This window comes from Nomascus leucogenys, chromosome 25 (genome assembly GCF_006542625.1).
Source record: "Nomascus leucogenys isolate Asia chromosome 25, Asia_NLE_v1, whole genome shotgun sequence".
NCBI lineage: Eukaryota > Metazoa > Chordata > Mammalia > Primates > Hylobatidae > Nomascus > Nomascus leucogenys.
Window position 1 is genome coordinate 17806598 of NC_044405.1, and position 144179 is coordinate 17950776.

At 46.5% G+C, this 144179-nt stretch overlaps 1 protein-coding gene and 1 pseudogene across 5 annotated transcripts; both read left to right on the plus strand.

Annotated features, from left to right (window-relative positions):
* The first annotated feature begins 2334 nt into the window (after nt 1-2334).
* Nucleotides 2335-117113, plus strand: EVA1C (eva-1 homolog C). 5 transcript variants are annotated; one of them, XM_030806110.1, is made up of 8 exons: nt 2335-5134; nt 53395-53591; nt 57678-57801; nt 68592-68744; nt 96566-96709; nt 102922-103002; nt 105552-105641; nt 116540-117113. In XM_030806110.1, exons 1-8 carry the CDS (start codon nt 4312-4314, stop codon nt 116914-116916), a joined length of 1989 nt encoding a protein of 662 aa, XP_030661970.1. In that variant the 5' UTR covers nt 2335-4311; the 3' UTR covers nt 116917-117113. The 5 variants fall into 5 exon arrangements, with proteins under 5 accessions (XP_030661970.1, XP_030661971.1, XP_030661972.1 ...); XM_030806111.1 differs by having other exon boundaries at nt 102922-102993; XM_030806114.1 differs by lacking the exon at nt 2335-5134 and adding an exon at nt 19886-20786.
* LOC105738702 lies at nt 97865-98843 on the plus strand (annotated as a pseudogene).
* Nucleotides 117114-144179: the final 27066 nt, after the last annotated feature.

Genomic DNA, 144179 nt, shown 5'->3' on the forward strand with positions numbered 1-144179 from the left:
GGGTGAGAGACAAGTAGCTAGGATCTCAAGGAAGAAGGAAAATAGAGATGTAACATGGAGCTGAAAAGGTGCAGGAATTGCTTTAAAAGAAAACAAAGAGACAGAAAGTAAGACCTGTAATTTACAACGTCCTGTAAAGGTTGCCTCTTGCACACATGGACTGAATGCTGTGACTACAGAGGCACTTTTCAAACTAGTACAAGTAGGAACAAGATTGTCCAGTGGTGCCATCTCTTAGAAAAGAACCCATTATTTTACCTCCACCTAATTGCTGTGCCTTTGCAGTGTAAGAGGGCTTCAAGTCTTGGTTTGGATGGTCAGTATGACTCTGTGCCCTCAGTCTCCCCATCTGAGAAATGAAGATTCCTGTTGTACCTGGGCCAGCTTCATATGACCTGAGCAATCACTCAGGGCCCTGTGTTCAAAGCATTAAACTATGCTTGGTTTAATGCTCTGCTATTGTCATCCTGGAATTCTTAATAATCTTTGAACAAGGGGCCCCACATTTTCATTTTGCACTGGGCCAGTAAATGATGTAGTTAGCCTAGTTAGTACCTATCTTAAAGGGTTGTTGTGAGTATTAATACTTTGGAAACACTTTATTATTTGGCATACCAGTCATCATTCACTTTAATTCCAGCTCCCATAACTGTGTTGAATTACCAAGTGGCTATGACTGTTTTTATTATTCAAATTCCATCATAGTAGAAAGCATTTAAGGAAAACTGCCTCGGTGGAAAAATTATTTCTCTCCAGACCCCAGATTGATTTTACAGGGTTCATCCCTCTTTGAAACATATATTCCTTTTCCCACTTTTCCGTCCTATGAGTTGTTATACTGTCTCAGGGTTTAGGTATTTGACCTACAAAGCTCTTAGAAAAGTATGGGGTCCAGAGAGAAAGATAACTGAGCAATTCAGTTTTCTTACAAGATTCCAAAATTCTTAAAGAGATCAGATTAGGACCAAAATCTTCTGATTTAACAGTGAGGGGCTAAGGGACAAAACAGAGGGAAGCCAGGGAGACGTCCTTCAGACTCCTCTCATAGCCCACGACCGCCCGGTCGCATTGTGCTGTCCATCTGCCTTCTAAACATCCTTCCATTGTGGCCACTTCTCCTCTTCTCTCCGGGTGTACAGCGAGCACAGCAGCCCAAGCACAGCCATAAACCCCTGACTGCACTCTCTCCCTCACCACAGCCATCTCCCCAGACCCACTTTTCTTTTTTGAGATGGAGTCTCGCTCTGTCTTGCCCAGGCTGGAATGCAGTGGTGCAACCTCGGCTCACTGCAGCCTCTGCATCCTGGGTTCAAGCAATACTCCTGCCTCAGCCTCCTGAGTAGGTGGGACTACAAGCGTGTGCTGCCACACCTGGCTAATTTTGTATTTTTAGTAGAGATAGGGTTTCACCATGTGGGTCAGGCTGGTCTTGAACTCCTGACCTCAAATTATCCACCCACCTCGGCCTCCCAAAGTGCTGGGATTACAGATGTGAGCCACTATGCCCAGTCAGCACAGACCCATTTTTGTTGTTGTTTGATTTTTTAAAACGGCTTTATTGAGATATAATTCACATCCCATCCTATTCACCCATTTAAAGTGTGCCACTCAAAGATTTCTGATATTTGATATTATTAATTTTTTAAAGTCGTGCTAAATATATATAAAATAAAATCTGCCATTTTAACCATTTTAAGGGTATAATTCAGTGGCATTAATTGCATTCAAAGTGTTGTACAGCCATCACCATTATTTCCAGAACTTTTTCACCACTCCAAACAAAAACTCAGTGCCCATTAAGCAATAACTCTCCATCCCTCTCCCCCTCAGCTCCTGGTAACCTCAATTCTACTTTCTTTCTCTATGAATTTGTCTATTCTAGATATTTCATGTAAGTGAAATCATAGGATATTTGTCCTTTTGCGTCCAGTTTATATCACTTAGCATAATGTCTTCAAGGTTCATCATGTTTTAGCATGTATCAGAACTTCATTCCCCTTTATGGTTGACTAACATTCCATTTTTTAAAATTTAAATTAAAATTTTTTTATTTTTTAAGAGAAGGTCTTGCTCTGTCACCCAGGCTGGAATGCAGTGGCGAAATCTTGGCTCACTGCAACCTCCGCCTCCTGGGTTCAAGCGATTCTCCTGCCTCAGCCTCACGGGTAGCTAAGACTGCAGGCGCATACGACCACGCCTGGCTAATTTTTGTATTATTAGTAGAGACGGGATTTTGCCATATTGGCCAGGCTGGTCTCGAACTCCTCACCTCAAGTGATCCACCCGCCTTGGTCTCCCAAAGTGCTGGGATTACAGGCATGAGCCACTGCATCCGGCCACATTCCATATTTTGTTTATCCATTCATGAGCTGAGGTTGTTCCATCTGTCAGCTCTTCTAAATAATGCTGCAAGGAATATTGGTGCATAAGTATCTGTTTGAGTCTCTGCTTTCAGTTATTTGGCATATGTACTTCCAGGGCCTGCTTTTGACTCCTCCAGTGCATTTGCACTCAGCAGCTGAGAAGGACTTTTTACCAACACACATCCAATCACATCACTTTCGTACTTACAGTTCTTTGCTGGCTTAAGATAAAAGACGGAAATGCTCACCAAAGTCTCCAGGGCCCTGAGCTCTGGCCTGCCGACCTCCAAGTCCCCTGGCTCTTCCCTTTGCTCTGCTCCAGCTGTCTAGACTTTTCTCCATCCTTCAAGACAGCCATGCTCCTTTTGGATTTCAACATGCTGGTCCCTTTTTCTAAAATGTTCATCCTCCCGCAACACCCGGGTTTTGCTAGTTTTTGCTTGGCCAGTTCATCCTCTATCTTTCTCATCCATCTTGCCTTAAAATGCTCCTGAATGTCTCCCTTCCTCCCTCCGGCTCAGCTCCTTCATTCCTCGCTTCTGCTCCCGTGGTTCCTGTCTTTCGTGACTGTCCGTTCACAGGGGATTATTTTCCAATGTCTGTCTTTCCTGCTGTAATAATAACTGTACGCATTCATCCACTGGAGTTGCTTCCATCTTTTGGCCGTCATAAATAATGCTGCAATGAATACTGGTGTGCAAGTATGTTTGAGTCTCTGCTTTACCAGATAAGAAAGCCTGGGGATGCTGTCACAGTAACAGTGCCCACTTAGACATTTGGAACCCAGTGCAGACCCACAGGGCAGTGCTGCCCACTCCCAGGACTCGGGAGCATGGCTGCCTCCCTGTGCCAACACTGTTAGTCACTAGCACAGAACCTGGCACACGTTGGTACCAATTCATATCTAAACTCGATGAATGAACAGACAGAATGGAAAGTACAGGAGGGACCCGAGTTTTGAACAAACATTACTTACCCTGTGGCTCCTAGTGCTGGGCATCCTTACCCACACTCCCAGCCTGTTTCCCTAACCTAGAGAGCGCACACTAATATTTATGTTCAAAAGTTATTGGGGAGGTTGAGTTTTTATTTAATATTTTAATGTAGATTTTAAAAATCATTATGCCAGACAGACTGGGCCTCACTTGATAAACACTGATGTTTAGCATTTAACACACCTTTCCCCAGACTGGAAGAAGGGGCCAAGATCCCAATTCGGTGACCCAGCCCCCGCTGGAGTACTGGGTGGTACCTAATGCCATCCACCCTTCCGGGATCTTTACGGCCCACCTCTGAGTGGGTCCCACGGGGACCCTCAGCCGCATTTTCTTCCTGCAGGCGTCCCTGCACACTCTGGGGCGTTCGCAGCTCTGTAGCCCGCCCAGCAGTGCGTCCGGCCCCGCCCTGGGCCTCATTATCCACGTTTCCGCGTCACGCCCGCCGCGAACTTGGCAGGCCCTCCCGCGGGGTTCGGGAACACTGTGTGCCTAGCGCCCGCCCTCCTCCCTCCCGCCGGCCCCGCGCGGCCCGTAGGGTTTGGGTCGCCGGACCCCAGGTACCCGCACCCGGCAAGCAGCCACGGAGCCCCTCGCGCACTTGTCCTCGATACCCTTGAGTTGGGGCTACGCAGGCCACTCCTAGGCCACTGGCTCGGCGTCCAAACGTGGGTCACCCCGCGCACAGTCTAGAGGTTCAGAAAGATGCTGTGGCCCACTTTAAAACAAAGCCCAATTATTAGCGCTCGGAGGCTGTTCGCGCCGGTGCAGTGTCAGATCCCCCAGCGCTGCGGACAACCAGTACCCAAAGGAAGCCGAGCTGGAGCTAAAGATCCCGGCTCCGGAGCCATCTGACCGGTTTTGAGACCTCCAGCTCGTCGCCGTCCTGGCCGAGAGAGCTTGGGCACGGCGCCGGGGCTCAGTCTCCTCTTCTGTGAAATGGCGATAACTGTATGTGCCAGGTGACTGCACGTGGCGCGCGGCGGGTGGCGGGGATGGCAGCGGTGCGATCCCACGCCTCCAGGACCCCACCTTCCCGCGGCCCCCGATGGGCCCCGCCCCGGGGGCGCCCCAGCCGCACGCGCGGCGCTGGCTACAAAGTGCGTCACGGGCACCGGCCGCGCTCCTTCTGCCGCCAGGGCGAGGCTGGCACCCGGCCAGCGCGGGCAGGGCCACGGGTGCCCGGCTGTTTCCCGGGAGTGGAAGGCGCTCAAGGTGCGCGGCCCAGGACGCGCTACTGGGGGCGCCCTCCGCGGCGGGCAGCGCGCCAGGGATCGGCCTGGGCAGCCGCGGGGCGCGCGAAGGCTGCGCTTTCCCTACTGCCCCCCTCGCTTCCTCCGGCACGGCGGCAGCGGAGATTTCCTCTCGGGGAAACTACGCGGATCCTTTTCGGGGATCCTCGCCCCGCCCCAGTTCTCCGCCCCCTCCCCTTTGCTGGGGCGCCTGGGCTGGCCCGCGCAGGGGAGGAGGCTCTGGCAGCCTGCGCAGGGAGGCGGTGGGGGGCCGCGGAGCCGCTGGCCATCGATTCTCCCCGCCATGTGACGCCGTCCTTAGCCCTGCGACCCCCAGCGCGTCCCGGGCCTGCGCCCCCGCCCCGCCCCGCCGCGCAGCGCACCATGCTTCTGCCGGGACCCGCACGCCAGCCGCCGACGCCCCAGCCCGCGCAGCATCCCGGCCTCCGCCGGCAGGTAGAACCGCCGGGGCAGCTCCTGCGCCTCTTCTACTGCACTGTCCTGGTCTGCTCCAAAGAGATCTCAGCGCTCACCGACTTCTCTGGTAAGAGCGCCCTCCCTGGCTGTGCGCCCCCGGCACCGCGGAGCGCCCAGGTGAGCCCTCGACTGGGGGCAGCCGCCCCAGCGGACACGGCCGGGTAGGATTAAAGTTGAGGCGTGCTCACAGACATTTGTCTTGTCTGGTGTGAGCCCTTGGCATATAGGTGGCTGCGAGTGAAGTGGCGACAGGGGAATGCCACTCCCAAGAAGGAAGGGTGTGTAATGTATTTAGAGTTTCTCGCCCTGCTGTTGACCTCGTCAATTTCCTAGCATTAGGGAGCTGGTCCTGACCCACGCTCGCTCGTTCTATGGAGGCTCCTTAAACTGAGCCCCGTGCCGCGCCCAGCGCTGTAAAATACACGTGTTGCGGTCGGAGGCGTTGCGCCGGGTTTGTCACCCGCGTAGCCCGTTTGCCCATGTAAGGAGACTAGCCCAGGAGACACTTGACCTCGAGTCCACATTGGCAGGTAGAAAGGGAAGCCCGTGGGGACTGGAGGTCTGGTGGAAAGGCAGTGAGGGATGAGGAGATACTTAGGTAAGAGAGAGGAGCCTGTCTGCCAAAGTGTACCAGGGTCCTCCCTCTCCAATTCCAGTTTCCTTCACAGAAAATAATGACTTCCTACTCTCGAATAAACTAGGAGGCTTTTCTTTTGGGAAATCGTGATCCAGGCTCTCGCAGCGGATCTCAGATAGTTTTGAGCTTACAGGTGTGACTCCCCAAAGTGAAAGGGATTTCTAGGTTGACGATAGCCATAGGAGCACATGCTTAAGTTAGCCCTGCAATTGCTTAAGGTAACACATGTCCTTGCCGCTGAAGCAGACCTGGATCTCCCTCTGGCAAGGCTGGAGGCCTTCAGCATTCCCCAGCCCAGCTTAGAGAGCAGCTCTGAGCCCCATACTCCTCCTTCTCCAGGGATCTTCTGCCAAGTTCAGGCTTTGCACAGTCAGTCCCTATCGGGTCCTGCAGTGCAGAGTCTTTTGCAACATAATGGTGGTAAAGGGAGTCCTCCTCAGTCCTGTTTGTGTAGTAGGCTAGTGCATAGCAAAGAACAAGGGCAAACCAGAAGTTGAACTGGGGTTCTAGTTTACTTACAGAGAATGTCATTGTTAGTGGAGAGCCCTTAGGTCAGAGGTTCTTTGCTTTGAATATGTAATATCAAGGCAGTATTCCTACCTAGCAAAGGAAGCCAAGATATGCCTGTTTGGCAAGTCACCCATGGCTCTTAAAATCAAGCATCCCAGGATCAGAAATCTGTGGTAAGAGTTCTGGAGAAATGCATCAGACTTTTCAAGTGCTATTAACTTTTTTTTTTTTTTTTTTGGTACTACTAGAACTTTCTTGGCTGCTAGAAAAGCTCTGTATTAGCTGATTTGAGCTACGGAAAGCAGTTCTGAGTTCAGCCACCATCTAGCTCTGAATTCTAAGGAAATAATTGAAAACTGACAAGCCTTTTTGTGTGTGTGACATCATTGCAACTGAAAAATATTGCTTTAGGCAAATTGCAGTGTAACCATTAGATTGTTTTCACAGATTATAGACACTTAAGAGTTTTGTTGCTATAGGGAAGCAGTTTCAATACTTGTAACAGTCTATAGATTACCACCCAAGTTTGGAATTGTCTGTATCTAGCAACTGTTACATACAGTGGAGTTGAGCTATCAACTCCTTAGTAAAATGAATGATTTGATACACGTTATTCTAAATAGTATAAACGATAAAAGGCATTTCCTTCTGCTTTCCATGTGAACCTGAATTCCAGGGTTTCAAACTCCCTGAGCCAGCAGTAGGTGGTGATATTGCCACCCACAACCAGCCCCCATTTTTCCTCTCATCAGTGATGCTCTCCAGATATCTGAAGATTAGGGAGAACATGTCAGAAGCCTTTTGGGGAGAAGAAAAGAAATATAATGTCCTCCCAAACCACTGATGCACTTAAGTTTAAACCTTAATTCTATATCGTGTGCGGTTGGGGAAATATTAGAAAAATCTCAGGGAGAAAGAAAGATCATCTTCCAAAGTTGGCTCATTTGACTTGGATTTTAGCTGCCCTCCCTCTGCAAATTCCTAAGCTCCAAAGATGACCATCTTATTGTTCGGTTCAGTGTTTCAGCTGACGCGAACCCCATGTGGCCTCAAAGCCTGCCGCCTGTGTTCCTGGGACAGTCGGTCCTGTTCCTTTTTATGAACTTGAAGGAGTGCATAGAAACCAAAACTGAGGCCTGGAAAGAGACAGTGGATCCTCCCCCGCAGAGCCTGATCACAATAACCAGGGCTAGAGAGCAGTGTTTGACAATGCAGATACTTGCCTGTTTTTCTAAATAAGGGGAACATCAAAAACTAGCAGAGGATAGAGGAAACTTGGGATCCCTCTGCCCTGTGAAGGAGGAGGGAGGATGGTGTATCCATGTGAAAGAAAGTGCCAGAATGTCAGGGGTCCCAGTCATTGTCTGTACAATATAGGCCCCTTTCTCCCCCGAGGAGATTAGCAGTGCAGAGTTTTGGAAAGTGCCTTAAGCCTTTCTCTTCTTTGCGGCTCTTCCTTGAGCCTTTTCCTGGGGCTGTCAGCTGGTGTCGTTTTCCTGGGTCATTGATTTTTTTTGCCCTCGGGGATTCCAGCATCGATCTCACTCTTAATAAGCCAGAGGCAGCATCGTGGCCCCCTCCTCCTCTCCGTCCATGCTCGTGACTTGTTCTAATCACCTCCAAGCCTGCTAGTAAACAGGCTCCCCAAACACCCCCTTCTCTCTCATCCCCAAAGATTTTGAGATGTCGCCAGCGGCCACTGGAAGGCTATCATCACTGCATTAAAAATGAATCCCAGCGAAGGCAAGAGAAGTTCATGCAAAATTAGTGCCTCTGATCCTTAATCTCATACTCAAATGTGCTTGGCTTTCATCCACTTTCCTCTTTGGGATAGAGTTCTGTTCATTTGACTGCATTCTCAAATTGAGGATTTGGCTTGAGACGTCTAAATTCATCATTGACTTAAAAAACAAAACAAACCCCAGAAGTATAATGTTATGCCCATCGTCTTTGTTCAGAGAACAAGACAGGGAGCTGGAGCTTGAGGATGAGTGCTGAGAGGAGGGAGGGGTGCCCTCTTGAGTAGCAGCCATAAAAAGCAAGGGATCCTCTACATTTTTGCCTTAAAGAGTGGTGTTTCAGTGTGTCTCTTGTATGTAGTTTGTGATGGTCCCTCAGTACTTACTGTTTTGTGTGTGTGTGTGTGCTTCTAATTTGTGTTGTTTCTCTGCTGAAGGCAAGCTGGGTCTTTCCTCCATACTTCTTTCCTTTCTCTCCTTTTCTTTTTCTTTTTTTTTTTTCTTTTTGAGACGCAGTTTCACTCTGTTGCCCAGGCTGGAGTGCAGTGGTGCAATCTCGGCTCACTGCAACCTCTGCCTCCCAGGTTCAAGCAATTCTCCTGCCTCAGCCTCCCGAGTAGTTGGGATTACGGGCACGCACCACCACACCCAGCTAATTTTTGTATTTTTAGTAGAGACTAGGTTTCACCATTCTGGCCAGGCTGGTCTCAAACTCTTGGCCTCAAGTGATCCACCCACCTTGGCCTCCCAATGTGCTGGGATTATAGGCATGAGCCACTGTACCCCGCGTCTCCTTTTCTTTTTCTTTCGTTCCCTTTTTTTCTCCAAGAAGTTCAAAGTGATTGATGGGCTTCTAGGTAGAGGTGGGGAGGAAGGAAGGGAAGGGAGGGAAGGAAAGGGTAGAAAGTTGTTCTAGTTCCCACGTGAATTCCTCAAGAACTCCTGCCCTTGGACAAAGTAGACATGACCATATGTTTCCACATTTGATTTTGCCCTAGGGCACATAGTGGTGAATGTGAGAAGTAGAAGCGACAGGGGATGGGAAACAAGGAGAGTGGGGCAGTCTTTAAGGCCTTCCTTGTACCCAAATGTCCTCAGACCTCAAATAAAGGTCACTCTATAATAGAAGTGTTGTTGTTGTTTTTTAATGGAGTCATGCTCTGCTGCCCGGGCCAGAGTGCAGTGGCTATTCACAGGTGCAGTCATAGTGCACTGCAGCCTCAAACTCCTGGCCTTAACGATCCTCCTCCCTCAGCCTCCTGAGTAGCTAGGATTACAGGTGTGCACCACCCCACCTGGCCTGGGCCAGTGTTCCAGTCCCTGCCATTGGTAGCCCAAGTGAGCATTAAGTGGTACTTGGTACCAGATTGTATGAGTTTGCTAGGGCTGCCATAACAATGTACTACAGACTGGGTGGCTTACACAAGGAACATTTATTTTATCACAGTTCTGGAGGCTAGAAGTTCAAGATGAAGGTCTTGGCAGAGTTGCTTTCTTCTGAGGTCTGTCTCCTTGGCTTGTAAATGGCATCTCCCTGCTATATCTTCACATGGTCTTCCCTCCATATGTGTCTGTGCCCTAACCTCCTCTTCTTATAAGGACATCAGTCATATTGGACTAGACTCCTTCAAATGATCTCATTTTAATGTAGTCACCTATTTAAAGGCCCTGTCTCCAAATACTATCATAGTCTGAAGTTCTAGAGATTAGACTCCAATGTTTGAATTTTAGTGGGATGCAGTTCAGCCAAAACTTAGATCATTTGCCGCCCAATAAATAAACCTGACTGGTAGCTCTTTATTTCATTGGCCAGGAATTCCAGGGTATAGAAATATGGTAATTCAATTGATCCCGGGGGCCTCGAGGTGGGAACTCAGTATTAATGGACACAGTTGTTCATTTTGGAGAGGTTGAACCTTGTTATTTGCTTTCAGATAAGCATTGGGTCTCAGCCCTGGCAGCACAATAAAATCTCCTGGGGAGATTAAAAAAAAAATCTATGGACATTCAGGCTGCACCCCAAGACTTCTGATGTAATTGGCCCTGGGAGAGCCAGTCACTGATCTCTTTTTGAAAGCTCCCCAGGCAATTCTAACATGCAGCTAGAGTTGAGGACCACATCTCTGGAGTTCAGAGGGGAGGGTGACCTCCTGCCCATGCATCAGGTCATCCAAGGGCACAGAGTGTGGCTGGGTGTCCCCTTCACCCCCTACCCTAGGGCTCATCACCAGGGAGACCAGGACTGTATTTCCCCAGCGTATCAGCACCTCGCAACACAGACACCTGTGCATGCACAGCCATGCAAACACACGCATGCACACACCCTTCCCTCTGCATTTAATTATGCCTCAGTCACATCATCCTTTTTATTCAAGATTTATCTTTACTTTAAAAAAATTTATGGAGTGAAAAGCTAGCTCGTAACTAAAGAAAAACAAACCAAATGTCCGAAGGAGTTGTCTAGAGGCCACAGGAGAAGAGAGATGAATAGCCAGTGTCTGAATCTGCTCATCTGTTTCCATGGAAAGTGACTACATCTGAAAAGTTTTCTGCCGGCTCTTTTTATGGCAGAGAAGAGTCTCGGCCCACAAGTGGTCCCTGTTATTGATGGCTTTGGTCTCCCAGGTGCTTTATTGGAAAGGGGAGCCTAGCAGCAGTTTCAGGGAAGAAACAGAAAGGAAGAGGGTAAAAGTTAATTGAACTCAGTTTTATCTGATTTCATCCTCATAGCAACTCTATGAGATCAGGACCGGTCTCATTTGCAGATGAGAACTCAGCCTCAGAGAGGGTAACAAACTTGCCCAAGACCACCCAGCTAGGGAGCAGAGCTGAGGCAGGCTCCAGCGCCAGGGCTGGCCGGAGTACAGGGATGGGGCCAGGCTGGGAACTTCGCCTGCAAGGGTGCTGGGGGTAGGGAGGAGCAAGGCCAGAAAAAAAAGTACCACAATTTGCCTAACCTTTCTTGATAGTTCATGGGGTGATTGCTGCCATTTCGGTTGCCTTCTGAATAGACTGGCTTTTCCTACCCTTCCATCAGCATCGTTTCATCACAGTCCTTCCAAAGTAGGTGCACTCACAAAGTGGTCCAGTGGGGTAGGAAAAAAATGTCAGAACTTCTGTTCTTGCCTGTTGATTTTTCCATCTTAACAAAAAAAAGGAGTTAAGTTTTACTTATAATTAACATATAAATTGACAGAACAACATGTAATTTATAAATAAGTGTGCATATATTGGAGGTGTGTTCTCAAAATATTTCTGTTCATAATGTTTTTTATAATTTTTTCTGCCAGTAATAATAATTATTTTTTAAAACTTTTATTTTAGGTTTGGGGGTACATGGGAAGGTTTGTTGCATAGATGAGTTCATGAGTTAAAAAAAATTTGGAGGTCACTGATCTTCACAGCCATCCTGTTGGCTTAATATCTTTAAAATTCTTAGTGAGGCACCACTTTGAGGGTAATGTACTGTGAGAGAACAATTGCTCCTTTGTTACCCACCCCTATTGCCTGACTTGCCTACTGCTCTCCCCAGCTGCACAGCTGCTAATAAAATTTAGAGGCAGGATTTGAACCCAGTACCTATCGGGTTTTAAATATCCATACTGATGGCCAGGCACTGTGGCTCACGCTTGTAATCCCAACACTTTGGGAGGCAGAGGCAGGTGAATCATTTGATGTCAGGAGTTCGAGACCAGCCTGGCCAAAATGGTGAAACCCCATCTGTACTAAAAATACAAAAATTAGCTGGGCATAGTGGCATGCTCCTGTAATCCCAGCTACTTGGAAGACTGAGGCAGGAGAATCACTTGAACCCAGGAGATGAAGGTTGCAGTGAGCCGAAATCGCGCCTCTGCACTTCAGCCTGGGTGACAGAGTGAGATCCTGTAAAAACAAAAACAAACAAAAAACAAAAACAAACAAACAAAAAAACATACTGTCACTGAAGCTGAGCCATGGACCAAGAAGGTGGGAGCAGGGATGGGGGCTGGGGGGAGGTCTGAAGTTATGATACTTTGTCACTATTTTAATGAGGCTGGTATATTTGTATCCTTCTGTAAGGAAATGGTTTCTCATAATAACATAAATCCTAAATCCTAGAGTCACGAAGATTTTAGTACTGGAAAGAGAATCTCGGATTGGAAAGGCAGCTGACCAAGTGATTCTGGTGTCTTCTGAGTTTCCCCTTGCCCCTTGGGGTATCTCGTTCTGCCACCCCTTTAGTTGGCTCCCGTGTGTGCACTACCGGCTTAACAAAGGCAGTAACTTCTTTACCTGGTTTCCGTCAGCATGAGTAAAAAAGTTGGTGAGTTAAAAATACTTTTAGGGTTTTAAAAAATTTTTACAGCCCGGCCCGTATGGTGAAACCCTGTCTCTACTTAAAATACAAAAATTAGCCAGGCATGGTGGTGGGAGCCTGTAATCCCAGCTACTCGGGAGGCTGAGGCAGGAGAATTGCTTGAGCCTGGGAAGCGGAGGTTGCAGTGAGCCAAGATCATGCCACCGCACTCCAGTCTGGGCAATAGAGCGAGACCCTGTCTCAAGAAAAAAGAAAAAAAAATTATTTTTTACTTTTGAGATAGGGTCTTGCTCTGTCACCCAGGCTGGAATACAGTGGTGTAATCACGGCTCACTGGCAGCCTCAACCTCTGGGGCTCAAGCCATCCTCCCACCTCAGCACCCCCTAGCAGCTGGGACTATAGTCACAGGCCACCAGGCCTAGCTAATTTTTTTGGCATTTTTTTGTAGAGACAGGGTCTCACTATGTTGCCCAGGCTGGTCTCAAACTCCTGGACTCAAGAGAGCCACCCGCCCTGGTCTCCCAAAGTGCTGGGATTACAGGAGTGAGCCACTGTGCTTGGCCCTAAAAATAATTTATTAAGCACATAAAGCACTCTATGCCAGACACTGTTCAAAGAACTTCATATTAACTCATTTAATCCTCCCAATTGTAGCTATAAAGGAGACGCTAGTATAAAAAGTTCAAGAACCTGAGGCAAAGAGCAGTTTAGTAACTTTTGGGGATTTGAATCCAGGTAGCCTTTCTAATATCAAGGGAAGAAAACAAAATAAATTACATGTAGTTTAAAGCAGTGGCATTTCTGTCATGTTTATCTCTTCATTTACTAGAGCCAAATCTTTCCCGGGACTTACGTAAGTAATGTCCATTCCTTGTCCTGTTTAAAGATAGTACGATCTAGCCTCAAAGAACTGATTATAGAATTGGGTCTGTAATTTGTTTCTGGAAATTGGTGTTCTGAAACTATTTCCCCAACAAAACACCTAGAAATGCTGAATAAAATATAAGAAACATCTTTTAGTGCATGAATGAGTGGTGAGTGGTTAAATATAAGAAATATCTGGGAAACAAAAATGAAGAGAGAATAGAGAACTAGAGATGATAGCTGGTGCTAACTCTATGGCTACATTGGAGTTGCTTGATGGTCTTGACAATGAAGATTTAACAGGTGCCTGAATGCAGGCGATAAGGCATTAGACCACTGTAAAGTGAGGAATTAGAATAAAGACCTCTATATAAAGCCAGGACCTTGGAAGCCTAAACCTCATTAAAAGGTGGATGCAAAACAAATCAGCCTTCTTGTAAAGAAAGATGACAAGGAAACTTGTCATAGCCTAGGTCCAGGATTGGAGAAAAAAATAATGTCTCTTGAGACGGTGTAATCAAAATTCTGCCTTTTGGGGAGTCTGTTTTTGAATTCATATTACCTTTACTGGGAAACCCAAGCTGAGAAACTAACAAAGTTGTCCCATGATACCTGGCAAAAACAAACACACAGATACTGCCTGCATGGGAATATCATCAATATAGGCCCATCTATAGATTCCTATAGCTGAAATGCTGCTGATTATGATCACACAATTCAAAATTACATTATATGAGCAGTAGTCAGCAGCAATGACATGGTTCTTAAGTAATAAAAGAGAGAATCTAGGGCTGGGCATGGTGGCTCATGCCTGTAATCCCAGCACTTTGGGAGGCCGAGCTAGGTGGATCACCTGAGGTCAGGAGTTCAAGACCAGGCTGGCCAACATGGCGAAGCCCTGTCTCTACTAAAAAATACAAAAATTGGCTGGGCGTGGTGGTAGGTGCCTGTAATCCCAGCTACTTGGAAGGCTGAGACATAAGAATCACTGGAACCTGGGAGGTAGAGGTTGCAGTGAGCTGAGACTGTGCCACTGCACTCCAGCCTGGGCAACAGAGCAAGACCCTGTTTCAAAAAAAAAAAAAAAAGAGGGAATCTAAAAAGAAATTTAAGAAGGAATCTAAAACATGAGAAAGGAACAAAAGGCTATCGAGAAAAAACAGGTGTATTTGTAAAAGAATCAAATATATCTACTAACACGAAAAATATATTCATTGACATGAAAAGCCTGACGGGTAGGTTGAAAAGCAGATTAGGTATAGCTGAAGAGAGAAACAGTGAGGTGGAAAAAAAAGCTGGAGAAATTATCCAGAATGAAGCAAAACAGGTAAACATATGGAAAACATGGAAGAAAAGTCATAAGACATGGAGGATGGAATGATGGTTGAATATACATCTGATCATTATTCCAGAAAAAGAAAGTAGGGAAAATGAGAGAGAGGCAACACTCAAAGTGATGGAGTCCTAGGATTAATTTTTAAGGATTGATGAAAGATTCAGAGTTAAGCATTCCAAGGAAGATAAATAAAATAAATTTATACCTGAATGTGTCATACTGAAACTATAAAATACTAAAGACAAAGTGACAGTCTTAAAAGCAATCAGATAGTAAAGGAAATGTTATCTATAAAGTCTTTGGAACAAAAACAGTGGGAGCCATAGACAGTGAAATATTTTCCAGGTTCTGAGAAACAAACAAACAAAAAACAACCATCGGTCCTGAATTATATACCCAGCTTAACTGCTTTTCAAGAGGGTGTGAAGTAAAGACAAATTTACCGCTAATCAATCTTTACTAAAAGAACTACTAAAGGGGTCAGGCGCAGTGGCTCACCTCTGTAATCCCAGCACTTTGGGAGGCCGAGGCAGATCACTTGAGGTCAGGAGTTCGAGACCAGCCTGGCCAACTTGGTGAAACCCGTGTCTGTACTAAAAATACAAAAATTAGCTGGGCATGGTGGTGCGCATCTGTAATCCCAGCTACTCACGAGGCTGAGGCAGGAGAATCGCTTGAACATGGGAGGTGGAGGTTGCAGTGAGCCAAAATTGTGCCACTGCACTCCAGCCTGGGCAACGGAGTGAGACTCTGTCTCAAAAAAAAAAAAAATGGTGGACAAAGAAATGGTACAACTTTGCATGTACTTTATCCACATTCCTTGCTCTGTCTTCCTGCTGAGGGAGTATAATCTTTTTATATTGAGAGGGATGTTCTGTAATATATTTCACTCTTTTGATGGCAAAAGTCATGAGACACTTTCTTGTCCCACTTGAGCTCTTCCAAGGACTATAACTTCCACCCTGAGATACTCAAGGCTCCTCCACAGGTGAGCCTCAGTTTCATGGTGACCACACACTAGAAATTCTGTAGGGAAGAATGGGAAACAGTCTGAAGCCTCTCAGGTACCAGATGCTGTGCTAGATATGGTACAACCTACTCCAAAAAACCATTCCTTTCCTGGGGGAGCTTGCTTTTTAGTGGGTTCATGGACACACACATTACAGAGGAGTTTAAGGGATGAGCAATCAATTTGGCAGGTCACAGTCTCCAAAAACTAGTAAGCAAACCACAGAGCTTGGAACTGAGTGTTTGGAAGTATGTCCACAGACCTACTAGATGACTCTGGCTATGCATAGATTTTACATTTCCTTACATGAATTTCTCACCCTTATGTTCTCTCCGACACCTGTATCATTTGCTCACTCAAGCCTCTGGAAATGAATTTCTCCTGCACTAACAAGTTAGAGAATGAAACGATGCTTGGATGAAGTGATGCTTAGGGTTCGTTTCAATCTGAGAGCCAAGTTTTCCACACGCAGAAAACCAGGCAACATTAAAATTCAAAACTCAGGCCCCGGAGTCTGAAATGTATGTTTGCGAACAGTCTGATTTCATGTCTGCCTCTGATGCCCTGTGAATACAAATCACCTCATTTGGGGCTGGAGGAGCAGAGAGGAAGAAACCTAAGAATGATCTCCAAAACAAATCTTTAATTCGGATGAGTATAATAGAGTGTAATCCCATTTCAAGTCTGTCAGCATTCCTTTGATGATTACAAATGAGTCCCTTTTCCCCTGCAATGTGGGGGAATAATCTGGATAAAATAACCCTTTTTGTCTGCAAAGGCCCATGCGATGCGTACTCGTGACAGCTTTCAGAGTAGTGTTTCAGAGTCTGAGAAGAGCACGCTGTGCTACCAAGTCATCTCCTTTCTTTCTCTTGACTTAGAAGATTTTTCACTCTTTTCATGTCCAGTGGCTTCTGAAATTCTCAGGCTTAGAAATCATAAATCATCGTACTGTACTGAGGAACAAGAGAGACCCAGGTCACCAGGTCCTTTTCCCTCCCTGCCTGCTCAACAGGAGACGACAGGTGGAAATGGGAATGTATGATCTTACCTAGAAGGCCAATTTGTACAGCTTTGGAGGGATATACTTGAAGAAATTCACACAATTTTACAGTCTCTTTTTCATTAAAAAAAATGTACACTGAACCCAAGTTCAGGCTTACATGTCTCCCTTTGTCAATTTCCTTGTAAAATTAAGGGATAGTCATTTTAAACACTTTGTTCTATTATCTGAGACCTGAATGCCTCAACACTCCTTCCAAAGCTAATGATGCAAAATGCTTTGTGGACAGGTCACCCTGGACACAAAGACTCAGAATGAAAAGAGGTCTTGAGAACCCCAGTGCTGTGGTCCCACGCTGTGGAACTGGTCACGGCAGGCTGTGGAGAACCACACAGAGCAGATCTTGTGGTCTTGCTTGTTCCGCTTTCAAGTGCAAAGGTGCCTCTCATCTGCTTTCCGTATTTTTTTTTATTTTAAGTTAGAATGTCCCAGGATGATGATGATGTGATGATGGTGATGATTGATGATGATTTCTGACAGAGTCTCATTCTGTTACCCACGCTGGAGTGTACTGGCATGATTGTGACTCACTGCAGCCTCAACCTCCTGGGCTCAACAGCTCCTCCTGCCTCAGCCTCCCAGGTAGCTGGGACTACACACCCCGCTAATTTTTAAAAGTATTTTGTAGGGTGGGTGCAGTGGCTCACACCTGTAATCCCAGCACTGTGGGAGGCTGAGGTGGGCAGATCACCTGAGGTCAGGAGTTCGAGACCAGCCTGGCAAACATGGTGAAATCCCATCTCTACTAAAAAAAAAAAAAAATTAGCTGGGTGTGGTGGCATGCCCCTGTAAATCCCAGCTACTCAGTAGGCTGAGGTAGGAGAATCGCTTGAACCCGGGAGGCAGAGGTTATAGTGAGCCGAGATCATGCAACTGCACTGCAGCCTGGGAGACAGAGCAAGACTCCATCTCAAAAAAAAAAAAAAAAAAAAAAAAAAAGTATTTTGTAGAGACAGGGTCTTGCTAGATTGCCCAGGCTGGTCTCAAACTCCTAGCCTCAAGCGATTCTCCTGTCTCAGCCTCCCAAAGTGCTGGGATTACAGATAGGAGCCACTGTGCCTGGCCCAGGATTATTTTTTATTAGTGTTAGAGCTCTCAAAAACCATAAACTAAGGCTTTGAGGCAAAAGGTCTTTTCTTGTCTCAGATTTCTGTGTCTCTCCCTGGCTATTCAAGTCAAGGCAGGTTATTTGGGTTTGTCAACATTTGCCAAAAATGCTATATGGTCTTTACAGGGGACGGCGATCTTTACCCAGTGAACATTTTGCTTTTCCGAATGTTTAGTTGAAACCAGTGATTCTCAATCCAAGAGTGATTTTGTCCCTTGGGAATATCTGGCAATCTCTGGAGGCAATTTTCTTTGTCACAGCCTCTTAGTGAGTGGAAGCCGGGGACACCGCTAAACATCTTACAACGTCCAGGACAGCGCCCCCACAGCAAAGAATCATGCAGTCCTCGTGCTAAGGTTGAGGAACCCTGGGCTAGACCAGCAGATTTGTCCTTGTTTTATTTCCCACACTTTTAGAACCTGAAAAAAGTGAAAACTTTTTTTGTGAATCAGAGTTGAGTCTGGAGTCCCTAGACAGCTCTGAAAGACTCTCTTCTCCAAATCTAGCTTGCCTTCTACAGCCCGAAGGAGGTCTTCAGTTCCATAAAGCCAAAGAAATGAAAATCCACTGGCTGCTATGCTTCTCCACCGTCTCTAGCCCAGTGGGGTTTTAGTCAGAATTTTTCCCCCTTCCTTTCCTCCAAGAAGCTTGTCTATGTGTTTGGCCCTTTTGCCTTCATCTCAAGCTAGACTCTTGGCCATCATTAACGTCAAAGTGAAATATTGCTCTGGAGAGGTGTTCAGACTTGAAGTCACTTGCTCACTTGACGTGCGAGGATGTGTTTGCAACACATCTCAATTATTTCAAAATCTCAGTGAAATGGTTGCATGATGGGGGGTGGATAATTTGATTTGAACATGAAAAAGGAAGAGAGAAAGTTGTGAAGATAATGCAGAGATTTTTTTTTGGCATCTCCCACCGCCTCCCCGACTTTCCTCCTTCCCTGTGTTCCTGCTGTCATTCCCCCTACCTCTCTCTCTCCAACCCCTGCCACCCCACCAGCCTCCATGCACTCACATACAGACAGCTTGGGTGTTACTTTGTGAACAGTGCATTCAGCGGTCTGTGCTACTGTTATACACTTATCAAGATACGCTGGAGTTTGTGTGGTCATGGGGCTGAGCATCGTTTTACAGCCCACATCGAGAAGGAGGAGTCAACGGACTCCTCTGAAATGGTAACTACCATCCCTGCCCAGAGGCCTCAAGACTGCAGAGCAGCTTCCACTTTCTGAGCATGCCTCCCTCCGTCACCACTTCAGACAAGTCACAACTCTACTTAAAATATTTTTTTCCTTCTGCCAAACACAGGGAAAATGTAGTATTGTTTCCAAGAGAGCGAGCAGGGGCACCAGCAGGAATGGGTGTGCAGTATTTGTACAGTTTTGTGACTCAGTGCATCTGAATTTCCAAGCATTTTAAGAGCTTTGTCCCAAAAAAAGGTCTATTGTGTGGCTCTTGGCACTGAAGAAAATAGCAGGCCTGTCAGAACTCTCTTTCAGATTTAACTTTCAAGTGGGTGATGTACGAATGCTGTCCAACGGGAGGGCATTTTCTCATTCCTGCTCACTTTGGTGCCATAGAACTTCAGTTTTCAGAATCAGCTCAGATTAAAAAACTGAAGCATCTTTTCCCTTCACACCCTTTTAATAAAAAGGCACCACGTTCTTAAGCAAAGATTACTGTGGCTCTTAAATGAATATGGCTTCCTGCAATAAAAGTAAAAACATTTGACGATGGATATAATAAATTTGTTTTCAGAGCATCTTCTTGCAAGACCTTACTATTCTTTGTTTCTATATAGTTTGGAAATGCAGGCCTAAAGACATTATTGATCTTCTCAAATGCCTCTTGAATTGAGTATTTACTGCTGGGTATAGACGGTGTAAAAAATAGGCAGAGGCTGGGCGTGGTGGCTCATGCTTGTAATCCCAGCACTTTGGTAGGCTGAGGCGGAAAGATCACGAGGTCAAGAGATTGAGACCATCCTGGCCAATGTGGTAAAACCCCATCTCTACTAAAAATACAAAAATTAGGTGGGCGTGGTGGCACATGCCTGTAGTCCCAGCTACTCAGGAGGCTGAGGCAGGAGAATCGCTTGAACCTGGGAGGTGGAGGTTGCAGTGAGCCGATATTGCACCACTGCACTCCAGCCTAGTGACAGCAAGTCTCCATCTCAGGGAAAAAAAAAAAAAAAAAAAAAGGCAGAGGCCAGGCACAGTGGCTCATACCTACAATCTCAGCACTGTGGGAGGCCAAGGTGGGAGGATGGCTTGAAGGCAGGAGTTTGAGACAAGCCTGGGCAACATAGCAGGACTCCATCTCTATTAAAAAAAAAAAAAAAAAAAAAAAAAGCAGGAAAAACTTGTTTTTGAAGTTTCTCTTTTCCTAATTGTTTTCTTCCCTGGACCTTAAAGAGTGGACAGTGACTTTTCTCATTACATGTACACTTTATGTAGAGTGCACAGTTTGTCCTCCATGTCCCTTGTCTTCTCTTGTTGATAAAGATTATGTACTCTATATTTTTAAAAAAGAACTGAAGCATTGTATCTGACCCCTGGATCCCTCTGAACTGTGAATAGATGATAAACTTCTGGGCTCAGAAATTTTCCCATAATGTTGCCAAGCATTAGTCCAGTGTGGAGGTGACTTTCTGCTCAAACCATTCATTTGGGTCCTGCGCCCAGCGTCACCCATCCTCAGCAAAACAACCTTTATTTCCTTCTTCCTGGTTTTCAGAAAGTTCCCCTAAAGCCCTGAGGAATCACTGAATGAAAGGGACTTTTTACAAACAGGAAACTTAAGTGGAGTGCCAATACACAACATGGATTGCACCAGGCTGGGTCTAAGATAAAACCAGACTGTGGACAACAGGACAGATAAGACCCACATGGCTCTGCACTGGCTGGGTCTGTTATTGTGTGGAGGAATGTCTTAGTCTATTGCTCCTGTGGGTGTAGCTAAAACACGAATCAGGAGCCTTCATCTTTAGAAAGGAGTGAGACAGACACCTGAGAACCAATCCCAAACTGCAGCCTTCCACTGAACCTTCTGGAACCTTCTGGAATGCAACTCATTACTGCCAGAGGGTCTTTGATGAGAGTCTACTCTCCACCATTTGTCTTCATTACCCACATATTCTCTTTCCTTGGAAAGGTAAGTTATTAGAGTTTATGCAGTCTGGTATATTAATTTAGAGCTTTACTTTAAAGAATGTCACGTTTACGATTCAGTCTCACAGACTGGGTTAAAAAGGCAGTGTTGACCCTTAAGTTGTAAATTACTATAATGATCATTATCATTATTCAAGCAAGCTGTGAGAAATGAGCATTATCTCACAGTATCTGCATTTTAGTGAACCTGAGGGAAGAGTGTATTTGCTGGGATTACAAAAGCCTGAGAACCACAGGGGAATTCTCACTGCAGGGTATTCAGGGTCAAAGGTTGATTCTATTTTGCATGCTCAATCCTTCCTCAATTTTCATTTATTTATTTATTTATTTTTTTGAGACAGGGTCTCGCTCTGTCGCCCAGGCTGGAGCACCTTGGTGCAATCTCAGCTCACTGCAACCTTACCTCCCGGGTTCAAGTGATTCTCCTTCCTCAGCCTCCTGAGTAGCTGGGATTTCAGGCACCCACCACAAAGCCCAGCTAATTTTTGTATTTTTAGTAGAGACGGGATTTCACCATGTTGGCCAGGCTGGTGTTGAACTCCTGACCTCAGGTAATCCTCTTGCCTCAGCCTCCCAAAGTGCTGGGATTACGGGTGTGAGCCACCGTGCCTGGCCCTCAATTTTATTTATTTATTTAGAGATGGATTTTCGCTCTTGTCCCCCAGGCTGGAGTGCAGTGGCGTGATCTTGGCTCACTGCTACTTCTGCCTCCAGGATTCAAGTGATTCTCCTGCCTCAGCCTCCCGAGTAGCTGGGATTATAGTCACACACCCCTACACCCGGCTAATTTTTGTATTTTTAGTAGAGACAGGGTTTCACCATGTTGGCCAGGCAGGTCTCGAACTCCTGACCTCAGGTGATCCACCTGCCTCGGCCTCCCAAAATGCTGAGATTATAGGTGTGAGTCACTGCACCTGGCCCCTCATTTTAATTTTAATAAAATTATCAGGGAAATAAGCCACAAAAGGACAATGTGCAGACTTGAGAACAGAGCTGTCCAATAGAAATATAATGTAATCCACATATGTAACATTAAATAATTTAGTCGCCACATTAGAAAAAGTAAAAGGGGTAAAATGAATTCTCCTAGTAAACTTTATTTAACCAATATATTCAAAATATTATTATTTCAACATTAATGAATACTTAAAAATTCTTAATGAGATATTTTATGTTCTTTTTTTTTTGCTTATGACGGCTTGGAAATCTAGTGTATATTTTACACTAACAGCATATCTCAATTGAGATGGCCACATCTCAAGTGCCCAGTAGCCACGTGTGGCCTGAGGCCACGACTCTGGGCAGGACACCTTTAGGTGAGTGTAGGGCAGGGCAGAGGGGGGCACCTGGGACCAGGTGTGGAGCCTGGGGCCTTGCTTAGCACCCTTTGGTGAGGGCACTTTCTTTCCATAAAACCCAGGTCAAGTGTGCCTCACAAAGGGGCCAGTGGAGGTGCCTCAGTTTACTTGGGAGCTTGGCCTCTCCAGCTTGCCTTCCTACTGCCTGGAAGAAGATTGGTGTCCTCTTGCCTTCTCTAGCCCCTTTCCCAAGAACCCTCCCAGAATTTAGTCCTATGAAGGGCCAGGGGTGCAAGGAGTCACCCACACAATGACAGGACCCACCAGCAATACCAGAAGTTGGCCTGCCCTACTCACCCAAATTCCTTTCTGCCAGCTGGACATCACAAGGGTTTCAGACTGCCATCCTGTGGCAACTCCATTTTGGGGTCTGGGGATGTAAGGGTTACTGTATTAGTCCATTCTCACTCTGCTAATAAAGACATACCTGAGACTAGGTAATTTATAAAGAAAAAGAGGTTTAATGGACTCACAGATCCACATGACTGGGGAGGCCTCATGATTATGGCAGAAGGTGGAGGAGGAGCAAAGTCACATCTTACATGGCAGCAGGCAAGAGAGCTTGTGCAGGGGAACTCCCCTTTATAAAACCATTAGATCAGGCAGGGCACAGTGGCTCTCACCTCTAATCACAGCACTTTGGGAAGCCAAGGCGGGTGGATCACCTGAGATCAGGAGTTTGAGACCAGCGTGGCCAACATGTTGAAACCCCATCTCTAATAAAAATACAAAAATTAGCCAGGCGTGATGGCTCATGCCTGTTGTCCCAGATTCTCGGGAGGCTGAGGCAAGAAAATTGCTTAAACCCAGGAGGCGGAGGTTGCAGTGAGCTGAGATCACGCCACTGTACACCAGCCTTAGCAACAGAGTGAGACCCAGTCTCAAAAAAAAAAAAAAAAAAAAATTAGATCTTGTGAGACTTATTCAATGTCATGAGAACAGCAAGGGAAAGACCCACCCCATGATTCAGTTACCTCCCACTAGGTCCCTCCCACAACATGTGGTGATTATGGGAACTACAATTAGAGATTTGGTGGGGGGACACAGCCACACCATATCAGTTACTGAGCTGGGCATCTTCTTCCTTGAATGCACATTGGCCTCTGAGGCACTTCCTGGTTAACCTCATTCCACAGCTGAGAAAACCCAGGCTTGGCACAGGCAAGGGATCTGACCCAATGTCTCCCATCTTATTAGTGGAAGGACCAAGACTGGACCCACAACTGTGCTCCTGTTTTGAGTCATCATGCTGCCCCCAAGATCAGATCTCAAAACAAGCAGACATGGGGGGCTCAGAAAGTCCCCAGCCTAGAACTGTCCTGTCACCCAACAACACTAAGGGCTAAGCTGGCTGCTCATTATTCTGGCTTCACACTAGAATGACCTTGGGGTGTGTTTCACACATGCCAATGTTTGCAGTTTCACCCCCAGCTAACTGACTATGAATCTCTGGGTTGGGGCCTGGGCACTGATATTTATGCAGAGCTTCTGAGATGATCCTGTTACATTGCCAAGGTTGACACCTGCAGAAACATTGCACGCTTTTTCATTTATTTAGTTATTAAATATGTAATATTTATTATTATTTTTCCAGACACAGAAGCGTTGCAAGAATAGTACAAAGACATCCTTTATACCCTTTGCTGAGATTCCCCAATGCTACCATTTTACCCCATTTGCTTTATTATTTTCTAAGTGGCAGATAAGTTATCCTTTACCCTTAAATATTCCTGTGTATTCCTTAATAACAAGGACTTTCTCTTATATAATCAGGCAATGATCAAAATCAGGAAACTAATCCTGCTACAATACGGTTTTCTAATGCACGGACCTCATTCAGATTTTGCCAGTTAACCCAATAATGTACATTGGAGCAAAATATAATCCCAGATCGTGCATGATTTTCAGTTGTTGTGTCTCTGTAGGTCCCTTTTAGCCTGGAACAGCTCCTCAGTTTTTCTTTATCTTTCATGGTATTGGCATTCTTGAAGAACGCAAGATGGTTATTTGATAGAATGTCCCTTACTTTGGATTTGGCTGATGTTTCTTGGCGGTGATATTCTTATGCATTTGGGGTGGGACTATCACAGCAATGGTGTCATGTTCTTCTCTGTGCATCACATCAGGAGGGACATGCTGATGGTTTACCCCATTACACCAAAGTGAATGTTGATCGTTCAGTGAAGGTGGGCGCAGGTTCATTGCATTATATTGCAGAAGCCATCATCAGCCATACTCACTCTGAGTAACCGATCATCTTCCGTAGCCATTTATCTAACAAGGCTGTAAGGGTCTTGAACTCAGGGTAAGCAAGCCTTAAAGCAGAAGAGAAGAAAGGAAGGCTGGGCGCGGTGGCTCACGCTTGTAATCCCAGCACTTTGGGAGGCCGAGGCGGGCGGATCACGAGGTCAGCAGATCGAGACCACGGTGAAACCCTGTCTCTACTAAAAATACAAAAAAAAAAAATTAGCCGGGCGTGGTGGCGGGCGCCTGTAGTCCCAGCTACTCGGAGAGGCTGAGGCAGGAGAATGGCGGGAACCCGGGAGGCGGAGCTTGCAGTGAGCCGAGATTGCGCCACTGCACTCCAGCCTGGGAGACAGAGCAAGACTCCGTCTCAAAAAAAAAAAAAAAAAAAAAAAAGAAAGGAAGGCTCTGGAACCTGGAGCTTTGGCAAAGGGGGCAGGTCCGGGGAATGCATCACCAAATTTGCTCCTGGCGTTAGGATGAAGAGGAAGGAGAGCATTCTGTCTAGAAGGGGTTTGGGGTTAGCGAGAGGGGCGTGGGAGAGTCAGAGTCTGCCACTCGTGGTTTTGCTGAGGGCTACACTGTGGTAGGCAGGCCTTTCATTGCTGCTCTTGAAAATTTTGTTTCGCAATCCTTCATCTAAAACAGAGCAATTCCCTTTTTCTAAGTTTTGGCCCACTTTGCAGGTGCTTCATCTGTCTTCTGTCCTCTTATTTTTAGAGACAGGGTCTTGCTCTGTTGCCCAGGCTGGAGTGCAGTGATGTGATCATAGGTCACTCCAGCCTTGACCTCCTGGGCTCAAGCGATCCTCCTGCCTTAGCCTCCTGAGTAGCTGGGACTATAGGTGTGCACCACTGCACCTGGCTAGTTTATTTTATTTATTTTAGTTTTCTGTAGAGACGAGGTCTCACTTTGTTGCCCAGGCTGATCTTGAACTCTTGGCTTCAAGGGATCCTCCCGCCTCAGCCTCCCAAAGTGTTGAGATGACAGGCATGAGCCACCACGCCCACCTCTGTCTTTTCTCTTGGGATTAATGACTTCCACATTAGCTCCAGGAATACTTTCTGTTAAGGTGATGCCTGGCTTGACACTTCTGGTAACTCCTGTTGTTTATCTATTGCTTATCTCCAGAGCCCATGTGATGCTTCCCACTTCAAAGTGCACCAGCGCCAGTCAGCTTGAAGGCCTCCTCTGAGCTGCCGGCAAACAAGGCCTTTTTACCCACAGATTAACCTCTTTTTGTTTTAATAAATGATCAAAACTTGGTTTGCCTCCTGTGCGTATGTTGGTTGGGGCCGAGAGAGGGTGGTGGTGATTTCTGTCCACCTGGGACCTCAGGCCTCCTGGTGGCCCCTGAACAAAAGTGAGGCAGGCAGAGCAATGAGCAGTGTTCCCTGTCTGCCTCACTGCCGTCAGTATTTCTGCCTGTGGTTGTCTTTGGCGAGTTATCAGGATGTGTCACTCCCTTGTCTTTGTTCCCTCTCCTTCTTATATTTACCTTCACCTGGGCTGCTAAGTGCTGCAGGAGAAACATCGTGTTGTTGTGGAGATTGTGGCCACAACAAATTTAAGTTCCCCCCCCTTAGGTTGTCCCTCACTGGTCTCTTCCTCATACCTTTGAAGAAAACAACTCGTGGAGGTCGTCACATTCATAAAGGTGAACGTTTCACAGAGCAGGGCACTGTTGTGGGTTGAATTGCATCCCCTCTCCCACAAAAAACTTCTTGGAGTCCTGACCCCCAGTACCTCAAAATGTGACATATTTGGAGATAGTCATTACAAAGTTAGTCAAGTTAAAATGAGGTTGATAGAGTGGGCTTTATCCAGTATAATGGGTGTCCTTATGGAAAGAGGAAATTGGCCAGGTGCAGTGGCTCATGCCTGTAATCCTAGCACTTTGGGAGGCTGAGGCAAGAGGATCACTTGAGGCCAAGGTTCAAGACCAACCTGGCCAACATAGGGAGACTCCCATCTCTATTAAAAAATAATAATAAAATAGGCCGGGCACAGTGGCTCACGCCTGTAATCCTAGCACTTTGGGAGGCTGAGGCGGGAGGTTCAAGACCAATCTGGCCAACATAGCAAGATGCCCATCTCTGTTAAAAAATAATAAAATAGGCCAGGGGCAGTGGTTCACGCCTGTAATCTTAGCACTTTGGGAGGCCAAGGCGGGGGGATCACTTGAGGTCAGGAATTCAAGACCAGCCTGGCCAACATGCGGAAACCTGTCTCTACTAAAAATACAAAAAAATTAGCTGGGCATAGTGGCAGGCACCTGTAATCCCAGCTACTTGGGAGGCTGAGGCAGGATAATTGCTTGAACCCGGGAGGCGGAAGTGGCAGTGAGCCAAGATCGCACCACTGCACTCCAGCCTGGGTAACAGAGCAGGATTCTGTCTCAAAATAAATAAATAGGCTGGGCGCGGTGGCTCACGCCTGTAATCCCAGCACTTTGGGAGGCCGAGACAGGCGGATCACAAGGTCAGGAGATCGAGACCATCCTGGCTAACACAGTGAAACCCCATCTCTACTAAAAATACAAAAAATTAGTGGGGCACGGTGGCGGGCGCCTGTAGTCCCAGCTACTCGGGAGGCTGAGGCAGGAGAATGGCGTGAACCCAGGAGGAGGAGCTTGCAGTGAGCCGAGATAGTACCACTGCACTCCGGCTTGGGCGAAAGAGCAGGACTCCATCTCAAATAAATAAATAAATAAATAAAATTATCTATATATAGATATAGATATGGAAAGGGGAAATTTTGGACACAGATGCACACAGGGAGAAGGCCACATGAAGATTGGACTTATGCTGCCACAAGCTAAGGAGCTGGCAGAAGCTGGGAGGGAGATCCTTCCCTAGCATCCTCAGAGGGCGTGTGGCCCTGACAACGCCTTCATCTCAGCCTTCTGGCCTGCAGGTGTGAGACGATGCATTTCTGTAGCTCTAAGCCATCCAGCTTGTGGTACCTTGTTACAGCAGCCCAAGGCATTTAATACAGCAGCATTCTGAGCCCTTCCCATATAAACTCTTCATTTAATCTTCACCACAACCGCCCTGCCCATAAGTGCTGTTGTTATTGTCTTCATTTTATCTTCATATTGTCCATGATGTCTGCAGCACAGAGAGGTTCAGTAATTTGCTCATGGTCACTCGAGATAATAAAACCCCACTCTAGGGAACCTCTCATGCCTGTTTCTGGCTGTCACCTTCGCTCTCCCCTTTCCTCCTGTCCCCTTCCTCTCCATCTCCTTTATGAGGCCTTCTTTGTTGTCCCATCTCTTTTTTTGTATTTTTACTTTTTATTAATTTTTTTGGAGGGGAAATGGGGTCTCACTATGTTATGCACGCTGATCTTGAACTCCTGGCCTCGAGCTATCCTCCTGTCTCAGCCTCCTGAGTAGCTGGGATCACAGGTGTGAGCCACCATACCCAGCTGTTGTCCCATCTCCTAAATGTCTGCCTTCCCCAGCATCCCTGCCCACAGTTCCTGCCTTGTGAGCCCCTCCTGAGCCTCAGCTACCACCTGTGCTGATGAATTGCTGCTCGCCTTCCTCCCAGGCAGGATGCCCCATGGCCACTGCAGGCTCAGCCCATCCACAACAGATTCACAAAGCCTGTCCTTCAATGCTGGATTTCCTAGATTTCCCAGCCAATGGTACCACCAGCTGAAAACCCTGCAGCCATGCCTAAATCCTCTATATCCCCATGACCAACCCCTGCTGATTTTATGGCTAAATCCCTGTCTTTACAGTCAGGACCAGCTGTAGATTTCGCAAGGCCCAGTGCAAGATGAAAACATGGGCCCCCTTATTCAAAAATCAGAGGAAAAGCACTGCTGAAGTACTAACATATAAAGCATTTTCTTTCTTCTGTGGTCTCTGTGTCTCAATTTATCATGATGCTTTCATTTGTTATTTAATGTCCTTCTAAGTAAAGAAAAATTAACATTTTAAATTACTAGCATGGATTATACTGTTCCTCTTTACATTGTGCAATGCCAGATTTAAATAGGAACACTGGACTCAAATGTGGAATCACAGAAATGACATAATCTGTACTTTGCATGTGGGGTTTTTTTGCCTCACAGAAACAGTGAGATGTTGCAGGAAACTAATTCAGCTGTTTTTTGTTTGTTTGTTTGTTTGTTTTTGTTTTTTCCCTGAGAGGGAGTCTTGCTCTCTTGCCCAGGCTGGAGTGCAGTGGTGAGATCTCGGCTCACTGCAACCTCTGCCTCCCAGGTTCAAGCCATTCTCCTGCTTTAGCCTCCCGAGTAGCTGGGATTACAGGAGCCCGCCACCACACCCGCCTAATTTTTGTATTTTTAATGGAGACGGGGTTTCGCCATGTTGGCCAGGCCGTTCTCGAACTCCTGACCTTGTGATCCACCCACCTCGGCCTCCCAAAATGCTGGGATTACAGACATGAGCCACCACACCCAGCCATTCAGTTGTTTTTATTTCACTTTTTCACACCTATACAATCTACTACCACTCTCTACCTTTGGCTTACTGATGTGTAAGGAAGAATTGAAAGGAAAAATAACTATGACTCTGCTATCTTTGCCTCTCCTATGTCATCATTTCCAGTGGAAGTGGTTGGCTACTACAGGGAATCAGATGAGTAGAAAAGGCTGGGAGAGGGTTTCTTGTTTGTTCCTGTTTCTTAGAATGCCATCGACTTGATTTTCAATTCTGATTCTATAATAAGAGAAAGCGCGACCTCTTGGTGCTGTCAGCATCTCCCGCAGACTCCGCTGTGGACATAGTAGGCTTCCCTTATGCTCACTTGGAGCCTTGCTGGGCTCCCTTGCACTGCGGACCCCCCAAGATTCTATGCTCAGGGCACGGCAGACACGCCATGGGCAGTGTGGTGGCAAGGGACGGGGGTAACTCATATTGTTGGTGTCTCGTCTGCTCACACACATGTTCTATTGCCCCGTTGGATTTCACTGATAAAACATAGATTCAGACTGGGTGCAGTGGCTCACGCCTGTAATCCCAGCACTTTGGGAGGCCAAGGTGGGCAGATCACTTGAGGTCAGGAGTTCAAGACCAGCCTGGCCAATATGGTGAAACCCATTCTCTACTAAAAATACAAAAATTAGCCGGGCCTGGTGGCGGGTGGCTGTAGTCCCAGCTACTTGGGAGGCTGAGGCAGGAGAATCACTTGAGCCTGGGAGGTGGAGGTCGCAGTGAGCCGAGATGGCGCCACTGCACTCCAGCCTGGATGACAGAGCGAGACTCTTTCTCAAAACAAAACATAGATTCAAACATAAAATGAGGCGGAATTTTAAGACAGTGACAGCAGAGCATTAAGCCAAGCTCGGGGTCCCTCTCAGCATGGGGCCCTGTGTGACTACATAGGCCAAACACCCATGAATTCATCCCAATTTCCATCCCTCTCACACCCTTCCCCACTGCTGTGGTCTCAGTTGGCACCTTCCTCATTTCTCCCCCAGAGAACTGCCTGTACCCTGATTTCTTCAAGGGTCTCTCCAGTCCATCAGACGCAGGCCAACCCAGGGTTTCTCTGCACTGCAATCCAACCAGCATCATGCCCCTGCTTACCAGCCTGCAGTAGCTCCCATGTCCCTTCAGGTTAAAATTCAGACTTCTTTAGCAAGGCACTGCTTATTTCTCCAGCCTCTGTGACAGCCTCACACCCTGCAATCAAGCCCTGCTGATCCTGGAGAAGCTCCCTCTGAGCCTTTGCACACCTGTCCCTGCTACTTGAGGGTCATTTCCACCTGGTTACCTCCTGGCATCACCTCCCACCTGGAAGCCTTCCTCATCTCTGGGGTGGGTCAGATGTAGCCGTTTTTGCCCTCTCCCTACACACCCTGCGTTTCCTCTCTCCCAGCGTTCATCTGGTGACGTACAATAAGCAATTGACTAACTTGTCCTTAAGGCCAGGGCCATACTGGGTCTTCTTGGTGACGAATGAGGGAGCAGCGAGCGCTTTTGCCCTCTAATGGCATCTGTGGATCACTAGCTGGAGGCCTTGGGACTCTAAGAGCCAAGCTATTCAAGTGCTACAAATAACACCGCACGGCCCCCGGTCTTTCCTGTTTCCGCTCTGCGTCTATCAAGGAGGAGCAGCTGTTTTTTGAAGCCCTGCTTTTCTTCCCACGGCTTTGCTCACCCCCACCCCGCTTGGCCTCCAAACTCAGCGCCTTAACTTTCCTATAAATACAGTTTCTCTCCAACTCAACTTGATTCATTCATGCAGGGTCCTAGTTCTCTCTCTCTGCCATTCCAATTCTCCTCTTTCCATTACATTTAAGAGAACCCTGGCTGGGCGTGGTGGCTCACACCTGTAATCCCAGCACTTTGGGAGGCCAAGGCGGGTGGATCACCTGAGTTCAGGAGTTTGAGACCAGCCTGGCCAATATGGCGAAACCCCATCTCTACTAAAAATACAAAAATTAGCTGGGTGTGGTGGCACATGCCTGTAGTCCCAGCTACTCGGGAGGCTGAGGCAGGAGAATCACTTGAACCCGAGAGGCAGAGGTTGCAGTCACACCACTGCACTCCAGCCTGGGTGACAGAGTGAGACTTTGTCTCAAAAAAAAACCCCAAAACGACCAAGAAAAGGGCATTCATTTATGGTATAAGAGTGGAAACCAAAAGGCAGAGGTTCCTTGATGGAGCTCTCTGGGACTGTGCGTATCAGCCATTCAACCTCTTCACCACCTGGCGCACATCCAGGAATGCTCCTCTGGGATTGATTTAGGGGTTATAAATAAACATCATCAAGTAGGTGAATTTGCAGCTACAGAATCTGCAGGTAATGAGGATTGATTGTAGATGCACCAATGAACTGAAGGTCAGATTTTCAACTTAACCGTCCAGGAGATGGCCAGCAACCAAGAGCCAGAAAAAAAGATTCCTGGAGGGTGGTGAAGAAAACAGAAGTCTTAGAGGCTCAGAGACAGACGAGTGTCATCCCTCAGCTGTCACCTGAGCTGTGGCTATAAAATGAGGCAACAGATTAAGAATAGTAAGCATAAGATTGAGGCCAGGCTCGGTGGCTCATGCCTGTAATCCCAGCACTTTGGGAGGCCAGGGCAGGCGGATCACTTGAGGTCGAGAGTTAGAGACCAGCCTGGCCAACATGGTGAAACTCCGTCTCTACTAAAAATACAAAAAAAAAAATTAGCCAGGCGTGGTGGCGCATGCCTGTAATCCCAGCTACTCGGGAGGCCAAGGCAGGAGAATTGCTCGAACCAGGGAGGCAGAGGTTGCAGTGAGCTGAGATCTCACCACAGCACTCCAGCCTGGGCGACTGAGCGAGACTACATCTCAAAAAAAAAAAAAAAGATTGGGGCAGTCAGAAGCAACCACTGTCAGCAAAGGAAGGATGGGGGGAGTGAATAAAGGGTCCACAGGAGAATTAAGAAAGTGTGGGCCCTTGAGGCCATTCGGTGAAGCGGAGCCAGGTCACTGGTGAGTGTGCCAGGGAATCAATTAAGGATGAATATGAAGCTTGAGGCCCGGCCAGCATAATTACCGTGTGGGCGCCCGTATTTCTTTACATTTGCTGACTGTCAGTCCAGCCTCCTGTGTTTCTGTGAAATACAAAGGAAGAAATGCTGTGACTTCCCCTCATTCTAAGGTGAAACCAAAGAAGGGGAAACTGAGAGACCTGTCCGAAATCCTCCACCGAGCCAACGGGGAGGCTGGAATAGATACAGCCGGTCACCCGACCTGTTCTCTGGGCACGGCTTTTTGGATTTGCCATTTACATCTGCTTCAAGTTTTAGAAACTTCCAGGCTCTGGCTTTTTTGCTGCTTTGGGGGAACAAGGCATGTTTGGTCAAGTGTACAGTAAACCTGTCCTGCTCCTAAATCCAATCATCTTCAAAATAGATTTTTGAGGTTTATAGTGCTACTCTCCAAATGTCATTATCATCCCTAAAGTGAAAAAAAAAAAGGTTTAATTATTATGAGCAGTGAAATTACCATATAATCTTCCAATTAACTGAATAAGGCACCAAATAAGTGCCCTCAAGCCTTAATTTCTACCTTGAAGTTAAGGTAGGTATCATGCCTACCTTGATCATCCTACACATCCTCAAAGTGGGCAGAGTTGAAAGGCTGTCTAAGCGGGTGGGAAGTGGTACCTTTCCATCCTCCTGTCTGTTTGTCGAGCTCTGTTGGTCCTTCCGATTGGTTAGTGACCCTGAGTGTTTCTGAGAGCCTTTTGTTGTATGTGGGGGCAGAACCACCAATCTGGCCAATTCCAAGCAGAAAAGATCAAGTATAGATTTCATATCTGAGTTTTAAGTGCTAGTAAAAAGTTGCATTAAGTTATCAAATGCACTGCGATCCTGGCTTCATCGCCAAGTGGCTCTGCAGTTTGAGGATTACACTGCATCCCAAAGAAAAGAAAAGAAAATTGTTCCGTTTAGATGCTTGGGGTAAAGGGGGATTGATCCAGTTACTTTTAAATTAATCTAATTCAGATGGTGTTCGCTGCTTAACTTTCTAAGGTTGGTACTTGGTCAAAGAACAAGGTGTTCATTTTTATAGGATTGAAGGCCTTTGGTTGAAAAGGCACGAAAAACTTTCTACCAGTCCTGTTTGAAATAAAATAGTAGTGTAATCTAAAGATTGTAATTCAAGACCAACACAGCACATTTAGAGTAACTTTTTAAAATTGGTTGACTGATGTGCTTCTCTCTGTCTCTCTTTCCGTAGACGTGTGTGTAGCATATCACACAGAGAAATCTATAAGCCCTGGGTTATGTTGGCTGCTGATGAGGATTAATTAGAACCTACTACTCACTATTCACTTCTGATCTGCTCTTGCTCTTGTAGTCTTCTTCACTGTGTCATTCATTCAAGAGCTGTTCATTGGGCCAGGTGCAGTGGCTCACACCTGTAATTCCAGCACTTTGGGAGGCCAAGGCGGGCAGATCACCTGAGGTCGGAAGTTTGAGACCAGCCTGACCAGCATGAAGAAACCCCGTCTCTATTAAAAATACAAAAAATGAGCCAGGTGTGGTGGCACATGCCTGTAATCCCAGCTACTCAGGAGGCTGAGGCAAGAGAATTGCTTGAGCTCAGGAGGTAGAGGTTGCAGTGAGCCAAGATCATGCCATTGCAGTCCAGCCTGGGCAACAAGAGTGAAACTCCCTCTCAAAAAAAAAAGAACTCTTCATTTTCCTATATGCTGACATATTGCCCTCTGACAAACTCTAGCTGCTGGAGATATAGCAATAAATAAAGCAAAGTCCTTGCTTACATCCCAAAGGGGAGAAACAGGCAACAGGTCTCTATGTAGCAAGATACAGCAGAGTCAGGGGTGTGGGGCAGGAGGTGTACTGTCTTGCAGAGCAACCCGGAAAGGTCTGACTGATGAGGCCACATTGGTACAAGAGGCTGAGTGAAGGGAGGAAGGGAGAAAGCAGATGTTTGGAGTAAGACTGCTTCGGGCTGAGAGACAGTCAAAGCAAAGGTCCTGAGGTCAGAGTATGCTTAGCATTTTCGAGAGACAAGAAGGCACTGTGGCTGAAGTCAAGCAGGAGAATGGCAGGAGATGAGGTTGGATGAGGCTGGATGAAGTAGAAGGGGCCCAGTGGCATGGAACTTTGGATTTTTGTTTGGAGTCGGAAACCCATACAATGGATTGACATGTGTAGACAAATGTCGAGACAGCCACAAAAATCTGAAATCCATACGTATAAATATACAAATGGGCAACTACATAGGAAAATCCACTTAAAATACATGCAAATATATGGGGGAAAATTATGAGACTTGATGAATCAGAGGGTTGGTGTACAGAAAGGGAAAAGAAGTGAGAAAAAGTGACAAGATGGGAGATAATTGGGTGACTATTAGAAACCAATGTTAACAAGAATTCAAAGTCCAGGTGTAGCCCAGAAAAAGGTTTCTTCCATCTGGTGCCTCCCCTGTCTTCTGGGGCCTCAGAGTCTGTCCTTGTCCCCTCTGTCATCCACTTGTGACAGCAGACAGGGGAGGGAGAGGTAGTGGAGGGTCACAAGGGGTCTCAAGGGCCAGACCTTCAAGTGGCAAACATCATTTCTGCCCTCTTTCCATTGCCCAGAATTTTCCACTGGTCCACTGTACTGTAAGGAGAGATTGGGAAAGGGCGGGCTGGGAAACAAACTACTCCTGTGTGCTCAGGAAGAAAACATATGGTCTCTGCCTTGTCTGGACTCTCAGTTCACCTTCTCTCCTCTGTGGTTTGTTTCAGGACTAGGATCTGAGCTAATCACTTAAGAGTGGTCATAGCTGTCCTTGGTCATCCCTAACTTGGGAGCCTCCCAAATATCTAAGAAACAGGCTGGTGGCTCTAGTTCTCTTCACAATCAACCTCCAGGTTCACCTTCTTAGTCTCACACCTGGGACTAGAGGAAGGCCTTAAACTCAGACCTAACTTCACCTTTTGATCTTGATGCCCCTGGGTGTGTAGTGCCAGTCCTGAGTGCTTGGTCATGGGGCCTTTCCTGTACCCTCAGGACCCCTGACTCATGGCTCCTCACCCCCCAACCCCATGCCATTGCCAGTTCTCTAAATGCATTCACAAACACACAAAAAAGAACATCTTTTTCTGGAAAAGGACTTCAAACATGTAAAAACACCTTTTATTATTTGTGAATACAAGGGTGTGGTCTTTTATCTTAAGCATTAACCAAGTGGAGGGTGGCATGTTATTAAAAGAAAAAAAAAAAAAGAGGGTGAGAGGGAAGGCAAGGACATAGCAATTGAATTCCATTCTCTTCCCAGAAGTAAGATTGTGAAATTGGCCCCCGGTGATTAGGGGACTTTAGCACACCTATGTGGGGCCAGTGACTGATATTCTTATATCCTGCGCTCAGAGTGACTCAGGCAACGTCAGCCCTTAGGAAACTCAGACTGCACTGGAAGCGTCTGGCTTCAGAAAAGAAAGAGGAAAATGTACAGCTCTTTTGGTCTCTTCTAAATACTAGTAACTTTTTAGATCTTAATTATTAGGAAGGAAGGAGGGAAGGAAGGGAGGGAGGGAAGGAGGGAGGGAGGGAAGGAGAAAGGAAGGGTGGGGAGGGAGGGTTCCCTTTTCCTCCAGGCTCAGCACTGTCATGTCTGGACTGAGGGCAGCCACAGGGCTATGTACTGGTCTCTGAGCGTCTACTTTACATCAAGGTGCTCAGAGATGAGAGGGCTGGCTGCGAGTGTAATTTGATTAGAGCTGGATTGTTCAGCATTGTACCAATGGAAGCTCTATGTGAATTAGTGTTCTTTAAGATTTACGGTACATGGCAGGGTACGGTGGCTCATGCCTGCAATCCCAGCACTTTGGGAGGCCTAGGTGGGTGGATCTCCTGAGGTCAGGAGTTGGAGATCAGCCTGACCAACATGGTGAAACCCTGTCTCTACTAAAAATACAAAAAAATTAGCCAGGTTTTGCGGCAAGCACCTGTAATTCCCAGCTACTTGTGAGGCTGAGGCAGAAGAATCTCTTGAACCCAGGAGGCGGAGGTTGCAGTGCGCCAAGATTGCACCGTTGCACTCCAGCCTGGGCAAGAAGAGCGAAACTCCGTCTCAAAAAACAAACAAACAAAAAACCCTTACAGTATAATTGTAATACCTTAGAGATGTGCAGTGGTTTATGGTAAAGAAAAAACAAAGGTGCTTATGCCCACTATATAATTTAATCATCACAGCAAAACATGAAGCCACCAATTCCAAGAGGTGACTATCACAGTCATACACCCTAATCCCAGGCTGAGCCATAGTCTTCAGATTTTTATTTATTTACTTATTCATCTTAGAGATGGGGTCGCGCTCTGTCATCCAGGCTGGAGTGCAGTGGTGCGATCTTAGCTCACTGCAACTTCAAGCTCCTGGGCTCAAGACATCCGTGTGTGCCAGCCACCATGCCTGGCAATCTTGGGTCTTGGTTTTTTTTTTTGGTTTTTTTTTTTTTTTGAGACAGAGTCTCACTCTGTCGCCCAGGCTGGAGTGCAGTGGCATCATCTAGGCTCAGTGCAACCTCTGCCTCCTGGATTCAAGCAATTCTTCTGCCTCAGCCTCCCAAGTAGCTGGGATTACAGGCATGCGCCATCACGCCCTGCTAATTTTTTTTTTGTATTTTTAGTACAGACAGGGTTTCACCATATCGGCCAGGCTGATTTCAAACTCCTGACCTTGTGATCCACCCGCCTTGGCCTCCCAAAGTGCTGGGATTACAGGTGTGAGCCACCTCGCCTGGCCAGTCTTAGGTTTTTTAATCCTCTGCTCCATACTCTTCCTCCCTGTCCATCACTGGCCTGTTCATGGTGAGGAGCCATATGGGATTCTGAAATGCCTCATACAGTGCGGAGTTCAGCCAGGCTTGATGGCTTATGCCTGTAATCACAGAGTTTTGGGAGGCCACGGCGGGAAGATGGCCTGGGACGAGGAGTTTGAGACCAGGCTGGGCAACATAGTGAGGTCCCAGCTTTACAAAAAAATTTTAAAATTAGCCAAGTGTGATGGCACATGCCTGTAGTCCTAGCTACTCAGGAGGCTGAGGTGGGAGGATCCCTTGAGCCCAGGGGTTGAGGCTACAGTGAGCTATGATCATGCCACTGCACTCCAGCCTGAGTGACAGAACTAGACCTTATCACTAAAGAAAATAAATAAATAAATAAATAAATAACATCCTCCAAGTTAGATGTAGCTCTTGCCCCTGACCATGTTTTATGGAACTCAAGTGAACATTCCCTTAAGAATGATGGCCAAGCGTCATACAGTGGCTCATGCCTGTAATCTTAGCACTTTGGGAGGCTGAGGTGGGCAGATTGCCTGAGCTCAGGAGTTCGAGACCAGCCTGACCAACATGGGGAAACCCTGTCTCTACTAAAAATACAAAAAAATTAGATGGGCGTGGTGGTGCTCCCCTGTAATCCCAGCTACTCGGGAGGCTGAAGCATGAGAATTGCTTGAATCTGGGAGGCGGAGGTTGCAGTGAGCTGAGATTGCGCCACTGCACTCCAGCCTGGGTAACAGAGTGAGACTCTGTCTCCACAAAAAAAAAAAAAAGAAAAAAAAATGATGCGCTTAACACTAACCATCAGAAGCTTCATGCAAAAACAAAAACAGAAACAAAACCAAAACCAAAACAAAACAAAAATCCATCGGGGCTGGTCAAATATATGTGGAAGTTTCTGCCTGCTCTGCCCGCTGCTGGAGTGTCCCAGTGCACACTGGCATAGCTGTGGCTCTGAGGAGTCCTGCAGGAAGAACTGTGTTGACCTTGGCTTAACCCGTCGCATCCTAAGCTTATTTTTCCATAGAACCTCTTCCTCTTAGTCCCCTGGAAAACACCTGTTACACTTGCCCCAGGTCTTTGAACTAGAATTCCTTACATCAAAAGGATGTGCAACTCAAAAGAGACTGCCACATTTCTGGAATCTCATTCACTCATTAGTTAGTCCAGTGCCTCATCATATTGGATGAATGTCTCCCAGGGAGAGGCCGCTCAGGTTTGCAGGCTTCCATTGATCTTGTCGGGTTCCAGAAGCAGGCGTGGTCTCGGCACACTTGGAGCTTAACCCTTCAGGCATCTGGCATCACTGAGCTGAAAGACAATGTCATCTCTTGCTCTGAGCCTCTTCCAGGGTGTTAATGTAACATCAGATTTCTCTGAATTCCTAATCCATTTATTTCTTCCGTTACCCTCAGCTACTATTTTTCCTTTTCTTTATTAATAACCTTTGGAAGGGACATTAGAATTGCCACTGTGCTGGTCTAGATTGCAGGCGGCAATACTAGTTTAGCAAGTGTCTCCTCAGTCCACTCCCATTGTGACAGGGTAAGGTGACATAGGTGCCAAAGTAATGGGCCATTTTTACCATCAGGCAATAAAGCTGCCTTCCCTTCCAATTTTGCAAAAGCCACCTCCATCAGGCCTATAAGAATTCTGGGCCGGGCGCGGTGGCTCACACTTGTAATCCCAGCACTTTGGGAGGCCAAGGCGGGCAGATCACGAGGTCAGGAGATCGAGACCACGGTGAAACCCCGTCTCTACTAAAAATACAAAAAATTAGCCGGGCGTTGTGGCGGGTGCCTGTAGTCCCAGCTACTCAGAGAGGCTGAGGCAGGAGAATGGCGTGAACCCGGGAGGCGGAGCTTGCAGTGAGCCGAGATTGCGCCACTGCACTCCAGCCTGGGTGACAGAGCGAGACTCTGTCTCAAAAAAAAAAAGAATTCTGGTCTGGCATAAGGTTGAAAACATAGTTACAATTTCTTACTTAGGAATCACCTCTGCTTCCAACACGTGTAGTTGCAGCCCTAGTCCTAGAACCACTGCATCAAGTAGGGGAAAGAAAAACAAGGTTGAGGTGATGTGGGAAAGAAAAACATATACTCATTATGCCAGCATACTCCTTCATTAGCAAGAATTGCATAGTCATGGCTGGGTGCAGTGGCTCATGCCTGTAATCCCAGCACTTTGGGAGGCTGAGGCGGGTGGATCATGAGGTCAGGAGTTTGAAACCAACCTGGCCCACATGGTGAAACCCCATCTCTACTAAAAATACAAAAATTAGCTGGGCGTGGTGGCATGCGCCTGTAATCCCAGCCACTCGGAAGGCTGAGGCAGGAGAATTGCTTGAACCCGGGAGGCAGAGGTTGCAGTGAGCTGAGATTGCGCCACTGCACTCCAGCCTGGGTGACAGAGTGAGACTTTGTCTTGGGAAAAGAAAAATAAATTGCATGGTCAGGTCAGCATCCTCCCCACCCCCCCTTCCCCAGATCAACCAAAAAAAATGGAGAAAAATCTGGAGGGCCACTCCTTTAGACCACTCATGCTAAACATGAGTGCACACTCACGAAGCATGCAAGCCAGCTATATTAGTTCATTCTTGCATTTTTATAAAGAAATATCTGAGACTGGGTAATTTTTACTTGATCTTAGCCAAAAGGCCGAGAAGCAATGGGATTGGGTAATTTATAAGGAAAGAGGTTGAATTGGCTCACTGTTCTGCAGACTGTACGGGAAGCATAGCAGCTTCTGCTTCTGGTGAGGCCTCAGGAAGCTTCCAATCATGGCAGAAGATGAAGCAGGAGCAGCCCCCTTACATGGCAGGAGCAGGAGCCAGAGGGAGTGACCAGGGGAGGTGCCGTGCACTTTTTTTTTTTTTTTTTTTTTTGAGATGGAGTCTTGCTCTGTCACCCAGGCTGGAGTGCAACGGCGTGATCTTGGCTAACTGCAACCTCTGCCTCCTGAGCTCAAGTGATTCTCCTGCCTCAGCCTCCCAAGTAGCTGAGATTACAAGCGCCCAGCACCACGCTGGCTACTTTTTGTATTTTTACTAGAGACGGGGTTTTGCCATGTTGGCCAGGCTGGTCTTGAACTCCTGACCTCAGGTGATCCACCCACCTCAGCCTTTCAAAGTGCTGGGATTACAGGCATGAGCCACCACTCCCAGCCCCACACACTTTTAAACAACCAGATCTCACAAGAACTCACTCACTATTGTGAGTACAATACCAAAGAGAATGGTGCTAAACCATTCATGGGAAACCTGCCCCCATGATCCAGTTGCTTCCCACCAGGCCCCAGCTCCAACACTGGGGATTACAATTCAACACACAATTTGGTGGAGATACAGATCCAAACTCTATCACCAGCCCTTCTGCTTTCACCTCCCCTGTTTTAGACAACCAGCGTTTGAATTGCCTGTTTCACTTCTGTGCCAAATTATGACTCTGAAGAGGATGCCTCTCTGCTCATTGTTGGACATTATGGGCTGTACAGAGTGCTCCTTTTTCTGAAGCAATGACGTTGGCCATCAAGATTCATGCAGTATCTCCTGTTCTGTTTTTATTCTTCTCTTTCTTTTCTTTCTTTCTCTTTCTGTCTTTCTTTCTGTCTTTCTTTCTTTCTTTCTTTCTTTCTTTCCTTTCTTTTCTTTCTTTTTTTTTTTTTTTGACAGAGTCTCCCCGTCGCCCAGGCTGGAGTGTAATGGCATGATCTCAGCTCACTGCAACCTCTGCCTCCCGGGTTCAAGTGATTCTTCCGCCTCAGCCTCCCAAGTAGCTGGGATTGGCTAATTATTTTGTATTTTTGTAGTGACGGGGTGTCTCTATGTTTGCCAGGCTGGTCTTGAACTCCTGACCTCAGGTGATCTGCCTGCCTCAGCCTCCCAAAGTGCTGGGATTACAGGCATGAGCCACCGTGCCTGGCCTTTTTTCTTTTTTTCTAATGGCACTCTGAGTGTTTGCATCTTCTACCATGCAAACAAAGCCCAGTCCAGAGACAGTGTCTATTCCTGTCAAGACCCAGATGTAGCCCCCCAAGGCTACCAGCATCCATCTCACTTGCCAGTTATGTTAAGAGCTTTCCCGAACCAGGGAATGTGCCTCGCAGCCATGGGCAGTCGCTGTTTCTCTTGCTGGCAGACAGAAAGTTACTTTTTTTTTTTTTTTTTTTTTTGAGACATTGTTCCACTCTTGTTGCCCAGGCTGGAGTCCAATGGCGTCATCTCAGCTCACCGCAACCCCCACCTCCTGGGTACAAGCGATTCTCCTGCCTCAGCTGGGATTATAGGCATGCACCACCACACCCCGGTAATTTTGTATTTTTAGTAGAGACGGGGTTTCTCCATGTTGGTCAGGCTGGTCTCGAACTCCCGACCTCAGGTGATCCACCTGCCTCGACCTCCCAAAGTGCTGGAACCAGCGGCTTGAACCACCGCACCCAGCGACAGAACAGTTCTTACTGGCATTTTGCGCCTGAGGGCCATGGCTAGATTCAGCCCATCCCTGCACTGCTGCAGAACCGCCTTATTCACTCATTTCATGGACGCAGGTGACCACCTCACAGGAGCACACAAAAAAATCCACTTGGTGATTCCAGCCATCTCCTGGGCCTAGAAGGGAGTTTTTCTGATGGGCGTGAACCTGTTCTGCTTCAAGGCATCTTTCACATCTCCACAGGGCTGTGCCCCATGTGGACATCCTGTTAATAAGCCAGGTGGCTGGCTGTTGCCCTCTTGCCTGAGTGTATAGCCAAGACACTGGTCACTGCCCAGGAGTCAGTAAAAACCCAAACACAGGGGCTTCTACCACTGTTCAACTGATCAAATATATATTTCACAATATCACACTCCTGTAGAACACTTTGGGACACATACCATGATTCTTTAAAAATCAGTTATTTATATCATTCTAGTATAAAAAATCAGCGGCTAGGAAAACAGCATGCAATTCAGCTCACTGAGCTGACTGATTTTTTACCGTCTTTAGCCAGAGTAGCAGCCCTGCAAACAGGATGTTATTTGTTCACCTCGGAATTTTCATCTATAGACCAAACAGCTGGGGGTGAGTGAGTTGAGAGCTGGTTATATACGGCACTGTCAAACTGTTGATAGAATCCAGCAGCTCCTCACTGTTCCAGAGTCAGTCGCAAGAGAAAAGAGGCTCCCTGCTTAGGGATATCTCCTCCCTGCATTCCCCAGGTAGCATGATCCTGTATAAACCTTCTCCGTTTTATTATGTTTCTTTCTTTTTTTTTTTTTTTTTTCAGAGATGGAGTTTTGCTCTTGTTGCCCAGGCTGGAGTGTGATGGTGCGATCTCGGCTCACTGCAACCTCCGCCTCCCAGGTTCAAGCTATTCTCCTGTCTCAGCCTCCCAAGTAGCTGGGATTACAGGCATCCGCCACCACGCCCAGCTAATTTTTTGTATTGCTGGTAGAGTTTCACCATGTTGGCCAGGCTGGTCTCGAACTCCTGATCTCAGATGATCTGCCCGCCTCAGCATCCCAAAGTGCTGGGATTACAGGTGTGAGCCACCGTGCCTGGCCTCATTAGAGTGTTTCTATGACATCACCCGACACAGCATGGGTATTTCAGGTGTCAAGATCATTTTATGGGCTGGGAGTCGTCGCTGGGAGACGGTGACAGACTTTTGCCATATGCCGCATTAGAGGCTCCACAGAGGGGTTATCGAATGGAGAATATGTACCTCCCAGCTCAGCAGCTTCCACTCTGCACTGTGTGGGCTGGGGGCAATCTTACCAGCTCCCATCTCACGTCCCATTAATACTGCTTGAAGGGCAAGTCAGATACAAAGTCCATTCCCTAATACAATCAGGTAAAAGAGATGTAACCATTTCATATGAAGCATGTTCAAATACACCAACTTTCATAATTCTACCAACCCTTACATTTTTAAGTTCTAGACGCAGGAGCTTCTCTTTCCACCAGCCAGTGCAAAAGGCTTTGAGTCGCCAGCAGAGGGTTGCGCCAAGGAACCTTGGCCCTTTTGTCCATCTTTATCTTGATGAACCTGCCTCAACATTGGCCCAGGCAATTGCTGGTCAGCTTTCTCATTGTAATCTCTGCTTAATGACTTTTAAAATTTCTCCAAACTAGGGTGAATACAGTAAATCCATTTGGAACTCCTTAATGTCGGCAGCCAGCAAGGGCCCTTTTTGGTCCACCCAACCTTCAGTAGTGTTGTATTAAGACCTTTGTCTTCACCCTATCAATTTCCGCTCTATTCTTCTCATTTCTTAAGCACCACTAAAGATTTTCAGCCTGGGATGAGTCCCATGGCTCTTCGCTTTTTCCTCTTAGTTTTAGCTTTATTAATGTTTTCTTTAATCTCTTTATTTCTTAATAACTGCTTAAATACATCCACTTTCATGGGATGAGTCCTTTGACTCTGTCCTCTGCTTTTCCGCATTCTTTTATTAATTGCCCTAATGCTTTTATTCGCATCTATAAGACCCATGAGGGGAAGCTGAGATAGCAAATTCAATAAGGCTTCTCCCGCCATAGCTTGATTTTGCAGCAGTGAGATTGCATGAGGTGTCCATGCAAATGGGGCCTCTTAATCACAGCGTCTCCCATGACCTGGGTAGCAGGCATATTTAGTGGGTGGATATCTCAGTCGCCATAAAGCCAGTCCCATGTGGCTTGCATACAAAGCATATTAGCTGCTTCATCTGGGGTGCTCCACTTGGCATTTATAGGTGGAGTTGGACAGTTCCCCCTTCTCAGGGTAAACAAACTTTATGGTGGCTTTTATCCAGTCTACTAGGCTGGCTGTTGCCTCAGGAATAACCTGCTGTATGTCCAGATCATATATAGCCATCTGAGGTTGTTCCATAGTGAGCTGTGGATCCTGCATCAACCCAAACATACTCTTCCCCTCTGCAGCATGTAAAACCAAAGATACTGCCCCTAAGTTAGTTATTCTCACAGTCCATTTTAGTAAAGGTCCCTCAGGGGGTTGATGATACCGAACCACAAAATAAAACAGTTCCTTCACACCCTGCCCCTTGGTTTCAGGAGTTACTTGATTTTGCCCTTCCCCCACATTGACTACCTTCTTGGTAACCACAGGTCTCAGAGGCGTTTTCTGTTGTTTCTGCATAATTTTGCCCTTAGGGAATGGCTCCAAAGCTAGTGGCCAAAGCTCAGACTCACTGACATCTAAGCTTGGTGTAGCATTGAGGCTGGACCTAGCGCTGTCTTTTATTTTTATTTTAGCTATTACAGATAACAATAACCAAAGGATTGAATATTTCACTTCTTTACTATTAGTTTGCATTTCCTTGCACATCCAGTGAACCAACTTCCCAAGAGTTGGATCTGTCTCCAAATTCCAGTGGTAACTTTCACCTTTAGTAACGGAGTGCAGCACAGCTGTGACTTCATACTATGAGTGACCATGTGACCATCCAGGAATCAAAGGTCTCTTATCCTCCATCCTCTCATTCTTTCTCTTCCCAAAGCACATGTTTCTATGAGACAGGGCCACTGCCAGCAAATCCCACTTCTGACACCAATTGTGTGAAAACACACACACATACACACACACACACGCACAAACTCAAAGTACTTTCTCTATTCTTTCACTCAACAACAATCAACACAGAATATTTTTTGTGACCAAATGTTTGGGGATTCCTCCCCACCAACAAGCAAACAATCAATTCTGTAGCAAATATAAGCTGGGTATACTCCAATTCAATTCTGACCCCATCTACCTGGAGATAGCATCATATCCCACAGATTGAGGCTCGGTGCCCGAGACTATTGCCCTTCTTCCCAGCAGTCACAGTCTAGGCTTCCAGAACTTCTGAACATCCAGCTTCAAGTTGAGGTTCCCATGACCCCCTCCTTGGGTTCCATCAGTATGGAGTGGCTCACAGAAAAACTTTAGGGAAGGTTACTTATGTTTATCAGTTTATTATAAAGGCTATTACAAAGGATGCAGATGAAGAGACACATAGGGAAAGGGATGGAGGAAGGAGTGCAGAGCTTCTATGCCCACCCTGGGTGCCCTGCCCTCCAGAAACCTGTACATGTTCTGCTATCCAGAAGCTCTGCAAACCCAGTTCTTTTGGATTTTTATAGAAGCATCATTACATAGGCACCATTGATTAAATCACTGGCCATTAGTGACCAATATAACCTTCAGTTCCTCTCTTCTCCCTGGAAGTTGGGGGGTGGGCTCAAAGTCCCAACTCTCTAATCTCGCCTTGGTCTTTCCAGGGACCAGCCCCCATCCTGAAGCTAGCTAGGGGCTGCCAGCCATCAGTCAATTTATTAGCATACCAAAACACATCACTTTGGAGATTCTAAGGGTTTTAGGAGTTGTATGGAAGGAAACACGTGAAAGATCAAATATATATTTCACAATATCACACTCCTGTAGAACACTTTGGGACACATACCATGATTCTTTGAAAATCAGTTATTTACATCATTCGGTATAAATCAATGAAAATGACCGCAGCAAGTTGTAATCATTTTAGGGGGTTTATTTGCCAAAGTTAAGGACACCCACCAGGGAGACAGGTCTATGCCTTTCTCCAAAGACAATTTTAAGGGCTTCAATATTTAAAGGGGAAAGGATGGATATTGGGGGAATATACAATTTTCATATGAGTGTGAGTAGAGGAAGTAGTCATTCATGCTGTCACTTGTCTGGCTAAGGGAATCTGCAATTTTACATAAGATAATGTAAACAATAGGGCAGATACACATTTGTCTCAGGCGAGCAGAAGGATGACTTTGAGTTCTCTCCTTTCCCATCCTGCATCTGTGGATAAGCTATCAATTGACATTGCCAGGGTGAAATTCAACAGAACTGTTCTCAAGTAAAGATCTTGGGGCCTGCAAGGAATCTCCTTGTAGGCAAAAGGTGAGCGATGTATGCAGCTTTTTATCTTTGTAGCCATCTTAGTTAGGAACCAAATGGGAGGCAGGTTTGTGCGACCCGGTTCCCAGCTTGACTGTTCCCTTTGGCTTAGTAAGTATGGGGCCCCAAGATTTATTTTCCTCTCACACTGGTCTTTCTATAGTCACTGGATTATTTGAATATTAATGGATTTTCCTTGTAAATATGATAGAGGATGACGATCCCAAGAAGGACTTCCCTGTGTCTTTCAGAAGACAGAGGAGAGCTCCTGCCACTCTTACGGGTTCATGTCGTGAACTCTTCATCTGTATTAAAAAAATGAAAACCTAAGAACTTTCTTTGGTCTAAGCTGTTCTAAGATTTGCTCAACCCAAGCCTTTCAGGATACTCCTTTGAGGAAGGTTTTAGCCATGGCAGTAGCTGTAAGAGTTTCTGCTGATACACAGTGGGACGATTCAACAGGGAAGAGTAGCTTGGAGTTACACATGAGCTGTACCAAGATCCCTGAGCAATGTGAAGCTGATAAAAAAGAGTTTACATCCGGCTGTCTTGGTGGCTCATGCTTGTGATCCTAGCACTTTGGGAGGCCGAGGCGGGAGGATCACCTGAGGTCAGGAGTTTGAGACTAGCCTGGCCAACATGGTGAAACCCCGTCTCTACTAAAAATAAAAAAAATAGCCAGGCATGGTGGCACTCACCTGTAGTCCCAGCTACTTGGGAGGCTGAGGCAGGAGAATTGCTTGAACCTGGGAGGCGGAGGTTGCAGTGAGCCAAGATCGTGCCATTGTGCTCCAGCCTGGGTGACAGGAAAAAAAAAAAGAATCTACATCCTCCCATTTCCTCTCCTCACCAGTTTAACAAGGATCAACAGAGCATCTCCAGGCTCTACTGGATTCCAGGACTGATTTCTTAACAGAGTGTGCACAACTGCCATCTTCCAGGATAGCAAATACTTGCCCACAAATAGAGTTAGATTGTAAAAGCTCTGGCTGAAACTATTAAGAAATAAAGCAGTTTTGACTGATCCAACATGATGGCTAATTTGACTAGGAGGGAATCATTAATAAACAGCTGCATTAGTAGTTGTTCTTTAAAAAGGATCTCTCTTCAACCAGCCTAGAAACCAAGGTGTGGGAAGTTCAGTGGCATGACTCTGCCCAGCACACTGGAATGCATGAGCTTGCCTACCGGGAAAGCAGCATGCCGGAAAGGGCGTGAGATTGGGAGCAGCTCATCTGTCATCTGCCTTTTGTTTAAGGACAACCTTGGCAGCTGGCTCCTGCTCCACCCCACTTCCTACCTTCATCCTGGGAGACGCCTGGTCCACAGGGCATCTTCACTCTCAGTCCTGGCATCCTTGTTTCCAGCAACCTTCTCCACCAACCTCTTCTACCTCCTTCCATGGCCACTCCTGGACATTTCCATAACCTGCAAATCCACCTTGAAATCACTCCTCAAACAACTCGTGGGCACAGCCTCCTGCCTTTCCAGCCTGCTGTGTGATTCCCTCACTCTGACCTTGCTGGTCCTCATCAGGATCTCTGGTCCCTTGGGCCCCTCCCCTCTTCTTTGCTCATTTCCTTTCTTATATTTAGCTTGGAGTCCGCAGTTCATCATTTTGAGCCGTCTCTTGACAATATCGCCCTTCGAACTTGTCGGACCATAACCCACGGTAAGAAATCTAATACATATGAGCCTGGTGCAGTGGCTCACACCTGTAATCCCAGCACTGTGGGAGGCTGAGGTGGGTGGATCGCTTGAGGTCAGAAGTTCCAGACCAGCCTGGCCAAAAACAAAAATTAGCCGGGCATGGTGGCGGGCACCTGTTGTCCCAGCTACTCCAGAGGCTGAGGCAGGAGAACTGCTTGAACCAGGGAGGTGGAGGTTGCAGTCAACCAAAATCGCGCCACTGCACTCCAGCCTGGGTGACGAAGGGAGACTCCATCTCAGGGGGGGAAAAAAAGAAAGAAATCTAATACATATGATCTAAGGGTCATCTGCATATGTATTTATCTGTACACATACATATATGCACAAGCCTCTTTCACTTTAACTAAATCACAATTATTTAAAAATCTCTCCCTACATCAGTTCTTACAGCTATGTTTCTCTTTTTTTTTTGAGAACTTAATCACATCTGCCAAGTCCCTTTTACCATGAATGTCTGGGAACATAATCACTGATCCTGGGGATTAAGGCCTGTGGACATCTTTGGGGGCTGTTATTCTGCCTACCACATGGACCATCTTTGACTTTCTTAACTTCCACTCACTTTTCTTCTTTCTTTCTTTTTTTTTTTTTTTTTTTTTTTTGAGATGGGGTTTTGCTCTTGTTGCCTAGGCTGGCATGCAATGGCACAATCTCAGCTCACTGCAACCTCTGCCTCCCAGATTCAAGTGATTCACCTCCTTCAGCCTCCCGAGTAACTGGGATTACAAGCGCCTGCCACCACGCCCAGCTAATTTTGTATTTTTAGCAGAGACAGGATTTTTCCATGTTAGTCAGGCTGGCCTTGAACTCTCAATCTCAGGTGATCCGCCTGCCTCAGCCTCCCAAAGTGCTGGGATTATAAGTGTGAGCCACCGCGCCTGGCCCCTCCACTCACTTTTCAACCTTTTCCAAACAAACTTCTGTCCCCACCCCCCATCCCATATGGTTTCAAAATGGTTCTTGATGGCCTCCATGTTGCTGAAACCATGGGGTTGTTCTAATTGGCCTTCTTCCTGACCTTTTGGCACTGTGGACCAAACAGAATGGGGCATGGGCAGGCACCCTGGAGGATCAGAGCATTTGGGCGATGGCTGGTCCTCATGAGCCTGTCCTGCTGTCACCCAGCAGCCCATCCTCGTGCGACTGAGGCTGGCTACAGAAGGCATTCCGCACCCCCTTGCTCCACGAGTTACCCAAGGCTCCATGGCGCCTAGGCTTTCTCTATTGTTTAAAAGTGTAGGTCAGATAACTGCAGGTGAAGTTTTCTTAAACATTTTTGTTTACATATCCAAAGTGGATAACTGGGTGAGCTTTCACAAAGTAAAGCACATGCCCGCCATCAGATCAAGGAACAGGGCATGGCCAGCTCGCCCGAGCTCCTCGTTCTCCCCTCCCTAACGCTAGCTCCTCTCCTCCCATAGGTAATGCTCTCCTGGGGCTGAGGGGATAGGGATTGTTTTTTTCCTTTTAAACAGACTTAATGTGTTAGAGAAGTTCTAGGTTCATAGAAAAATGGAGCAGAGGCCAGGCGCTGTGGCTCACACCTGTAATCCCAGCACTTTGAGAGGCCGAGGCGGGCAGATCACGAGGTTAGGAGTTTGAGACCAGCCTAACCAACATGATGAAACCCCATCTCTACTAAAAATACAAAAAAATTAGCCGGGCATGGTGGTGCATGCCTGTAATCCTAGCTACTTGGGAGGCTGAGGCAGGAGAATTACTTGAACCTGGGAGGCAGAGGTTGCAGTGGGCTGAGATCTTACCACTGTATTCCAGCCTGGGTGACAAAGAAAGAAAAAAAGAAAGGAGAAAGAAAGAAAGAAAGAGAGAGAGAGAAAGAAAGAGAAAGAAAGAAAGAAAAGAGAGAGAGAGAGGGAGGGAGGGAGGGAAGCAAGGAAGGAAGGAAGGAAAAGGAAAGAAAGAGAAAAGAAAAGAAAGAAAAATGGAGCAAAAAGTGCAGAGTTTTCATCAACCTCTACTCCCGCCTGCCAAACATACACACACATGCGCGGCTTCCCCCACTAGCAATACCAAACCTGAGTGCGATATTTGTCATAATCAATAAACCTACATTGACATATCACTATCACCCAGAGTCCATAGTTTACATGAGCGCTCACTCTTGGTGTTGTACATTGCATGGGTTTGGACATATGGACAATGATGTGGATCCACCACTGTAGTATTACACAGAGTAGTTTCACTGCCCTAAAAATCCTCTGTGTTCCACCAATTCATTCCTCCTTTCTCCTGACCTCTGGCAATCATGGATATTTTCGCTGTCTCCATTGTTTTGCTTTATCCAGAATGTCACATAGTTGGAATCATACAGTGCGCAGCCTTTTCAGATTGGCTTGTTTCACTTAGGAATATGCATTAAAAGGTTTCTCCATGTCTTTTTGTGGTTTGATAGCTCATTTCATTTTAGTGCTAAATAACATTCCATTGTCGGGATGTGGGCCTAGGTTTGTTTGTTTGTTTGTTTGAGATGGGGTTTCTCTCTGTTTCCCCAGCTGGAGTGCAGTGGCACGATCTTGGCTCACTGCAGCCTCTGTCTCCAGCGTTCAAGCAATTCTCCCACCTCAGCCTCCAGAGTAGCTGGGATTACAGGGGCGTGCCACCACACCTGGCTAATTTTTTGCGTTTTTAGTAGAGATGGAATTTCACCATGTTGGCCAGGCTGGTCTTGAACTCCTGACCTCAGGTGATCTGCCCGCTTCAGCCTCCCACAGTGTTGGGATTACAGGTGTGAGCCACCATGCCTGGCCGGGCCTAAGTTTTTGAAGAAGGAATTGAACTGAGTGTAGGGCAGGTTGTACTGCTGAGGTGTCTTCTTTGTACTTGGAATGTGCTAGGACTGATATACTTCAAAGTGCAAAGCACCTGAAGGATCTGGCATTAGTCAATTCTATACACTGAGCTTCTGCCCCCACAATACCACTCTCAGAATAAGAATATGATAAGGCCAGTTGGATAGGTGGGGCATGGGTTGGAGGCTCAGGCCACTGCACTGCACGTACAGGTCTTGATGTAAATGGTCTGGTGGAGGTCAAGTTCTGTTTAGCGGGGATAGACTATGTGACAGAGTGAAGAAAGGTAATGGTCTAAATGCAGCCAAAGTTTCATTCCCACTCATGTGACAGTCTGTGAAGCAGGCAGCTCCTCTCTTCACGAACCTGGGACCCAGGTATCTTCTATCTTGTGGCTCTGCTTCCCTGGAGCCTTGTCATTTTTTTTTCATCTAGCTACAGTGACAAGATCTTTTGGATAAGCCATGAATATTAAACCAATGGCAAACTCTGAAAATTGATTTGATGTGTGGTCAGCTGCTCATTTAGCACAGTCCAGGGAATGCTGGGGTGATGGACAAGAAGGTTTTCATGAGGAGGCTGAAGAGATCTAAGTATAGGGGTGCCAGCCTGGGGCACTTCAGAAGGGGCACTGGCCTAGGGGTAGCATCAGGGTGACCCTGAGTTCCCTGGGGCAGGGTGTGGCTCACGACAGGGTGCTGAGAACCCACCAAGAAGGCTGGAACTTTCAGTACTCATTGTTTTATGAGGGCCTGCCTGTGTGCCAGGTGGGAAGACACTGACCAGAGGCCCAGGGCCACTGAGGGGTCTCGGCCTGGTCTCTTGGTGCCTGGGGGTACACTGTGCAAGCGATAATGTAGTTCCAAGGGGCAGGACTCTGACCCACACTCCTGGTGCCAATGTCCATTTTGCCACTCATGTTAGATTTTGCTTCTCTAAGTGAACTTACTCAGGATAGCTGGGTTCTTGGCCATTCTTCCAGTGGTTTTCAAGGGTGAGAAAAGGAGTTTCAGTAAGACAGCTAATGTCTGGATGAGCGTGCCAGGAAGCGTCTGTAGCCTTCCTCTAGAGAGCACTCTGGACTGGTGGGCGTGAGGACCCCAGGGTAAGCTGGCTCAGCCCCTTTGACTTCAGATTTCAGGGAAAGCCAGGGAGCTGGATTGGGCGCCTGGGTTTTCCGAGAATTATGTTTCTGAGAGGATTTTGAAACCTAAACAGGAATACTTTGCACACAGGTCATCGAGCAGGAATTGGGAAGTTCCGAAGCTGCCCTCCTTCACGCCACCTCCTCCCTTCAGAGGCCAAGGGCTGCCAAGCTGTCTCCCACACACCTCAGTGAAAAGTCCCTGGCTCTCCTCCCAGCCGCCTCGCTGTGACCTCGTGAGGTGTGAGAAGGAGGAAGGGGATCTACATTCTGGATGAACCTTCCTTCCTCCTTGCTGAGAAATAGTTTAGGCCCCTGCGCCTGCTGGGCCTCAGAGCTTCTCAGAGCCCAGGGCCCAGTGTGGCCCCTGCAAGCTGCCTGGGGATCCCACGGAGGCCGACTGGCGGCCTGTCTTATTCCCAGTCTGCTGCAACCCATTTCCTAAGCTTGGGTGGCTGAAAACACCAGAAATTCATCCTCTCACAGTTCTGGAGGCCAGAGTCTGAATCCAGGTGTTGGCAGGGCTGTGCTGCCTTCGAAGGTTCTAGGGAAGAATCCTTCCTGGCCTTTTCCAGCTTTGGGTGGTGGCCGGCAACGCTTGGTATTCCTTGGCTTCAGATGCATCTTTCCAGCTGCACATGGCTGTCTTCCCCGTGTCTCTTCTTTTCTTCTTATAAGGACACCAGTCATATGGTGTTAAGGGCCCACCTTACTCCAGTATGTCACCAACTTAATTCATTACATCTGCAACCACCCTATTTCCAAATGTCACATTCTGGGGTTCCTGACGAACGTGAATTTGAGGGGACACCATTCAACCCACAGCAGAGCCCCACCATCACCTCCCTGCACCACGCCCTCGGAGCAGGCCCCTTCTCTGCGCAGGGCACCCTGCCTGTCTTTCCTCTCCAGCAGCAAGACAGAGCCAAGAGTGATTTCTTGAAATGAAATTGCATCCTCTCATCCCAATAAGGCATGGCCTCACTAGTGGGAGATGAGCAAATGAAAGCCTCCCTCAGAATGGGCATCCACACATCCAGGGGACACTCACCCCGATTTTTTTCCTGGTTTATAAAGGTGCTTCATGACTCCTTGGCTCCTGGCCAATACCTTAGTGCTTCCTGAAGGGGAAAGAGCCCTCCAAACCATTCAGTGGGCCATCCCCGACCAAGGTTTCTGACCCAGACATTGAAACAGGAAGAGTTCCCTTATCCCCCTTGCAGGGCATGCGACAGGGGCATGGCTCTCTTCTCAGTACCCTGCTGCTCAAACCCCTAGAGGGAGCATGCAGACGGGCAGGTTGTGGGGAGTGTTTTTGGGCTCCGACCCCACAGCAGCATGTAGAATTGGGTGTTTACAGCTCCCGAAGCCCCAGTGGGCATGTGTTACAGTGGTCTCCTTCAGTTTTGCTGTCTGCAGGCGGCTTGTGTTAATCAGCTCAATTAGGCCCTCTGCCTTATCACAAAGACAGAGGGCTTTCTGTATCCCAGGTTCTTGCCCTAGTGTACTCAGATCGCACATGGACTTGGAGAAGGAGTGCAAAGTTTTATTGAGTGGAGGAGGTGGCTCTCAGATGGATGGGGAGCCAGAAGGGGGATGGAGTGGGAAGGTGGTCTTCACCTAGAGTCCGGCTGCCCAGCAGCCAGACTCTCCTCCGACGGCCCCCGACTGAATTCCACATCACCCCCCTGTCGAAAGCCTGCCAGCATCTGCTGGTGTCTGTCAGTGTGCTCTTCTGCTTCTCTGCTCCTCTAGACGTCCAGCCACTTGTGTCTGTGCCCACTAGGGTCTTGGGTTTTTTATGGGCACAGGATGGGGGTCATGGCAGGCCAGAGTAGTCTTGGAAAGACATTTGGACATGAAAACAGGAGTGCCTGTTCTCACTAAGGTCCATGGGCACAAGCCCGAGGGTGGAGCCCTCGCCAGGGACCCCCCACTTCTCTACCCAGCACTCCCCTGCCCCCCTTTCTATATCAACATGAAAGCTGACATTGGCTCCTGCGCCCTACCTCTGGGCCTGGTTTGGTGACCTCTGCACCAGAGCTGCTAGGGAGGCCCCACCTCACATGTTGTTGACTGAACAGCCCTTCCCCAGGGGAACCAACGTCCTCCTGTCCCCAAACCCATGGAGAAGTGGTGGGTTCCTGGGCCTCTTGTAACTCGACTGAATATTTTCCAGGTTACCTAACCAAACTCCTGCAAAACCACACCACCTATGCCTGTGATGGGGACTATTTGAATCTACAGTGCCCTCGGCATTCTACGATAAGTGTCCAATCGGCATTTTATGGGCAAGATTACCAAATGTGTAGTTCCCAGAAGCCTGCCTCCCAGAGGGAAGACAGCTTAACCTGTGTGGCAGCCACCACCTTCCAGGTATTGCCTTTTGTAGACATGTTAAGATGATACAGTTTCGACACACACTCTTTCTCTCTCTCTGGGTATTAATATATTTGTGATTATATAGTTCAATCCAAGCAAAACTGATCCATGAAAAATCCCAATTTATACAGATCACCAGTTTTGTAGGTGAGCTATTATTTGCTTCTCAAAGGATTTGTTACCCAACAAAACTAAATAGAATTCCTACCTATTGTAGAGCCCCCTTTGTACACTGCAATATGAATTTATTTGTAGGTTTACTCCTCACTTCAGTATAGCAAAGTACAACCAGGATGGATTCCAACCTCCAGGCCCATATCTCCCATAAATACTCCTGTAGAAAGGGAAGGTGGGTTCTTTGATGGAAACCACAAGTATCTCTTTGAGGCAGACATCTGAAGTCATGACCAACTTCTTAGAAAATATACTTAAAGGGCCAGGCGCGGTGGCTCATGCCTGTAATCCCAGAACTTTGGGAGGCCGAGGTGGGTGGATCACGAGGTCAGGAGTTCAAGACCAGCCTGGCCAATATGGTGAAACCCCATCTGTACTAATAATACAAAATTAGCCGGGCATGGTGGCACGCACCTGTAGTCCCAGCTACTTGGGAGGCTGAGGCAGAAGAATCACTTGAACCCAGGAGGCGGAGGTTGCAGTAAGCTGAGATTGTGCCACTGCACTCTAGCCTGGGCAACAGAGTGAGACTCCATCTCAAAAAAAAAGAAAATGTATTCAAGGAAGGAAATATCAGTAATATCAGTAACTGCCTTGTGCTTTTTAATAATTTGCTTCTTCAGTTGTAGATAATCATGTCATTCTTGCTTGGAGCTATTTTAGGCAGCCTTTACTGACTCCTTCCTTCTACTAGATAGTACCAGGAATTGGGAGAGGTGTGGTTTAAGTCATTCTTTTTGTGGTTGGCATATTTAGGGAAAGATTTGGTATAGGAGAAGGTCAAACTAATATTTCAATGATGGTTTTAGACTGTGCATGGCTTTCAATCATCTGAGCAACTTCTACTTGACCATCCCTGGCCCCTAACATATATAAGTAGTTGACCAGGATTACTGAGTCACTTGGCCTTGGATTTTTTTTATGCCTCCCAATTTCCATATGAATACATTTAAAGCAGGGAGTTTAGAGCAGGTGGAAAATTGGAAGTCTGTTTGATTTTGTCGACCATAGGAAATACAGATAAAGATAAATTTGCTAGAACTAAGGAGAAATAAGAGTAGCTTTAATGCTGTGTAGCTCTCCCTAAGGCCCAAACAGGAGATGCAAAACTAATGTGATGATGTAAGAATTTTTCTATTTCTCACACCATCCCTTGCTTCCACTCCAAGCATGGTAGTATCTGGGTATTTAGGTGATTGGTGAAACACACCAATTGAGTAGCCAAAATGAATGTGTTTGAATGACTTCCCATGACATGGTTTCTATACCTTGAGGAGAGACAACATGTTTCTTCAGGAGACAAGAAGTTGCTTTCCCTGTGTGCTCCACTGTCTTAGTCCTTTTTGTGCTGCTATAACAGCATACCTGAGCCTGGGTAATTCATAAGGAACTGACATTGATTTCTCACTGTTCTGAAGGTCGGAAAGTCCAAGAGCAAGGCACCACAAGTTTGGTGTCTCTACTTCCAGGATGGCTCCTTGAACACTACATCCTCTAGGGGGTTGGAGAACGCTGGTACTCATGTGGCAGAAGAATGGAATGGGCAAGAGAAGGAGAGAGGGCCAACTTGCCTTTTATAACAACCCTAGTGCCACTCTAACAACCTACTCCTGAGAAAAAACAAACAAACAAACAAACAAAAAAAAACAGTATTAATCCATTCATGAGGGTGGAGGCCTGATGGTCTAATCACCTCTTAAAGACTCCACCTGTTAATACTGTTACTGTTACAGCAGCAATTACATTTCAATGTGAGTTTTGGCGGGGATAAACATTCCAGCCATAGCAACCACCCTACCCCTAATTCTCTCCGTTGGGCGCCACCCCAGGAGCTACATCCCTCTTGACCCACCCTCATTTCTCAGCCACCTGCCCTGGCCATCCATCCTTGGATCCCAGGCTACCTGCTGCCCTCCTGGGTGCATGAAAGGAATGTTGGCCAGTACCAACATTTTTTAAAAGTGGCTACTTTGTAAAAGTAGGAACTCTTGGCATACACTAGAGCATGGGCACCACCTGCACCATTCCATGGGTACCTGCCTCTGCCAGATACCCCTGAGGGAAGAGGATGTTCTATAACCAGGCCGACAGGTTAGCATTTGTGAACACAGTTCTGATGTTGTTGGGAGGGTTTGTTTGCCAGAAACATCCCCATGTGCTACTCTTTCAACCAGAGGTCAAGAAGTCCTTTACTTTTGTGTCTTTTTTGTTTGTTTGTTTGAGATGGAGTTTCGCTCTTGTTGCCCAGGCTGGAGTGCAATGGTGCAATCTCGGCTCACCGCAACCTCTGCCTCCCAGGTTCAAGCCATTCTCCTGCCTCAGCCTCCCAAGTAGCTGGAATCACAGGCGCCCACCACCACGCCTGGCTAATTTTTGTACTTTTAGTAGAGACAGGGTTTCACTATGTTAGTCAGGCTGGTCTTGAACTCCTGACCTCAGGTGATCTGTCCACCTTGGCCCCCCAAAATGCGGGATTACAGGCATGAGCCACTGCGCCCAGCCTTATTTTGTGTCTTTTAAGCTGCACGCGGAGCCCAGGCAAGGTGCTTCCTCAGAGGGAGGTTGCTTAACATGGGGAGATGTCCGCACAGGAGACCACAGCTGATCCATCCCTTGACTGTCAACAGGAAGTCCCCCCTCTGCATTTGCCAGCTCATGACATAATTTGGAAATAGCCCTGCCCTGGGGTCTGCTCTGTGGTTGTAACAGTGGAGCCCTCTGGTGACATCTGTGGGCCGAGTCATTTCACCATGACCTTTGGCCATGCCACATGCAGTCATCTGAAAGCTGCACCTTCTGGGGTCTGAGGAGTTTCTCGGGTATTTTTTCCTGATTGAGACACATCTGCTGGGCCCCTGAGAGAACGGGGGATACCTGGCAGGGCCAGCATTCTTCACGGAGATATTCCACGAGCTCCTATTAGAACATGGTGACTCAGAGAGGCTCATGTGTCTGCACTAAATTCAGACCTAAAGTAATAAGCAGATTCTTGGGAACTTTTTTTTTTTTTTTTAACTGTACTTGATGTCCTTTTTGTTTTAACCAGACCCAAGTTCAGGACCTCTGTGTTTATCACAGGCAGGACTTGTTCCATTTGGGAACGAGGACCCAGAGAACAGCAGCAAAAAGCTGAGCCTTAACAGGACCTGGCGGAGGGCGTTCTGTGAGCTTCCACAGAGCAGATGCCTTAAAAACGAAGGAGCTGCCTGCAAAAATCAGGAGAGAGAGAGAGACTGAGATTTGAAGGAAAGACTTTACTCTCAATGCTCAACAGAAAGTCTGAATATTCCACTAAGAAAACTGCTCCCTGAGGGAGAAGTGGGTCCCATCCTCTTGAGTTTGATGAGGGTGGGAATCAGCTTTGTAATTTTTATTTTTTGGCCTGTGGATGGTTCATAAGCTGGAAAGGGTTTGGGTCCCCAAGGGCTCCCCGATGCACAGCTCTCCTGTGTCCTGTGCGGGGCTGTTTAAGGATGAAACGCCGGGACTATGAATCCTGATGGTGACAGCTCTCTCAGCTTAAAGCTAGGGGACCCCACTCGAAGGCGACCTTGAAGTCCCCTGCACCCCAATATCTGAAAGTACTCTGACCTCGCTTGCACCCCCTGGAGCCTCGGCAGTCAGTGTCTTTGCTGAAAGTGTCAGCAGCCGCACCAGTAGTGGCGGATCAGAGGCTAGTTTTCCCGGGAGCCTGGCACTATTGGATCAGGTTTCTTTTCAGGAGAAAGAGCAGGGAGACAGGGAGCTAACCCAATGACCCGCGTGTATGCTCTTCGGCCTTAGACACAGCTTGGCCAGGTCGGGAGGCGTCCTTCCCTTTGCAGAGCCCAGAGCAGCCCAGGTTCAGGTCTGGCAGTCACTGTGAGCAGTTTTCAAGCCTGTCCCTTTTCTACCCTCTCCTTCTAGAAGGTGCTGGACGAATGCCAGAACCAGCGGGCCTGCCACCTCCTGGTCAATAGCCGTGTTTTTGGACCTGACCTTTGTCCAGGAAGCAGTAAATACCTCCTGGTCTCCTTTAAATGCCAACCTAGTAAGTAACTTCGGAGGGGGACAGTGTGTTTGGGGTGTGGTTCTCGTTTCCTTCACACTCCTGGTCAAAATTCTCTGCCCGTTGGCATTTGTCCAACTTTGAAACTCATTAATAGAAACATTGGGCTCCATCCTACCCAGTTTTTTAGAGACAGAGAGAGAAAGAAAGAGAGAGAGAGAGAGAGAGATTTTGTGTGAGTCTGCACATGCCTTCATTTTCTTACAAATGCCTGAATTTTAAAAATCCTTTCCAATATGTAAAACTCAGTTGTACTGATGCTACAACTCTCAGGTGTGGTGAGAGACTGCAATTGCTATTCCTCAAAGTGAGGAGCTGGCTCTGCTTTTCAGAAGTGTCTTGTGCTGAGATTGAGGGGCTGCCTGTTTTTCCTTGAGGCCCAGTGGCCCACTTGCCATCTGCACCCACTGCTTCAGATCTTTAAGAACCGGCTCCTCCCACCCTCACCCACGGCAGGGGCTCCTTGTTCCCCAGGAGAATGAGAGGGGATATGGCTGGAGCATTCCCTTTTATTCTGATTCTTGTTCTTTTCTCCATTGACTTTTGCCATTTCTAACACGCATCAGCTTTGTGATGGCCAAAAATAATCCATCTTCCGTGAGTGGGTCACACTTCCAGGCGCCAAGAGCCTGCCTGAGATAAATCATAGGTCGCTGTGGCATTAGAGGTTCTTGCACACCTTGTTGCAAAGAAACGATAGCAGTGCGTTTAACCAAAAAATGAGAAGTTAAGCATTTTTTTTTTTTTTTGAGACAGAGTTTCGCTCTTGTTGCTCAGGCTGGAGTGCAGTGCGCAATCTCAGCTCACCACAACCTTTGCCTCCCGGGTTCAAGCAGTTCTCCTGCCTCAGCTTCCTGAATAACTGGGACTACACCAGGCGTGCACCACCACGCCTGGCTAATTTTGTATTTTTAGTAGAGAGAGGGTTTTGCCATGTTGATCAGGCTGGTCTTGAACTCCTGACCTCAGGTGATCCACCCGTCTTGGCCTCCCAAAGTGCTGGGATTACAGACATGAGCCACCACGACTGGTCAAGTTAAGCATTTTTAAACCTCCTCCCTGCCACCCAACACAACTGTTTTCACTTTTTGCATTTTGTTGTCTGTTAGCTCCCGCCCTGGGGCCCAGCATTCCCCAGGACCCTGGTGGCCTAGGTGCCAGACTTATGTGGGGAGAGGTCAGGTCATACTTGTACTACGGTATGGTCTCAGCTACACATCTGGGGAGAAACCCCCCGATCTCTTCAGCAGATATGCAGGCTTCTGTCAAACCCCTTCCCTGCCAGCACCCAGATATGTTGGAACTGCCCTGTGCTCTTCTAATATAGCACATGCAAAGGCATTCACTCTCTCACAGCACATAATAGACGCTCCTCACATACACCTCTCATAATAGACATCATCATCACACAGGCACACACAAACACAACCTTATACCCCCTTATACACACTCAAATGCATACAAGCTGTCACACTCACTCACACTATCATACATGCTCACACACACCCACATGTACAGACAATCGCAAATACCTACAAGCAGGCCCAGCCACTCAGAACCGCCTGAACTCCCTTCGTGACCCCTCTCCACCCTCCCTCCGCCTGCAGGCGTTGGGATCACCTCCTGCCTCAGTCAACAGACTCAGGAAATCACATCAAGATCTCAGTGTTCTTCCTCCCTTCCCTCCAACTGCTGAATCTCACAGATGACTGTGTCATGCATGACCTTGAAGACACCCTTGACTGCCGTTAGCTTTGCCTTCTTTTCTTTTCTGTTCTCCACTTCCCTCCTTCCATGGTGTAAAATATTGCCCTTTAAAAAGTGGCCCTTGGCTGGGCGCGGTGGCTCATGCCTGTAATCCCAGCACTTTGGGAGGCCAAGGCAGGTAGATCACCTCAGGTCGGGTGTTTGAGACCAGCCTGACCAACATGGAGAAACCCCGTCTCTACTAAAAATACGAAATTAGCTGGGCATAGTGGCGCATGCCTGTAGTCCCAGCTAGTAGGGAGGCTGAGGCAGGAGAATCGCTTGAACCCGGGAGGCAGAAGTTGCGGTGAGCTGAGATCGTGCCATTTCACTCCAGCCTGGGTGACAGAGTGAGACTCCGTCTCAAAAAAAAAAAAAAAAAAAAAAAAGCCCTCGTTCAAGATGTTAACAATTGGAGATCTGAGGTGGTGGGAATATGACTGCTGGTTGTGATATTCTTTCATATTTTCTATACATTTGAAATGTTTCATAATAAGTTGAGAAAAACCAGCCTCTAAGAGAAGTCAAATGACCTTTGTAAAATTGACCAAACCTCGGATGAGTCAGCGCAGAGCCACAGCCCCATGACTATCGTGTGAGGTTTCGTCTGGTTTATTCATATCATTTCAGCAAATACTTATGAAGCCCCTACTTTGCACAGGAGTGGAATATGAAGAGAACTCACATCCCGCAGAGATTCTCTGAATGGCAGTTCTATTGTGGGTGGTGTCCACACCCCTCCAGGGTATTTCTCAACCTTCCTTCACCCAGCAAGCATTCCTGAGATCTTCACACAGCTGCTTCCTTCTCCTTCTGTAATTTCCACCCCGAAGAGCACCTTTCGAGAGACTTTCTCTGCCCAAAAAACAACAACAAAAAACCTCTTTCTCTCATCCTGCCGTTCCTCTCTATCACAGCATCCTATTTTATTTTCTTCATAGCAGCATCATCATTTGGATTTACCTTATTTGTGGCTTGTGTGTGATTTGCACACACACTGCATCAGATTGTGAGCATGATGAGAGCGGGAACTCTGTGTGGTTCAGCATTGTTGCCCCAGAGCAGTACGTGCTTAATATGTATTCACAGAGCAAATGTTCACCCAGCAGGGGCCAGGTCCTGTGCTCAGCACTGGGGAGACACAGGTGAGCACGTCCTTGGTAACCAGATTGTCCAGTCCTGTGGGGCCTGATATTCACTGTGAGTTTCACACAAATATGTGCAAGATTCCAGGTAGGGTCAGGGCTTCATGGAGAGACACATTGGTACTATGCGAGCAGCTCATAGAAGAATTTTTTTTTTTTTTTTTGAGATAGGGTCTCACTGCATCGCCCAGGCTGGAGTGCAGTGGCTCAATCTTGGCTCACTGCAACTTCTGCCTCCCGGATTCAAGCAGTTCTCCTGCCTCAGCCTCCTGAGTAGCTGGGATTATAGGCAGGCACCACCACACCTGGCTAATTTTTGTATTTTTAGTAGAGACAGGGTTTCACCATGTTGGCCAGGCTGGTCTTGAACTCCTGGCCTCAGGTGATCTGACCGCCTTGGCCTCCCAAAGTGCTAGGATCACAGGCATGAACCACCGTGCCCAGCCTCATAGGAGGAATTGGCCTCGACTGGGGGTTCAGTGGAGTCTTTTTGGAGCAAGTGATGATGGAGCTGAGAACTGCAGGGATGGAGGGCGCAGAAAGAGTGCTCCATACAGAAGCCTGTGGCTGGGGGTTGCAGGTGCATTGGCACAGCCAGTCACAGGGTAGGAGCACAGCACCAAGACAGCAGGAGAGAGCACCAGCTGGGGAGCCGGAGTAGGGATCCTGAGTCCTCAGAGCCAAGGAAGGAGTTGGGGCTCTATCTATAGGGCAGCATTTAAGCAGGGAAGGTGCTGTGATGAAGTCATAAGGCCCCTCTGGCTGCCCCATAGAGAGCAGATGAGAGGCAGAGCCCCTGTGTAACCTGAACACCAGAAACCTGAGCACTGCTGTTTAGGAGGTGGAAGTGAGATTGTCTCCACACCTTCTGCCTCTCTTTCTGCATCTCTCACACCTCCTGAGGCTCTTCTCCTCACTTCCCAGTTCCAGTCTGGGCAGCACACTGTGACTGTCCAAAGGCTGCACTGCTGCACCCTGTGGTGTGCGGAGCCAGTTCTTATGGTGAGAGCCGGTTATGCACATGTCTTACCAGCTCTGCCTGTGTTCTGTGGAATCTGCCACAGTGGGAATATTTACACCAGGGAAACTGGCAAATGCTGCTGATTGGGTTTATTTGTTTGTCTTTACGGAAAGCTATTTTACCAGCAAGGCTCACTGGAACCTTCTTTTCCCTAATGTGCACTATGCTTCCTTCCTCAAAACCTCGCCTCCCAAATTGCATCCTTTCAGGAAATGCAGGTTTCAGCGAGGCTTGGATTTAGGCAGTTCTGGGTTCATATTTCTTTCTGCTGTGTATCTGCTGTGTGTTGGGCAGTGTAGGGACACTTTCTAGGACTCAGTTGTAACATGGGATTATGTCTCTTCTGCATAGGGCTGTTATAAGACTGTGAAAACACAGTGTTGTATGTAACACTCTAGCCAGGACCATGGAGTTGAGCTCAGCAGTTGGTAGCTATTATTTCAATAAGCTGATTCAAGTCACTCTGCTAAAGATATGAATGACTAAAGGATATAGTCATGCCTGTCATTTCAGCATTTTGGGAGGCCAAGGCAGGAGAATCATTTGAGGCCAGTAATTAGAGACTAGCCTGGGTAACATAGGGAGACCCTATCTCTAAAAAAAAAAAAAAAAAAAAAAAAAAAATTAGCAGAGCATCATGGCAGGCACCTGCAGTCCTAGCCACTTGGGAGGCTAAAGCGGGAGGATTGTTTGAGCCCAGGAGTTTGAGGTTACAGTGAGCTATGAGCTCACCACCGCACTCCAACTCCATATGACAGGGTGAGATTTATTTACTAAAGAAAGAAAGAAAGAATAAAAATAAATAAAAGTGACTACATTTCAACAGCACTGTGCACTGGCAATTGTATGCAATGTCAGTAATAAAATACTCCCATCGCGGCAGATCCTTCCTCTGCCCACCTTTGAAAGGTGGCTGGTGATGTGTTGGGAACAGGCCCCCCAAAATCTGGCCATAAACTGGCCCCAAAACTGGCCATAAAGAAAATCTCTGCAACACTGTGACATGTTCATGATGGCCATGATGCCCATGCTGGAAAGTTGTGGGTTTACCGGAATGAGGGCAAGGAACACCTGGCCCACCCAGAGTGGAAAACCACTGAAAGGAATTCTTAAACCACAAACAGTAGCATGAGTGATCTGTGCCTTAAGGACATGCTCCTGCTGCAGGTAACTAGCCAGAGCCCATCCCTCTATTTCGGCCCATCCCTTTATTTCCCATAAGGAATGGTTTTAGTTAATCTATAATCTATAGAAACAATGCTTATCACTGGCTTGCTGTGATGATTTATGTGGGTAAATCTCTGTTGGAGGCTCTCAGCTCTAGAGGCTGTGAGACCCCTGATTTCCCACTCCACACTTCTATATTTCTGTGTGTGTGTCTTCAATTCCTCTAGCGCTGCTGGGTTAGGATCTCCCCGACCGAGCTGGTCTCAGCAGTGATGTGCTTTTGTGACTGTTGTATCGAAGAGAAACAGAATGACTCACATAACCCTCTCATTTGTAGGTTGGTGCAAAAATAATCGCGGTTTTTGCCCATTGCTTTTAATGGCAAAAATCACAATTACTTTTGCACCAACCTAATAAAATGAGGAGGCAGAGATTTCATTGCTCTTGTCATTTAAGCAGAGTCATGGTTCTACCTTCCCAGGCCCCTGCCGTCCTCCCCATCTAAACTCCCAGGAGAGTTGGCAACCCACTTCTGGAAGGCTACCCACACCTTCTCTAATCTGAGACCAATTGAGAACTCTCACCCAGCTCTAAAACAAATTCTAGTCTTCTAAGAAAAGTAGCAATGATGTTAGTAGTTTCCTAATTTTTTATAATCCAGAAATGTCACTCTTATGTGACAGTGAATTAGCACATTCCCAAGGAACCAAGTGACTCAACATAACACGACAGTCACCCTCAGTATGTAATGTGACACGCACAGGCCTCTCCGTTCCAGGAGATGATTTGCCCATAATCTGGGGACGAAATCACTGGAGGCCTTGCATGTGGGTGTTGCATTACTCTGGGAGGGTTTTGTTGGCATCAAGGCTACCTTTAATGAATGGGCTTTAATAAATCAAAGAGATGTGGCTAATAAATGCGTTTCATGACATGCCTTAAACAAAACAAAAAAAACCTCTTCTAACTTTTAAAAATTTTGATTTATAAAAAAAGAAAAAAAAAGACTTCCATTTAAAAAGTTTCCAATTTGTGGAGATAAAGCTTGTTTTTGTCCTGCCTTCTCCCATCCTCTTTCTGTGCCAGCTCTGCCACTGGAAGACATTCTTAACATTTTTCTGAGTTCTTATGGTTGGAAGGGGACTTTGGCTCTTTTGGTGTTTCTGTCCAAGCCCTCTTTTCTGCATCAAAGGCCATCGTTCACTCTGGGCCTTTGAAGTCAGGCAAAATTTTGTTGTTGGTGGGATTTAGCATCTACTCATAAACTGCATATAAATGCCAGTGCGGATATGACTCACCAAAAAGAATCGAACCTTCCGACATTGGGGTCAGACTTAGCGGTCTTTTATCTAGAGAAAGAAAACAAAACTTGCCTTGGCTCTAAGTTTAAGCTGTTGAATTAAGATTCCAGTGAGTGGGTAAAGGGACTTCGAGACATTTGCTTAGTCACCATTTTCATTTTTCTTCCTCGTGGAGGTTCTTCCTGTGTGTTAAACTGCCAGGGCAGGATGGGGATTTTGTGAGCATCTGTAGGCTGGCTTCTGCCGCGAGCCTTTCATTCATCTTGAATGTTCCCGTCCTCATGGATGAAAGGATAGCAACAAAGTTTGCCAGCAGCAGAGCTGGTGGTCCTCTTGAGATTCTGTAGTTTTCCTTCCTGTGGTCCAAAATTTTGTCTCACTGTTGCTTCTCTGCTTTTGGTACAAAGTCATGGAAATTTACAAGGTACAGAAAGATGGCGTTTAGGCGAGGCATGGTGACTCACGCCTGTAATCCCAGCACTTTGGGAGGTCTAGGTGGGTGGATCATTTGAGGTCAGGAGTTCAAGACCAGCCTAGTCAACATGGTGAAACCCTGTCTCTACTATAAATACAAAAAGTAGCCAGGCATGGTGGCGCAGGCCTGTAATCCCAGCTCCTCGGGAGGCTGAGGCAGGAGAATAGCTTGAGCCTGGGAGGTGGAGGTTGCAGTGAGCCGAGATCATGCCCCCTGCACTCCAGTCTGGGTGACAGAGTGAGACCCTGTCAAAAAAAAAAAAAAGAAAGAAACAGAAAAAAACAAAGGTGGCATTTATATTTGGAAATTATTGTCTTTCGTTTTTTAAGTTTGGAGCTTAGCATCATTGATGCCAGGATACAAAGATCCAGCGAGCTGCCATGGCCCTAATGTGTACAGCTCATGTCTTTCTGCAGGAATTAAGGTGGGCGTTTTCAAATTGTGATTGCAGCCCATGGTAGGAAAAGATTTTCACATTTTGGCCCAGTGGAACACATACTCATATACACACAACTGAAAAAGAAATGTTTAAATTACAAAACAGTGTTTATACTTTCTTCACATGATGCCCTTTGTTGTTTTCTAAACTATTCTTTATTTTCAAAAATTGCTGGTTACAACTCACTAATGATTTCAAGACTCATGAATGAACCTCAAATCACAATTTGGAAAACTCTGGCTTGAGGTGTGTTTGGGACCTGGAATCAGCCTGCACTTCCAATCCAGGAAAGAAAAGTGGAAGGAGAACATGAGCACGTGAGAGGAGTGACAGGCTGGGGTGGAAGAGGTTCTCTGTGGACAGTCTTCCCACCCACTCCAGGCCAGCCCATGACAGCCCAAGCAGTTCTTGCCATTTAACTCCTGTTTGCAGTTAACACCAATGCTTGTTTGGCTGAAAAATGCACCTGTCCGCTATGTGGTTGCCGTTTCAAAGTAGAAAACTCCAGAACAGTGGTGATAGGGTAGAGCTAGCATTTTTTATTTTTTTTTTTTAGTTTTTTTTTTTTATTATTATACTTTAGGTTTTAGGGTACATGTGCACAATGTGCAGGTTTGTTACATATGTATCCATGTGCCATGTTGATTTCCTGCACCCATTAACTCGTCATTTAGCATTAGGTATATCTCCTAATGCTGTCCCTCCCCCCTCCCCCAACCCCACAACAGTCCCCGGAGTGTGATGTTCCCCTTCCTGTGTCCATGAGTTCTCATTGTTCAATTCCCACCTATGAGTGAGAACATGTGGTGTTTGGTTTTTTGTCCTTGCGATAGTTTACTGAGAATGATGTTTTCCAGTTTCATCCATGTCCCTACAAAGGACATGAACTCATCATTTTTTATGGCTGCATAGTATTCCACGGTGTATACGTGCCACATTTTCTTAATCCAGTCTATCGTTGTTGGACATTTGGGTTGGTTCCAACTCTTTGCTATTGTAAATAGTGCCGCAATAAACATATGTGTGCATGTGTCTTTATAGCAGCATGACTTATAGTCCTTTGGGTATATACCCAGTAATGGGATGGCTGGGTCAAATGGTATTTCTAGTTCTAGATCCCTGAGGAATCGCCACACTGACTTCCACAATGGTTGAACTAGTTTACAGTCCCACCAACAGTGTAAAAGTGTTCCTATTTCTCCACATCCTCTCCAGCACCTGTTGTTTCCTGATTTTTTAATGATGGCCATTCTAACTGGTGTGAGATGGTATCTCACTGTGGTTTTGATTTGCATTTCGGGTAGAGCTAGCATTTTTTAAAGAATTTTCTTTACAAAATGTTGGCAAGGATAAGAACCACATATGCAAATAAATGACCGTGGTCCCCTTTGTATTTTGCTGGGCAAAATATAGTAGCTGGGATTACAGGCACCCAACACCACGCCTGGCTAATTTTTGGAGTTTTAGTAGAGATGGGGTTTTACCATGTTGGCCAGGCTGGTCTCAAACTCCTGACCTCAGGTGATCCGCCTGCCTCGGCCTCTCAAAGTGCTGGGATTACAGGTGTGAGCCACCGCACCCAGCCGTGTTAGCTACCATTATTTAAAGATATCTTTATTGAGGTATCATTTACATAGCATAAAATTCACATTTTTCAAGTGTACAATCCAGTGATTTTCAGTGAATTTACTGAGTTGTGCAACCGTGACCACAGTCCAGCATGGGACATTCCCACCATCTCAGAAGGCTTCCTTGTGTCCATTTTCTGTCACTCTGTGACCTCACCTTCAGCCTCAGATACCCACTCATCTACATTCTGCCCCTAAAGGTTTGCCTCTTCTGAATCCTTCATATAAGTGGAATCACACCATATGCGGTCTTTTGTGTCTACAGTGTTAGCTCTTACTACTTTAAAAAAATCGAATCATTGGCCAGGCGCTTTGGCTCACGCCTGTAATCCCAGCACTTTGGGAGGCTGAGGCGGGTGGATCACAAGGTCAGGAGATCAAGACCATCCTGGCTAACGCAGTGAAACCCCGTCTCTACTAAAAATACAAAAAATTAGCTGGATGTGGTGGCGGGTGCCTGAAGTCCCAGCTACTCGGGAGGCTGAGGCAGAAGAGTGGTGTGAACCTGGGAGGCAGAGCTTGCAGTGAGCCAAGATCACGCCACTGCACTCCAGCTTGGGTGACAGAGCGAGACTCTGTCTCAAAAAAAAAAAAAAAATTCAAATCATTATTAAACATTTTTACTAATTAAATGGTTTTGGAGTACATTCTTTAAAACAAAAAACAATAAACTGTGTTTTCTTCAACAGTGCACGTATAATGCCAACTTTGTACGACATTGCAAAGAAAAATTTTACTATGATAAGCAGATTAAACAAACAAACTTTTCCCTGAATTCTTTGGGAACAAAGTACTACCTGGTCCAAATCATCCTAACCTAGAATGCACCATCACCTTGACAGTCAGTTGTTCCTGGATTTACCAGATTTGGGGCAGACTTTTCATGCTTCTCTAAAGAGGGATTCTTAACTGACGCTGTGCCTTTTGTCCCTTTCCTAGGAAAGGAAATGATTTGATTTGGTATCATATCATCTTTCTTGCTTTTTTTTTTTTTTTTTTTTTTTTAATTAGAGACGAGGCCTTGCTATGTTTCCCAGGCTGGTCTCCAACTTCTGGGCTCAAGCGATCCTCCTGCCTCAGCCTCCCTCCCAAAATGCTGGGATTACGGGTGTGAGCCACTGTGCCTGGCCTCTTTCTTGTCTTTTAAACAAATAAATGTAAGCTGGGCATGGTGTGCATTCATATATTCCCAGGTACTGGAGAAACTGAGGCGAGAGGATTGCTTGAGCCTAGGTTTGAGCCCAAGAGTTCGAGGCTGCAGTGAGCTATGATTGCACCACTGCACTCTAGCCTGGGTAACAGAGTGAAACCCTGTCTCTAAAAAACTAAACTAAAATAAATAATACCTACATGCACGGGGATGCCAGTTGAGGGGCTGGAGGTGAGGTTTAACTGGGTTCTCTCCAGAGAGAGAAAGAAGCTTAATGCTTCTTTCAAGTAATTTCTGGTCTGTCTTTACCTATGTGGATCCCAAGCCAACATTTGAGAAAAGGCTCCTTTAGTGAAGGAATGTGTGACCTTAAATGGTGAGTGAGAGAAACTTCCTTTCCAGCCAGGCCCTTCCTGGGACCTAACTCCATGCATCTGCCTCCTTAACGCCGGCACCTCTCCTCCATTTGCCCCTTAGTATAATTCCCAGGGTCTTTGCGCTTGTCAACAGGTTACTTCCCACCCACTTCCTGCAGAGGGCTTTGTTTTCTGGGGTCAGACAGCATAAGCCCACAAGGCCATCCCCACTGCCCCCTTCTCGGGGTGCAGCCCCGGGGAAATGAGCAGTGGGACTTGGACAGAGCTCACCAATTCCTTCTGGGGGAAGCTGATGGTGCCTTCAATTTTTGTTTTTGCTTCAGATGAATTAAAAAACAAAACCGTGTGTGAAGACCAGGAGCTGAAACTGCACTGCCATGAATCCAAGTTCCTCAACATCTACTCTGCGATCTACGGCAGGAGGACCCAGGAAAGGGACATCTGCTCCTCCGAGGCAGAGTGGCTCCCCCCTTTCGGTATGTGCTTTTGTATGTGTATTAGCCAGGATTCCCTAGAGGGACAGAATTAATAGGAGATATATATATATATATGTATCCTATCTGTATATATATATATATCCTATATGATTGTGGAAGTCAATACTTAACACAATCACTGTCTTGTGATCGTGTAAGTTAATACTTAATAAACTCCGTGTGTGTGTGTGTGTGTATATATATGTATATACGTATATATACGTATATACATATATAAATGCTTGTAAACAGTAATCTGCCAAAAATAAATAAGTAAAAGAACAAGAACTGTCCAGGTGCAGTGGCTCACGCCTATAATCCTAGCACTTTGGGAGGCGGAGGTGGGTGGATCAAGAGGTCAGAAGTTCAAGACCAGCCTGGCCAACATGTGAAACCCCCGTCTCTACTAAAGCTACACAAATTAGCCAGGCATGGTGGTGGGCACCTGTAATCCTAGCTACTCGGGAGGCTGAGGCAGGAGAATTGCTTGAACCCGGGAGGTGAAGGTTGCAGTGAGCCGAGATCGTGCCATTATTGCACTCCAGCCTGGGCAACAAGAGCAAGACTCTGTCTCAAAAACAAAAAACAAAAAACGAAAAACAAACAAACAAAAAAAGAACTTAAGACATAAACACTAAGAATAGTACCCAACTCCCCTTTATATATATCCATAAAAGGGAGTTTATTAAGTATTAATTTACACGATCACAGGTCCCACTATAGACTGCAAGCTGAGGAGCAAGGAGAGCCAGTTCAAGCCTCAAAACTGAAGAACTTGGAGTCTGATGTTCAGGGGCAGGAAGCATCTAGCACAGGAGAAAGATGTAGACCTGGAGGCTAGGCCAGTCTCTCCTTTTCACATTTTTCTGCCTGCTTTATATTTGCTGGCAGCTGATTCGATTGTGCCCACCAGATTAAGGGTGGGTCTGCCTTTCCCAGCCCACTGACTCAAACATTAATCTCTTTTGGCAACACCCTCACAGACACACCCAGGAAATACTTTGTATCCTTCAATCCAATCAAGTTGACACTCACTATTAACCATCACAGTAGGGTTATACTTAGGGCGCCGTCTGAGTGGATTAGGGCCCTGGCTCCCCAAGAAAGGAAGCCATGCCAGTGGGCAGTGCCTGGATTAAAAGGAAAGTCAAGGGCAGGGAGGAACCGCCACACCATGCATGGGCTCTTTCTCCTCCACATTCCTGAATCCCTCAGTTGTTCCGTCATTCCACACTGAGTAGTTATTGAGCACCTGCTGTACGCTGGGCCCTGTTCTAAGCATGGGGGAGTCATCAATGGCACAACACAGGGTCTACACCCTCATGGAGCTGACGTTCCAGCAGTGGATGGGGAGGTGGTGAGAAATCAGATAATGAATGGGTGCATATGTCATGTCATGTGCAGATGGGATAAGTGTTAAGGAGAAAAATCCATGGGGAAGGGCAGGTGGAGAAGGCCAGGGGTTGCTGCAAAGAGGTGCAATTTTAGGGAGTGATGGGCACGCTGAGCTTGGAGAAGGTGAGAAAGTGAGCCTGCAGCCAGTTGGGGACAAGTGTCCAGGTAGAGAGAAGAGTGGATGCAACACCCTGAGCTGGACTGTAGCTGGGTATTCAGTGCCAAGAAGGGCTCTGCAAGTCATTCTTAGAGGTGATGGCCATGGTAGGACTAAGCGCTTCACTCATCAAGCCCTCCTATATGATTCAGAGAAACAGAACCGATAGGATGTGCAGGTGCTTGTATCTATGGAGAGAGAGATTTTAAAGAATTAGTTCACAGGATGGTAGGGGCTGGCAAGTCTGAAACCTGTAAGGCAGGCTGGCAGGCTGGAGACCCAGGGAAGAGTTGAGGCTGCAGTTTTACATCTGAATCCTGCAGGACAGCAGACTGGAAACTCAGGCAAAACTTTTGTGTTGCAGCCTTGAGAAGGATTCCTTTTTAGGGAAACCTCGGTCTTTGCTTCCAAGGCCTTCATCTGATGAGATGAGGCCCACCCACGGGATGGAGTTCATCTGCTTGACTCAAAGTCTACTGCTTTCAACGTCAGTCACATCTTAAAAACACTTTCACAGCAACATCTGGGCTGGTGTTTGACCAGGCATAGTCAAGTCAAATTGGGAGCCATAGCCTAGTCAAATTGACATGTGAAATTAACCATCACACTCCAATCTGTGGAGGTGAAAAAGCTTGATCTCTCTCTGCTGTATTACCGGAGAGAACAGACCCAGCTGTGAAACAGCCCAAGGACCTGCGCTTATTGATCAAAATCTAAAATGAGCTCCTTAATATGTTAAATTGCTACAATGTATGTGTGGATGCATGTGAAATTCAACATTAATTTAAAAAAGAAATGCATGCCTAAGTAATACCTTGGACCTGAAAAAAAGAAACTGAACAAAAAGTTAGCTAAGTGCACTTTAACTCAGGTGATCTCAAGAGAGAACAAAAAAAAGCCATTTGGAACATTTGCCTCCTAAATGCGAAGCGCCATGTTCTGGGAAGGCCCTTGTGTCGAGAATGGTGGAGGGTCTATTGGAGTGCAGCCCAGGCAGACCGCAAAAGCAGGCTGGTGTGGGCATACGCTGCCATTAACTCGATCTGGGCATGAGCGTTCCTGTCCTGACAGGCTCAGCAGCCAAATGGGGCAGAGAGGCACGTGTGAGGGTGGGTCCCCATTGTCCATTAATGACACTACCCACTGTCCTGGTCCAGTAAGTTGACTTGTGAGCTCCTGAACCCCATCTTCCTTCCCTGATAACACCTGCGTGTGTCCAGTTCTCTCTCTTAAATGTCTCCACCCCCTCCTCCTTTCTCCCTGCTACTGCTTTAGGGAAAGGGACCATTGCTGGGCCACTGCAGCCATCTCCCTACTCCCAGGCTTGCCCTTCTCGGCACAGTGGCCTCAGGTTTCTTTCTTTTTCTTTTTCTTTTTTTTTTTTTTTTTGAGATGGAGTCTCCCGCTGTTGCCCAGGCTGGAGTGCAATGGTGCAATCTCGGCTCACTGCAACCTCCGTCTCTAGGGTTCAAGTGATTCTCCTGCCTGAGCCTCAGGAGTAGCTGGGATTACAGGCGCCTGCCACCATGCCTGGCTAATTTTTGTATTTTTAGTAGAGATGGGGTTGTACCATGTTGGCCAGGCTGGTCTTAAACTCCTGACCTCAGGTGATCCGCCCGCCTTGGCCTCCCACAGTGCTAGGATTACAGGCATGAGCCACTGCGCCTGGCCCAGGTAGCTTTCTTAAAGGCAAATCTGTCACTACCCTTCCTAACACCCTGCAGGGGCTCCCTGTATTATATGGTTCCTTAGCTGGATGAGGGACCCTTGGTGTTTTAACTTCTTCCTGCAAAAAGGGGCTTCACTTTTTTTTCTTTAATTCTTAACCTTTGTAATATTCAAGAATGCCTTTCCAGAACAGGGATCGTGTACGGCATTGTGGATCTATGTCTTCTTTACGGGCTCTGTGTTCCCCTACTCCCACTCCTTTTTTTTTTTTTTTTTTTTTTTAAGACAGAGTCTCCCTCTGTCACCCAGGCTGGAGTGCAGTGGCATGATCTGGGCTCACTGCAACCTCCACCTCTGGGTTCAAGCAATTCTTCTGCCTCAGCCTCCCGAGTAGCTGGGATTACGGGTGCCTACCACCATGCCCGGCTAATTTTTGTAGTTTTAGTAGACACAGAGTTTCACCATGTTGGTCAGGCTGGTCTCCAACTTCTGACCTCAGGTGATCCACCCGCCTCAGCCTCCCAAAGTGCTGGGATTATAGGCGTGAGCCACCGCGCCTGGCTTCCATTTCTTCTTTTTTTCTTTAGACGGAGTCTTGCTCTGTCCCCCAGGCTGGAGTGCAGCGGCACGATCTCAGCTCATTGCAAGCTCTGCCTCCTGGTTTCATGCTATTCTCCTGCCTCAGCCTCCCGAGTAACTGGGACTACAGGTGCCCACCACCACGCCCAGCTATTTTTTTGTATTTTTTAGTAGAGACAGGGTTTCACTGTGTTAGCCAGGATGGTCTCGACCTCCTGACCTCGGGATCCGCCCGCCTCAGCCTCCCAAAGTACTGGAATTATAGGCATGAGCAACCGCGCCCAGCCTCCATTTCTTAATATTGCAGAGAAGCACCTCATTTCCCAGGCTTACTGGTCTAACTTAGTCGCATGTGTTTTAAGAAGCAGCAGTAAGTAACATCCCTGTCAGCTGTTCTTTTGAGCAGAATTCAGTTGGCCAAGCAGGTAAATCTGTAAGTCAAATGGTTTGTGTTCAGTTGATCACTGCCTTTCATTCCTAGGAATGGTGGATGAGTGTTGGATTTAATTTATTTATTTATTTATTTATTTTTGAGACAGAGTCTTGCTCTGTCGCCCATGCTGGAGTGTAATGGCGTGATCTCCGTTTACTGTAAACTCCACCTCCTGGGTTCAAGTGATTCTCCTGCCTCAACCTCCTGAGTAGCTGGGACTACAGGTGCTTGCCACCACACCCAGCTAATTTTTGTATTTTTAGTAGAGATGGGGTTTCACCATGTTGGCCAGGCTGGTCTCGAACTCTTGACCTCAAGTGATCCACCCGCCTTGGCCTCCCAAAGTGCTGGGATTACAGGTGTGAGCCACTGTGCCTGGCCGAGAGTTGGATTTAAAAGGGAAAAGTATACCAGACACAGTGGTTTATGCCTGTGTAATCCCAGCTACTCTGGAGGTTGACACGGGAAGATCACTTGAGGCCTGGAGTTTGAGGTTGCAGCGAGCTATGATCGCACCTCTGCACTCCAGCCTGGGCCACAGAGAAAGACCCTGTCTCTTAAAAGAAAAAAAAAAGGAAAAGTAATTAAAGAAAGTGTTAGGAGATCCCATGGCCTAAAAGACAGGTTTCCATGAAGAGTGGAGGAATTCTGAGGTCAGCCAGCAGTGTTAACGCCCTCAGAAACCCTGATGTAGAAAGGACTGCGAAGAAAAGTCTGTGACTCTGCTCTGTGCCCCTTGCTTGGCTGTTCAGGGTAAAAAGCTTCAGCTCACAGAGTAAAAGCCTGCTCGCCCTTCTCCCTCACAATCAAGCACTTCCTTCCATTGCCCTTGGCGTACTTGCAAGGGTGAGGACCAGGCTCTCTCTGCATTTGTGGCCACAGCCAAAATGCCAGAGCCCCTCTTGCCCTGTGCTCTGCAGCACAAAGAAGCTCAAAGACAAAAATCAAAGGACCCTGAGGGTGACCTGTTCACCAGGTCCTCAGCCTCACATGGAAGGCTCAGCTCTGACCTCACCGTTCAGGTCAGTGCTAAGGGCAGAACCACGCCTGCGTGCGGAAATACAACTCTTTGGCTCTCTGAGCTGGTGCATTTTCTCCATCTAATTGAATGCTATGAAATCATTTGCTTCTTGGCCCAGGAGCCAATAACACCTGCGTGTGTTCCAACAACACCTGTGTGTGTTCAGTTGGATGCTGTGCTCTTCTCTCTCTTTAATGTCTCCACCTTCTCCTCCCTTCTGCCTGCTACTGCCTTAGGGAAAGGGACCATTGCCGGGCCACTGTAGCTGTACATGAAGGCTTTAAACTGCACTCGGCCTGTTCTCCCCAGAGAATCATCAGTTTACCCCTCGTGTCTAAACATGCTTTAATATCATCCACCTGAAAAAGCACACTCTTTTGATCTCCCGTCTCCTACCTGCTACCCGTCCGCTCCCTTCACCAGTCCCATGGGCAGAGCGTTTGCTGTCTGCAGAGAATGTGCAGACAGTCCCAGGGCAGTCCCGTGGTGGCACCTCTCTAATCTGTCCACTTTGCTCCCAGCCTCCTCTGGGCATCTCTCCCCTGGACATCGAGGCTGCCTCCCCTCTTCACTTAGCAGCCAGAGGGATTGTATTTATTTATTTCAAAAAAATTGTTGGAGACAGGGTCTCACTCTATCACCCAGGCTGGAATGCAGTGATGCACCAAGTGCAGTTTAAAGCCTTCATGTATGGTCTATCTGAGCCAAGGAGAAAATGCCCTTAGCACTGACCTGAATGGTGAGGTCAGAGCTGAGCCTTCCATGTGACGCCGAGGGCCAGATAAACAGGGCATCCTCAGGACCCTTTGATTTTTGTCCTTCAGCCTTTTTGTGCCACGGAGCACAGGAGGAGAAGGGCTCTGGCATTTTGGCTGTGGCCGCGAATGCAGTGAAGCATTCATCATGGCTCACTGCAGCCTCCAACTCATGGGCTCAAGCAATTCTCTCACCTCAGCCTCCTGAGTAGCTGGGACTACAGGTGCATGCCACCATGCCTGGCATGGTGGAGATGAAGTCTTGCTATTTTGCCCAGGCTGGTCTTGAACTCCTGGCCTCAAGTGATCCTCCCGCCTCAGCCTCCTAAAGTGCTGGGATTGCAGGCGTGAGCCACTGAGCCTGACCACGATTTTATTTAAATTAAACCAGAGCACATCACACCTCCGCTTAAAGCCCTCCACTCTGCCCACTGAAATTGGAATACATCAGTCTTCAGCTGTGGTCCTGCTGCACACGCCTCTTCTCTCACTACCTCTGGAGCACTCCACCTTTATTCATACCCCTGGGCCTTTGCACAAGCTGTCCCTTTGACCTGGACTGTGCTCACCCCATATCTTGTGTGACTGGCTCTGCCACACAAGACATCAACCCAGATGTCATCTGAGAGAGGTTTCTCCAGACACCGGCCAGCATGGCATTTCGTCCCTGCAGTCCCTCTCTGGCGACCCTTTTATTGGACTTTCTCCACAGCATGGAGATAGACCATGGTATGTGTGTGTGGTTCATCTCCCCAGGAGGTGAGCAGCTCTGCAGGGACTGGTCTGTGGAATTCCCAGCAACTCGAGCAGTGCCAAGCATAAAGTGGGTGCTCACGTGAATCTTGAGGCACAGGAATGAATGAGAGCCCCTCTGAAGTGAGGCGCCCACACTCAGCTCCCGAGGATGGATAATCGTCTGGTTACAGACTGGGAATGTAGGCCTGGTGTCACAGCTTCCAACCTCATGGGATGCTGGAAATCTGGATTTTCTTTTTTCTAAGTGAAATGTTCCAACTTTTAAAACACTGTGGAAGCCAAACAAAACACGCCTCCAGGGCGCAGCTGGGCCACAGGCTGCCAGTGCATGTGTGATCTCTGCTCTGTGCCCCCATTTACTACTGCAGCTCAGCCTCACTGCTTTCAAGGGGAAAAGGGTCTTTATCCTTGACCCTAGAAGCTGGCAGGAGTTTGGTGGGATAATTATGTGAGGGCGAGGGGTTGGTTTCACTGCAGACCTCTGTAAGGGAGCTTTGTGGTGAGTCCTGGAACATCCGGTTTGAGAGGATGATTTGTGTATTTTTCCTCTTGCCTATAAGTTAAAGTCTGGCAAAACCCCATTTGCTTTAGACTGGATACCCCCTTGGAACACACGTGGTGAAACCCAGTGTCTCTCCATGGTCAGGGACCACTTTAGATTTTATAGCAGCTTAGTGTGGCTTTAGTGCTGAGATGCTATAAAAGAGCGTTTCCAGTTCTTTCTAAAATATCATCATCACCATCATTTTTATTGTTCTGCACAAACACCCTCATAATATTTAACAGAAATGAGAAAAGGATTCAGCCACAAATGTTACTCATCTGCTAAAAAGGTTCTTACTTTTTTTTTTTCTTTGGATTTCTCTCCAAGTCGAGTATGAGCTGAGAACTGTTTTACGTAATGGCAGTTCTAAGCAGATCCATTTGCAGACCGCCTTATTTTCCTTTACCTTATATCACGTGTGTTTTTCCATGTGGCCAAAAATATCCTAACAATGCCGAGCACTTCCTAATATCTTGTTAAAGAGACACATCAAATAATTTACGCAACTGTGCCCTGGTGGCCGGATATTTTTCATTTTTTCTGACTTTCAAGTATTGTAAATAATGTGTAATGAGCTTGTGCTTGTAGCTTTCCCTTTCTTCTGGCTTACTTCCTTGAGATAAATTCCCAGAGGTTTTATACCAAAAGACGGCGTGAGTATGTTTACAGTTCTTCATACAGTTCTTTCCAAAAACGTATTCTATCAATTTATATATATATATGTATCAACAGGAATGTATAACTGGTTTCCCTGCAACGCTGGCAGCTTTATGTATGATTTTTCTGCATGCTTCCAATTTAAGAGGGAGAAAATGGTCCTTCAATGTGGTTTTTATTTTGCCTTTCTTTGACTATGAATGACCTTGGCCATTTCCTCATATTTTTGTGGTTATTGTATTTGCACTTGCACAGCTTGTCTCTCTAGCTTTTGCCTTTTTTTTTTTCCTGTTGGGATCTTTATCGATTTATTTTATGAGTTCTTGGCAGAGTAGGGATAGTAACCCTTGACATGCTTTTTCTGCTGTAATTATCCCCCTATCCTCGGGTTTTTTTGTTTTGTTTTGTTTTGTTTTTTGGCAGTTTGGGTTTGTTATGTAGGGCTTGTTGCATTTTTTATTCCGTGTATGTCATATGTAGGATAAGTTCAAGAGGGGCCGGGCGTGGTGACTCACACCTGGAATCCCAGCACTTTGGGAGGCCGAGGCAGGCAGATCGCCTGAGGTCGGGAGTTTGAGACCAGCCTGGCCAACATGGTGAAACCATGTCTCTACTAAAAATACAAAATTAACCACATGTGGTGGCGCATGCCTGCAATCCCAGCCACTCCGGAGGCTGAGGCAGGAGAATTGCTTGAACCTGGGAGGTGGAGGTTGTGGTGAGCCGAGATCGTGCCATTGCACTCCAGCCTGGACAACAAGAGTGAAACTCCGTCTCAAAATAACAATAATAATAATAATAATAATAATAAGTTCAAGAGGAAGAAGGTGGAGAAGTAGGGGCATGCGTGTGATCCCCGCAAGTTATTGGTGTGACTCCATCCTGCCTCATAAGCACCCCCAGGGCTGCCCGAGGCCTGGCTGTCAGTACTCCCGTACCCTGCACCGCAGTGGGACACACACTCCTGAGCATTTCCATAGACTTGAGGGTCCCCCCATCTGCCTCAAGAAAGCCTCCAAGCTCTGGGTGCAGAGGAGGGAGAGCAGTGCTGCAGTGTTCTGTATATGAAGCCCTAAGCTGGTCCCAACTGAACTGCATCAGGGCAGGCACTGAGGTCGGTGTCGGCCACACCCCCAACTCTGCTATTGAACAGAGCTTCCCAACCGCCCCATCGTCAAGCACGTAGACAGTTACATCCATATGGAAAGGGGGTAAAGAGAGATGCCACTGAATGCCGGCATCAACGGCCTGGGGACTGGCGGGGCCTGAGGGGACACATTCCAGCGAGTCTGTGTCCACTCACAGGTAAGCTGGGAAGCTCTGCCCTGAAGACGCACTTGGCTTCAGCACATCAAGATGACAGATACCAGGTTTCTCTTCAAGGCCCTTACGTTTTCTCTAACATACCCCTCAAGGTCCCCCCAACTCGTGCTCACTGCCTGATCCCAAAGTCACCCCCACAGTTTGAGGATTTCATTACCCTGGCAACCCACTTCAAATATCAAAAGGTGAATTCATTTTCTAGTAAAATACCTCCAAGTTTCATGGCTTAAAACAAAATATTTATTACTATGGGACAGGAATTCAGGGATAGTATAGTCTGGCAGTTCTTGCTCAGGGTCTCACGGGGTTTCAGGAAGTTGCAGCCCGGATGGTGGCTGGGGCTACAGTCCCCTGAGGGCTGGACTTGCAAGGGCACTGACTCATAGGTGGGTGGTTTGGTGCTGATTGTTGGTGGGAGAAGTCAGTTTCTCCCCACGTGGGTCTCTTATGTGTACTTACAACATGGCAGCTGGCTTCCCCCAGAGAAAGTGGTGCAAAAGAACTGGTGGAGCCATATGCTCTCACTTCCCCCGTACGCCCTCACCTCCCCCGTGTGCCCTCACCTCTGCCATGTGCCCTCACCTCTGCCATGCGCCCTCACCTCCGCCATGTGCCCTCACCTCTGCCATGCGCCCTCACCTCCGCCATATGCCGTCCCCTCTGCCATATGCTGTCCCCTCTGCCTTACGCTGTCACCTCTACCATACACTATTGGTCCCCCACACAAGCTCTGGTTCACGGTGGGAGGAGGCTGCACAAACGCATGAATTCCAAGAGGTGAGCCTCATTGGAGACCCTCTTGAAGGCTGTTATGAGCTAACTTATGTCCTCCCCAAATTCATATACTGAAGTCCTAACTCCCGGTACCTCAGAACGTGACCTTATCTGGGGATAGAGTCTTTAAAGAGATAATTATCTTTTTTTTTTTTTTTTTTGAGACCAAGTCTCACTCTGTCGCCCAGGCTGGAGTGCAGTGGCTCGATCTCAGCTCACTGCAACCTCCACCTCCCAGGTTCAAGCAATTCTCCTGCCTCAGCCTCCCAAGTAGTTGGGATTACAGGCACACACCACCAAGTCCAGCTAATATTTTTGTATTTTTAGTAAAGACGAGGTTTCACCATGTTGGTCAGGCTGGTCTCGAACTCCTGACCGCAGGTGATCCGCCTGCCTCGGCCTCCCAAAGTGCTGGGATTACAGGCATGAGCCACCGCGCCCAGCCTGATGTCTTATCTTGAAGGAGACTAACCCGAAGTCTTTTCTGAAAGACTTACAGCAAGTGGGCTCCATCAGAATTTATGCCTCATCCGGTAGAAGAGAAACTGAAAGGAAGATATGAAAGTGACCATCACTGGTGAACAATGAACACCAGCAAAACAGCAGTTTTACATGAGACAGGAGTGAGCTTTTCCCGAAGGGCTGGGCCTGAGGACGCCAGGCTTTAGAACGTGCCCCTGTCTGGGCATCCACTGTGGTGCGTCATTTCCCGCTGTGGTTTACATTTTCCGGGTGAGCTCCAGGGATTCTGCTATTTCCTTAATAAGAGGATGAGAAAAACCACACAATAGGCCTCAAAGGCTGGGCTAAGGCCACTCCAAGGCCAAGTGTGGGCAGGCCCGGACTTTTCAGCCAAAGATCGAGGTGCCAGAGGTTCCCACTGCCAAGACAGCGGCACTTAAGCAGCCAGCCTTATTACCTAAATAAACACAGGTTGGAAGGAGCAATTAACTTCAGTTTCACTGTTAAGTAATAGCCAAAGAGTAAAAATTTAAATGGTTGAATATCTTGTTATCACATGTATTGGGGGTGGAGGGCAGTTTGCCAGAAACAGAAGGTGCAGGCTGGGAGCGGTGGCTCACGCCTGTAATCCCAGCACTTTGGGAGGCTGAGGCGAGTGGATTGCTTGAGGTCAGGAGTTTGAGACCAGCTTGGTCAACATGGGGAAACTCAGTCTCTACTAAAATTACAAAAAATTTAACTGGGCATGCTGGCGCATGCCTGTAATCCCAGCTACTCGGGAGGCTGAGGCAGGAGAATCACTTGAACCTGGGAGGCGGAGATTGCAGTGAGCTGAGATCGTGCCACTGCACTCCAGCCTGGGCAACAGAGCAAGACTGTCCCTGCCCTCCCCAACCCCCCCAAAAAAAGCAGCAGCAGAAGGTGCAAATAAAATCACCCTCGGAGGGAAATAACCACTAACAACAACAACAACAACAAAATCCTGCAGACCGTCCAGAGCTCATTGTCAACAAAGACACAGTCAGACCTGAATCAGACCCGAGTTGTCCTGGGCCTCTTCGTGTGGGTTCTTTCACTCTCACTAAAATAAATTCTTGCACTCCAAGAGTAACGGAAAAGTGCAAAAGCAACCCAGTGCAGTGGTTCGTTCTTGTGATCCCAGCACTTTGGGAGGCCAAGGTGGGAGGCTCACTTGAGGCCAGGAGTTCAAGACCAGCCTGGGCAATATGGTGAGACCCCTATCTCTACAAAAAATTTTAAAAATTTAGCCAGGCATGGTGGCACATACCTGTAGTCCCAGCTACTCTTTTTTTTTTTTTTTCCTTCTTCTGTTAGTCTTAAAGAATATGGTCAGGCATATATCCTTAAAACTAAGAAAATATAGGTTTCCCAGGGTGCTCTCATAGAATTTTTGCAGCTGCGTGCCTTGGTACACTTTTTCTGGATAAGTTTGGCAGTATGTATTAAAAGCCTTAATGTTTGGAATACCCTTTAACAAAGCAATCTACTTCCAATAATTCCTATGGAAATATCATACTCGTTTGCAAATGTTCAGCTCTAAGATTGTTCCACTGCTTATAGCATTGCTTATAATATTAAAAAATAGAAATCATCTGAATGTCCGACAATAGGGTATTGTAAATAGGGTTGGATTCCTACACAGGAGGCTAAGGTGGGAGGATCACTTGAGCCTGGGAGTTGGAGGCTGTGGTGAGCAATAATTGTGCCACTACATTCCAGCCTGGTTGACAGAGCAAGGCCCTATCTCTTAAAAAAAAAAAAAAAAAAAGATACTGAGTTGGTACATTCATAAAATGAAAGACAATACAACTCTTTAAAATATTGCTTATTTAAAATGTTCACAAATATATTAGTAAATGGGAAAGTGTAGCATACAAAGTAGTATGTATGTGATTCCAGCCTGAGCAACACGGCAAAACCCCATCTCTACAAAAAATACAAAAATTAGCTGGATGTGGTGGCATGTCCCAGGCTGGGTGACAGAGCCATGGATAGCATAGTCCCAGCTACTCGGGAGGCTAAGGCGGGAGGATTGCTTAAGGCCAGGGAGTCAAGGCTGCAGTGAACCGTCTCTGCACCACTGCGCTCTAGCCTGGGCAACAGAGCAAGTGCCATCTCAAAAAAAATAAATAAAAAAAAATAAAATAAAATAATATATGATTCCATTGAGAGGGAAGAACATTTACACACAGAAAAGTGACTAGGAAGATATTCTTTAAAGGCTAATAGCTTTTTTTCTTGATGGCGGGATTTACTAGGGCTTTTTTCCCCAGTTTGGGGCCTCTCTGTACTTCTAAAATGTGAACATGTATTTACTTTGTGACAGGAAAAAACAATACTACTTATGTTTGGAAACGTCAGACTTCTAAGATAAATTTCACAATTCAGACTATTTGTTCCCAATGCAGGTAGCTTATACAGAAATCATATATTCCATTCTATGTTCTTTTGAGACTTAAGGTTTTTTCTACTTAGGGAGAAGAATTCAGTGAAGAAGGGGCTAGTTTTAGGCCACTTACATATAAGGATTGTGGTTTAGTTGAGAAGAAACAGAATCTTTTTTTTTTTTTTTGACTGGTAAATGTGCTCAGCTCAAAACCCCAAATAAAACAAGCTCTTAAAGACAACAAAAATATCCTCAGTCAACCCTGTGCAGCCACAAGGAAAAAAAAAAAAACTAGAAAAAAAGTTAAAGGATATGTCGTTACTCCTGGATAAACTTTTCATGACCTCTGGGATAAATGAAGTTATATAAAAAGAAGAGTTTATTAAAATATTCCGAAAAAATTGCCTCTAAGACTCTTACTGTTCAAAAACTGTCTTCTATTTAGACATAAATTTCATTTTCCTTTTAAAGAAAGATCATTCGATACTTTCATTTCAAAGCATTGTTAAGTCACAAAAGCCTGAAACGTACTTTAAAATCGATACGGGAGGATAAAACACCTTTTTTCAACCAGCCGAAAATACCATCTTGGTGATTCTCCTTCCAATCTTTTTTTATTTCCTATATGCAGATTTGGGGTCTGAATATTTAGTTCATACCACGCCGTACCATATATGCTTGTTTTCACTTCAAGGGAGCAAAGAGAGCATGTAATTTAGACTCTAAATTGACGAAGTCCCAAAGGCCTTTTCCTAAAGTACCGTTTCCTACCTGACATTAGGTGCCCTGATGATGATAATGCTGATTCACATGTGAGGGCGCTGGCATTGGTCCTGCTGCCCACGGCGCTGCCTTTAACAATCACACCATCCCAGGAGCCAGCTCCCAGGACTTTCTTTGTCCGAGTGAGGAAACTAAACTGAGGTTTAGCAAGGTCACAGTCTTTGCTGCTGCTCTGTTCTGCTGCCCACAGCTGCCACAGATGATCTTCCGGGACCTTAAACACAGATGTTTCATGCAAGCTTAGAGACAGCTGAGGAGAACAGCCAATGTTTCTGCGGGCTTACCTTCTGCAGTTGCCTCGTACAAACCTCATAGAGATACAGTGAAAAAAGATATTCCTCATGCTCCACAGGAGGGAAACTGAGTCTCAGTGAGTTTATCAGATACCAAGTGCTGGGCAAACAGTAGTGAGCTCACCCTCTTCACAGAAGAACTGAACCCCTTCACGGTTCTCCAATGAGTAGAAGAGTTTCCCTGAGACATGAGCTTCCTGCCTTCCCCTACCTGCCCAGTCCCTGGGGTACCTCCTTGGAAGCCCGGGGCTCCCTGGAACATAATTTGATGTTGGTGCTCTTGCAGAAGGAACTACCATTTAATATTTATTGAGTCGGACAGTGTTAATCCATGAGACCCACATGCCTCGAACCCCAGCAGCTGTCAGCCCAATGGAAGATCCAGGCACAAACAATGAACACAGCACAGCAGAAGCATTGCCACTCTCCTCTGAAGGGTCCTGCTCCATGCAGCAGCCCTGTTCACGGAACTTTCCCCTCCGTGTTCTGGAACCACTGCCCTGGCCCCTTCAGGTTTGGGGGTGGTCACATCCCAGTGTTATTCCTTTTTTTTTTTTTTTTTTTTTTGAGACAGAGTCTTGTTGTTGCCCAGGCTGGAGTGCAATGGCACGATCATAGCTCACTGCAGCCTCGATCTTCCAACTCAAGCGATCCTCTTGTCTCAGCCGCCCGAGTAGCTGGGACTACAGGCGCACACCATCATGCCCAGCTACTTTTTATTTTGTTTTTAGTAGAGACGAGGTCTAGTTTTGTTGCCCAGGCTGATCTTGAACTCCTGAGTTCAAGCAATCCTCTCACCTCAGCCTCCCAAAGTGTTGGGATTACAGCCACCACGCCCGGCCCTCCCTGCCATTCCTAGCCCTGGGGTTCTGCACCATCCTTTGGGTGTGCCATGTCCTCATCCCATTCCCACCTTTGCAAATGGTCTATTTATTAAGCCCTGATTTGAACGTGGGTGGCCCGCCTGGCGCCCGGATGTGTGGCAGTGACTATTCCTGCTATACTGGTTGAGCTAAACTTGTCCTTCACAAAGACAGACTTGATGTTTCTGGCACTTGGTATAGACAGGCACTTAAAACATTCTCTTAAAGCTCAATAGACTTCTTGACTTGCTGTGTTTACTCTTCATTCATGAAGACCTGCCAGAGTAGCTCCAGCAAGCCACTCCTTTAGACTGGAGTACTCCACTCCCAGGCAGGCAGGGAAAAGATGGATTTATTCCAAGCCCCTAGTGAGTGGCTGGGAAGAGCTGATCCAGGAACCAGACAGAAGGATGGCAGCTTCACTGCTTCCTAATGCCCTTGGAGCATCCTTTCTCAGCATAGATTCGATTTCACAGATCAGGCACCCCTACAAAATAACACATTCTAAAGCCAGAGATGTGGGATGTTTGCATTATGTCATGTTCCAGGCTGTCCATTTCAGACCATGAATTCATTCATTAAGCACTTCATTGTTGAGTGCCTACTGTGTGCCCAGCGCCTGATTCTTTTTATCAGGTTTGTGGAATGGGACCTTAGCAAAACAGGTCCGAACCTTCATGGATATAAGATGAGATCAGGTGCATTCAGAGTGGTATGGCTGTAGACGTCCTTCATGAATATATTCAAATCAAGTGCTTTTATGATAATGTTCCTCACTGTTTGTTTATATGTGTGTGTGTGTGTGTGTGTATTTAAATTTATTTATTTATTTATTTATTTATTTATTTTGAGACAGAGTCTCGCTCTGTCGCCCAGGCTGGAGTGCAGTGGCGCAATCTCGGCTCACTGCAAGCTCCGCCTCCCGGGTTCACGCCATTCTCCTGCCTCAGCCTCTCCGAGTAGCTGGGACTACAGACGCCCGCCACCGCGCCCGGCTAATTTTTTGTATTTTTAGTAGAGACGGGGTTTCACCGTGGTCTCGATCTCCTGACCTCGTGATCCGCCCACCTCGGCCTCCCAAAGTGCTGGGATTACAAGCGTGAGCCACCGCGCCTGGCCTTAAATATATTTAAATTGTCCTTCCCTCAAGGGGATTGACTTCCCAATTTTTTAGTGGTTAGCCATAGATCATTCCTTTCAACTAGACCCCTTCACAGTTCTCCAATGAGTAGAAGAGTTTCCCTGAGACATGAGCTTCCTACCTTCCTCTACCTGCTCAGTCCCCAGGGTATCTCCTCCAAACCCCGGGGCTCCCTGGAACATAGTTCGATGTTGATGCTCTTGCAGAAGGAACTACCATTTAATATTTCTTGGGGTGGACCAGGCGCAGTGGCTGACACCTGTAATCCCAGCACTTTGGGAGGCCGAGGTGGGTGGATCACCTTAGGGTCAAGGGCTCGAGACCAGCCTGGCCAAGATGGTGAAACCCCATCTCTACTAAAATTACAAAAATTAGCCAGGCGCAGTGGCGTATGCCTGTAATCCCAGCTGCTTGGGAGGCCGAGGCAGGAGAATTGCTTGAACCCAGGAGGTGGAGGTTGCAGTGAGCCGAGATCGTGCCAATGCGCTCCAGCCTGGGCGACAAAGAGAGACTCCATCTCAAAAAAAAAAAAAAAAATTATTGGGGCGGACACTGTGCTAACTCATGCAACTCACATGTGTCACCCTGGGCTCTGTCAACCTTTTAAGTTACCTGGCCTGTGAATTCCTCTCCTACTTAGAGACTCTTGCTTCTTTCTCTGGCCCCTTTTTCTCAGCAGATGTGTTGGTCTGTGATTTCTACCCTAATCTGTCTTCTGGACAGGCACCTTTGGCCTCCCTAAGACCCAGTGAACTCCCCCAACTCACCCCCACCCACTGTGTGTGCTTCTATCTGTCCGCCGAGCAGCCATGCCACTGGAGGAAGTTCCGGCCTCTGCCATCTCCATAGCCATTACGTCCCCACTCACCCACAGGAAGGGGCTGGCCTGTGCCAGACCACAGAAACTTTCCTTGTTTGGCGATTTTTTTTTTACTGCACAAGCATTGGTAATGTGTTCTCCCTTCCAAATCCTTCCAGAGCCCAACCCACACTCTCCCTTGGCCCATTCTAGAAGCGTCAAACATATTAGACGCATGTGTCTTCCTCTGTAGTTGACATTCTCCTTCCCTGACTGCCCATCCTCTTGTTTTCCTCCAAGAGGGCCATGTCTTTCAGATGCTGCAACTGGTCTTGCACACCTGAAACTCACCTGATGCTGATCACTCTCTCTTTTTTTTTTTAAATAGTCTCACTCTGTCGCACAGGCTGGAGTACAGTGGCGCAATCTCGCCTTACTGCAGTCTCTGCCTCCTGGGTTCAAGTGACTCTCCAGAGTGACTGGGATTACAGGTGTGCACCACCACACCCGGCTAATTTTTTGTATTTTTAGTAGAGGTGAAGTTTCACCATGTTGGCCAGGCTGGTCTCGAACTCCTGACCTCAGGTGATCTACCTGCCTTCCAAAGTGCTGGGATTACAGGTGTGAGCCACTGAGCCTGGCCACTCCCTTTTTTTTTTTTTTTCATTTTGTTTTTCTTCTTTCATGGAGCCCATAGGTTTCTTCTCTCCTTAAGAACTTTCTCTCTCTAATCTCCCTGTCCTGGCTCCTCATGGGCCGGCTCCTCAAGCAGTCTCAGAATCTAGATTCCTTAATTTCTTGTTCACCATGGCCCAGACTTGTCTTCTCTCTCTTGCCAAATTGTTTGAGCTCCTGATTCTCACAATACCATTTCCCATTCTTGTCTAAGTGGAGACGTTATGTTTAAGGGCACAGTCTTTAATGTCAACCGGATTGAGGTTCTAGGGCACACACTACCACCAAACACTGAGACTTAAGTCAAGTTACATAGCCTTGCCAAACCTTCTGCATTTGTCAGGGCAATTAATGTAACTGTTACAGCCACTCAGTGGCTTAACCCGGTAAAGGTTTATTTCTTGGTCATATCACAGTCCAGCGAGGCTTGGATGGTTCTCCTAGGCAGCTTCCTTCCAGTGATGCAGGGATCCAGGCCTCTTCCACCCCGTAAGGTTTCAGCATAAACAGTCAAAGGACATCATCAGAGATATACTTTTAGAAGTTGGCTCTGGCAGCATTGTTTGAACCAATCGCCATGAGCAGACAAAGGAAGAAAGAGGGGAGGCGGAGCTATTCATCTTAATGTTATTCTTTTTTTTTTTTTCTTGAGAAGGAGTTTCACTCTTGTTGCCCAGGCTGGAGTGCAGTGGCACCATCTTGGCTTACTGCAACCTCTGCTTCACAGGTTCAAGCGATTCTCCTGCCTCAACCTCCCAAGTAGCTGGGACTACAGGTGTGTGCCACCACACCCAGCTAATTTTTGTATTTTTAGTAGAGACGGCAGTTTCAATATGTTGGCCAGGCTGGTCTTGAACTCCTGACCTCAGGTGATCCGCCTGCCTCAGCCTCCCAAAGTACTGGGATTACAGGCGTGAGCCACAGCACCCAGCCCTTACTGTTGTTCTTGACTAACTTCTCCCTCTCTCTGTGTTCAAGTTTTTACCGGATATTACTGCTTCCTCTATGCCCCTGTGAGGTATTTCTGACTCTAAATGCCCACCAATCTATATTTTTAAATTTCCTATAATATTATTATTACCTGATTCCTTGCTGCCAACATCTGTGGTCTCATTTAATCCTAAAATTTCTGGAAGAAACACTTTCTTGGAAAAAAGGCCTTAATAGTCCATTTTTACCTTTAAATTCTTTAATATATTTGACATACTCAATATGTGTAACACTTATGTAGGTTGTAAAAGAATAATAATACAGTGCGTTACACCCCACGGAACTAGAATCCTACAAATAACTTGGATCTACTTATGTTTTTCTCCTCCGTCCCATCCCTGTCCCTTTCAGTGGTAAATACTATGTAGAGATTTGTATTTATACAAATATGTTACACATATACTTTTAAATAACTGTTTAGTATTATTTAGTTTTTTTGGCTAATAAAAATGGTGTTGTAATATAATAAGAAATACATATTTTGGTCTTCATTTGGCTCCTGGCCAGAGATCCTAAAACCTTTGTAATTTCCTAAGTTATAAGTGTAATCAGAACATCTTTTGTTATAATATTTAGATTTTGTCCTGGGCTCCTGAAATAGCTCCAGAATGATGAAGATGAAAGGAATGTCTTTTGTTATTCATTAAAATTAGCTCCTTTTAATCACACCTGAGTTTATGTAGATGAATGAATTTTGGAAAGCCCCTAATGATGGGGGGCTGGTTGTCAAGGGAATGGATCATGTGATTAGAGGGCTGGAACTTAAACCTCACACCCACCCCCTATCTCCCCAAGCAGGAGAGAGAGGCTGGAGGTTGTTGGGTCCATCACCAATGGTCAATGACTTGATCAACCATGCCTATATCATGAGACCTCCGTAAAAGCCCTCAACAATGGAGCTCAGAGACCTTTCAGCTCAAGGACTCCATGGAGATGCTCAGTGGGTAGAACCTTTAGGCCAGTGGCAGTGACTCACACCTGTAATCCCAGCATTTTGGGAGGCCAAGGCGGGTGGATCACTTGAAGTCAGAAGTTCGAGACCAGCTTGGCCAACATGGTGAAACCCCGTATCTACTAAAAATACAAAAAATTAGCTGGGCATGGGGGAAGGCATCTGTAATCCCAGCTACTTGGAAAGCTGAGACAGAGAATTGCTCAAATCCAGGAGGCAGAGGTTGCAATGAGCCAAAATCGCACCATTGCCCTCCAGCCTGGGGGACAGAGTGAGACTCCATCTCAAAAAAAAAAAAAAGAGAGTAGAACCCCCAGCAAGGGCATGGGACCTCCATGCCCCATCCCCAAAACCTTGCCGTGTGCATCTCTAACATTCGGCTGCTCCTGAGTTGTGTCCTTTTATAATAACTAATAATCTTGTAAGTAAACTGTTTTCCTGAGTTCTGTAAGCCAGTCTTGCAAATTCTGGAACCCAAGAAGAACATTGCGGGAATCCCTGATTTATAGGTGGTCAGTCAGAGGCCCAGGCTTGCAATTGGCATCTGATGATGGGCTGGGGGTAGTCTTGTGGGACTGGGCCCTTAGCCTGTGGTATCTGTACTAACTCCAGGTAGTTAGTGTAAGGTTTCAGCATAAACAATCAAAGGACATCATCAGAGATTAATTGCGAGAAAATATTCTCAAACCTTATATCTGATAAGGGGTTAATATTCAAATATATAAGGAACTTATACAACTCAACTGCAAAAAGCAAATAACTCCGTTAAAAAGTGGGCAAAGGACCTGAATAGACATTTCTCCAAGAAAGACATAAAAATTTAGATAAATTGTAGGACACACAGTTGGTATTTTCAGGAACTGGAGAATTATTTCCTTTCGGCCTATACCCAAAAGAGGGATTGCTGGGTCATATAGTAGCTCTATTTTTAATTTCTTTAGGAACCTCCATACTCTTTTCCATAATGCCTGCACAAATCTACATTCCCACCAATAGTGCAGATGGGTTTCCTTTTCTCCACACCATCTCCAAACACTTGTTATTTCTTGTCTTTTTATTAGAAGCCACCCTAACAGATGTGAGATGATATCTTGTTGTGGTTTTGATTTGTATTTCCCTGACAATTAGTGATGTTGGGCACCTTTCCATATACCTGTTGGCCATTTTTTTTTTCTTGAGAAGGAGTCTTGCTGTGTTGCCCAGGCTGGAGTACAGTGGTGCAATCTCAGCTCACTGCAGCCTCCACCTCCCCAGTTCAAGCAGTTCTCCTGCTTCAGCCTCCCTAGTAGCTGGGATTACAGCCACATGCCACCACACCTGGCTAATATTTGTGTTTTTAGTAGAGATGGGGTTTCACCATGTTGGCCAGGCTGGTCTTGAACTCCTGACCTCAGGTGATCCGCCCACTTTGGCCTCCCAAAGTGCTGGGATTATAGGCGTGAGCCATCATGCCAGGCCTGTTGGCCATTTTTATGTCTTTCTTGGAGAAATGTCTATTCAGGTCCTTTGCCCACTTTTTAACGGAGTTATTTGCTTTTTGCAGTTGAGTTGTATAAGTTCCTTGTATATTTGAATATTAACCCCTTATCAGATATAAGGTTTGAGAATATTTTCTCGCAATCTGTAGGCTGCCTTTTCATTATGTTGACTGTTTCCTTTATTGTGCAGAAGCTTTTTAGCTTGATGTGGTCTCACGTGTTTATTTTTGCATTTGGTGTCCTAGCTAATAAATCATTGCCAAGACCAAGGTCAAGGAGTTTTCCCCCTGGGGTTTCTTCTAGGAGTTTTATGGTTTCCGGTCTTATATTTGTTCTTTAATCCATTTCGTGTTGATTTTTGTGTATGCTGGAAGATAGGGATCAGTTTCATTCTTTTTCATGTGGATATTTCATTTTTCCAAAACCCCAACACCATTTATTGAAAAGACTATCCTTTCCCCTTAGTGTCTTTTGGCCCCCTTGTTGAAAAGTTAGTTGATGGTATATCCTTGGGTTTATTTCTAGGCTTTCTGTTCTGTTCCATTAGTCTATGTGTCTGCCTCTATACCAGTATCATACTGTTTTGATTACTATAGCTTTTATGAGTAAGTAGTGTGATGCTTCCAGTTTTGTTATTTTTGCTCAAGATTGCTTTGGCTATTCATGGTCTTTTGCAGTTCCATATGAATTTCAGGACTGTTTTTTCTAGTTCTGTGGACAATGTCGTTGGAATTTTATAGGGATTGCACTGAGCCTGTAGATCACTTTGGGCAGTATGAACACTATAACCATATAAATTCTTCCAGTCCATAAGCATGGGATATCTTTTCATTTATTTGTGTCTTGCTCAATTTCTTTCATCAATGTATGTATAGATTTCTGTGTGCCGACCTTTCACCTCTTTGGTTAAATTTATTCCTAGGTAATTTTTTATGCTATTGTAAATAGGATTGTTTTCTTTTTCAAATAGTTTGTTGTTAGTATATAGAAACTACTGATTTTTGTATGCTGATTTTGTATCCTGCAACTTTGCTAAACTTGTTAGTTCTAATAGTTTTTGGTGGAGTCTTTAAGATTTTCTATATATAAAAGCATGTTATCTATAAACAGTGACAGTTTAACTTCATTCTTTCTGATTTAGATGCCTTTTATTTCTTTTTCTAGCCTAAATCCTCTCTGGCTAGGACTTCCAATACTATGTTGAAGAGAAATGGTGAGAATGGGCATCCTTGATCTTAGAGAAAAAGCTTTCAGCTTTTCACTGTAGAGTATGATATTAGCTGGATGATTATCATACATGGCCTTTATTATGTTGAGCTACATTCCTTCTATACCTAATTTGTTGAGAGAAAATTGATGAATTTTATCTTTACAATTAAGCCTTAACATTTTACAAATTGTGGCAAAAACACATAACATACAATTTTTTTTTTTTTTTTTTTTGAGATGGAGTCTCGCTCTGTCGCCCAGGCTGGAGTGCAGTGGCGCAATCTCGGCTCACTGCAAGCTCCGCCTGCCGGGTTCACGCCATTCTCCTGCCTCAGCCTCTCCAAGTAGCTGGGACTACAGGCGCCCACCACCACGCCCGGCTAATTTTTTGTATTTTTTAGTAGAGACGGGGTTTCATCGTGGTCTTGATCTCCTGACCTCGTGATCCGCCCGCCTCGGCCTCCCAAAGTGCTGGGATTACAAGCGTGAGCCACCGCGCCCGGCTTATAAAATTTACCATCTTAAACATTTATTTTATGTATTATTATTATTTTTTGAGACAGTGTTTCACTCTTGTCACCCAGGCTGGAGTGCAGTGGCTCAATCTCCGCTCACTGCAACCTCTGCCTCCTGGGTTCAAGTGATTCTCCTGCCTCAGCCTCCTGAGTAACTGGGATTACAGGCATGTGCCACCGCGCCTGGCTAATTTTTGTATTTTTTTAGTACAGATGGGGTTTCACCACATTGGCCAGGCTGGTCTTGAGCTCCTGACCTCAGGCGATTCACCTGCCTTGGCCTTCCAAAGTGCTGGGATTACAGACATGAGCCACCACGCCCCGCCTACCATCTTGACCATTTCTAAGTGTACAGTTTGGTCGTGTTAAGTATATTCATATTGTTGTGCAACCAATCTCCAGAATTTTTTCATCTTGAAAATCGCAACTCAAAACCCATAAAACAACTCCCCATTGCTCCCTCCCTTAGCTCCTGGCACCCACCATTCCACTTTCTGTCTCTATGGATTTCACTACTCTAGGTCCCTCATGTAAGTGGAATCACTCAGTATTTGTCTTTTTGTGACTGGCTTACTTCACTTAGCATAACGTCTTCAAGGTTCATCCACGTTGTAGCATGTGTCAGTTCTTAGGAGTCGGCCTTGGTCAGATGGGTAGTGGGGGATCTTAAGCAGGCAGAGAGTGATGAGATTAGAAAGACCACAGTGGAGGGCAAAGGGGAGAGAACCATTTGAAGGGGAGAAAATGGAAGGAAGGAGTCCAGTGAGTCCTTTTTAAGGCTGAATGATACTCCATCCTATGTATATACCACATTTTATTTATCCATTCATCCATCAAAAGACACCTGAGTTGGTTCCACCTCTTGGCTGTTGTGAATATGCCGCTATGAACATGGATGTGAAGCCATGGTGTTTTTTTCTCTTGCTTCTGGTTCCATTTGAGTCTCCTTCTTGTATCTCACAGCCATGGGTTCTCATGCACTCATGCACCCCACTGCTAGTGAATCCTTCTCCTTTCCTCCTGGATAATCCACTTCAAGACTTTCTTCCCCTGAGCAGCTAGCTCCAGTGCCTGGTGGCGAAGGCACCAGGAGTAGGCTCCAAGAGCCAAGGAGGAGCTTCAGAAGGGATGGAGGTTATAACCTTCCCTTTGTTCATTCGTCCCATAATTCTTTGAGCATTTACTGAGCATCAGGACCAGTGTAAGTGCTGGGAGCAGGAGCTCCCTGTCTAGTCTGGAGAGAGACAAATGAGCAAATAAGTACAGCCATGCAGGGAGAGCAATACACAGAGCAGGAGGGGCAGAGAGAAGGAAACCACGGACTGCCGCCTGGGAGATGGTACAACTGAGAAGACAGGGGAGAAGGAAGTATTTCCTAGCAGGCAGAGGAGCATGTGCAAAGATAAAGAGATGTCAAGAGTCGCAGCCTGGCTTTCTGGGGCTGCAGTGAGACCTGCAGGCTGCGACACAGGCTGGGGTGGGAGAATAACGGATGTGAAGGAGCTAGGAAGGTAGAAAAGGCAAGTCATATGGGGCCTTGTGCACAGTTCTGAGGAGTCGGACTTGGTAGATGGGTGGTGGGGGATCTTAAGCAGGCAGGCAGTGATGAGATTAGAAGGAGCACAGTGGGCCGGGCATGGTGGCTCACGCCTGTAATCCCAGCACTTTGGGTGGCCGAGGCAGGTGGATCACCGGGGATCAGGAGTTCGAGACCAGCCTGGCCAACATGGTAAAACCCCATCTCTACTAAAAATACAAAAATTAGCCGGGCATGGTGGCAGTCGCCTGTAAGCTACTTGGTCGGCTGGGGCAGGAGAATTGCTTGAACCTGGGAGGCAGAGGTTGCAGTGAGCCAAGATTGCACCACTACACGGCAGACTGGGTGACAGAGCAAGACTCTGTCAAAAAAAAAAAAAAAAAAAAAAGCACAGTGGAGGGCAAAGGGAGAACCATTTGAAGGGAAGAAAAAGGGAATCCAGTTACTAGACTTGCTGCAAAACTGACAGGGCTGGAACTGAGGCTGTGGCAGGAGAGTAGGAGGAGATGAAAGGTGCATGTGTGGAGCCAGAGGTGGCTGGAAAGAGTAAAGACAATCATTGCACACGGCGGAGTGCCCGGAGTGGCCAGCGCTGAAGACAGAGATCCTGGCCTCAGCTCTCAGTGGTTTGGTAGTGGCAGGGATGGACTTGGGGCTGAATGGAGTGTGCAGAAAGGAGAAGAGAGCCCAGACCCAGTGCATTTTGCAGGGCCCTGTGCAAAATGAAAATGCAAAGCCCCTTGTTCAAAAATATATCAGCATTTCCACCAGGCACAGGAATGAGCTTACTCTGGGTGGGCAGGCCTGCAGAGGGCACTGGGATAGAGGAATCAGAGACCACCAAGGTGATGAGCACGAGGGAGCTGAGGTCAGTGAGAAATCCCCCAATAGGGGCATTTAGGCACCAGAAGTTCCAGAGATAGGGAAGGATTAGGATCAGCCCTCATCTCTTGGATGGGATGGTGATAAGTCCCTGTGATCTCCTCAAAGGGATCAGTTTCGGGGTGTGCGTGGGACAGGGGCATACTGAGGAGGGGAGGGTACAGGATGGGAGGGGAGATGCAGGGAGGCGTAGAGATCCTTTCTAGAAGGCTGACTGAAGGAAAAGCGTAAGTCTGGAGAGAGGTCCTGGGAACTGGGGAAGGCAGTTTTTGTTGTTAGAGGGAAGAGGAGTTTGTCATCTATAAGACGTGAGCAGACATGCACAGGACTTTGTGTGGCTGGGGTCCCTGCCCCTGTGCCTTCATACTCTCCCTGACCTATGCTTCTTCACAGCACCAGCCCTTGGCTTCTCTGGGCATGAACCCCCCACAAGCATCTCCAGATTTGAGCCTTTTCTTCAAAATCTCAGCCCACCTCAAATGCAGAAGTTTTTTTTTTAATGACTTTATGATCGTGTCCTTCAAACTGCCTGCTCCTAACAACTTCCCTTATCTCTCAATAGCACCACTGCTTCCCCAGCCCTGCAGCTTCAGATCTGAAACCATCCTTGATCGGTCCCTCACCCACCCTTTCATGGAGACTGGGGTAGTGGCGCTCAGAGATCAACCTGCAGGCCCTGCTCTTCTCTAGCTGTGTGAGGTTACTGAACCTCCCTGTGTCTGCTGTCTCAGCCACAAAATTGATATGTGTGTGTAAGTGTGTGTGTGTGTGCACAAGTGTGTGTGTATTACAAACAGCCTATCTCATAAATAAATATCTGTATTTATTGGGCTCCTACAGTGGGCCAGGTGTGGGAACTAGATGATGAACAAAACAAAAATAGTCTCTCACTATACAAGTGCTGAGAACAGTGGCTCACATCATGCTACCTGTTATATTATAAGTGAATGGAACTTTGCAAAGTCTCTAAAATTCTCTCCTCTTCCATTCCTTGCTCTTTAAGCCTGTAACTCCCCCCAATGTACATTCTTAAAATTGCTTCCAAACTGCTCTCCTTGCCTTTGGTTCCCGTTTATCTCCCAGGGAATCCTCTACACTGTCCCCTAAAGACAATAATAGTGTCAGGCCATTTCTTTAGGCTCCCTGTTGCTTGCAGAGTAAAGTCTGAATTCTTTAGCTAAGGCTTTGAAAACGTCTCCGTCTTGTTCCAGTTTACATTTCCTATTCATTCGCTGTGGTCGCCCCGCCTACTCCCGCCTTTCCAGCCTGTGGCCAGCCCCTGCAGGCGTCCTAGCGCACTGCCTTAGTGTTCATGCTTTCTCTCTTGCCTGCCTCTACCCAATTTCCGCTCTTTCTTTCAAGATCCAGCCGCTCTGCTCCCACCCACAGCGGTCTCTCCCGCCTCTGACCTAGCACCTCTTGTCTGCACCGTGTCCTGCTGACATTGATTCACTGTTTCCACTATCAGACACCAGCTCTCACATGTGTGTTTTGACTCTCTAGCTCTATTGCAAATCCTGCGAAAGCAAGGTAGGCTTTTTATTTATTTATTTATTTATTTGAGACGCAGTCTTGCTCAGTCGCCCAGGCTGGAGTGCAGTGGCACAATCTCGGCTCACCGTAACCTCTGCCTCCCAGGTTGAAGCAATTCTTGTGCCTCAGCCTCCCGTGTAGCTGGTACTACAGGCACATGCCACCACGCCCGGCTAATTTTTGTATTTTTAGTAGAGATGGGGTTTTGCCATGTGGGCCAGGCTGGTCTCGAATTCTTGACCTCAGGTGATCTGCCCGCCTCCGCCTCCCAAAGTGCTGGGATTACAGGCGTGAGCCACTGTGCCTGGTCCTCTTTTTACTATTTTTTTTTCTGATGGTACTTAGCACAGTGCCTCATCCGCCATAGGTGTCCAACTGATATTTACTGATTTTAATGATGTTGTGCCAGGGTGCCAAAAAACAAATCTTCATGTCAATTAGTTTATTTCATTCATTCATTCATCAGATATTTACTTGCCTTCTACAGTGGGTGAGGTGTGGGAATTAGATGATGAACAAAACAGAAATAGTCTCTCCTGGAGCTTATGTTCATGTAGAGGAGATTGATTCTCAAAATAAACAAACAAATAAAATATTTCAAAGCGTGGTAAAGGTCATAAAAGAACCAAGAATCTTCATTCAATGTTCTTCATATTTTAACCAGTGCAAAATGAAAATGCAAAGCCCCTTGTTCAAAAATAGATCAGAATTTCGACTGGGTGCAGTGGCTCACACCTGTAATCCCAGCACTTTGGGAGGCCGAGGCCGGCGAATCACTGGAGGTCAGGAGTTCGAGACCAGCCTGGCCAACATGGTGAAACCCCTTCTCTACTAAAAATACAAAAATTAGCTGGGCATAGTGGCATGCGCCTGTAGTCCCAGCTACTGGGGAGGCTGAGGCAGGAGAATTGCTTGAAGCAGGGAGGCAGAGGTTGCAGTGACCGAGATTGTGCCATTGCACTCCAGCCTGGGCGACAGAACGAGAATCAGTTTCAAAAACAAAAAAAAAATTCAAGATGGCGCCAGCAGAGCATTAAACCCAGCTCTGGGACTTCTACGACAGGATCATGATGCTGGCTCTGCCCATATTGGGTGCTTTAATGAGACAGAAAATAAGCAAAGAAACTCTCCATTTGATTTGAATCCAGCTCAGCATATTTATTTACACAGAATGCTGTAGGCTATGTGGTGGCCCTGTGTGGGATGCAACGTGAAGTTCTGGGTGTTTCCTGCCTTTCAGATTGCTTGTCTTACTCAGCTTTGCAAGTCCTATCCCGAAGGTGCTATGGGAAGCAGAGATGCAAAATCATCGTCAACAATCACCATTTTGGAAGCCCCTGTTTGCCAGGCGTGAAAAAATACCTCACTGTGACCTACGCATGTGGTAAGAACACACCCCTGACCAGCTGCCTGAAGACACTGCCTCTTTTGGGGGAGGGTGGTGACCATGTGAACGGCAGGAGTTTGCCCAGAACAGGCCAAACACTGCTCCTCCTGAAGCTGTTTGGTCATCCCAGATACCCGAGAGCCCTTTTTTCTTTCTTATTCTTGTTTATGACATTCATGTCAGATAAGCAATAGAATTTTCTTTGGTCAAAATTTGTGTAAAGGCGCCTTTAGCAATCAGATTGGCAGCCAATGGGGAGGGTGGAGAAGGAACAACCAAACAGGGGTAAACTGATGTCACTGAGAACAGTGATTTTCATCTGGGTAAATTTATTGGGATGTCATACGAGTTCACAGTCATATTGTGTGTCTCCTATTTAACCTTCCAGTTCTGCTTTTAGGCCCTAAATGACTAACTCGCTGTACTGCCAACAGCTATTTTATCTACATGCCCACAGTGTTGAGTCAACAGATCAAATGCTTACCCTAAAACAATAAAAATTGTTACATGACAGCATTACTTTGTTTTCCTGATGCCTTTAAATGATAAAATGAAATGCCTTCTTTGTTTAGATTCTAATTTCATAAAGCCACATAAAAGCAAATCAGCAGTTTATTATTTTCTGAGGATACTGTGGATTTCCAGTTTGTAATCCTAATATGTTGACTGCTTTTTTTTTTTTTTGAAATGAGCATAAAAGAAAATGGAAAGCAAAGAGCATTATAACGGAAGAACCTGATACCTATTCTCTTGGAAATCTCTTTTTCCCCTGCCAAACATTCCTAGCCATTTGATGTTTGCAACAGCTTTTTTGAGATATAATCCACAGACCATACAATTCACCTGTTAAAGCATACAAATCAGTGGTTTTTAGTATATGCACAGAATTGTGCTACCATCACCACAATCAGTTCAAGAACATTCTCGTCCCCCAAAAGAAACCCTGTATCCCTTAGCAGTCAGCCCCCCAAATCCACCCATTACACCTGCCCCAGCCCCAGGCAACCACCCATCTACTTTCTGTCCTTATGGATTTGCCTCTTCTAGACATTTCCTAGAAATGGAATCATACAATGTGTAGTGCTTTGTGTCTGGCTTCCTTACTTAGCATCTGTTTTCAAGGTTCGTACATGTTGTAGCATGTCTCAGTACTTTATTTCTTTTTGTGGCGTAATAATATTCCATTGCATCCTTAGACTTTTATATCCTGAACTAAAAATGTTGTTCTCTGCAATATCAATGCTGCAATAGATATGATGAAGTGACTATATAAATGTATTACCAAAATAATGGCACCCACTCTTACATCACAGGAGGGATGGCTTTACCTGCTCTGTCTTTATTCCTGCTGTCATATCTAAGTAGCTCTAAGTAGCATGGGGCCCATTTTGGCTGAGGTTCCCCCAGAGGCCAAAAAGGTCACTCTGAGTACATCCTTGGATAGCTCGTCTGGTAGAGTGGAGGACGGTAGACTGGACACGGGTCACACTGAGGTTCCAGTAACTTCAGGCCTCTTCATCAGAGTGTTGAATAAGAAACAGAACTTTAGCCTCCAAATAAGGTGTAGTTTTGGCCGGGGACCGGGAAAGCTGAGACATTGCTGGGCTGGGGCCACCATAGCCCTGGGAATGGAGTATATTCTAGTGAAATGAGACCAGGTGACTGGCATAGTGACAGCTAAATCTGGAGATATATTCAGAGTTGATGTTGGAGGGAGTGAGCCAGTTTCTTTGTCTTACTTGGCATTTGAAGGTGCAACTAAAAGAAACAGACCAAATGTGCAGGTTGGAGATCTCATCTATGGCCAATTTGTGGTTGCTAATAAAGACATGGAACCAGAGAAGGTCTGTATTGACAGCTATGGATGAGCCAATGGAATGAATGTCATTGGACAGGATGGTCTGCTTTTTAAAGTGACTGGGCTTCATTAGAAAGCTGTTAGCTCCAGATTGTGAAATCAAACAGGAAGTGGGAATACTCTATCCACTGAAGATAGTATTTGGAATGAATGGAAGAATATGGGTTAAGGGAAAAACCATCCAGCAGACTAATTTTGGCAAATATTTTAGAAGTTTGTGAACACATGACATTAGATCAAAGAAAACTCTTCTCCAGATTGGCAGAAAGTTGATATAGGTGGACTTTTTTAATGGGTCCGTTGAGCCAAGAAACCATGGGTTTCCTGGGGGAAACTTTTTTCAGGTGAACTTCCCCCCATTTAGATATTCAGAAGACAAGGTATGAAGGTACAGATTATCTTATTAGAGTCCTAATTAAAATATTTTCATAAGTAAGTTACTGATTTTCACCCATGCTCTTGTGGGAGAGAAAATCATTACAGAATCATGATGTATTTTTTTATTCTGTACAATAACATTTACTAAAACTGTTTTTAAAGGTGCAGTTTCTAGTGTGCTTTCAAGGATGAGGCAAGAACAGTTCCTACAGCTGAGGCTCTTCTTAGCTAATTGTATTAGTCCGTTTTCACACTGCTGATAAAGACATACCCGAGACTAGGCAATTTACAAAAAAGGGGGTTTAACTGGACTTAGAGTTCCACATGGCTAGGAGGGCGGAAGGCAAGGAGGAACAAGTGCCATCTTACGCAGATGGCGGCAGGCAAAAAGAGAGCTTGTGCAGAGAAATTCCCATTTTTTAAACTGTCAGATCTCGTAAGTCCCTTTCACTATCAAGAGAACAGCCCGGGAAAGACCCACCCCTAAGATTCAATCATCTCCCACAGGGTCCTCCCACCAGGTCCCTCCCACAACACGTGGGAATTATGAGATTTGGGTGGGGACACAGAGCCAAACCACATCACTAATGCTGAGATGAAGATGAGCTTTCAGGGCCTGGGGGTCACATGTCCCAGTTCAAGCTTTTTTTCCTTCTGTCATTCATTCAGGACATTGTTCTTTGTGTCAGGAGCTGTGCTGGGTGCCAGGGATTTTGTAATAAACAAAGAGACACGGCCGGTTGCGGTGGCTCACGCTTGTAATCCCAGCACTTTGGGAGGCCGAGGCGGGCGCATCATCTGAGGTCAGGAGTTCAAGACCAGCCTGGAAAATATGGTGAAACCCCATCTCTACTAAAAATACAAAATTATCTGGGCATGGTGGCACATGCCTGTAATCCCAGCTACTTGGGAGGCTGTGACAAGGAGAATCACTTGAACCCAGGAGGCAGAGTTGGCAGTGAGCTGAGATCTCGTCACTGCTTGGGTGACAAGGGTGAAACTCTGTCTCAAAAAAAAAAAAAAAAAAAGAGACACAGTCCTGTTTTCATGGGGTGAGCAGTTGAGGGAGAAAGGCAAGCATTAATCAAATAGCCAGACACATCATCACGACCTATTGTGACAAATGCTATTTTAGAAAAGGGCAGAAGACTGTAACAGTGGAGGGGGCCTAATTTAGCTTGGGGATGGTGGTTTAAGTCTTCCAAAGAGAACCATACTGTAGGGTGAACACTAGGGTATGCACACTAGTTGCACACTAGGGGCCGAGACGCTGAGGTTGCTGAGTGGGAGAGGAAAGGTGTTGATGAGGAGGAAGATGACCCTGTTTAAACTGCTGAGAACAGGGTCCTGCACACAGTAGGAGCTCCATGAAGAGTGGTTCCTAGTGTTTTCACCAACATATTGGAAGTGGAGCGGGTGCGTGAACAATCACACCCCAGACCCCGACCTCATTCTGAACCAGTTTGAAACAAGGAGATGCAAAAATCTGACAAGTGTGTTGACAACGGTGATTTTAAAGGTCCTAAAAGATTCTCCGGATATCAGAGCCATTTTCACATAGTAGAGGGGCACATTCCCTGCAGTGGCCTGTGTCATACACAGCCAATTTAACCTTTTCACTGCCTGGTTATTCTGCAAAGTGCATCCTAGAATGCCCTTCCTCTCTGAGCTCCTCTACAAAATTCTGATTCTTTCTCAAACTTTAAAGCCTCTGGCATTTGCCAAGAGCCAAGGCCCTCCTGAAGCCATAGTTTGAGAGCAAGCCAAGAGGCAGACATGAGAAAGAAGTACCACTCCTGGCAGGGAGAGCTGACACTTCCTAGGCTGCTGCATCCTTCTCAGGGCCCAGAAATGAATGTGAGGTAATTAAAGCAGAAAGCATTTTGCAGCAGCTCAGCTCAGCTCTCCGGAGCTGACATGGTCCCAGGATCAGTGGTGTGCCCCGAGGACAGCCAAGGGACATTCCTCGAGGCCCTGGAAATCATCAGCCACCTCCAGCAACTTCACCGGGCCTCCCTGGAAAGTCTCCCTTGCTGCTGATGGGCACGAAGGCGCCAGGGCCTCCTGTACATGGAATACTCACAATCTAGGAATGTCCTGTGGTTGTTGATCCTGGGACGTCCCCAGAAGAATTTAGTTATGCCCTCCGAGAGAGGAAACAAGGTTTTCTTGCTGCTGAAGATGCCTCACTTGTTCTTTTTTAAAAAAGCAGTGCAATTGAATTTGCAGTTTGTTTTAGCTTTCTTTCCATTTCCTGTTGCTACTTCTCCGAGATCTCAGCTGGGCTGAGGAACAAACAAAAATAAGCAATTTTATGCAGCAGGAATATTCAGTTTCCACTTCCTCCTCCCAGCCTGCGGCAGTGTGCTTGGCCTGCAGAATTCTTGCTCTGCCCTCTGTTTCAGTGGGTGCTGTCATCTGCCGGCTGCTTTGCCTGGGGACTCTGACATCCCAGGGCTTATTCTTAGGGTCAGCTCAGCAGAGTCTGAAACCACCTTCAGAGGAGTCGGTCACGCTGCCATCCTCTCTGCATCTTTCTGTAGTCCTTTCTGATAATATTTAGCAAATCACTTTAGCACAGGGTCTTCGAATTCTTTCCAGATTTACGATGGAAACACAGAGGCAAAGAGCTTGGGGTAGAAAGCAGAAGAGCAGGTGCTGGGAGAGTTTGATAGTGGATTTTGAGTTGGTCGCAGTCATTTTGCTTTACTAAGTCCAAGGAAGCTCATCTTCAGAGTTAACCACCCAATTTTTTTTTTTTTTTTTTTTTTTTCTGAGATAGAGTCTTGCTCTGTCGCCCAGGCTGGAGTGCAGTGGCACAATCTCAGCTCACTGCAACCTCTGCCTCCTGGGTTTGTATTTTTTAGTAGAGATGGGGTTTCGCCATGTTGGCCAGGCTGGTCTTGAACTCCTGACCTCAAGTGATCCACCTGCCTCAGCCTCCCAAAGTGCTAGAATTACAGGCATGAGCCATCGTGCCCAGCCCAGAGTTAACCACTCTACTGAGGTGTTATTTTCCTTAAAATTCTATTACACGTGAATACAATGCAATGATTTTTAGTAAATTTAGAGTTGTGCAACCATCACTACCCTCCAGTTTTAAAACATCTTCACAATGCCCCGAAGCTCCCTTATGCCCATTTGCCGTCACTGCCCCATTCCCACCCCGCGTCCCAGATAACCGCGCATCTACACGTCTACTTTCTGTCTCTAGATTTGCCTTTTCTGAATATTCTGTACAAATGGAATTAGGCAATGGATGGTTTTGTGTGTGTGTGTGCGTGGTTGGCTTCTTTAACTGAATGTGATGTTTCAGAGGTTCATCCATGTTGTAGCATGTATCGTTATCAGTACTTCACTTTTTTTTTTTTGGAGATGAAGTCTCACTCTGTCACCCAGGCTGGAATGCAGTGGTGCGTTCTTCGCTCACTGCAACCTCTGCCTCCCAGGTTCAAGCAATTCTCCCTGCTTTAGCATCCCAAGTAGCTGGGATTACAGCTGTGTGCCACTATGCCCAGCTAACTTTGTATTTTCAGTACAGACGGGGTTTCATCAGTTGGTCTCGAACTGGTCTCTTCGCCAGGCTGGTCTCAAACTCCTGACCTCAAGTAATCTGTCCACCTCGACCTCCCAAAGTGCTGGGATTACAGGTGTAAGCCACCATGCCGGGCCTTCATTCCGTTTTATTACTGAGGTGTATTCTGCTGGATGGATATATCATATCTTGTTTGTATTCTCCATTTTTTTAATATTGCAAAATGGGCCTAAAACGACCTCTCTAGAGCATTTGATAATCACGTGGATACCATTGGGTTGTGTGTATGTATGTGTATTTAATAGGAAGAGTGAGTGATTCTTGCACTGATTTGGAAAGTGATTGTAAAATCTTATCTACATTGCATTTAAAAATATATTAAGAGTACACATTTTAAAAATATACCACGAATTTAAAATATTTCTTTTTGGCTTTTAGTTCCCAAGAACATACTCACAGCGATTGATCCAGCCATTGCTAATCTAAAACCTTCTTTGAAGCAGAAAGATGGTGAATATGGTAATTTTTATGGCTTACTACCAGCATTTCTCTTTAAGTAAAGGTAAACAGCCCCTGGGTGACCACAGTTGGGCACACCTTGGTTAGAATGGAAGGGGCTGTCAGGAGGTGTGTTTGAGGTACCCGTCTGGTGATGATAGTGCTTTGACCAATGGTTGCAAATGAACACTATTTTATTTTGTTTTGACTTTTTTAAAATCAGAAGTAGGATAAACCTCCCCTTCATTCTCCTCTCACTTCCTAAAAGGAAAATCACTTTGAAAAGACATCTGCTCAGAAATAAATTTGGGCTTCCTGGGTTACACAATGAGCTTTTTGCAAAGCTGAGCCCATTGGAAGCTGCGTAGGCGCCAGGGCCAGCTAGGACCTGAGGGCTTCTGTACCTGTGTACATGCCACCTTCCTCCTTAGCTTGCTTGCTTCCTTCCTTTCTTTCTTTTTCTTCGGAGTTTCACTCTTGTGGCCCAGGGCCAGCTAGGACCTGAGGGCCTCTGTACCTCTGTACACGCCACCTTCCTCCTTAGTTTCCTTCCTCCCTTCCTTCCTCCCTCCCGCCCTTCCTTCCTCTCTCCCTCCCTCTCTCTCTCTTGCTCTTTTTCTTTCTTTTCTTTCTTTCTTTCTTTCTTTCTTTCTTTCTTTCTTTCTTTCTTTCTTTCTTTCTCTCTCTCTCTCTCTTTCTCTCTCTCTCTCTTTCTTTCCTTTCTTTTTCTTCTTTTTCTTTGGAGTTTTGCTCTTGTCGCCCAGACTGGAGTGCAATGGCGCAATCTCCATTCACTGCAACCTCTGCCTCCGGGTTCAAGCGATTCTCCTGCCTCAGCCTCCCAAGTAGCTGGGATTACAGGTGTCCACCACCAGACCTGGCTAATTTTTGTGTTTTTAGTAGAGACGGGGTTTCACCATGTTAGTCAGGCTGGTCTCGAACTCCTGACCTCAGGTGTTCTCCTCACCTTGGCCTCCCAAAGTGCTGGGATTACAGGTGTGAACCACTGCACCCAGCCCCTCCTTAGTTTTCACTTGGCTTTTGTAAATGGGGTGGAGGAGTAGGGGGTTGAGGGGGTTAAGCATTTGAATTTTCTTATCAAATCTAGAATGGAATTCAAACCCATGGGGTCCCTAATAGAAACTGCAGAGACCCAGTAGAGCATCTAAGATGTTAGGCTATAGTGAGAGTTTTGTCTTGTGTTACCTTTATTATATGTATTAGGTCTTCCCCCCCTAAGTATAAAAGTAAAGTATGTTTGATATGAAAACCACATGAAAGCACCCCAGTCCAAAAGCTCAGAGAGAACTATTGGTAATGTTCTTCTGTGTCCTTCTAGCTGGCCACCTTGGCTTTCTGGCAGGCTCTGTGTTCCTTAGCTCCACTTCTCTTTTTTAAAAAAATTAACTAATTAATTAACTATTATTATTATTTTTGTAAAGACAGGGCTTTGCCATGTTGCCCTGGCTGGTCTCGAACTCCTGGGCTCAAGCGATCCACCCAACTCATCCTCCCAAGGTGCTGGGATTACAGACGTAAGCCACCGCACCCAGCTTCCACTTCTTTTCCTAACAGGGCTCCCACCCGATCCATAAAGAGCCTGGTCCCCCTGCAGTGGGGTCCTGAGAGCCAGCGCTGTGCCGTCTCTCCTTAAAGGTATCTGTCCTGTCTGACATGGCTAGGAGTCCCCCAAGCCACCAGGATACCCCATCACAGGCTTGCTAAGCTCCATCCAGCAGTGTAACCAGGATCTAAAAGCAGATTTGCCCCACATTTTGCTGTTGTTTCCAAAAAAAGTAGCCCAATACAACCTCCCTCTGTAATGGAGGCTTGTTTTCTCTCTGGCCACACAGCAGACAGCAACTCCATGCTTAAAGTGAAATATTATTGGCCGGGAGCAGAGGCTCACGCCTGTTATCCCAGCACTTTGGGAGACCGAGGCGGGCAGATCACCTGAGGTCAGGAGTTCGAGACCAACCTGGCCAACATGGTGAAGCCCCATCTCTAATAAAAATACAAAAATTTGCTGGGCGTGGTGGCACGTGCCTGTAATCCCAGCTACTCAGGAGGCTGAGGCAGGAGAATTGCTTGAACCCAGGAGGTAGAGGTTGCAGTGAGCCAAGATTGCGCCATTGCACTCCAGCCTGGGCAACAAGAGTGAAACTCCATCTCAAAAATAAATAAATAAATAAATAAATAAATAAATAAATAAAATACAGCGAGATGTTATTAAGCCTCTGAGGGGTGTGATGAATGTCACTGTCTTTAGGATGGAAAAATCCATTTGTTCCCTTCCACAGTGGAGTAGAAGACCAGCACCTGAAGTTGGAACCAACACTTAAAACAATTTCTAATCCTTTTTGTACTTTAATATTTTTGGGGACTGCTTACTATTTAATAAGTGTTCTTCCTGGGTTAATCTTCTGTAATTTAGCCAGAGGCCCATTTGTTTGATTTCTGTGACTTTTAATAATTCCGGCGGTCCCTGGGGTAGGAGCAGCAGGGGTCTCTTAGAATAGGCGTACTATGAACAGCTGTGATTAATTGGTCTTGCATTTTTCATGAAACAGGTATAAACTTCGACCCAAGCGGATCGAAGGTTCTGAGGAAAGACGGAATTCTTGTTAGCAACTCTCTGGCAGCCTTTGCTTACATTAGAGGTAGGTCAATGAATCAAAGCTTCCTAGAATGCTGATGGATTTACTAAAGTCTTGTTAATAAATGTGCTGTTCAATTATAGCACTCAGATAACTAAAGGACGATGACTTCAAGTTTGACATGCCAACCACCGCTTCTAAGATTCAGAAACACAGAGGCCTGAGTTCAGGCACAGTCGCAACCAGGCAGTCAGCAAGAAAACCACATAAACAGACAAAGTCACACTATTTAGGAGTTGAGCTCCACAGATATTTTTCGCTTTTGAAAAGTAGAAACCCGAGGAATGCATTTCCCAGCTCTAAAATTCAGGAAGGAACTAAGATTACTGAATTCCAACCCTGACTGGAAGAAAAATGAGCCAGAAGGTCATTTAGTAAACAAGACAGATCATGCCCCACGAAGACAGAGCCACTTTCTGGGTCATGAGTGTTATTCCTAATGGTTGTCAAGGATTCCCTTGTTAGTCTGCCCCGTGAGGATCAATCAGACTCAGCCCTCATGAATTAGCAGAGCCAAAAGGCTTATACCAAGACCTGCCACACCGTGGGGACCTCTTCATTGAGGGGAAGGTATGTACAATTTTTCCTTACCACCCTCTCTGCTTATCTTAAGATAGAACGCATTTTGGAATGTCATCTGCAAGTTTCAGCCACGCCTGCCTATGTTCAGAGAGACAAAAACCAGAGACCTTCAGTAAAATACATGTTAATATAACACATAACACTATTACTATTCAAGGCCTGCAAAGATGGGCTATTTGGGGTAAGCCTGTCTCAGAGGAAAATAGAGGCTTAGGGAATGTATTTGTCTGTTCTCATGCACTAATAAAGACATACCTGAGGCTGGGTAATTTATAAAGGAAAGAGGTTTAATGGACTCACAGTTCCACATGGTTAGGGAGGCCTAACAATCTCGGGGGAAGGCGAATGAGGAGCAAAGTCACGTCTTACCTGGTAGCAGGCAAGAGAGCTTGTGCAGGGGAACTCCCCTTTATAAAACCATCAGATCTCATGAGACTTATTCACTATCACGAGAACAGCATGTGAAAGACCCACCCCATGATTCAGTCACCTCCCACCGCGTCCCTCCCATGACACATGCGCATTATGGGAGCTACAATTCAAGATGAGATTTGGGTGGGGACACAGCCAAACCATATCAGGGAATGATCTCAATACATGAGATGCAGAGTTCAGTCTTGGGGTCCCCTGCTGTTCTATTGTCCTCCTGCGTCAGGATTCCTCCTGTGTGTGTGTTGTGTGGTTGTTGGTTTCTTCTGTGGGTCCTCTCTTTTCTAGCCACCTTCTCATTTTCATGTCTTGCTGTTCCTGATCATTGTCAATGTTAAGAACTGTAAGGGTTTTTATTGTCAGAAATATCCCCATATTTACAAAGTCCCTGGGGAGCTTCTTGGAGAAAAGCCATCATGAAAATCCTCCAGAAAGAGAATAACGATTGAAAGGGAACGAGACTGACATTGCACTCAGTGAGCTGTGGCCTTGCTGTGTGCTTTACCCCAACTACCTTGTCCGTTCCTCTCAACAACTGCCTTAGCCAGCCCAGCTGCCATAACAAAGTACCCGAGACCAGATGGCCTAAATAACAGACACTGATTTCCTCACCGTTCTGGAGGCCAGAATTTCATGATCAAAGTATTCACCAATCACTTTCTGGTAAGGACTCTCTTCCTGGGTTGCAGACAGCAGCCTTCTTACTTGTCCTCACATGGCAGAGAGGGGGAGAGACAGAGACAGAGACATCTCTTCTTTTTATAAAACCACCAATCCTATCAGATTAGGATTCCACCCTTACGGCCTCCTTTAACCTTAATTAGCTCCTAATGAGTGAACTGCGGGGAACACAATTCCGTCCATAGCAACAACCCTGAGAGATGGGACTCTGATCCCCTGTTCTGCACTTGAAGCTGGTGGTCAGAGGAGTTGAGCCATTTGCCTGAGGACACCATGGACAGCGGCAGGGCCAGGATTCAGGCTCAGCTAATACAAGGCTTGCACTCCAGCTACTCTGAATTTTGAGGGATACAACCACCTCCCCACTATGATCCTGAGTTGTCTAAATTAGCTTTCCTCCATCCCTTTCTATCCGTTTATGTGATTGTCATTCCCAGAAACCACAGGATAGAGATACTCGTTTAGTGACTATCTCTCCTGCTAGTGGTTCAGCTCCACAGGGTCAAGTGCTTTGTCATCTTATTTCATGTGGTATCCCTGCATCTAGGATGTGGTGCTGGTACAGAACAGGTGCACAGTCAGTAATTAAGGAACAATTGAATGATGACTGCTGACCTGGGCTTAGGAGCTTTTTCCTGTGCCTTACTGTCATCCAATATTTGCTATGTATAAGATGTCCATTTTTTTTTAAATGTAAGGACTTGATGAGCTGTTATTTGATTTTATTGAGGGGTGTTTGGGGACATTTATCTCAGCAAACCATGACCACTTCTCCATATAATGTCCAAGAGAAAGAGTCTCAAAATGCACTGTGTTAGATGTTAGCTAAATGAAATCACCACAAGAAGCTTGTGACTCAAATCATAGAGGCTCACAAGGCCCTAGTAGAATGGGCACCTCTGGACTTGCCTGTGGGTTTTCTTGGTGTGTCTGTGTTGCTGTCTGGGTGGCCACTCTAGAGGTGGGAAGCATGCAGCACATGCTTGGGGGTCTGCAGGCCAGTGTGCCACAGGGATGCATGTGGACATCAGGCTGGGCCATTTCGACCTAAACAGGCAGTGGCCACCAGCCAATGTCACACAGTGCTGAGCTCCATCCTCACTGCTGCTGGAGAGAGGTGCCCAGACAACTATCAGTCACATCCCGGCCCCACTGTGGGGATGTGACCCAGGGGATGAGCTGCGGTCTCTAGGCACCCCCAAAGCAGAAGCAGCTGGGAGCCAAGAGTGTGAGCAGGGCAGTTTCCAGCCCAAACCACCCAAATAGGTGGCAAATGGAGTGAATCCAAAAGTACATTTCCCAGGTCAGGCTGCAAGTAGCTTTGACACAGTAGTGCAGTCCAGTGTACATGGGGACAAGGAGATGAGAAATCAAAATCCAGAGGTTTGTCCCCTGATATTAAAGCACAGAGGTTGGCGGAAGGGACAGGAGGATGTCCAAGGGTCCCTGGTGAAGCGTCTCCTGGGGTCATTTGAATGATCTGTGACATGGTTTCCCCAACATTGAAAAAGCTTCTTAGGCATGTTTGAATTTACTGTCATTTCAATAACACAGACTTACTCCCTGAATTCATTCTAGAATCAAGATCATGACTCTGAGGAAGCTCATAGAAAAACATTGGAAATTAGAGAAATGGAAAAGGAGTGGTGTGTATGTATGTGTATGTGTGCATGTGTGTGTGTGCATGTGTCTGTGAGCATGTGCTTGTGTGTGCATGTGTGTATGTGTGCACGTGTGCATGTGGATGTGTGTGCATAGGTGTCTATGTGTGTGCATGTGTGTGCGCACGTGTATATGTGTGCGCATCAGTGTGTGCATGTGTGTCTGTATCTGTGCATGTCTGTATGTGTGTGCATCTATGTGTGCATGTGTATATGTGTGTGCACGTGTGTGTTTGTGTACATGTGTACATGCATATCTGCACGTGCATGTGTTTGCATGTGTGCCTTGTGTGGATGCATGTGTATCTGTGTGCATGTATGCATGCATGTGTGCATGCATGTGTGTGTGCATGTGTGTGCATGCATGTGTATCTGTGTGCATATGTGTATCTCTGTGCATGTGTATATGTATGTGTGTGCATGTGTATGTGTGTGCATGTGTGCCTTTGTGTGTGCGTGCATGTGTGTGTATCTGTGTGTGCATGTGTGTGTCTTTATGTATGTGTATCTGTGTTTGTGTGTGCATGTGTGTATCTGTATGTGTGCCTACATGTGTGTGTGGGGGTGCGTGTGTGTATGCATGCATGTGTGTGCATGCATATGTGCGTGTGTATCTGTGTATGTAAGTGTGTGTTGGAAGTTCTTAGCAAGGCAGTGTAATAGATGGCTCAGCATGAGCCACTGTCCTCTGGCAGATTGTGCCCAAGGGGACTATGTATTTAGACAGTCTTGCATGAGAATATGACCTCTCCTATTCCACCTAATTACTGTTTCATTGACATCTGGCTTTGGGTGTTTACCTCATATGTGCCAGCAGGCATGCCTTTTGTGGCCTAATATTTCCGTCGCTGCCCCTGCCCCCTTGGGACAGTGACAGATGTGTCATCAGCCTCTGGCAGGCCCTGCTGTGGGCTTCTGGGGCGCAGGGGTAAGGAAGGTGGGCAGAAGGGACAGGCTTGCAGCCTGGAATGTCCTGTGTTGGGAGGCATCATTGTTCCATAAGGGAGGAACTTTAGGGCTGCAGATAAGCTCATGCTGAAAGAGAAACACAACAACACGCTCCAGAGTCAGAGCTGTGTGATTCCCCCACCAGGGAGAACCATTGGAAATCAGCACCACCTTGTCACGGAGATGTGGATTCGGTGTGTTCCCACGGTCTCCAATCTCTAGTTCCATGATAGAAGGTTTCTGTCACACCCCTAAGTGCTGTCAGACCAGCACTCAGTACACTTTGTGCTTTCTTCTGGACAACCCTCAGGCCCTGACTGCTGCCTTGATCCTCTCAACAGCAACAGGGCCCCAACAGGGGGAACCCTCGCCATGGCCTCTGGGTGTCTTATCTGTACACGAATGAGCTGGAGCGTGCGTTTGCCGCAAGTGTCAGGATCTAAGCATGGAAAGGAGCCTTAAAGGCCATAGGTCCCCCTTTTGGGGGCTCCCAAGGGCATACAACAGCTGACCAAATTAAAGTCATTCACTCCAGCTGGGGATGAACCAAGGCTAAATTTAGAACAATGCTAGCAATAACACAGTGTGAAGATTCTGTTCAATCACAAGGAAAACTTTGTTTTTCCAGAATACAGAATAGGAAAAGGAGACACAAAAGTATAAAGTAGTCCAAGTGATTCTAGAGAACAGTTGACGACGTGCCCTTAGTGTAAAGCCTGGGACCATGGAGAGAGCCCTGGCCTGAGCTTGGGGTCCCAGCCAAGTGGCGGCTTTGCACAAGTGACTTGGCTACAAGAGGGGTTGGACCAGCTCATCACTAAGATTCCAGCTGACCAACATCTGGCAAGTTTGTAACTTCAAACTAGTTGATTCAGATGACTAGGAAGCCTCGTTCCCATGGACTTGCCAAGCATTGCCCATGTTGTCCATCTCTGGTGGCTGGATCTCAGCAGAGTTGATGCAGACTTGCCCTAAAGAGTGTTCACTTAGCAGGAGGCAGGCCTAGGCCAAGAGGCACCTGGAGTCTTATGACAGAAGCTCTCCTGGCAGGAGAACCCAGACACCCACCTCCCAGGAGAAGAGGAGAGGGAAAAAAAGGGAACTGATTTATGGAGCCCCATCCCCAGGGCCCAAGCCGAGTGCTTAAATCCACAATTCCCTCCTTTTATGCACTCAGCAAATATTTTCATAACGCCCACTCTGTGCCAGAGATGGCACTGGGGATTTGGCAAAGAGCAAGACGGTTCCAGTCCCTGCCCTCGGGAAGCTTGCATTCTAGGTGGAGAGAAAGGATGACACCCACTTAGCGAGTGAGTGACGACTGTAAGTTGGGCTGTGAAGAAGACATTCAAGATACTGTGAGACTAAATGACAGGGGACCTGGCTAGGCTAAGGCAGGGGGAGGTATCTAGTAGTGCTGGATGAAGAGGGAGGAAAGAACTTTCCAGGCTAACAGAAGAGCACATGCAGAAACACCAGAGTGTGCAGGCATCTGATGCGTCACGAGTGAGGAATGGGAGGCCGGAGCGGGGAGCAGAGAGGAAGCGGAAGTTCTCGGGAGTTGAACTTGGGGAGGGTGACAAGGGCCAGGTCATAGCTGACTTCCTAGGCTGTGGTCAGGACTTGACTTTTATTGCAAAAGTAATTGTGATTTCTGACATTCCTTTTTTTTTTTTTTTTTTTTTTTTTTTGAAACCCAGGCTGGAGTGCAGTGGTGTGATCTTGGCTCACTGCAACCTCCACCTCCCAGGTTCAAGCCATTCTCCTGCCTCAGCCTCCCAAGTAGCTGGGACTACAGGCACACGCCACCATCCCTGGCTAATTTTAATTTTTGTATTTTTAGTAGAGATGGGGTTTCACCATGTTGGCCAGGCTGATCTCAAATTCCTGACCTCAAGTGATCTGCCCCCCTCAGTCTCCCAAAGTGCTGGAATTACAGGTGTGAGCCAGCACTCCCGGCCGATTTCCGCCATTACTTTTGCACCAGCCTAATAGCTTAGGAGAGGGAAGAGGCCATCTATACGTTTTAAGTCAGGCAGTGATGTGACCCAATGTGTGTTTCTTAAAGATTATAGAGGCCATGCAGGAAAGATGATTTATATATGGTCTGTGGTTGCTTTTGCACTACAATAGCAGAGCTGCTATATTTGCAACAGAGACCATATGGCCCATAAAACCTGCAATAGTTCCTATCTGGCCATTCACCAGAAAAGGGGGGCAATAGAGGAGGATGGAGACCAAGTGCTTGCAGGGAAGATGGAGCAAAACAGTGTTTCATCCCTGTTTTTCAGATAATTTCACAAGGTCGAAAGACATCTTAATGAAAGTGAAAGTACAAGGCACTTACCAGGAGATATTCACACCAGATGCCATGGCTCACACCTGTAATCCCAGCACTTGGGGAGGCCAAGGCAGGAGGATCACTTTCAGCCAGGAGTTTAAGACCAGCCCGGGCAACAAAGTCAGACCTCATCTTTACAAAAAAAATATAATAAAAAGTTAGCTGGGCATGGTAGTACATGCCTGTAGTCCCAGCTTCTAAGGAGGCTGAGGTGAGAGGACTGTTTGAGCCCCGGAATTCAAGGCTGCAGCAGGCTATGATTGTGCCACTGCACTCCAGCCTGGGTGACAAAGGAGACTCTCTCTCTCTCTAAATATATATATATACATATATATATACACACACATAATATATATATGTATATATAATATATATAGTATACATAATATATAATATATAGTATATATAATATATATACTATATATTATACATAATATATAGTATATATAATATATATACTATATATTATACATAATATATAATATATTATATACTATATAATATGTGTATATATTATATAGTATATATAATATATAAATATAGTATATAATATATATGTATATATATTATATATTATATATGTTATATATGTATATATATTATATATTATATATGTTATATATGTATATATAATATATATTATGCTTACACAATATATTTGCTGTCGAAGGATTATCATCAAGAGTCTATAGAAAACATACACATCCTTGGGCTAGGCACGGTGGCTCACGCCTGTAATCCCAGCACTTTGGGAAGCTGAGGCGGGCTGATCACCTGAGGTCAGGAGTTCGAGACCAGTCTGGCCAACATGGCAAACCCCGTCTCTACTAAAAATACAAAAATTAGCTGGTGTGGTGGCATGCACCTGTAATCCCAGCTACTTGGGAGGCTGAGGCAGGAGAATCACTTGAACCTGGGGTGGGGGGCGGAACATTGCAGTGAGCCAAGATCATGCCACTTACACTGCAGCCTGGGCAACAGAGCAAAACTCCGTCTCAAAAAAAAAAAAGAAAAGAAAAGAAAGAAAAAAGAAAATATACACATCATTTATATGTAACAGGAAAAGCACAGGCAACCCAGAAAAAAAAAATGGGTACATGACATGAGCCAGCATTTGGAGAAGAGGAAATACATAAGCATGTGAAGATAGGTACAGATCAGGGGAACACAAATCAAGACCATCGTAAGGTACAATTCTATACCCATGTGATTGGAAAAAAATGTAAAAGTCTATGTGAGCCAAGTGCTGGAGAAGATGAGGACTGACAGGATTTCTCACACATTGCAGCCACTTCGAACACCATGGTGGCAGTAGTTCTGAAAATTGAAACTCACATGCCCTAAGCCCATCAATTACCTCCTAGGGTAGTACCCAAGAGAAACGCTTGCAGGTGTTGACCAGGGACATTTACAAGAATGCTCACGATCATCCACAAAAGCAGAAACCTGGCAACAGCAGGAGAGCAGGCAAATAAACAGTTCTCGACCCACCAGCAGGAGAGTGGGTGAATAAACTACATTATAGTCAAGATAATGAAATATTTTACAGCGATATGATATTAAGTTAAAAAAACAACACCAAGTCGCCAACACTACCTATAAAATTATACCCTTTAAACAAAATTTTAGGAATACATAGAGATGGAAAATAAAACTATATAAAAAAGGAAACAGGGGAGTAAGGAGCTTGGAATTCAGGTGGTAGTCACCTTGAGGGGGAGGCCGGGGGATGGGGAAGCACAGGTTAGACACAGGTGTGGTCAAGGCCTCGCTCCTATACAGGTGCTCATTCATAGCACTGGTGCTAATTACAGTATTAAAAAGTAATTCATTAAATAGACATAAAGTAGGGCTATGTATTGACCAATGAAGAGAATGTCTCATGTCCTAAGGATTATGGGTAATTTAATTCAGTCCACCCGGAATCCTCAAAATATGAAAAAAGAGGTACAGTAGCAAGTCCATAGTTACCAGCTGTGGCACTCTACTCCCTTCTTGGAACCTGAAATGTCCCCATTCGACTTCCTTCACTTGCAGCTCAAGTCGCTGGTGGAATTGACTGCTGGAATTGATTGCTTGGCTGTGGCAGAGCCCGTTCTTGCACCTTACTCTGTCTGCCCTGGGTACCCGGCCCCTCCCACGACACCACCACTGGCAGAGGAGGGGAGGGGGCCACTGATGACCATTGTACCTCAGAGGCTTGAGTTGGATGGAATTGTTTCTGTCCAGATCTGTCCCTGGCCTGACCATGGGTGGCTGGAAAAGACTATAAATGGATGGGATTCAGCTTCCTCACACTCAGCACTCCTTGAGGTTGGCAGAATCACTGCCAGTGGGGCTCAAAGTTTATGTTTTCCAAGACAGAGAAGTTGAGTTGTGGCCCACCTTGAAAGCCCTAACAGCACCACAGAAGGAGAGGGTTTGGAGAGGACAGTGGCTCAAAGATTTTGGGGAAGAGGAGGGCTGCAGGATGGGGAGGAAAGAAGGGAAATTCAAAGGGGAGGAAGATGAAAGTGAAGTCAGGAGAGATGAGGCTTTGATCTGCATATTACTTACAGTATACAGGCTTCCATCTGTATAATATTTACAATAATATAGTAAGTATTGTAATACTATATTATTTTATTTTATTTATTTATTTTTTTGAGACAGAGTCTTGCTCTGTTGCCCAGGCTGGAGTGCAGTGGCACGATCTCGGCTCACTGCAAGCTCCACCTCCCGGGTTCACGCCATTCTCCTGCCTCAGCCTCCCGAGTAGCTGGGACTACAGGCGCCTGCCACCACACCCAGCTAGTTTTTTGTGTGTGTTTTTGGTAGAGACGGGGTTTCACCATGTTAGCCAGGATGGTCTCGATCTCCTGACCTCGTTATCTGCCTGCCTCGGCCTCCCAAAGTGCTGGGATTACAGGCGTGAGCCACCGCGCCCGGCCAATACTTACTGTATTATTAATATTTATAAATAATATACATATTTATATTATTTTATTTTAATATTTTTTCTTTACTTTTTTTTTTTTTTTGAGGCAGGGTCTCATGCTATTACCTGGGCTGGAGTACAGTGATGTGATCTTGACCTCCCAGGCTCAAGTGATCCTCCCACCTCAGCTTTCCGAGTAGCTAGGACTACAAGCACGCACCACCATGCCCAGATATATTTTGGTATTTTTTTTAATAGACATGGGGTTTCACCATGTTGCCCAAGCTGGTCTTGAACCCCTGAACTCAAGCAATCCACCCACCTTGGCCTCCCAAAGTGTTGGGATTACCGGCGTGAGCCACGACACCCAGCATATTTTTGTATTTTATATTACAGTTGGCCTTCTGTATCCATCGCTTCCACATCTATGGGTTCAACCAACCTCAGATTGAAAATATCTTTTTAAAATGGATAGTTGTGTCTATACCAAACATGTACAGACTTTTTTTCCTGTCATTATTTCCAAAACAATACATGGTAACAATTACTTACCTAGCATTTCCATTGCATTAGCTATTACAAGTAATCTAGAAGTGATTTAAAGAATAGGGGAGAATGTGCTTAGGTTTTATGCAAATTCTGTGCCATTTCATATAAGTGACTCAAGCGTCCGTGAATTTTGGTAGCCTGGGAGTGTGGGGGAGGCGTCCTGGAACCAGTCCCCCACGGGTACCAAGGGATGACTTTATATTTATATTTACTTTTTAATCTGAAAAAGAACAGAATTAAGTTTTGCTAACATCTATTATATTATTACTTAGGTTCACATATATACTTCATACATAAATTAATTCTTCATGAGCTACTTCTACTACTAATAATAGCAACTCTTTATTGAGCATTTACTATGTGTCAGGGAATATTCTAAGAGCTTTATAGGAATTTACTCATTTCACTGTAATGACTCTGTGATAGAAGATACTATATGCCCCATTTTACAGATGAGGAAACTAGGCACAGAAAGGTTATGAAACTTGCCCAAAGTCACACAGCTAGTGAGTGGCAGACCTGAGTTTGAACTCAGAGGAGTCTGGCTCCTGACCCCCTCTGCTGTGTGTTTTTCTCCTACACATACATATATTGACTCCGTAGGCACAAAAGCTTTTTTGAAAAAAAAGTCATTGGGGATATATGATTATTTTGGTGTACACAGTCTCAAAGATGCTGGACTGGCATTCTTCATTAACCCCCTGCTTGGGCAGACATCTGTTTTTGTGGGACTTGGCAGTGGTGGAGTCTGCCAGCTCCTCCCAGCTCCTGACATGTTCTCTTCCTCCTGCAGCCCACCCGGAGAGAGCTGCCCTGCTGTTCGTGTCCAGTGTCTGCATCGGCCTGGCCCTCACATTGTGCGCCCTGGTCATCAGAGAGTCCTGTGCCAAGGACTTCCACGACTTGCAGCTGGGGAGGGAGCAGCTGGTGCCAGGAAGTGACAAGGTCGAGGAGGACAGCGAGGATGAAGAAGAGGAGGAGGACTCCTCTGAGTCTGATTTCCCAGGGGAACTGTCGGGGTTCTGTAGGACTTCATATCCTGTCTACAGTTCCATAGAAGCTGCAGAGCTCGCAGAAAGGATTGAGCGCAGGGAGCAAATCATTCAGGAAATATGGATGAACAGTGGTTTGGACACCTCACTCCCGAGAAACATGGGCCAGTTCTACTGAAAACCACACGCATCTTGATGCGATCGCACTTTCTGAAGAAGGAAGGATCCCAAATGCCCCTCCAGTTCTGGTTCACCTGTACCTTCTATGAAGGAGAATTTGTCATGTCATTCAACACTCGTGAGGCCAGGAAGCTATTAAAGGGATGTTTCAAGCTGTTTCTAGCACATTCCAAAATAAATGAGGAGGGAAGAGTCTTTGTTTTCTGTATTTCTTTGAATTTGTGTCTATACATTAATAAGTTATACATAATTAGAATTCACATTTTTTGAGCGCTTATAATGCCAGGTGCTATTCTAGCTGCTTTTCATGTTCTGAGTCATTCAATCCTCACAATGTCATGAGATGGTACTATTACCCCCATTTTACAGATGACTAAACAGAAGATTCCTATATATACACATAAAATAGTTACACAGATACTCAGCAAACATGAGCTCATGAGTGATTTTAACCACTGACTTGTTTAGACCAACGGTTAGCAAACTTTTTCTTAAAAGGCAAGATGATAGGCTGGGCACAGTGGCTCATGCCTGTAATCCCAGCACTTTGGGAGGCCAAGGCAGGTGGATCACTTGAGGTCAGGAGTTCGAGACCAGCCTAGCCAACATGGTGAAACCCCATTTCTACCAAAAAAATAAAAAATTAGCTGGGTGTGGTAGCGCATGCCTGTAATCCCAGCTACTTGGGAGGCTGAGGCAGGAGAAATCACTTGAACCTGGGAGGCAGAGGCTGCAGTGAGCCGAGATCGTGCCACCGCACTCCAGCCTGGGCAACAGAGTGAGAAACTCTGTTAAAAAAAAAAAAAAGCAAGATGATAAATATTTTAGCCATTGTGGGTCAAATTCTCTCTGCCACAATTACTCAACTCTCCATTGCAGCTCAAAAGTGGCCACAGATATTACATAATGCATGAACTTGGCTGTATTCCAATAAAACGTTCTTTTTGGACACTGAAATTTAAATTTCATTTTATTTTCACATGTTCCACATTCTTCTTCTTTTTTGTTTTTTTCAAACCAACCATTTAAGAATGTAAAAGCCTGAGGCCAAGAGTTCGAGACTAGCCTGGGCAACATAGTAAGACCCTACCTCTATTTAATTAAAAAAATTTAAATAAAAGTAAATAAATAAAAGTGTAAAAACAATTCTTAACTCAAAGGCTATACAAAAACAGACAGCAGGATGGATCTGGCCTGTAACCTGTTTTTGTAAATAAAGTATGGTTTGCAAAGCCTAAAATATTTACTTTCTTGCCCTCTATAGAAAAAAGTTTGCTGACTCCTGGTTTAGAATTTAAAACAGCAGAGCCCCTGGTGGTAAAAGCCATCAACCAGGGTACCTAACAGTGCTGTGGGCCAGGATCAAGTGGAGCTGGCTCCCAAATCTCTCCAAAAATGGGGTCCTACCCCACTTGGGGAGGGCCGGGTGGAGGAGCAGAAGAAAGAGTTCAGAAAACAGACCCCAGTGGGAAAACTTATGATTGGTTCCTGCAGACGGCTTTCCCTGGTAGACAGGAGGCTTATAGCTGTGGCATCAAATACGAAAACATGTTTTTTTTTCTTTTTTGACCTAGTAATCCCAGGGGCTTAGAATATAAAAATGATTGCATTTTTCTTTTTTTTTTTTTTTTTTGGAGACAGAGTCTCGCTGTCGCCCAGGCTGGAGTGCAGTGGCACGATCTCGGCTCACTGCAGGCTCCGCCCCCTGGGGTTCACGCCATTCTCTTGCCTCAGCCTCCTGAGTAGCTGGGACTACAGGCGCCCACCACCTCGCCCGGCTAATTTTTTGTATTTTTAGTAGAGATAGGGTTTCACTGTGTTAGCCAGGATGCTCTCGATCTCCTGACCTCCTGATCCGCCCGCCTCGGCCTCCCAAAGTGCTGGGATTACAGGCATGAGCCACCGCGCCTGGCAATTGCATCTTTTATATCCTACTACCAAAGAGCTCTCTCTGCGTTATCTTATTATCTTACTTCGTCATCACTAACCCTGTAAACATATGTAGATGAGGAAGCTGAAGGCCGCCAGGGTAAGTATCGTCCAGCCCAGGTCACACAGCTGGGAAGTGCTGGGACTGACGCATCCTGAGTGCTCAAGAAACATAGCTGTTCCCGCAGGAACTCCTAGAGTGACAGGTATGGAGAAGGCATGTCTCTCTCAGTCCTGCAGACCATGAGGGTGAAGGGCCTATCTGCAGGATGCAGAGGAGGTGGGTGTGGAGTGAGGAGGCTCAGCTGCCGCTCTGGCGTTCATTTTTAGTGAGTGGAAATCCACATAATGTAAAATTAACTCTCTCAATGGCATTTAGTCCATTCACGATGTGCAAACACCAGCTCTATCTAGTTCTAAAACATTTCATCACCCCAAAAGAAAACTCTCTGCCCGTTAAGCGGTCACCCCCCATTCCTCCCTCCCTCCAGCCCCTGGAAAACACCAATTTGCTTTCTGTCACTATAGCCTGTTCTGGATAGTTCATGTAGATGGGATCACACAATATGTAGTCTCTTGTGACTGCCTCATTTCACTTAACATAACGTCCTCAAGGTCCATCTATGTTGTAGCAAGTGTAGCATGTGTTCATTCCCTTTCAGGGCTGAATAATATTCCATTGTATGGCTAGCCCACAGTTTGTTTATCCAGCCATCAGCTGCTGGACATTTGGCTGTTTCCCTTGGCCACTGTGAATAGTGCTGCTGTGAACGTTCATGTGCGGCATTTCACCAGCACAAAGCAGCAACTACAGACAGAGCTGGTGGGAAATCCTGTGTGTCCACTCAGTGGAAGGAAGGGGAAAGTCAAGATGGGTCAGAATGGCACCCCCTCTTCTACCCTCTGCACCCGCCAATTTCAAAGCAAGCTTCCCTTACACAGGCCCCCTGCAGGTGGGAGAGCAGGGATTAGCCAAGAGAGGTGTCATAGAGATGGGCTGGGAGTGGTTTGGGTGGAGATTGAAATTCCTTAGGATTTCCAGGTACCGGAATTTCTCCCATGGGGAGAAATTGAAGGGGTTGAGGATGATGTGTTTTAACCCTTTCCCCGTTTAGAAAAAAAAAATGTGACTCACTGTCAGCGCTCATTTAATTTTACATAAACACACTTTGAGGCTGAAGCAAATCTGACTGATTTTCAGTGTGAACATAAAATATAAAAAAGTGTTCTGGGGCCAGGCGCGATGGCTCACACCTGTAATCCCAGCACTTTGGGAGGCCAAGGTGGGTGGATCACGAGGTCAGGAGATCGAGGCCACCCTGGCTAACATGGTGAAACCCCATCTCTACTAAAAATACAAAAAAATTAGCTGGGTGTGGTGGCAGGTGCCTGTAGTCCCAGCTACTCGGGAGGCTGAGGCAGGAGAATGGCATGAACCCGGCAGGTGGAGCTTGCAGTGAACCGAGATCTCGCCAGTGCACTCCAGCCTGGGGGACAGAGTAAGACTCCGTCTCAAAAAAAAAAAAAAAAGTGTTCTTGGAGTTATTTCTAAACAGAACTAACAACAGAATCATCTATTTCAGAAAAACTGAATTCATCAAATGAATCTTCAGCCAACAACTGTTGGAGAATGAAGTTAACATCAGGCATGGGAATGCTACATTTTCTAGGATTTGACATTTTCAGCAATCGAGGATTACTACACTTTATAAATGGAGATACCTCTACTAAAAACAGAATGCTATAAACAGAATGATGTCTTTTGTTTCCAAAGTCAATGTACAAGAGCAATGCAAAAATAATAATAAAAGAGAGATTTCCTGGAAAAGTTATCTCGGAGTAAATGCTACAGCCTCAAGTGCCACTCGTGAGTATTCTCAGGGCAAAGAGGAGAAGGGTTAAATCTGTCATTGGAGAGAAATCTATCTATGTATTTATTTATTTATTTATTTGAGAGAGTCTTGCTCTGTTGCCCAGGCTGGAGTGCAGTGGCGTTATTTCAGCTCACTGCAACCTCCATCTCCCGGGTTCAAGTGATTCTCCCTGCCTCAGCCTCCCGAGTAGCTGGGATTACAGGCATACACCACCACACCTGGCTAATTTTTGTATTTTTAGTAGAGACGGGGTTTCACCACGTCAGCCAGGCTGGTCTCGAACTTCTGACCTCTGGTGATCCTCCTGCCTCAGCCTCCCAAAGTGCTGAGATTACAGGCATGAGCCACTGCACCTGGCCTGGAGAGAAATCTACTCCAGATCATATCAGAGAATGAAGTGAATTCCATTGTCCAACTATTTCATAACGATTTTGTTCTAATCAAAGAGAATCTTTGTCCTTTCACGTCCCTGAGTTCAGCAAGGAGCATTTTGATAATGTCCCAGCTGCCAGAGCAGCTGTCTGTCTCTATTTCCAGTTTGAAGGCAGCATCTTCCCTGTCCCCGTGAACACAAATGCTGTCCAGCTGATGGCTGATGACTGCCTGCTTGGGGCTGCAGATGTTCACTTTACCAGTTGAAGAAAAAGCTGTGCCCATATTGGCCTCAGTCACATGCCTTTCTTGAATTCCACAACGGGTTTTCGCTTATCTGAATTTCCCCCCATTAGCCCCCAGCATGCATGCTTACACACACACACACACACACACACACACACACCCTCCCAGGATCCCTACAGAGGCAGCTGGTCAACAGGCTTGCCAACTCGAGGGTCAGTTTTTGGCCTGTGCAGATACAGTGAGATATTTCTTTGCATTTTCAGAGCCCCAAAGAAGAATGCCATGTTCTCGTTGTGGAAGGAGGCTGAAGGGTCCTGCTGAGATTGTGTTTGGCTTGGCACAAAGTCCAGTGCGAAAATGACCACAGCAGATTTGGATGAGATACTGCTGATGGACCGTGGTGGCTGGGAGGAAGCTGCAGGGAGGAAGCTCCAGGGTGGAAGTCCTCCCAGGGACCGCGGGCTCATGTGGGCTGCCACTTCTTGCTTTTGTGCTTTCTGGGCAGCAGAGCCCCCACAGTTTCCAAGCTGTGGGGTCCCTGTGAAAAGAAGCCAGTTCCCTCTGGAGTTCGCATGTCCCTACCTCGGCTACTTGCTGCTAATGCTGACTTTCCATCCATGAGCTGCCTGCTGTGAAATTCTACTCTTCTGGATACACCCGGGCTTGTCTGAGGGGCTGCTGGGGCTTGTAGCAGCCATGACATTTGCTGCTGCTTCAGGGAGAAGCCCAGGGCCCAAGCAAGCCCAGGGACCAAGCAGGCTCTGGGGAGCCTAGAAGCAGTCCCACTGTTGACCCCACAAATGGGCCCGTGTGTGACGTTGGTGCCCCGTTCCCAGGCACCCGGCCTCCAGCTGCTGAGAGGAGTGGTTGTGAATGGCCCACACCTGTCCTCTTCTACAGATAATTACTCCTCCCCGCTTTCCTACAGGTGTTTCCCCGGAGAGCACTGCTTCAATAAATCTCTCATTCACAAATCTCCATCTCAGGAAACTGACTTACAGCATCCAATGTGAGAGGTCTGTGGACCGGGGAGTGTGCCAGCCCCTGCTGAGCCACAGTGCTGGGCAGCATCACCTGCAACCTCAGTGGGTGGAAGCCAGGCCCGAAGGAACATCAGCAAACCTCCCCACTAGCTCGTGGTGTTGGGGAAAAGTCAGGCACTCATACATCTGGCATCTGGGGAGTCTTGGAAAGAAGTACCCACAAGATCCCCCTTCCAGTCTCCCCCCCAGCCTTCTCCGTGAGTCCCTGGAAACCAGTTACTGCGCCAGGAACCAAAGCCCAGTGCCAGGCAGTCAGGGGAACCAAGCCGGCCTCTCCTCCATCTCCCTGGGTCTCGGCGCTGCTCCCTAAATCCCCACATGTCCAGTGGGACCTCCTGAGAAGGACCACTGCCCTGAAAGCTTCCACCCCACTTCCTGCCTGCCACCCTGGACCCCTGGAACACTGACATCAACCAGACTAGACACGACTCTGCTTCAGCCCTGGACTTGGGGTTTCCTCGTTCACTGTGTCACTCTTGTCTCCCAGCTTCTGCTCTGACTTGGTCCTAGCTCAGTCTTGGGGTGACTTATCTGTGCCTCAGTTTCCTCATCTGTGAAATGGGCATAATAATGGTATCTACTTCCTAGTTGTGTTGAGAGTCATGGTGCTTTACACATAGTGACAACAATACATTTCAGCTTTGATCATCGATGATTTCTTTCCCGTGAGAGGCAGCATCCAGCATCCCGTGTGGCCGAGGTTGCACCATTTAGACCACACTAAGGGCATTTTGCAAAACTCAAAAGTATTATAAGAACGAATCATTGAGGGAGAGAACAAGCCAGCCTCCTTCAGCCCTGCTATAGAGACGAGTTTGTGGAGGAGAAATAATTGCATCTGCAGAGCTCGGAGGAAAAGTGTCAAGGCCTGAACTTCCTTGGATTCTGCAGCCAAGTTCATTGTCAAGTCTCTGGCACATGGACTTAAGCTGTGTTCAGTTTTGGCAGGGTAGTTGTAACCCGGAACTATGGTTATTTGGTTTTAAAAACCCATTGTAAGCCTGAGCACCAGTGTGGAGTTGGCCAAACTCCACTCCAAGACTGGATGGTAGCCTTGGAGATTAAATCCTAAATACTCCAACAAATGCTCTGTGAACTGGAAGCCTCACTGGTCCATAGCTAAAGAGAAGGCAGGAAAGAGCCACGATAACCATCAGCCCATAAGGGAGGATTCAGGAAGCCAACTAAGGATCCGGGACTACTACGTCATTTTTAGGAATTTCAAATCAACAGTAGCCTCCTCTGGGTGTGGCACAGCGCCAGGCTCCCTGGAGAATGAATGAGAGTAGCTAATTGCAGATGCTGTCAGTTCTGGGCTGTGCTGTCCAGGATTGAGCCACTAGCCACATGCTGTTATTTAAATTTAAATTTAAATCAATGAATAAAATGTAAAAGTCACCTGCTCAGTTGCACTAGTCACATTTCAAGCGCTCAATAGCCACATGGCCAGTGGCTACTGTCTTGGACAGTGCAGACAGTTCTGTTGGACAGTGCTGAGCTAGTGTATGAAGTTAGGCATGGAGACACCTGCTCAATTCATTGATAAAATGGGACAGATATTTCCCTGCCCTCACCAACCAAGAACATAATCAGATATCAAAATCCCAGGCACAGAAATGTGGGAACCCAGCTCCATCTTACCCGACCTCTGCCCACCTTCCTGGGGATACCCCTGCATGTCTCTTGTCTCCAAACCCCGAAGGCTCAGTGCACAGGCACCTGTCCGCCTGGGGCTGCAGCCTCACCTTCATGGGCTCTGAGCCCCAAAGAGCCGCGACTGCAGGAGTTGTGCCCCTTCCCTCCCCTGGCCACACTCAGCCCGCTGCTCCTTTTTGCTCCTAACACACAACCTGGCCGTGGTCCTATGGCAGCTGCTGTGACTGTCACTTCTCTGGGCACTGCTGCTGCTGTTAACTCCCCTTCCTTTGTGCCCTGAAAAGGGTGTGACCACCTTGGAGAGCCCAAAGAGCTCCTTTTTCCTGACCCTGCAGCCATCTGCACCCCAGGAACATTCGAGAGAAACCTCAGGCCAGACCTTTTCCTCTCACCTGGGCCCTGCCTGCCCCTCGCTCCAGGAGGAGCCCCTAGGTCCACCCAGGAAGGAACTGCACCTCCTGCCCTCCTCTTTCTCTCTCCCTTTGATCCCTTCTTCTCTTTGCTGAGCCCATGAGCAGATTCAGCAGAGGCCCTTTCTTTATCCTTCAGGGGTTTAGCTGCATAAGACGAAGTGTAAGAATGACAGTAGGCTGGGCACTGTAGCTCACACATGTAATCCCAGCACTTTGGGAGGCCGTGGCAGGTGGATCACTTGAGGTCAGGAGTTCAAGACCAGCCTGGCCAACATGGTGAAACCCCGTTGCTACTAAAAATATAAAAGTTAGCCTGGCATGGTGGCAGGTGCCTGTAATCCCAGCTACTCAGGAGGCTGAGGCTTGAGAGTCTGTTGAACCCGGGAGGCTGAGTTTGCAGTGAGCCGAGATTGTGCCACTGTACTCCAGCCTGGGCCACAGAGTGACTCTGACTCTAAAAAAACAACTGACATCAAGGGCCGGGTGCGGTGGCTCATGCCTATAATCCCAGCACTTTGGGAGGCTGAGATGGGCAGATCACCTGAGGTCAGGAGTTCATGACCAGCCTGGCCAACATGGTGAAACCCTGTCTCTACTAAAAATACAAAAAAAAATTAGCCGAGCATGGTGGCACATGCCTGTAATCCCAGCTACTCAGGAGGCTGAGGCAGGAGAATTGCTTGAACCCAGGAGGCAGAGGTTGCAGTGAGTCGAGATTGCGCCATTGCTCTCCAGCCTGGACAACAAGTGCAAAACTCTGTCTCAAAAAAATAAAAAATAAATAAATAAATAAAATAAATACAAACGACATCAAAGAATGACAGTAAATGGCCTAACCAAGTGGCCCTGGGAGCTCAGAGAAAATGATTCCACCAAATGGACTAGGGGAAGCTTATGAGAGATCGTGCTCAACATGGTCCTCGAGGAATAGGCAGAATTTCCAAAGGTGAAGGAAGGTAGGGAAAGGAACAGCCAGGAGGTGGGAACAGGAACAGCACGTTTGAGTACAGGGAACAGCCAGAGTGAGGGAAAATGAGGCTAAAAGGGTGAAGGGCACCTGGAGAATGTCAATATTTTGGGCTTTGGCGCATGCCTGTGTCCTGGCTGCAAGAACATTATGCACTTTGTGCAGCATCGCTCAGCCTGCTCCTGGCTGTGGGTCCATTATCTGCTCCTAATATTGTCTTTCATCTAGGGATTGCGAACAGATAAGGAACGCACAGCCAGGAGCAGGCTGGGCCTGGCCTCAAACCTTGACCTTCTGACTCTTGGAATAGTAATTGCTCCGGATTTTAAGGCCACTGAACACCATCCAGTTAATCTCCATATCTTGGAAATGACCAAATTACAGCTGAATTCCGTTGAAGAAATTAAAATCATCACTCTTATCCTAAGAGTGATTATCCTAAGTATTCCAGTGACTGACTCATCTGGACACTTTAAGATGCAGTTAATGTCACCAATGCAAATAGACCTCAAGGTTCTAACAAATTATTTCTGGCAGAGCCCTTTTTTGAAAAGTTTCCAGTCTTTGCCCCAAGACTGCTCACTGCCTAACTGCATTTCTTTCCAATGGGTCTAACAGAAAATCCAGCTGGAAATTTATCTTCAGGTGAAAATGCCGCCTTCCTGCTTTTAAGCGAACTGCCTGTGATATCATGAGCTCAGGCTGCAGAGGCTCAGCCAAACAAAGAGAGGAAAGCTGGTTACTTCTGATTGGGAGGACGTATTAATTCTCCACACTTTCCCTGTTCCAAACTCATGACTCCATGGATTGAGTCCTTTTAAGAAAAGAAAATAGAGCCTGTCATTTCCTATTGTTTCAAAGACAAAATCCAGCCTGGGAAAGATTAAGGGAAGAGGACGGGACTCGTGTTCAGATGACTAAGCACCAACCTGACCTGGAAAAGGCTCGATTAGTTTTTGAGGAAGGGAGGGAGCTCCAATTAGAGGCATGCGTAAAATAATGACATTACCTCACTAAAAGAGAAAAAGGAAAACATTCCCAACTCACTAACAATGAACTAGCAAGAAAATGTGTTGCTAATCTGTGAAGAATTTGCAAACCCAGTGAGTTGCCTCCCAGCTCTGAGCTCCCAAACTTCCTTCCTTAGAACTTGACCTCTGATTCTAAAACCCTGGGCCCTGGGAGAGAGGGGCCTGTGCTGGTCAGCAGGGGGGAATCACACAGAGCAGCCAAGCCCAGCTCTGCTCTGCCCGGGTTTCTGGTAAATGAGCTTCTGTCACTCAGTTCGTACACATGGATACTTCTTATTGAAGATGTCTTGGGAAGAAGTCAAGCTGCTCTGAAAAAATAATAAAAGAGCTAGATCTCTATGTACTGACGAAAAATCCTTAAAGTCATTATTAAATAATACATAGATTATGATACCGTGTTTTTAAAAAGACTGAAAACTAGGCTGGGTGCCGTGGGTCATGCCTGTAACCCCAACACTTTGGGAGGCCGAGGTGGGTGGATCGCGAGGTCAGGAGTTCGAGACCAGCCTGGCCAATATAGTGAAACCCCATCTCTACTAAAAATGCAATAATTAGCTGGGCATGGTGGCACGCGCCTGTGGTCCCAGCTACTCAGGAGGCTGAGGCAGGAGAATTGCTTGAACCTGGGAGGCAGAGGTTTCAGTGAGCCAAGATCGTGCCACTGTACCCCAGCCTGGGCAACAGAGTGACACTCCGTCTCAAAAGAAAAAAAAGAAACTAAAATGTTGGTGGTTTGGACAAATCCTGCCCCTGCACCCCACCTGCACGTCCCCTCCATGACTTCCTTTTGTGTACCAGGGTCCCTGAGGTGGGCTGAAAGAGGGCCGGGAGCTGGCTGTTCGGAGTCCCCAGAAGCAGAAGCAGTGGGCCTCTGGCCCTGTGGGCAGGGCTGGCTGAAGCAGAGCCAGGAGGCAGGGCTGAGGAAGCCTGTCGTGTACCTGCCTGGCCAGCCGTGGGCAGTAGAAAAGAGGCTGGGATGGCGCCAGGTGAGCCCAGCTCAGGTCGGGGGCCTGGCAGGCCCTGGACATGTCTGCTCACAGCTGCTCAGAAGTGGCTCCTCGGGTTGGCCCTTGCTGCCCTCTGAGCTCTTGTCTCTGCATTCTCCATCCACCCCCACCCCAGCTTCTTGCCGGCCCTGTGCACAGACACCTAAGGCCCACCTCTTAGGGTCAGCTTGCCCTCAAAAAGAGAAGAAAGCACAGGTTTCCAGGACTGGCTGATGAAGGGAGGGTTTGGGATTTCTGGAGACTTGAAGTTGAGCTTGAATTCCTCCCCTCTGACTTTCCCAGGCCAAAGCGTCCAGCACCCAGGGACCAGCCCTGGTCCTCAGCAGAGACCATCTGCAGCCCCTGCCCTGGGCTTGCTAACACTGGTTTAATATATCTACAACGAGAGATTCCCAAACCCCCACCCAAGGGTCCCAAGAGACCTTGGGGCTCTGGGCCCAGGAATCTGCATTTTCCCCTGCAAACTCCCCCCAGGGGTCCTGATGGGCAGACAGCTGAGGGCTGGGCCTGCCTCCACCTGGGTCCCTGGAACCCAGCACCCCACCCTGCTGCTTGTCTTTTGCAGCCCAACTCCTGCAGCTGGGCCTTCTGCTCATCCTGTACAGAAACCCTCTGTTTGCTCCTGCAGACCTGCTCTCCATGGCCCCCAGCCTGCTCCACTGTCCTGTACCTCCAGACCCCCATCAGCATCCCCCCTGCCTGTCTGCTGGGTTCAGCCAATGGGTAGCCTGGCAGAAGAAAGTCATGCCATCAGCTTTGAAGATACTTTCCTTTCCTGACTTCTTATCCTGGGGTTCCTGAACTCTGTTTTTTGTTTTGTTTTGTTTTGTTTTAGATGGAGTCTCACTCTGTTGCCAGGCTGGAATGCAGTGGCACAATCTTGGCTCACTGCAACCTCCGCCTCCCGGATTCAAGCAGTTCTCCTGCCTCAGCCTCCCGAGTAGCTGGGACTACAGGCATGCGCCACCACGCCCAGCTATGTTTTGTATTTTTAGTAGAGACGGGGTTTCACCATGTTGGCCAGGAAGGTCTCCATCTCTTGACCTCGTGATCCGCCTGCCTCGACCTCCCAAAGTGTTAGGATTATAGGTGCGAGCCACCGCGCCCAGCCAGGATTCCTGAACTCTTAAGGGGACAACTGATCTTTTCTAGAGCTCCATGAGCCCTCTGAAGTTTTAAGCAAAAGTTTGTATATTTGAGAATGTGAATCTTTCTGGCTTTTTCATGGGATTGCAACGAGGATCCAAAGAGATAATACAAATGATGTCAGCTTTGACAACCACTAACTACCCAAAAATATAAGGTATTATTATAATCACAGCAAGATCAAAAGAGGTTAATGCACGTTTCTGTGTGTCAAGTGTTCACGAAGCTTCTGTTGAAGTTGGCCACCAGATTGGGCCAGCAAGCACATGGGCAGCAGACAACAGCTTTACAGGTTAGAATGAGAGGCTGAACCCTAACCTCCAGAAGGTGACACCGCAGAGGCCATCCACAGAGGTGTGGGTCTTCCTAGAAAATGAGGCACTACACCAGGCAGGTCCGGGTGTAATGCCTCGCACCTGTAATCCCAGCATTTTGGGAGGCGGAGGCGGGCAGATCAATTGAGGTCAGGAGTTCGAGACCAGCCTGGCCAACTGGTGAAACCCCATCTCTACTGAAAATACAAAAATTAGTTGGGCATGGTGGTGCAGGCCTGTAATCCCAGCTACTCAGGCAACTGAGGCAGGAGAATCGCTTGAGCCCAGAAGGTGGAGGCTGCAGTGAGCCAAGATCGAGCTACTACACTCCAGCCTGGGTGACAGAGGGAGACTCCATCTCAAAGTAAAAAAAAAAAAGAAAAGAAAAGAAAGAAAATGACACAGGCAGGATTAATAACCAGAATATATAAGGCGATCAAACAACTGTATAGGATAAAATCTAATAGTCCAATCAAAAAATGGGCAAAAGATTTGAATAGGCATTTCTCAAAAGAAGACATACAAAGAGCAAACAGGCCTATGAAAAGGTGCTCAACATCTGTGATCATCAGAGTAATGCAAATCAAAACCACGGTAAGATTGAATCTCACCCCAGTTAAAATGGCTTTTATTCAAAAGACAGGCAATAACAAATGCTGGAGAGGATGTGGAGAAAAGGGAACCCTCGTACTCTGTTGGCGGGAATGTAAATTAGTACAACCGCTATGGAGAACAGTTTGGAAGTTCCTCAAAAAACTAAAAGTTAAGCTACCATATGATCCAGTTATCTTATTGCTGGGTATATGCCCCAAAGAAAGGAAATCAGAAAATCAAAGAGATAGGTGTACTCCTCTGTTTGTTGCAGCACTGTTTACAATAGCTAAGATTTGGAAGCAACCTAAGTGTCCATCAACAGTTGAATGGATAAAGAAAACGTGATACATACACACAATGGAGTACTATTCAGCCATAAAAATAGAATGAGATCCAGTCATTTGCAACAACATGGATTGAATTGGAGATCATTATGTTCCATGAAATAAGCCAGGCACAGAAAGACAAACATAGCATACTCTCAATTTTTTGTGAGATCTAAAAATCATAGCAAGTGAATTCATGAACATAAAGAGTAGAAGGATGGTTACCAGAGGCTGGGAAGGGTAGTGCACAGGAGTGGGGAAGGGGGTGATGGTTAATGGGTACAAAAAAAATAGGAAGAATGAGTAAGATCTACTATTTGATAGCATGACAGGGTTACTATAGTCAGTAATAACTTAACTGTGCATTTTAAAATAATTTAAAGAGTGTGATTGGATTGTTTATAACCCAAAGGAGAAATGCTTGAGGGGATGGAAATTCTCCATGATGTGTGTATTTCATATTGCAGGCCTGTATTAAAATATCTCACATACCCCATAAATATATACACCTCCCATGTATCCACAAAAATTAAAAATTAGGCTGGGCACGGTGGCTCACATCTGTAATCCCAGTGCTTTGGGAGGCCAAGGCGGGAGGATCACTTGAGGTCAGGAGTTCGAGACCAGCCTGGCCAATATGGCGAAACCCCATCTCCACTGAAAAATACAAAAATTGGCCAGGCATGGTGGCACAAGCCTGTAATCCCAGCTACTTTGGGGGCTGAGGTGGGAGGATCCCTTGAGCCCAGGAGGCAGAGGTTGCAGTGAGCTGAAATTGCACCACTGTACTCCAGCCTGGGTGACAGAGGAAGACTTTGTCTCAACAACAACAACAAAAAAAAAGTGGGAGCTAAGCTATGAGGATGCAAAAGCATGAGTGATATAATGGACTTTGGGGACTTGCGGGGAAAGGCTGGGAGGCCAGTAAGGGATAAAAGGCTACATATTGAGTAGAGTGTACACTGCTTGGGTGACAGATTCACTAAAATCTCAGAAATCAACACTGAAGAACTTATCCTTGTAACAAAAAACCACCTGTACCCCAAAAACTGTTGAAATAAAAAAGAAGAAAGAGAAAAACAGATAAATAAAAGCTGAACCCAGGAGGCGGAGGTTGCAGTGAGTGGAGATTGCACCACTGCACTCCAGCCTAGGTGACGGAGACTGTCTCAAAAAAAAAAAAAAAAAAAAAAAAAAAAAAAAAAAAAAACAAAAAAAAACTTAAAAAATTTAAAAAAGAAAATAATGCAGGCACTGCAAATAGAACATACTTGGTTGCATGTGGGGGAAAGTGGAGCGGGAGACGCCAGGGTTGATGACCCCATGGCATGAGGACATGATTGTGGAGCCGCTCTCTTGCTGTCCACAAAGTCACTGTAAAAGCAAAGTGCCAAACATTTTCAGTGAGGGCCCTTTTGCTCATTGGTCATGACTGGTGTCAGGCAACCCTTGGAACTTTCCTCACGACCTTAGAGGGACAGCATCACCTGCAGTTTCTATGGCAGAGATTCCATAGTAGGTTGAACAGTGCTCCCCCAAATACGCATCTTCCTGGAACCTCAGGATGTGACCTTATTTGGAGACAGGGTCTTCGCAGTTATAATTAGTTAAGATGAGGTGGCACTGATGGGCTCTAACTCCAATGACTGGCAGCCTTCTAAGAAGGGGGAAGACAGATAGACACACAGAGAAGAATGCCATGTGACTAGAGAGGCAGAGACTGGAGTGACGCAGCCACAAACCAAAAAGTGCGAAGGATTGCCAGGGGCCACCAGGTGCCGGAAGAGGCGAGGCAGGACCCCCTTCTTGGTCTTCAGAGGGAGCACAGCCCTGCCAACACCTTTATTTCAGACCCCTGGCCCCCAGAACTGGGAGATAATAAATTTCTGTTGTTTTAAGCCACACCATTTGCGGTCATTAGTTATGGCAGCCACAGAAACTAGCACAGAAAGATTCCAGAGCTGCTCCCAGGAGTGGAAGTGGCACAAGGCGAGGCATGGACTAGTCACAGATCCCCAGCCAGAAGCAGGGGACACATTCACACTGGGATGACTCAAGGAACTGTATGTGCAAAGCATGAGCTGAGCCCTGCTCTGTGCCAGACACCACACCGGGCAGAAGCCAGGGGTTGCTGGAAAAGCTGTAACAACCAGCAACCCCAGGTGTGGGCAGGGAAGTGCTGATTTGTAGCATCTGCTGATTTCTGTGATGTAAATACTCCCTCCTTGGCCAATGCAAGTGCAACACAACATCCTTCATATAGCGTTTCTACCCTACAGGTACAATCAATGTCAATGACCTCAAGACGATAGTAAAATAAGGTGAAATAATTAGGAAATGTTGAGTTTTGAGAATTGACTGCCTTTATGCCTAATATAATCTATTGAATTGTAAGCTTCTGTAATTTAATTTTTCATGGTGACTGTGTTTAACAACCAATTTGCAAAAATTCCTGAATGTTTAACCATCAGCTGCCATGAGCCAGAGCTGGCTACAAGAAGTACAGCGGTGAAGAAGGCAGATGGCAAACATAATCTCAGCTTGGTGGGGCCTGGAATGCAGGAATCTGGCTCCAATAGGATGCTTTTGGGTAGATGTGCCTGGAGCACCTCCACCTCTGAGGCCCACAAAGCTGCCCTAGAGGAAGGGTGGCCTGTAGAGTGGCCTCTGCATCAGCTCTCAGCTGGTCCAGGGCACAATATCAGTTGAAGAACACTGACTTTGTTCTTCAACTGATGTTGTGCCCTGGACCAGCTGAGAGCTGGTCTCCAGCAGAGACTCCTGGAGATGGTACCAAAAAAGCCAGGAGCAGGTGGGCAGTGGTGCACATACAGTACACATATAGACACACACACACCATGCACAGAACATGCAGACACATGCATGCACAGAACTTGCAGATACACACACATGCACAAACACACTCCTGTTATGGTTTGGCTGTGTCCCCACCCAAATCTCATCTTGAATTCCCATGTGATGGGGGAGGGACCCGGTGGGAGGTAATTAAATCATGAGGGGCAGGTCTTTCCTGTGCATTTCTCGTGATAGTGAATAAGTCTCATGAGATCTGATCATTTTTTAAGGGGGAGTTTCTCTGCACAAGCTCTCTCTTTGCCTGCCGTCACCCACGTAAGATGTGACTTGCTCCTCCTTGCCTCCTGCCATGATTGTGAGGCCTCCCCAGCCATGTGGAACTGTAAGTCCAATAAACCTCTTTTCTTTTGTAAATTACCCAGTCTTGGCTATGTCTTTATCAGCAGTGTGAAAATGGACTAATACAACTCCTGTTTGCATTTTTGCCACAACAGTTTCCTTCAATACGACAGCTACTTTTTAAGGAGTGCTTTGTGTCAGGGACCAGGCCAGGAACTAGGAATATTCACATGAAGAAGGCAAAGCCCAGGACCTTCTAACAGTTGGTGAGGGCTGTGATTGGCCACAGCGGCCTGAGTCTCCTTCTGCAGCTGATCTAAGGAAGCCTTTCATTGCCACATATCTCAGCCTTAATCTCCATTGTCAGCTCTCTCCATCCTGAAGGTGAGAGGTGGTTGCTAGTTATTTTAGAGCTAGGATGGGAAACAGGGTGTGATTTCTAGAGCCCTCACAAATACCTGCATTTGGCATTGCGCACAATTCATGATGTAGATGCAACGTGAAGTGAGGTGAAAATTGGTAAGCTGGGCGTGTCAGCTCATGCCTGTAATGCCAGCACTTTAGGAGGCCGAGGAAATACATCAGTTGAGCTCAGGAGTTTGAGACCAGCCTGGGCAACATAGTGAAACGCTATCTCTATCCAAAATACAAAAAATTAGCTGAGCGCTACCGTGCACCTGTCGTCCCAAATACTCGGAAGGCTGAGGTGGGAGGATTGCTTGAGCCCAGGAGGTGAAAGTTGCAGTGATCCAAGGCTGAACCACTGCATTCCAGCCTGGGTGACAGAGTGAGACAGGGAGGAAGGGAGGGAGGGAGGAAGGGAGGGAGGGAGGGAGGGAGAAAGGGAGGAAGGGAGGGAGGGAGGGAGGGAGGAAGGAAGGAAGGAAGGAAGGAAGGAAGGAAGGAAGGAAGGAAGGAACTGGTCACCTGGACTGGGTTATGTGGGTTCCTGTGAGTACTTCTTATAGCACAGTAAGTTCAACCAGGAACACCAATCATTCTGGTTTGTGAGGGATGAAGGGGTTAGTGCTACAACGAGGGTAGTAGTCTTAGGCAATACGGGATGGGCAGCCATCCTAATTCTCACCTCCCTTCTGACAGCTCAAGTTTGAATACTGAGGTCTGCAAGGACATTATACTGAGACCTGCAAGGACAATTGTCTCACATTGCAATAAACAGACACCAGTTCTAAATCTCATTTTGCTTAAATCCATTTCTCTAAGAAATATTATAGCATTTACTCCTTTTCATTGTATAAGACATGTTGAAAAACAGCCATTCATTTCTAAATCCTTCTTTTCAGTCACTTTTAATATTCTTTTAAAAAGAGAGAAAGGAAAAGAAAAGACTTCTTGGGACTAAAACTTATCATAGTTGGATGAAACCCAAAGGTGAATATTTATTTCAGCAAAATTCATTCAGGGTCTTGAAAGTCAAGTGTGTGAATATAAAATACACCTTTTCAGCCTGGGATCATGCCCTTTTCTGTGCTTGGATGGCTGAACTATGAAATGCCAGGTTGACATATTCAGTGCTTCCAGGAATGTGACCCCAGAAGAAACAAAGGGGAATGCGGAATTTGTGGAGGTGGCCAGGCCAGTCAGCCAACTTGGCTGGGTTCTGGAAGGGTCCAGTCCATGGGCTCCCACCGTATCCCAGGTGATTCTATCTGCTTGGAATTCACAGGAACCACAGATTCCCACACCTTCATTCCCGAGGGGTGGGTGAGGGGGTGTCTACATTCTCCTTCTCAAGCACAGCTGTCATTTGTTCCAGCTTTGTCTCCCCATCCTGAATCCAGCACGAGGAGGTGTCTGGATCTCACACAGGATGCATTCACAGGGGCTGGGGTGGAAGGATCCATCAGCACCTTCAAATTCCAGCCCTCACTGCTGCCAAGACAGGGCACCATGTTCTTGCGCTCACAAAGACGATCCTGCACTAGAGCTGCATGAGCAGGACTTTCACCTTTTCATTTGCTCACTCGCTCCTTCCATCAGAATCGATGGCTGTTTGCAGGACAAACAAAACGCATGTGCCTGCATGTGTGTGTCTGTGTGTGCTTGTGCGTGTGTGTGCATGCCTATGTATGTCCCTGTGTGCTCGTGCATGTGTGTGTGATGCATATGTGTGCCTGTGTGTGCATGCTATGTGTGTCTGTGTGCATGTGTGTGTGCATGCTATGTGTGTCTGTGTGTGCATGTGTGTGTGCATGCTATGTGTGTCTGTGTGTGTGCATATGTGTGCATGCATACATGTGTCTGTGTGTGCTCATGCATGGGTGTGCATGCCTGTGTCTCTGTGTGTGCTTGTGCATGCATGTGTGCACGCCTATGTGTGTCTGTGTGTGCTTGTGCATGCATGCATGCCTATGTATGTGTGTGCTTGTGCATGCGTGTGTGCATCCCTGTGTGTGTGCTTGTGCATGTATGTGTGCACGTCTATGTGTCTGTGTTTGTGCATGTGTGTGCATGCCTGTGTGTGTCTGCTCATGCATGCATGTGTGCATGCCTGTGTGTCTGTGTGCTCGTGCATGCGTGTGCACATGCCTGTGTGTCTGCATGCTCACACGTGTGTGTGCATGTATGTGTGTGTACACATATATGCATGTGTGCGTGCGTATGCTATTTCTCTCAGTCCTTAAGACCACATTGCAAACTGGCCTCTGTGGAATGTTGTTTCTGCCTTACAGATTGACATGTGCGTGTTTGAAGAGAGGCCAGCCAGCATGGGGTGACACTGGCTTCAGTTAACCTGGATTCCAATCCTGCCTCTACCACTTGGTAGCAGTGACACCTTGGTGACTTTCTGGACTCCTTGGTGCCTCCATTTGCTCATCTGTAAAATGGAGACCACAGAAGGCTGCTGTGAGAAGTAAACAAGGTAAGGAATGCGAAGTGACCCACAGGAACCAAGCGTGGTAGCCCCCAGTAAATGGTAGCTGCTGTTCTCCTAGGATGTGCCCGTTGTTCTAGCCCCGCCAGGCATGCTCCCTGCCCCTCTCTCTGCTTGTTGGGAAAGGCTGGCTTTGGTTGATAAAGTGGAAAGTTTTCCTTTCTCTGGTCTCTCTCTCATCACCAGTAGATAGTTCATCCACACAGAATACACAGGAAGTTTTCCCAGCTTTCATGAAAAGGAAACCAGGAAGGAGGTGGGCAATGGAGGGCGGCATCTCTGTGCTTACTTGGCTAGGCCCCGGACTCAGAGCCCACCCTATGACCTGGGTTGTTTCTCTGGAAAAGGCTCAGCTCACCTCAGTCCCGAAAATTATTCACTCCTAGTCAGCGCCAGCGTCTGCCTATCACCCTCAAAAGCCTCGCAAAGTCCCACACAGCGGCTCCCCAACTCAGTCCTCTGGACCCCTGCCAGGGAGATCACAGGATGTACCGTCTTCTTAAAATCTGTTTTCTAAGGCTTATCTAGGAAAACAGTGAAAGTTTTATATATATATATATACACACACACGTATATATGTATGTGTATATATATACACGTATATATATGTATGTGTATATATATATACACGTATATATATGTATGTGTATATATATATACACGTATATATATGTATGTGTATATATATATATACACGTATATATATGTATGTGTATATATATATACACGTATATATATGTATGTGTATATATATATACACGTATATATATGTATGTGTATATATATACACGTATATTTGTATGTGTATATATATATAGATAGATAGATAGATCTCCATCTGATAGCATGTGCTAAACTGTGTGATTCCTACATCTAAAAATATCAGCATTAACATACCAGCGTTACTCAAATAGCCAAAAGGTGGAAGCGACCCAAGCATCCATCCACGGATAGACAGAGAAACAAAATGTGGTGTATCCATACAATGGAGTACTACCCATCTTTAAAAAGGAAGGCAGGCCAGGTGCAGTGGCCCACACCTATAATCCCAGCACTTTGGGAGGCTGAGGTGGGCGGATCACTTGAGGTCAAGAGTTCGAGACCAGTCTGACCAACATGGTGAAACCCCATCTCTGCTAAAAATACAAAAATTAGCCAGGCATGGTGGTATGTGCCTGTAGTCCTAGCTACTTCGGAGGCTGAGGCAGAATTGTTTGAACCAGGGAGACAGAGGTTGCAGTGAGCTGAGATTGCACCCCTGCACTCCAACCTGGGCAACAGAATGAGACTCCACCTCAAAAACAAATAAATAAATAAATAAAAAGGAAGGAAATTCTGACACATACTCCAACACAGATGAACCTTAGGACATTATGCTAAATGAAATAAGCCAATCACAAGAGGACAAACTGTGTGTGTGTGTGTGTGTGTGTGTGTGTGTGTGTGTGTGTGTGTGTGTGTGTGTGTTTGCCACTTATAAGAGGTATCTAGAGGAGTCAAATCCATAGAGGCAGAAAGTGGAACAGAGCTTGCCGGGGACTGTGGGGGTAGATGGGAGGAAATGAGGAGTTTGTGTTTAATGGAAACAGAGTCTTAGTTTTGCAAGTTGCAAAAGTTCTGGGAGGGTTTGTACAACAATGTAAATGTACTTAACACTACTGAACTGTACACTGAAAAATACTTCAGATGCCGGGTGCAGTGGCTCACACCTATAATCCCAGCACTTTGGGAGGCCGGGAGCAGGAGGATTGTTTAAGCCCAAGAGTTCGAGACCAGCCTTGGCAACATAGTGAGACCTCATCTCTACAAAAAATCAAAAAATTAGCGGGGCATAGTGGCATACACCTGTAGTCCCAGCTACTCAGGAAGCTGAGGTGGGGGAATGGCTTGACCCTGGGAGGTTGAGGTTGCAGTGAGCTGTGATTGTGCCACTCCACTGCAGCCTAGGTGACAGAGCGTGACCCTGTCTCAAAAAAAAAAAAAGATTAAGATGATAAATTTTATGTTATGTGTATTTTACCACAATTTAAATATATACGTATATATACATGTATAAACATTTATATTCATACTTGCAAAATTAATCACTAACACTATGAAACCCAGTCCTTGCGTGGCTCTGCCAATGGCTGGCCCAGCCGCCAGCCCCATGTCAATTGCCTGAGTCCGTCCCACTAGGATGGAGGCTGCAGAACTTTCCACCCTGCAGTGAGGCCACTCTGGGAAAAACCGGTATATACAAGAGCATCCACGGAAAACAGACCAAATCAAATGAGATGCATGGTGTTGGTTGTGCAGGAACACAGGCACACGGAGCGGGTGTGGTAGGCAGGAACTGAACAATAAAAGGACCCAGACAAGATCCTAAAAGAATTGGAGAAATGAAAAAGTGTCCTAACTCATTAAATCCCTTCATTTATTCATTCAATAAATACTTTTTTCATTTGCCATCTGTACAACTTCTTTGATAGGGTCAGATATTTTGCTCATTTTTTAATTGGGTTATTTGTTTTCTTATTGTTGGGTTCTTTTTTTTTGCTTGTTTGTTTGGTTGGGTTTTTTTTGAGATGGAGTCTTGCTCTGTTGCCCAGGCTGGAGTGCAGTGGCATGATCTTGGCTCACTGCAACCTCCCCCTCCCGGGTTCAAGGGATTCCCCTGCCTCAGCCTCCCAAGTAGCTGGGACTACACGCATGGGCTACCATGCCGGCTAATTTTTTTGTATTTTAGTAGAGACAGGGTTTCACCATGTTGGCCAGGATGGTCTTGATCTCCTGACCTAATGATCCGCCCGCCTGGGCCTCCTAAAGTGCTGGGATTACAGGCGTGAGCCACCACACCTGGCCTACAGTTGGGTTTTAAGGGTTCTTTATATTTTTTTAGATACCAGTCCTTTATCCAATATGGATTTTTAAAAAAATCGAGTGGGGGCCAAGAGCAGTGGCTCGCACCTGTAATCCCAACACTTTGGGAGGCTGAGGCAGGAGGACTGTTTGAGGCCAGGAGTTCAAGACCAGCTTGGGCAATATAGTGAGACCCCATCTCTGCAAAAAAAGTTTTTTAAATTAGCATGGCATGATGGCATGCACCTGTAGCCCCAGGTACTTGAGAGGCTGAGACAGGAGGATTGTTTGAGCCCAGGAGGTTAAAGCTACAGTGAGCTATAATTGTGCCACTGCACTTCAGCCTGGGCCACTGAGCAAGACAGTGTCTCAAAAGGTAGAAAGAAAGAAAAAGAAAGGAAAGAAAGAAAGAAAGAGAGAGAGAGAGAAAGAGAGAGAAAAAGGAAGGAAAGAGAGAGAGAAAAGAAAGAAGAAAAGAAAGAAGAAAGAAAGAAAGAAAAAAGAGAAAGAAAGAAAGAAAAAGAGAAAGAAAGAAAAGGAAAGAAAGAGAAGGAGGAAGAAAAGAAGGAAGGGAGGGAGGGAGGGAGGGAGGAAAGAAGGAAGGAAGGAAGGAAGGAAGGAAGGAAGGAAGGAAGGAATGAAGGAAGGAAGGAAGGGTGGGTGTGTCCATACCAAGTGCTGTCCTATGAAGTGAACCAAACAGAAAAAGTCCTGCCTACATAGTGCGCTTTTCTGGGAGGTGGGTGGTATTTTATCAAAATGGCCAGTGAAGCTCTCTTTAATAAGACAGCATTTGAGCAGAAACCAGGAGGAACCAAAGGAGCAAGGCTTGAGAAGGGAGGAAAGAGAGCTCCAGGGAAAGGGATGGTGTGTGCCAAGGTCTCTGGAGAGGGAACACACCCAGCCTATTTGCAGAAGATCATGAGAGAAGACGGGTTGGGGGTAGGGGGTGGGTCCCTGTGAAGGACTTAGACTTTGGGCTCTGTATTAGTTTCCTGTGACTGCCGTAACAAATTGCCACAAACTGGCCGGGCGCGGTGGCTCATGCTTTTAATCCCAGCACTTTGAGAGGCCAAGGCAGGCAGATCACCTGAGGTCAGGAATCTGAGACCAGCCTGGCCAACATGGTGAAACCCCATCTCTACTAAAAATACAAAAATTAGCCAGCTGTGGTGGTGCATACCTGTAATCCCAGCTACTCGGGAGGCTGCATTGAGTGTTGCTGAGAACTCATGCAGGTGACGGACCACTGGATCCAACAGCGTGAAGGCCAGCAGTAACCTTGGCAAGAGCCACTTTTGTGAGGTGGCGTGGACGTGAGTAATGTGGACCAGAGCCAGCTGGAGTAGGGTCAGGAGAAGAAGGGAGGAAACAGCAGGTGTGGGCCACTGTCCTAAAGTTATCTATGAAAGTTATTCTTCTATTAAGAGGCACAGATAAGTGAAGCAATAGTGAGAGGAGGGGTATCAAGAGAGAATGTTTTAGTATGCCATTTTGTTTATTTATTTACTTGTTACATAAATGAAATTATATTTATATATTTTAGTAAGCTACTTTCTTTGGGCAAAACATATTGTAATTATCCATGTTATTTGCTATATTTCTACAATTAACTTCAAAATTTTTAAAGTTAGCCAGCCAATGAATCTGCTTACCTGATTTTGTTGTTCAGATATATTTTAAAAACTGGCAATAGTAGGCTGGGCGTGGTGGCTCACGCCTGTAATCCCAACACTTTGGGAGCCTGAGGCAGGTGGATCACCTGAGGTCAGGAGTTCGAAACCAGCCTGACCAATATGGTGAAACTCCGTCTCTACTAAAAAATATCAAAATTAGCTGAGAATGGTGGCGGGGTCCTGCAATCCCAGCTACTTGGGAGGCTGGGGCAGAAGAATCGCTTGAACCCAGGAGATGGAAGCTGCAGTGAGCGGAGATGGCGCCACTGTACTCCAGCCTGAGACAGCGAGACTCCCTCTAAAAAAAAAAAAAAAAAGGCAATAATAAAGCCACATTATGAGCCTTAAGGACATTGAAGATGTTAAGGTCCCTGAAAACGGCTAAAACAAATTTTAATGATGGCAAACATGTATTTATTTATTTATTTATTTATTTTTGAGATGGAGTCTCGCTCTGTTGAGTGACAACACATGGTCTCACTTATATGCGGAAGCTAAAGAAGAGCTCACAGACTTGGTGAATAGAACAGTGGTTACAGGACACAGCGGGGGAGCGAGGTGCTGGCGGTGGGGAGCTTGGTTAACATGAACAAAGCTACAATTAGAAAGGAAGAAGTTCTGGTCTTCTCATGTGGTGAGTAATTTACTGTATATTTTCAAGCAGCTAGAAGAGAGGATTTTGAATGCTTTCAACACAAACAAATGATAACTGTTTGAGGTTATGGATATGCTAATTAGACTGATTTGATTATTACACACGGTACCCATGCACCAATACATCACACTGTACCCCATAAATATCTACAATTATTACATGTCAGCTTTAAAAATCCATGGAAATGAAAAGTAGAATGACTTTTGCTAGAGTCTTGGGGAAGAGAGAAATGATGAGCTAGTATTTAATGGGTCCAGAGATTCTAGTCAGGATGAAAAAGTTCTGGAATTGGATGGTGGTGATGATGGGTGCACAAAATTGTGCATTTACCTAATGCCACAGGGCCGTACTCTTAAAATGTCAAAATGGTAAGTTTTATGTTACATATGTCTTATCACAATCAAAAATAAAAGAGTACATGCATTCATTTTAAGAAAAAACAAAAGTCTCCCTTCACTTTGAAGGTGTCAGCTCCCAGAACATAAGGACAAAGAGAAAACCTCAGAGTCATGTTTAAATATGTCTGATTTATACTGAGGACAAATTAAAGAAAGTAATTTATATAACGAAGAGTAAACTTATGAAACTCATTGCCGAAAAAGGAGGCACAGACATAAAAATATCCAAAGACATCTACGAGGAATTGTTCATTTATTGTATTTATTGACAGCAGCCTAACAGAACATGGAGCACGATCAGGTTTGGAGTCACCCTGAGGTTCACATCACAGCACACAAGCAGCTTTTTGCCCTACAGGCATTGTGCCCCAGTGAGTTTCTGAGGACAGGAATGGGGAGCTGGACGGACCTGCAGGTCTTCCCCATGGAGCAAACGCTGCACCTTGCACACACCTGGGTCCCTGCTGTGTCCAGCCCCAGCCTGTGCACAGTGAGGAGAGCACAACTGGTGATCAGGACAGGGTCCACCCTGAGCTGTTCATTGCCTACCTGTGCATGATGAGGGCAGCACACCTGGTTGTAAACACAAGTTCACCCCTGAGATGCCCAGTGCCTACCTCTACGTGGTAAGGACAGCACAAAGTCACCTCTGAAATGCCCAGTGCTTGCACATTGTGAGGGAATCACACCTGGTTGTCAGCACAGCATCACCTCTGAGATGCCCTCCCGTTCACATGTGTAGCAACAAAAAAGGTCTGGCTTAACAACTGTCATTCTCAGCTCCCAAAGCAGAATAGGGTGTTGTACTCGTATTTAAAGCTTTGTTTTGTATTGTATCTGTTTTTATAAATTGTCTATTTCTTTTTCCATGTAGGCTAAAGTTACATCTTCAATAAGCCAAGTAATAGGAACTTACTTTGCTCATCGCAGTGACCCTGAAATGTAGCATAGTATCAGAAAGTAGGAAAGTATCCCCCCAAGAATGTGTTTTTAAGATGAGGGCACACCAAAAAGACCCAAGAATCAACCTGATAAAGCTCCCAGTGGCCAGAGCTAATATAATTTGAGCACCATAATAAATTTCAATTGTATTGAATTATCACCTAAGGAATAAAATAAATATCCATGAGCACATACTGATATAAATAAATAAATAAATAAATAAACAAACAAACAAAAGGAGGAGGACCAATCTTTCTTACATAAGAAATCCAATTAATAAATGTAGACGGAATTGGAGAAACAGAGAATCGCCATTGGAACACCATGGCTATCATTGCTACAGGCAAGACTAATTGATAATTGCTAAAATTAGTGATTGAACCTTAAGGAGTAACAAGATATTTGCATCATATTTGTATCCCTTCCTAAATTTACTAACCACTCTTATGGCTTTAAAACATGACTTTGGGCCGGGCGCAGTGGCTCACGCCTGTAATCCCAGCACTTTGGGAGGCCGAAGCAGGCAGATCACGAGGTCAGGAGATCGAAACCATCCCAGCTAACACAGTGAAACCCCCGTCTCTACTAAAAAAAATACAAAAAAAAAATTAGCCGGGCATGGTGGCAGGTGCCTGTAGTCCCAGCTACTCGGGAGGCTGAGGCAGAGGAGAATGGCATGAACCCGGGAGGCAGAGCTTGCAGTGAGCTGAGATTGCGCCACTGCACTCCAGCCTGGGCGACAGAGCGAGACTCCATCTCAAAGAAAAAAAACAAAAAACAAACAAAAAAAAAAACATGACTTTGATACTCAAGTACAGGCTGGACTTAGTGACCTGCTTTTATGAATAGATGACAGAAAGAGGAAAATTGTAACTTCACAGTGGGGAAACCTAACAGACATCACATTAGCCTGGTGATCAAAGTTAATGTTACCTGCAGTCATGCGTCAGCCCACTAACACGATACAATGAGAAGGGCCTATCACCTCTGTGCTGTTCTTCTCCAAAACCCACAGCCTCAGAATGTTTATGAGAAACCATCAGATAAACCCAAATTAAGGGCATTCTACAAAACACCTGACTACTACTCTTCAAAACATCTAAAGTCATGAAAGACAAGAAAATACAGAGAAGCTATCACAGATCGGTGGAAACTAGGGAGACATGATGAGTAAAGGTATCATGATGTCCCAAACGGGGTCCTGGAACAGAAAAAGTACATTAACAGAAAAAGTTAAGAAGTCCAGGCCGGGCACGGTGGCTCATGCCTGTAATCACAGCACTTTGGGAGGCCTAGGTGCTCGGATCACAAGGTCAGGAGATCAAGACCATCCTGGCGAACACAGTGAAACCCTGGCTCTGCTAAAAATACAAAAAATTAGCCGGGCGTGGTGGTGGGCACCTGTAGTCTCAGCTACTCGGGAGGCTGAGGCAGGAGAATGGCGTGAACCTGGGAGGAGGAGCTTGCAGTGAGCCGAGATCGCACCACTTCACTCCAGCCTGGGCGACAGAGTGAGCCTCCGTCTCAAAAAAAAAAAAAAAAGTTGAGAAGTCCAAATAAAGTTGGTAGTTCTCTTGCTAATATTGCACCACATCAATGTCTTAGTTTTGATAAACATACTGTGTAAGACATTAACATTCGGGGAAGTTGGGTGAAGGGTGTATGGGAACACTCTGTACTGTCTTAGTAACTCTTTTTTAAGTCTAAAATTATTTCAAACTAAAAATATTTTTAGAATAGGTAGAGTTGCAAATAATTTGGTGAGAGGTGCAGATGGAG

Coding starts and splice junctions, on each gene's coding strand:
- EVA1C (XM_030806110.1), top strand. CDS start 4,312: ATGTGCCAGGTGACTGCACGTGGCGCGCGGCGGGTGGCGGGGATGGCA. Junction 53,592..57,677: donor TGGCAGCCACCACCTTCCAG/GTATTGCCTTTT, acceptor CTCTCCTTCTAG/AAGGTGCTGGACGAATGCCA. Junction 68,745..96,565: donor AGAGTGGCTCCCCCCTTTCG/GTATGTGCTTTT, acceptor CCTGCCTTTCAG/ATTGCTTGTCTTACTCAGCT.